Raw genomic sequence first — 144,179 nt, forward strand, 5'->3', positions numbered from 1 at the left:
GAATTTGGGAAAATGCACCAACATTATCATCCTTTTTAGCTATCTCGGGAACTAGCTGAAATACGGGCCTAGGGCATTTGATTACCTCAACTACAGTAGGGTTTGCTATGAATTCAGGTACAGAAGAGGATGCCATGATTATAAATACCTTTTTCTATCTTTGGAAAGATTGATTGCTGAAATGTTTTGCCTCGTTGCTCGAAATGCCTTAGCTCTAGAAATTTCACGCTCTTCAAATGTTTGAATGCTCGGTGAAGTAAAATGGAGCCAAAAACACTAATTTATAATGTCAGTTTGCCAACTACCACATTTAATGCTTGTCAATTAAGTAATCACTTAACATATCTGTCGGTATAGAAGAAATTTCAACTTCTTACCATCAACCAAGGGAATATAGCATATTTCACATTTGATTACTAAACCCTCAAAAGAATTTTCTTCAATTAGATGAAGAGACTCCTGTCGGTGGAGCGCTACTCTGTTCTGTCGGTGGAGTGTTGATTGGTTCTACCGGTGGAGGAGTATTCCCAACACCATTTAGGTCTGACTTTCTAATCCATTGTTTTGAGAATTCTTGCTCAACTTCTTCAACCTTTTCTTTACCTTTCAAACTAGGACCTTTGTTGTCTACCGGTGGTGCCTTACTTCTACAGAATTTTGCAATATGTCCAATCTTGTTACAAGCATAACAAGTCACATCATTTTTCTGAATAGCCTTTCCATAACCTATGCCAGTTTGTGTTATGCATTGATTAGATAAGTGTCCAAATCTTCCACAAACATAACATCTCACATTCATTATGCAATTCTCAGAATTATGACCAACTTTGTTGCATTTTGAACATTGACCGGTGGGTGCATTGGTATTTTGATCATTTCTAGATCTACATTGATTTGCTCTATGACCATACTTGTTACAGTTAAAGCATTTGCCATTGAATTTATAAGCAGTAGGTTATCTTACCAGTTTGCTATGATCCCGTGTGTTTGCAGTACCAAAGCTTTCACCAACTTCAAAGCCAATTCCAGAAGTGTCACCTTTAGGTTTTTTATTCTTCAGCAAGTTACCAAGTTCTTCTGAGCTTTTCTTGAATTTCTCTTTATGTTGATTTGCAGTATCTAGTTCTCTTTCTAAAACTTCTTTCTACCTCATCAGTTCATTTGAGTCATTCTGGGTGTGCATCAGATCTGTCTTCAACAAATCATTTTCATAACTGAGTCTTGTGTTTTCATTTGCAACATCACTTAGTCTTCTAGTCAAATCTTCTTCATTCTTCTTTCTATCTTCAATTTTTTTATAGAATCTCATAGTCACATCCTGCATCTCATTCTTTGTTGTCATGTTCTCCTGCTTCAGCTTGTTTATCATATCATTAAGAGTTTCTTTTTCATCATTTTCATTTTGCATCTTTTCACAAAGTTCTCTTCTCTTGTTTCTTGAAATAGTAGGATTTTCTTGAAGTGCTTGAATAATATCCTGAGCTACTTTTAGGTCATCTTCAAGTTTCATATTTTTCAATTTTTCTCCATCATAGTCTGAGAGAGTTGCTTCAAGTTGCTTCATCAAGTTTTTCATCTCTACCGGTGTCAAGATCTTCCTCAAGCTGTTAGGCTTTTGAAAATAGAGGACCAAGCTCTGATACCAATTGTTAGGATTCCCACAGATACTGAGAGGGGGGGTGAATCAGTATCTAACCGGTAATAAGATTTTCTTAACTTAAAACATGTAGAGCATATTAATACTGTGTACCGGTAAACTGAAAGTAATGCAATAAACAGAGATAAAAACAACCACATGAAAAACACACCATAACACAATATTTTAACGAGGAAACCCGGTGTGGGAAAAACCTCGGTGGGATTTGTGACCCACAATATTCACTTACTGGCTAATAAGAGAATATTACTGCTACAAGAGGGTCCTACACATGCAGGAAGGCCAAGTGCCTAGAGCTCACTGCTCAAATACAAAATAGGAAGTCTCACTGACTTACAAAATGGATTATATAAATCCAGTGTCTTGTACTGCTTCAAAATAGCATCTATAATGCCAGAGCCAGTACCGGTTTCTGCTCTGCTTCTTACATAAACCCTAAACCTATATTTCGCATAATAGGTTTGCCTTATTTCACCTAATTACATTCCTCAATCCTTACATAATTGTTCTACAATGATCTCTCTTATATAAGAGTCATTTTACAACTTGCCAAGTTGGCTTACAATGATTTTACAATAATAAACAAAAAATATATTACAACAAAGTTCATGTCGGCTTCTGTGCCGGTATGCTTCCTTTTACTATCGGTGTCGGTGTAGAATCTAACTTCGCTGGTGCCAGTGGATTGCCTTGTCGATGTCATAGGATTGTAAGGTTGCCATCAATGACAAAACCTTCAATCACCTACAATGTCTCATTGGAGTGTGCATTTGCTAACAACATGGATGTTTTGATAGACTGTAATAGTATAGAGAACATTCATAGTGAGAGAGTAGAAAATAAGGGTTTGTAGCAGCCCATAACCTCATAACCTGGACAGTCATAGTAGATAAGGACAGTCATTTTTCCTTTATTGGAAGAGCATTCACAAAGAGAGCCAAAAGGTTTTGTGTCAATAGTATGACAACAGTATAATTATGAGCAGCCAACCTTGATAATATTTCTAACCATAAGCCACAAAGCACAGTCCAAAGGCAAGGTTTAAAAATAGCCCTGTGATTGTTGAATGTTTTAGATCCCTGTAAAGGCAAGTATCATAGAAGAAAGTCTAATAAAATAGTCCATAACCTTAGAACACATAACATAAATCAGAACTCATGGTCAAAAGACAATAGGGTTTCTTGGCAGTCTAAATAGAACCATGGCTACTTGGGTGAATGCACTATGTAGTAAGGTTAATCGTTGTCAACACATGAAATGATGCATTCAAAAGAAAGACAGTGAAATATGTAGAATAATGATAGAGTGAAAGGTTACAAATATGCAAAGTCATGCATACAGAGAGGAAAACACAGTGAGAGGTCACATCTTCAAATGAGAACCACAAAGTTTTAGTTGTCAAAACAGTGAGCTTGTGGATAAGAAGCTAATGGTTTCATGAAAAAGTAGTCATTACCCCTTCATAAACATGAGTATATAGTTGTCATTTCACAACAAAAGCTTGTGGGGGTGCTATAAATCTGGAATAAAGTCAATGGAGGTAACCCTATGACATATAGACAGTCAAAAAGCAGTGCAATCCAAATGAGGACAGTCACCAACAACCATCAAGCATAAAGGAACTAAAAGAGGCAATCATAGTTAAAGGACAACCTTGAAGAGTTTTGAGGTCAAATACAATCACATTCAGCTCAAGTAAAGGTATCACTTAGAGCCTTTGTCAAAAGATAGCAAACACTGTCAAAACCGTGATAGTATACCTTTGTACTAGCAGTATAGACAAATGTGACTGTGAAAGTTCAAAAGGGCTTAAAGATTCAATAGTATGGCATACAAAGAAAGAACAGTGTAAACAATTTAGATGGTGTAATGTCAGCTTCAGAACAATCCTAAAGCTTATCAAGGACAAAATTGATCACAGTGATTTTGATCTTCCAAGACAAGATATGAAATAGCCACCATGAAGTACTAAGAGCAACCCTGATGGTAGCAACAATCTGAGGAAGTGGTAGAGAACCCCAATAATAGTAGTGTAGTTAAATGTACAAAATACAATGAGTTTTATCATTGTTAATTGAGCAACTTTTAGAAAGCAAGCGTCTCAAGACAGAGTAGAATTTGTTCAAGAGCAAAATAACCATCAAGGAATCCTTGTACACTATTCAAAATATGGAAGTTTTTCACACTCATGATGTATATGGAACACTCTATAAGAGATTGTCATCATTGTGCATTGATAAGGTTTGACAGAGAATATGACAGTGACTAGAATGAAAGAAGCAGTCTTCCTAGAATGTTTGAGTGCCCGTGTGGGTATAATTAGTTAAGAATAATGAATCATAATATGAGTTATATTATTGTTAAGGGTTTCATTATTACTTTTTTCTTCAGGACTAAAGGCATTTGATATATCATTCTTCATAAGGTAACACCAAATATCATGAACCTTGAGAGGAAAGTTTGAAGGTGTGATGTGTCAAGTCCTAAACATAATAGTCATTCATGAAGGGGGTTACTACAAAATTAAGATGCAAATGGCAGATCACACAATAAATGATAGTGATAAAGCTTGAAAAGGAACCGTGACTTATTCGCTATCAAGAGTACAATGGCTTAATCCTGCACCACAAAGGAGTTAGCAGTCATTATGAGGATAGTAATTTGGTCATTCTTGTTTGATTAACTCATAGGGCATGCTCAATACAGTGAACAATGAACTCAAGGAGCAGTCCTCATCAAAGGCAACTAAAATACAAGAGCCATAGGGTATAATTATGGTCTCAACAAAAAAGACAGTGGTCTCAACACCATAAGGTTCTTGTTGTGAAGGAAGAAAAGTAAAAATAGTCATGGTATGACTGAGACAAAAAATCAATATACTGCAGTAAGATGGTAATGTAGAGAGCAGAGATCACTATTGAGAAGGATCATTGAAAGAAAGTTTGAATTTCAAATTCAAATTAATCTTTAGTGAAAATGCAGGCTCACATTTTCAAAATAGGTTAAGGAGGGTTGAATAGAGACAAAATCCCACCTTTTGAGGGGATTTGGAGACAAGAACAACAATCCTATACCTATTTTGAGAGCCCCCAAGGGTGAATCATCCACCAAGGGGAGTCTTGGAAACACAAACAACCACACAACCTTAGTTCCAACCCCTTTTTTAAGGGATTTTCAACTCAACTCGCCTAGGAAGAAAATTTCAAATTTTCAATCAATTAACACTTGATTTTGGGGAGGAGAAACAATCAAAAATTCAAATTTAGATATTTTGGAGCCTCTTGTTTATATAATTCATTCCTCTTCTCTTCTTCTTCTAGAGTTCTTGGTCTCTCTTTTGTTGTAGTAGCAAAACTTGCACTTTGTAACTCATTCCTTATGAGTAATACCAATTATTGTGTGAACATTCTTTCATACTTGTAATGCAAGTAACTTATTTTTTCTCAATAAAGAAGCAAATTTCCTTCTCCAATTTTTTTGTCCTTGTGCTGTGTGTGAATTCTTTGATAAAATATTGTGATTTTACCTTGAAATCCTTTATTTTTGTTTCATTCCTTCAATGCTTGGTGTAGAAAAAGCATGTTATGGTGCAGGTCTATGAATGTGTTTGATTCTTATGTATGTTAGTTGTAAAAAAGTGTGTTCCTTCAAACAAGCATCAAGAATTAAAAACCTTTCATGAGAATCAATTTTGCAAGCATGTGAATATGAGTTGTGATTTAATAAAGCTTCATTAGTTGAGTATTGTGTGAGTTAAACAACAGGACAAGTCTCTTTATCCATTGGTGCATCACTTTAGTAGCAGCAGTTTCATTTTTAAAGCATTTCCTTTCTCTTTTCCAGAAAGATCATTAGTTTCAAGTTATCTAAAGGAAGCCAGCCCATAATCTGGAGGTCTACTCTTGTCATAGGATACCCACAACCTAAGAGTATTCCCATGTTGCACGAGATTGCAAATTTTCCGTATTTGCATTGGGTGCAAATCCCCGTGACAACAAAATCTAAATTGAGATTTTACCTCAACTTGTTACTCTAGCAAAGATATTGTTATTATTATTATTATTATTATATTAATTATAGAATCATCATTGGCAAGTTAATCATGCTTTACATTTAATAATCATACTATTGTAGTTTTAGTAAATGTTATTAATAGAGAGTAGGTTGCAAATATTATATAAATGACACTTTTTGGTAGGACGTGTATTACATTATTGCTACTTAGTTTAGATTTAAAACTTCATGTAAGCTAAATTTCCCTTTAGACTAACTTAGAATACTTAAACGTTTAGTTATTTTAAAATCATTTCTTGATATAAATCATATGCAACAAAAGATATATTCTACATAAAATAGAGGTCTTTCTCACCAAATTAATGAACAAATTAAGGTAAGAGATAAAATAACTTTTTATTAAAGAAACAAGAAAGTCGGGAAAGAAAACTGTAGATCTTAGATTTAAAAGAAAAATGAGTATTTTCTTTTAGATATATCTGTTTGTGTGCTTAAAATATTATAAGGTTTAGGAGTTTCAGATAATTAGAATAAGATTAAGACAATGGTCAATTTGTATGAGAAAATTCAAGAAATATTGATGGAGTATAATAATTTGATAAGAGTGTTTCATCGCTTATAATTATAGTATCATTACAATGGTTGTCTTTCTTCCATGTTACATGAAACGAATGCAATTAGCAAAAAAATAAAATAATATAATAGATAATATTGAAAACTAAGATAATTCGGGCAAAGAGAATTTTATTGACTCACCCTCATAATATGTCAAATCTGTTAAATTCATTAAATGAACTTCAAATATTATTGAATACATCTATCAATATTAAAAGGTACACACTCAAAGATGTTTTAAAATCATATTGAAGAGACATATTATGTATAAAAATCTTTTTTTATTAAGTTGATCTATTATGTTAAAATTATTAAAAGATGAAATTTAACCTTTGTTGTATCTTTAAAATATTGAATCATAATAAACTATTTATTTAATATCAACATTTTCATTAGTTGAAATCATTATTATTAATATGATTTTTATTGAGCTATGACAAAATATTGACCTCAAAATCTTCACTTATTGAATGTGGATTGAAAAAGTTTTACATTTACGTAAAATTCAATCTAAATCTTCTTCTTCTTTTTTGATTTATTGAAAACAAAATGTTGACCTCCAAATCTTCACTTATTGAAAGTGGATTGTAGAAGTTATACATGATTTTTAATCTTCAGTGTTTCATTAAATTATCTATTTGAAAATAAAAAATGAGGATCATTGCATAAATCCTTCTTATAGGCCAAATTAAGCATTATAATATTGAGATGACAGATTCCTCCACTTTCAACCATGGGACAAGATTGTCTATTAAGGGAAATAATATAGTTGGGAGCATTATTCCCATAGAAGGAAATATCAATAATTTCTATCAAATAGGCAATTAATTATTTTGTTGCTTATGTTCTATAAGTTTTGAGAAGAGAGGTGATTTATCACAAATATAGAAGGTAACCAAACTTGTGTTTAAAATTAGCTAGCTTTTAAATATTTTTTAAAATTGTTGACTTAATTTATAATATCCTAATTCAACTATTGGTCTGTGCAGAATGTTATCTAATGCATTTGATCAAAATGAAGATTTACAGGGTTTTCTAAAGTCTAATATATCATGCCAAGAGTTAATAGTTCTAGCTTTCGTCAATGAATTGTATCATTATAGTTGGTCAACCATATTTGACACATATAACTTCTTAGACGCCATACTTAAAATTCAAATTGATGTGTGAACATATTGGTGTAATATGAGTGTTAGTGACAATACAAAAGAATTAATCAATTCAATCACATTGTTTTAGCCTCATTGTTATACAAAGATGGCGTTAGGTTGCACGCATACTTCAAAGTTCATTAGGATACCAATTTTTGTCATAGAGGGGTTACCAATCAATAGAATTTTTAAATTTTTTTATATTAATAATAATAGAGAGATACATCATGGTAGCTTCATAAAAAATGACAACAAAGTTGTAGCGTCCTAAAATTGCGACACTTGCAATTTCGACCGCATTTGGGTCTTCACGATGGCGACGCAACACTAAACCTGAATGGAGACCCCGAAACTTGCTCACGACACTGAAAACTGCATTTTCTTGCACCCTGGCCTGAACCTCCTTTGCACCCTGCTGTCCCGGGAGGTGGGACCAGAGCGCCTAGCGCCCTGGTCCCCCAGGACCATGGCGCCCAGCGCCCTGGTCCCTGGGTCCTATTTTGGGCCCAATCTCTTTTGGACTTCGGGTCTTTATGTTTGCAAATTGGAAAATTATCTTTCCTGGTCGGCCTAAGGTCGGGAAAATCAGTCTATCAGCCCTAAATGACAAGTATATAAACTCCATTTTTCTCTCCCATTTGGGTAGAGGAAAAGAAGAGGGACATATGTGTAGAAGCATGGAAACTATACTCAAGCATTCAAGCATTCAAGCATTCCTTCAAGTAATTGATCATTTCAAGTCTCCATTCAAGGCTAAGTGTTGCATTCAAGACAAGGATTCAACCATTGAAGAGGAGATCACTTACAACACATTACATGCTACAACATACAACATCTATACCTTCGCATATAAGGATACAAACATCCTTACAACAAGGTATTAGTACTTGTTTTACATTACATTTACAGCATTTCTCATTTCTTGGTTAATTCCAAAACCGGGGTTTGACCTAAAGGCAAACCCCTAATCCCTAACCCCCCAATCGTCTTCACTTTTCTGTGTGTAGGTTGCAGGTACGCGGCTGAAATTGAAGATCTGGAATCCTTGTGCAGAGACGAACAGATCCCCCTTCGTTTCGCGGATTTTTCGGAGGACCGTGTGCACGCCGGGCGCCATCGTCCCGTCAACTTTCGCTCAAATTTGCAGGACAGTGCCGTATCGACATTTTACAGCTAATTCCAGGTCCGCAGCTTCATCCTATATCCCTAACTCAGTTTATAAGCGAATCTTTCTCACTTTCTATGCATTCCTAGCTTAATTCTTCTATCAACATTCTTTACAAAAGAGGGTAGCCTTGCTGTCTTAACCCTTGAAACTCATTTAGCATCCAATCTTGCCTTGTGTGGGATTGGATCTTGTGGATTTCAACCCCTCTTTTGAATGTAAAGTCTCTCCATTAAGTGAAAACCATCAACCCTAGTGATCTCCCTTCTCTCTCCTTGGAGTTGGAAGAGGGGAGAGCAACTAGGGTTCGATCGCGATTTTTCTGCTTTACAAAAGTATACCAGGCCTAATCAACTAGATTGAGGGAAAGCAAACAAACTTACATTACAGAGTTTCTCGAATTAGAAAGTAAGAACATGAAACTAACTAGTCATGTATGAACATTAAACATATAAACATGGACCAAAATGTATATCATTAAACTCTCAACTCATGGCACTATCCTCATCCTTATCAAACCAAGTTGTCCAACCAAATGGCCCTTCCATCCAAATCTGCTCCTTTCCTTCATAACTTGTGAAAGGAATGGCTTCTGGAATTTCTTCAGCCACTGCAACTAGGGCACCAGGTGTTGCTGCTACCAATGGGATCATTGTGATATATCTACCCTACATCTTCCTCTTTTCCACCAACTCTGTAATGAAATTGGAAAGGCCAATTTCAAAAGGGGTCCTTTCCCCTATGGCCCTCTTCCATGTATAGCCATGTGAGAATTCCTAAGAACATTCTAGCAGATCCATCCCCAATCATCTTCTTGAATTTATTCTTTGACACTCTCATGACAACAGCGACCTGCCAAGAGACATTAAAGGTTATGAGTCTCTTGAGAGACTCAGTAAGCAATCTTTTAGTGCCATTAAAAACATCGTTATTTATAAAATTCCAAATTAACCACAAAATTTTAGAAGAGAGTAAAGACCAAAAGATATTAACATTTTTTGAGAGGACTGACACATATCTTACCACACTCTCCTAGTTTGAGCTATTACAATTGATAGAAATGCTGAATAACTTCCAAACCTCTTTAGCAAAAAGACATTCAAAATAGATATGCTTAACAGTTTTAGGAACTCTGCAACATGCACAAAGAATATGATATCCATCAGACTTACAAACAGGTAGCCTATGCAACAAGAGATGCCACATAAAATAATTTTTTTTTTGCTCCACCAGACTGTCCCATGGATGCCCAAAGTCTACTCCACATAGGCTCGTCATGGTTCACACTCCAACACCTATTAACATGTTTAATACCTTCATCATTATCAACTAGCTCTATATATATGTCCCTAGCTTTAACCTTGGGAAAAAATAATCCATTAGGCCATTTAAATTGTGTGCACCTCTCCTTATTGCTATCACAACCCATGCGGACAAAAAGGACAATACATGCGCCTCTCATCATAGTGTAGGTTCTCCATTGAGATTGGGGAACATCAAATTTATCATAAAGTTCATTTTGAGATATTAAATGTCTATCCTTCACAATGTCACTAAGACACCTAACCCCCTTAGGTACCCAACTTTTGGCTGAGCACCCCTAAATGAGTACAAGGGGTTTGTTATTGTATACACCTAAAAATGGTCTAAAGATAATTAATTGAATAAGAAATTATTTAATTAATCTCCCTCCTTAATTTAATTAAATTCATCAACAATTTGATTAAATACCCCCTTTCCTCTACTTATTAATAAATCTAAGGATTTATTTAATAGGTTCATTTCAATAATCCCCTTTGATTAATTAATTCAAATTAATTAATTCTTCCCCATCAAATTCATTTCTTCTAAATCCCATAATTATTTAAAACAAATCAATTTATGAGTTGTTGAGATTAATTAGCCTTTTCCTGTTATTTGAATTTTTAAATTCAAATTCTCCTAACTTCTAACCACCTAACCTAACCATTCCTAAACCTAACCCATTCCATCCTAACCACCATGTCCCCTTTCCTTGAACACTTTGCCCTCTCATAAGCAAATCTTTGTCACACTTGTCACCATGGAGATGACATTGTTCCCTTTCATCCAACCCCTTCTCCTACCAACCTCTTTGTTCCCTTTTATCCAACCCCTTCTCCTACCAACCTCTTTGCCAACCTCCTCCAATTTAACCATTGATATCTTCAGACTTAATCTTGACCGTTGATTCCTGCCACCTCACCCCTAGCCTTGGAAATCCTATAAATAGACCCCATTTTGGAGCAATAATCAACCCATCTCATTTGCATTCAAGCATTGTTACTATAGGCATATAGCTCTTAGCAAATCATTCTTAGCATTGTTATCATGTTCAATTTTAGCTTAATTGCATCTTCATTCTAGCTTATTTTCTAGAATAATCATGAAATCATGTAGCTTAATCATGCTATCATTGCTAGCTTATGCATCTTCATCATTTAAATCCTCCATTTAAGTGTAGTCAAGTCACTAAAATTTGCATAACCGGATCTGAGAGCAAAATTCATACTCACATTTACTAGGAGGCAATAGATCAATTAGCTATGGTTTTATCTTTCGTCGATTAATTTTCTAACCATTACTTGTAATGATTTATTGAGTGTTTTGTGTTGCAGCTACAGGTATAACAGGTACACACTTCATAGGTACAACATTTTGGCACCCACCGTGGGGCCGGAATCATCATTTTTGGCCTCTCAATCTTTAACAAAACTTCATCTCTGCTGGATCTGATTCAAAATGTTGTACGAGTTGATTTTCCAACTCATACGAACTTCCTTTTAGGCTGGGACGAAACATAATATTGTGTCATACGAGCTCATTTGCCTTGTCGTACGAGAGCTAAATTCATGTCGTACGAATTTCTGGTTGGTAAATCCCTGACTCGTATTAGCTCAATCCTGTGTCGTACGAGTATCTTTATTCTGTCGCACGAGATCTAAATGCATGTCGTATGAGTTTATGGCTAGTAAACTCTATATCATACGAGTCTATTTTGGCTTCTGTCTAAGATTTAAATCTTTGTTGTTCGGGTTGATAATCTTTGTTGTTTTGGTTGATAATCTTTGTCATACGAATATATTCTGTGTATTCAAACAAACTGCAATTTTTAGGGTTTTCATGTTGAATTTGATCATTTACTAATGCTAACTTTGTTCTGTTTATGAGATTTTTAGCAGCCTAACAAGTTTTGCAGGACGTTGTCAAAGACACGCTTGTCAAAGACTAAATTAAAAAAACAATCAATGACTACTAATGGATCTATTTTGCAGGTTGCCTAAAAGAATTCAACAAAAATTTGTGTATTCCATAAGGTTTTTTTTAGGCACACTTAATTTTGGCTAAAAATGAACAATCAAGTATGTTGTGTTTTTTATGATAGACGAGTATGCTCTCACCTTTCTTAGGTGATCAGAAAGATAGACTCATCTTTTTCTTTCATTAGTGCATATCTTTAGTAGGCCTTCCCTCCCGAGGAGCTTAAAAACTCTTAAAGCCATTACGGCCGGTGTGAGGGAAATGACCTAAGTGGGAACGGCTAACGCCAACTAATCCAAACCACTATAAAATAAATGTGATTTGATGAAAATCAAGTCAATGACAACGCTTAGGAATAGCTCTCCTTTGTACCTTCGGGTATACCAAACCTTGGTTTTCAAGGCTGGGAGACCTCTTAATTGAGTTTATACCCCGACGTGCCGAACGGATCCCTTACTAGTTCCAGTTAAAATAGAAGCTACCCAATTCACCTCCAAAAGGGTGATAATATTTGTGCAAGAGAGATAGTTACTCTCCCAAGACACTTGTCATATCATGCCCCTATTAGCATTTGGAGTCAGATAATACGGTGTTGAGAATCCATTATGTGATGCTCAACGGTCGTATTCTGATTAGCTATTGGGTGTGTACCTAAGTCAGCAAGCAAAGGTTTTCATTCTCATCCAACTTCCTTAGGGTTTAGCATGCTTGAAGTCACTAACCACATCATGTATTTGCTATGTATTCATCCCTAAATTGAAAAATCAGACATCTAAAATTGGAAAGCATAAGCAAAACATCAAAATTCACTAATCAAAATTCAGCAAAACAAAACATATTTTTCATTGTCTTGTTCTCTGTCGTACGAGTCAAGTGATTTGTCATATGAGGAATATGTTTTGTCATGTGGTTCATAAATTTTTGTCGTACGAGTCTCTGTTCTTTAAAAGGAAATTTCTGATTTGTCGTCTGATCTTGTATCTTTTGTCATATAATTCATGAAGTATTGTCGTACGAGTCTCTGTTTTCATCAGTCCAGAGCTGCCACTTTGCATGAATTTTTCAGGTCTGTCATTCTGCTTGATCAATTTGCAATATTCATAAACACTTGTTATCTATTGTTATGTGCTTAAATTATCTTCTTGGTTTGCTTGGTCCAGTTATCATCCGTCAAAAATCACTCTAGAATATAAACACCTCAATATTTTCAAGTGCTCACCCTTAACAAGTTCAAGATCTAAACATCTCAAAGTGCATTATCACCCTCTTTGGTAAACTGATCACTCAAACATAGTTTATCATCAGGATCAATCATCCTTTATCACGACACTGAAATGTTTAGTCAAGATAATCTTGTCCCACATCGTAGGATATATCGTTCCTACTGGACTTGGTTTTTATCAAATCATCATCATTGCACTCCTAAATCAAAGATCGAAAAACTTGCAAACTTTTAAACACTTGAATCATCTTTTCGTGTCATATCATTCTAGCGTATCTACCTTGACAATTGATCACTTACCCAAAACAACTTTTGGACAATCAAATTCTAGCACAATATCTAACACACATGTATGCTCGTTCTAACTAGAGCTCAGAGATGAAAAATTGCAAAGACTGAAATCAAAACATTGGAAACAAATATAATCATGGAACATGAAGATCAAATACAAGTTAAAGGAGAAATAACAAAACAAAATATCAGAGACATCAAAAAAGGTCCTCAATTTGATAAATTTATGCAAAAATTATTGGAGGAAGAAAGAGAAAAATATTTCCTAATGTTAGCCAAATCTGGTGCTACACTTCCCCAAAATTTTGATGTAAACAAATTGACACAAAAGAAAATTGATCCTCCTATTAATAACAAACACTATGAGGATATATTTGGTCTCAAAATGAATGACATGTCAATCCCTAATAACACCAGAACCAATGAAGAAACTTACATACCTAAAAGAGATGAAGTAGAAATTATGAATAACATTCAATCTAATGAGGATGCAAGAAGAGGTAGAGATGAAACAAGAAGAGATCCAGATCCTCCTAGAATACAAAATCATGGTTATGCAAGAACAAATCATATTGATAATCCTATCACAACTCTCACACAACAACTACAGGCAATGCAAACACAAATTCAAGATATTCAAAGAGGAAATATTAGACGATACTCACTACAAGAAATATGTCCTTATCCATTCAACAGAAACCTAAACATGATACCATTTCCTATAGGTTTTGAGACTCCTATATACGAAAAATATGATGGAAGCACTAACACTCAAGATCATATATGATAATTTTGCACAATGAGTATGGAGTTTGCACATGAGGATACCTACTTGATGAGATTATTTCCAAAAAGCTTAACTGGACTAGCTATGGAATGGTTCTCCAAACTTCCACCTGGAATCAGATCATTTTCAGAGTTGGTGGATAAGTTTGTTTCAAAATACTCTTACAACATAAAACATGAAGTAACGATGTTAGACCTATGTAATGCCAAACAAAAGAGTGGAGAACCTTTCATGACATTTTTACAATGATGGAGATGGTTAGCTTCGCGGTATCCTCGTACAGTGCCAGAATACGAAAAAATGGACATATTCATCAATAACTTAAATGATCAAATGAGTTATTACTTAAAAATGCAAGGAAATCAAAGTTTCAGAAAAATGATCGATAATGGAATCAAAATGGAGGAAGCCATGATAAAGAAAGGTGAGTTGAAAATATACAAAGAAGGAGTCCATCCTCCTAATAACAACAACGCCGATAACAACAACCACAATGATAAACCAAAGTTTTGGAATAGAAATTGAAATGTCGTCAATGATGGAATAGTGGATAAGAACAATGTGAAACCAAAACAATCGGTTTTTAATTTATCCACTCACTCAGCAGCGGCTCAATAAAACAACCATCACCAAAAAGAAACTATCAAAACTTTCTTTCGAAGATAATTTACAAACATTGGTGAACCCCTTGGATCAGCACTAAAAACACTTCTCGCAAACAAATTGATCACTTTACCAGAAGAGAGGAACTACGAACCTCAAATCAAACCACCTTGGTGGAATGATAATCAGTATTGCGATTTCCATTGAAACAAGGGACATCACACAAATAATTGTCAGAAGTTGAAACATATCATACAAGATATGATTGATAATGGAGTAATAATTATGGATGGGCATACAACAAATGAATCTCATACAACTTTTAAAACTCCACTTCCAAACTATGAGAAAGGTGAATCATCAACAACGAATAATGGTAAGGGTAAAGCGAAGGTAAACTACGCTCATACATATGACAATGTGGTGAACGTGATTGTAGTTAAAGAAAAACAAAATCAAGAACACGCTCAGGCTATCACAAGAAGCAAAGCCAAAGTGGTTTTGTCGGGTCCTACAACAAACACATCATCCACTACTAAACAATACAACCTAGTGGAGCAATTGCAGAAAACACCCGCACAAATATCCATCTTAGAATTGTTAAAGCTTTCACCTACACACAAAGAAATTTTTGAACGAGCATTAGTAGATACAACAGTTTCCAAATATCTTGATATCGATCAATTCAAAACCATGGTGGGACACCTCACAATCCCTCATTGCTTATCATTCACTGAAGAAGACGACATGTCCTTACAACATCCCCACAACGCTCCTTTGCATATTGAAGTCCTCATTCACAAAACATGCGTTAAACGTGTTCTAATAGATGGTGGAGCTGGCCTAAATATTTGTTCATTGAGTCTTGTTCATGCCTTAGGATATTCGGAAGATGCAGTTAATGTTCGAAAAAAGATCACCATAAAAGCCTATGATGAAGAAGAACGTTCCTCCAAGGGAATTGTGATACTACCCATTAGAGTGGGACCTTTGCAGAAGGACATAGCATGCCAAGTTATAGACTTGGACTTGTCATATAATGCACTCTTGGGAAGACCATGGATACATGACTTGCAAGTTGTCCCATCAACATACCATCAGTGTGTAAAATTTCCCTACAGTGGGCAAGAAATCACAATATCTATAGATTTAAATCCATTTCAATACTGCAACAATCTAAAAATGGCCCAAGAAGTCATTGTTCCACATAACAAGGAGGCATCATCTTCGAATACACAATCCAAGGAACAATCATTTTCCTCTATTCTATCAAGTATGGAAAAACAAATGTAGCTAAGAGATAGAGGGAATGGAGAATATTCAATATCTCAATTACCACTTTCTTCGAAATCATTTGGAAAACCATCAAACTCTAAACAACAACCAATTGTAAAATATCTTATGATATTTGATGGAGCATTTGTTAGTGTTGGAACCTTATCAGAGGAAATAGAAGACAAAGATGTGCTATAATGGCTATACAAGGATGAAGAATTTAAACAAAAGATCAACAATGTTCACATACCTACAGAAAAGTATGGAAAATGATTTAACATTCTCAAAAGGATGGGATATAGTAGAACAAGTCCTATAGCAAAAAGAAAAGAAGGTATCTCGGAACCTATCCAACCTTACACTCAGCAGACTACAGACAAAACAAGCTTAGGGTATGGATAAGTCACTCTACCGGAAGACACATCTCTTAGTCAACAACAAGAGGAATATGAAAACAGACAATAACAACTGACAATTGAAAGAGAAGAAACATCAGCTAAGCAACAAACACAAGCAAACATGAAATGGGAAAAGAAGCAAGCTTCAAATCAACAAGAGAAACAAACTAAAAGCATCTCTCAACCAGCATTAAATCTCAATCAAAACAAGAAAGAAGCTAATATAAATCTAGGAGAACTCATAGAAAAGTTGACAAAACTCAATCTCGGTCCTGAAGAAGCTAAATATGAAAGAAGAAAAGATATAGCCAGAAAAGCAGAAAAAATGCTATATGACCAAATCTGTAGATTGCAGGCTGCAAGTGATACAGATTCTAATGAATGGGAATGGGATTCCTAACACTATGAAGAATCAACTAAAGAAAATTGCTTTGAAGGAGATATAGAAGTCGATGTAGTTCACGCGTATGCAGGACAAACATCAGGAACTAGTTCACTTGAATTACAATCACATTCAGCTGACTTGGACTTAACCAAGGACGATCAAGAATTTCTTACGCAAGGTCATTATAATGAGAGTACCGTTCTAGACATCAACACACATATTGAAAACTTTGATACATCCATCATGACCCTTGAAACCCTTAAAACATCCCAACATGAAGATCCCCTACCTCTACTCTATCCTGAGCTTATTGATTGAGAAAATGAAGGGCATACCGCCATTGATACCTTTCCAAATGACCATGCCATATATGTATATCTTAATGCAATCGAACCCATAAAAACTTCCACCAGGAATTTCAACAACACATCTTCCAGTCAAGTGGGTGCCAAATCTCCTAGTCGCAAAAGTAAAAATAAAGAAAAGAATATCAAGTCTAATGCTGAAAACCATTTATTGGCAACATTAGATTCGAAAAAGTAAAAATAAAGGACAAATCTAACAGTGAAAACCTCCTCGAGGCGACGCAAGATGGGAGATTTGACACTTTACCTGAGCACTATCAAGAAAGGTCGTCCATTTTGATCGAACCAACAGAGGCGGTTAACATTGGCACAACATAGCAACCAAAGATTCTTCATCCAACAACTTCTCTATCAGAAGAAGAAATGTAACAATATGTAGAATTCTTCAAATGATGACAAATCAATTTTGCCTGGTCATATACAAACATGTCAGGGTTAGATCCAGAGCTTATTATGCATCACTTAAATGTTAGCCCGGGAGCCAAACCAGTCAAACAGAAGTTAAGGAAAATGCATCCTCATATCGCTCTTCTAGTCAAAGCAGAACTAAAGAAATTACTAGATGTAGGATTCATCAAACCTATAGCATATCTTCAATGGGTATCCAACATCGTTCCTATTTCAAAACAAGATAAAAGCATCAGAATATGCACAGACTTCGGAGATCTTAATAACGCATGTCCAAAGGATGACTTTCCTTTGCCTAACATCGACATCATTGTAGATTTAACTGTGGGACACTTCATGTTTTCTTTAATGGATGGTTTCTTTGGATACAATCAGATCAAAATAGTACCCAAAGATCAAGAAAAGACAACTTTCACATGCCCATGGGGTACCTTCTGCTGGAACGTCATGCCTTTTGGATTAAAGAAGGCAGTTGCTACATATCAAAGAGTTATGACAACTATATTTCATGACATGATGCATACATTCATGGAAGACTATGTGGATGACATCTTGGCTAAATCATACAACAAAGAAGAACATGTAGAGATACTGGAAAAGATCTTTGATAGGTTAGAATAATACAAGCTAAGGCTAAACCCTAAGAAATGTGCCTTTGGTGTCACTTCAGGAAAGCTATTGGGATACATTATTTCAGCTAAAGGTATCAAAGTGGATCTAGCTAAGGTAAAAGCAATCATGGAAATGACATCTCCCAAGAATATCAGTCAACTAAGATCACTCCAAGGAAGACTCCACTTAATCAGAAGATTTGTTGCTCAACTAGAAGATAAATGTCAACCATTTACTCATCTATTGCATAAACATGTTAATTTCAAGTGGGACCATCAATGTGAGGACGCATTCAACAAGATCAAGGCATATATCATGCAACCACCTATCCTAATGTCACCAATTCTAGAAAAACCATTGTTACTCTATGTATTGACCACCGAAGCAACATTAGGAGTTTTTCTCACACAACAAGATAATGAAGGAAAAGAACGAGCTATCTACTACATTAGCAGAACACTAGTAGGATACGAGATCAACTATTCACCAACATAAAAAGCATGCTTAGCAGTAGATTTGGGTTCTCAAAAATTACGACACTGTTTACTATTTCACTCCATCAAGTTAATAGCTAAAATTGATCCTCTAAAATATTTACTCAGCAAAGCAACATTAACAGGAAGACTAGCAAAATGGATCATGATCCTGAGTGAGTTTGATATTGAGTACATTGACAAAAAAGCTATAAAAGGACATGTCATTACTGACCAACTAGCAGAGGCACCCCTTCAAGATGATCATTCTTTACAGATCGAATATCCTGATGTTGATATCGTAACAGTCAGCACAAAAACATGGCAATTATACTTTGATGGTTCATATACACAACATGGATCAGGAGCAGGCATTCTATTCATCACACCACAAGGTCATACAATCCCAAAAGCATACAAATTAAGCTTTCCATGCACCAATAACACCGCAAAGTATGAAGCTTTGGTTACAGGTATCAAAATGGCTATAGAATGGAATATTACACAACTTCAAGTCTTTGGAGACTCTCAGCTCATCATTAATCAAATCAATGATGACTATCAAACAAAGGACAAAAAGTTAATGCCTTATAAAAAGATGGTTGATGATATCAAGAAATACTTTGTAGAAATAAATTTTGAACAGATTCCAAGAAATGACAACAAAGCAGCGGATGCCATGGCTACACTTGCTTCTCTCCTTTAGACACAGGAAAATCAATAGCGTTATGAATTCCTAGTGGAAGAGTTGTTTTACCCTGCTCATAATTGTCCTGATTCCCAAACCATCTATCAACTTATTGGACATGATTCCTCCCTCTATGTCCAAACTCACTCATACCTGAAAGATAACACCTTACCTCCCGACTTATCAAAGAACCAAAAGAGAAACTTTATTCGCCAATCCTCCCATTTTACTCTTGTTGCGGATACCCTGTTTAAACGAGGTCTAGATGGTACTCTCTTAAGATGTCTCAAACAAGAAGAATCCGAGAAGGCCTTACATGAAGTCCATAACAACATTTGTGGCACTCATTCAAGTGGTCTTACCCTTTCAAAAAACTCATACGCTTGGGCTATTATTGGCCGACTATGGAACAAGATTATTTTCAGATAGCTAGAACATGAAAACAATGTTAGATCTATGGGAATTTGATTCATGCACCAACACAAGAACTTCATGCTTTAGTAATATCTTGGCCTTATTGTCAATGGAGTCTTGATCTAGTAGGAAAGATAAATCCTTCTTCATCTAATGGTCACAAATTCATCCTGGTAGCTACAGAATATTTTACAAAATGGATTGAGGCAGTACCTCTCACAAATATCACAAGAAAACAAATTGTTGCATTTATCTTGAATTACATCATCTGTCGCTATGGAATACCCATGACCATTATCACTGATAATGGGTGACCATTCAAGAATCAAGATGTACAAGAGTTATGTGAGAAATTCAAAATCCAGCACAGATTCTCCACACCCTATTATCCACAGGGAAATGGGCAGGCAGAAGCATCTAACAAAACTATTCTGAAAATCCTCAAAAAGATAGTAAATGATGCTGGAAGAGATTGGCATATTCAACTAAACTCTGCTCTATGGGCCTACCATACCAGTATTTGCACACCAATAAGTGCCACACATTTCTCTCTTATATACGGATCAGAAGCAATATTGCCAATCGAAGTAGAGATACCCTCTCTACGTGTATCACTAAAAGGTCTCATCCTAGATGAAGAACAATGAGTATCTAGACTACAAGAGTTAGAATTGATCCATGAACGAAGACAAAATGCCTTTTATCATCTAAAGGTATATCAACAAAGAATGTGTCGGAGCTATAATCATAGGGTCAAACCATGAATCTTTCAGGCGGGGGAACTAGTGCTAAAGGAAAATCCACGCAACCAGTCAAATCGAGAAAAGAAAGGAAAATTTGAACCAAACTGGTTAGGTCCATTTGTGATCACAATAGTATTTGGATCAGGAGCATATCAGCTATCAACACAAGATGGAGACCAACTTGAGGAACCCATCAATAGCATGCATCTGAAGAAGTTCTATGTCTGAAAAAGTAGAAAAAATAAAAAACAGTGAAAAAGCAAAAAAATCAAAAACAGTGAAAAAGCAGAAAATCCAAAAAAAATCAAATATGAGAAAAAGTGCAATAAAAAAAAAAAGATGGTGAAAACCTGGAAAACAGGTGCTATTTGTCCGCTAGCTCTTCCATCTATTAGTTCATGCATTTTTCCACTTGCATCCATTCATTTTCCATTAGCGTTGACCATAATAAAGCCTTTGTACATACGCAGACATCCTAGGTGGCTTCTTGCCATGGTTTGGATCATTGGATATATCATAACGAATTTGTTTCTAGGCTTGGGGCAAAATCCTGCACTTAGTTGGGGGCAAAACTTTTGATCAATTCTAAGCTTAATCAAACAGGTAGAACAAACAGTTAGACAACTCTTATCAAGTGAAAAATGTGACATATCCAACATTGAACACGAGATCAAATTATCAACCATCAAACTATCACAAAGTCAGTCTAAATGCATGGATGATATTTTTTGGATAATAATTTTAACATGATTATTCAACTTTTCTATATTGATTTTCGCTATCATGATTTCTGAGTGACTCCAGGATGTCTTTGACTAGAGGAACAAGGAAGAAACATGATATTTTTTTCTTGTCTGATGTCTGAAAATTAATCATTAATATGTGCAAATTTGTCTCAGGACATGATCATCAAAGTATCATTAAAGATATTTCCGATTTGCGTATTGAAATGATTAATATTGCCTATTTCACGCAAGCAATACTTAGGTCATCTCGGTTCAATTATACCTCGATGCTTGTGTTAACTTGCTATAGCAAAATCCAGGAAAGTAATGCTTAGTTCATCATGGTTTAATTATACCATCGATGTTTGCACTCACTTCCCACATTTCAAAAAGCTCAATGATGACAAAAATGCAAAATAATCCAATGACTGATCTGGTCGTAGCTTTGCATTTTAGCTTGCATTTCATTCTTGCATGGGATCCCACGGGCTCCTTTTATCCAAGGTTAAATCTATCACAGGAATCATCAAAGTATCATCATAAGTGTATACACAATCAAATGAATGACTCATATCTCTTTAGATTTTGTCGACCCAGCAAAAATCTTATGCTGTCACTCTCAACAGAATCAACATCAACATATCCAAATCTTTCTGCAACTTGATATCAACAAACAGTCAGTTCTTTATCTAATCAACATTATCAAATCAATCAAACCCAATCGATTCTATCATGTCTTGTATAGGATGTATCCTTCCTGAAACCAGATGATCCGATTCATGTCTTATACAAGATGTATCCTTCCTGAAACCAGACGTTCTGATCATGTCTTATGCAGGATGAATCCTTCCTGAAACCAAACGCTTTGATCATCTTTGTCTTATACAGGAGGTGTCATTCCTAAAACAAGACTGAATCTTGATCTTATCAATCTAATCAATCAAGCTAATCGAAGAACTTGAATTTTCCTCAACCACTGTTGCAAAAATCAAATCATTTCTATTGGGATATCAATTTCGCAAAGTCGCAAAACTCCAAAGATCATTTATCTCAATTGATCTCCCGAGGGGGCATCATCATACCGGAATTTAGCAATCAAGAGTTGGGGCATCCTATCAAACCAATATCATCATCAAAATGAGATTATTCTTTGAATCAATGCGTCATCACACCTCACTTCAAAGAGGGGCAAAATGTATACACCTAAAAATGGTTTGAAGATAATTAGTTGAATAAGCAATTATTTAATTAATCTCCCTCCCCAATTTAATTAAATTCATCAACAATTTGATTAAATACCCCCTTTCATCTACTTATTAATAAATCTAAGGATTTATTTAATAGGTTCATTTCAATAATCCCCTTTGATTAATTAATTCAAATTAATTAATTCTTCCCCATCAAATTTATTTCTTCTAAATCCCATAATTAATTAAAACAAATCAATTTATGAGTTGTTGAGATTAATTAGCCTTTTCCTATTATTTGAATTTTTAAATTCAAATTCTCCTAACTTCTAACCACCTAACCTAACCATTCCTAAACCTAACCCATTCCATCCTAACCACCATGTCCCCTTTCCTTGAACACTTTGCCCTCTCATAAGCAAAGCTTTGTGACACTTGTCACCATGGAGATGACATTGTTCCCTTTCATCCAACCCCTTCTCCTACCAACCTCCAAATGTTCTCTTTAATCCAACCTCTTTTCCAACCTCCTCCAATTTAAACATTGATATCTTCAGACTTAATCTTGACCGTTGATTCCTGCCACCTCACCCCTAGCCTTGGAAATCCTATAAATAGACCCCATTTTGGAGAAATAATCAACCCATCTCATTTGCATTCAAGCATTGTTACTATAGGCATATAGCTCTTAGCAAATCATTCTTAGCATTGTTATCATGTTCAACTTTAGCTTAATTGCATCTTCATTCTAGCTTATTTTCTAGAATAATCATGAAATCATGTAGCTTAATCATGCTATCATTTCTAGCTTGTGCATCTTCATCGTTTAAATCCTCCATTTAAGTGTAGTCAAGTCACTAGAATTTGCATAACTAGATCTGAGAGCAAAATTCATACTCACATTTACTAGGAGGCAATAGATCGATTAGCTATGGTTTTATCTTTCGTTGATTAATTTTCTAACCATTGCTTGTAATGATTTATTGAGTGTTTTGTGTTGCAGCTGTAGGTATAACAGGTACACACTTCACAGGCACGACAGTTATTATAAGACAAATTCCACCAAATAGATTGTTCACCACATATCTTCTTGTCCTTATTGATAATTCTATTGATTGAAATTAGATGTCTCACTCCTTCCCAAGCCTTCTAAATTGCTTTGAAGACCACTGAGCTAGTAGGTTTGATAGCAAAGCGTCTAACAATCAAGTCATTCAGTTGTAGAGATTTCCAAGTTGGCGCCTACTTTGGAACACAATAGGCTATATTGTGTCTAACAAGGATCTTCCATAGCTCCATACCTTCCAAGGCCTTAAAAATCCATTTATCAAATAGGGACAATGCCTCGAAGCCTTAGATCCTTTAATCCAAGCCCCCCTTTGGATCTTCTCGTTGTACACCACCTCCATTTTACACCATGTATCTTCTTCTTATGCTTTCCATCTGACCAAAGAAATTCCTTGACCTGCTTTTAGAAATGGTTCCACTGATAATTGCAAAAAAGTCAAGCTAAGGCATAATAAATATTATAAGAGGATAGAATCTTTTGACAGACTTGAAATATACCTACCAAAGTAAGGTAATATTTATTCCATTTCCATAGCTTCTTGTCTATTCTTTCTTTGACCTACAACCACATTTCCTTGAGATTTGGGCTAATAACAAAAGGAATGCCCAAATATTTGACGTAATGCTTTGGACCGGCCCACAATAGTGAGTACTTGCTAAACCAGTGAGGGGGGTGGGAGTCCCAACCAAGCATTATGGACTTAGCCAAAGAGATTTTTCTTCTTGAGGCCACACATAGCATATCCAATTTATTCGTTGGGGTCAAGAAGTTACCCTCATCCAAGTCTACTAGAATGGCACTATCATCTACAAATTGAACATTAGATAGTTCTTGATTAGGCAGGGTTAAACCTTTGAACCTAGTGGATAAGAGGTTGTCCCTCAAAAGGTAGTGTGATGCATCCGCTACAATAACAAAGAGAGAAGGTGCCAAAGGACAACCCTGCCGAATAGACCTTGAAAGCCCAAATCCTTTCGATCTATATTCATTAACTTCAACACATGCTTTAGCATCAAACAACAAAGTCTTAACCATTTTGTAGAATACCCCAGGAAATCTAAGCACTTTTATCATCATGAAAACAAATCTCCACTCAATTTTGTCATAGGATTTTTCAAAGTCAAGTAACAACATGGCTGAGGACTGTTTGGACTCTTTCGCCCAACTCATGGCCTCCCAACAAGTTAATAGATTTTCCAGAATATATCTTCCCTTAACAAAACCAGTTTGAGTTGAGTTCAAAACCTTAGGGAGAATATCCTCCAACCTCCTGGCTAACATCTTAGCTAAGATTTTGTAGGAAACATTCAATAGTGTAATTGGCCTCCAATTTTTAATCAAGGATCTATCTCCATCTTTGGGGAGGAGCTTGATAAGGTCATTGTTTATCTCCTCTCCCAAATAACATGTATCAATGGCTTCCCTATATAATTTCAACAAGTTCTCTCCAATCCATTCAATATTCTTTTTGTAAAATTCCACTGGAAGCCCATCCAGACTCAAGGCTTTATCATTGCTAAGGGTAGAGATAACACTCTTAATTTCCTCCACAGTGATATCCTTACTCAAATTGTCAAAGTCATCTTTGCACACCTTATTGGGGATGATGGTCTTAATCTTGGCTTTGGCACTATTCTTACTGATATCATCATCCTTAGAACTCAATAAGGAAAAATATAAATGCATGAATGCTCTAAGAATGTCCTTTGGAATAGTAATGCTTTCATCTCCCTCCCAAATATAGTCAATCTTCTCCTTAGCCTCCTTACATTTGAACAAATGAAAGAAAAACTTGGACCCTTTGTCCCCCTGGTCTACCCAGCTCATTTTGGTCCTAGTCTTAATTCCCTGGATTATGTAATTTTGTAACTTCCTAAGGGCATCCTTGGCATACCATAAAGTTTCCATAACTACCTCACCGCTAGGGTTATTTTGAATATGCTCCTCTGCAACAATTAATTTATCATCCATCTCAACATCCAATCTCCTGGAATATTTGGCTAATTTATTTCCCATAGTTTGGTAAAGTGATCTCCAGCTATGAACGTTTTGATTCCACCTATCTTTCTCTGACAACATTGCCCTATTTTGCTCATTAAACAACTTGATGGTTAAAACTGTCTGATTGACATCATCATCCATTAATAAACTATAATTCAAGATAAAGTTCTCCCTTTTGTTTACTGTCTCTATGGATGGGTTTCCCATATAGACCACTATTTGTATCGGGTGGTGGTCTGAAAGCGTGTAAGGAATAACTTTCACACTATTACCAAAATTATTTCTCTTGAACTACAAAACATCTTTGTTGGCATAGAATCTATCCAACCTACTATAAATCCTCTTGGTTCCATGCTGGAAGTTGCACCAGGAATACCAAATGTCTTTGACCTCATCCTTCCTACCAGCCAATGGGTTGAATAGCCTTAACCTATTCAAGATCCTATTCCAGTAGAATCTCTCATCACCTTTACATTCAAACTTGTTACCACCCAACTTATTAGATGGTCACTCAACCATATTGAAGTCACCTCCTACTAGCCAAGGAAACTCCTTTAACTATGTGATCCATCTCCATAGCTCAATCCTTTCTCTGTGGTCATTAGAAGCATAAATAGAGCCAATCTGCAACTCCTTCTCCTTGATTATTAAAATCACCCATACCAACATATTGCAAGGTGAACACCCCCATCTCGCAATTGATTTCCTCCACTTGTGGCTAATCGGGATGGTGGCCCCACCCTCTCCCTTAGAATGATTAGTAGTGAAGTATTCTGCATCCCTCAAAATACACTTCAAATTGATGTCTAGGGAGAATTGGATTGCCTTAATTTCTTGCAACAGTAACACATCTACATTCTTGTAAATCCTCAGGAATCTCTTAACAACATATTTCCTATTTGGAGACTCCAATCCCCTAACATTCTAGGATACATAGTTTAATTTCATCAAATGTTTAGGAGGAAGTGTCCATTGGTGTCCTAAATGCTTTATAATATTTACACAATTGTTTAATGCTTCCTTTTTTCATAGCCATACATGCAATAGGACCATTGGGTCTTCCCCTTTTCTCTTGAACTCAAGTACAAAGCTTGCAATCCCTCTCTCTTTTTCTTGTTCTCACTCTTCTTCAATGTTTTTACTTTAGTCTTAACAATACCAAAAAAAATTGTAGCTTCCTCCATAAGTTATTGTGTGCGGGAAATGTGGGGTACAAAAACGTAAAATTCAATTTCCAAAATATCCACACAACAATGTGACTCTTGGTGCAAGTTATGGAGCTATATTGAATAGCTCAACTTCCCAAGGTGTGTTCCATTGTTCTCTATCTCACAAGATCCCTCAAGCCAATGCCTTTGCTCTTAGATCACTGAGCAAAGTGGCTTAGGAATGACAACTCCAAGAATGAGTGATGTTTGATTAATTAATCTTGCATAATCACACATTCCTAGTAAATCTCAAACATCAATTCCTTTATTTTCTTTGTTTTGTGCACCTGACATGCAAGAGAGCATAAATATGATGTTATGATAAAGATTAGTAATCCTATCCTAACAATATATACTAGTCTAACACAGATATGCTATGATATTTAAAATTACTTTTAAATGCTATTAAGATGATTTTTATTAAAGAGAGTTCAAATGCTTAATAAAATGACTATAGATTAGATGCATGAAACTTGGAGATATGAAAATGAGAGAATGAGAGCTTTATTTATAGGAAATACAGGGCAATGGATGGTCGAAATTGGATAATCTTAACAAGGGCCAAAATTGAAAGTTATCAACCCATGTTTACAATTCTCACCAATGAAATGGTGGCAATTTTCAACAAGAGGTTTGCTTGAGAGGAGATGCAAGAAGCATTAAATTCTTGAGAAGACATGATGGTTACCTTAGGAGGTAAGGGTTAAGGTTAGATTAGGGTTATCCATTGGATAAAACTTTTACCCAAGGGGTAAACTCTTGTGTAAGGGTTAAAGGAATAATCAAGGTTAAAGCCATGAATGCTTGATGAGACCCTTGGGTTAAATGGGGGTTGAGTTAGAGAGAAAGTCTCTAATCATGCAAGAAGGTTGAGTTAACCATTAATGGTTATGAAGACTTTAATGGTTAACTCATTGAAGACATAAAGCCTTTAATGGTTATTGAAGACTTTGAGGGTTTGAGAAGTGACTTCCCTTTGCTTAGGGATGTGACAATATTTAGGAGATGGATTAGGCTAAATTGGAAGTGATTAGAAGAATCTAGAAGGGTTTTAGGGAGGCAAGTGGGAGATGTAGGAAAATGCAAGTGGATGGAGGGGAATTTTAATTAAAATAAATTACTTTATTTCAACAAAAATAGATGCAACTTGCATAAATATAAGTGGGGGATTAAAATAAATAAATTAGATTTATTTATTTGCAATGATCAATTTAATTAAATGTAGATTTAATTAAAAATGAGAAAGGGGGATTAATTAAATAAAGTGATTTATTCAATCAAAGGTTAGAAAAGGCTTAGGTGAACTTAATTAAATAAATTGAGTAATTCTTTTAATCAAATAGATAAATATAAAGAATTTAATTAAATAGAGGAATGAGGTTAAAATGAATATTAAATATTCACTTAGGAAAGTGGTCATTTTTATACGTCTACAGTTATTTATCGGTGTCTCCTAAGTATGTGACAATGGCCTAGGTGAGCCTCTTATCCTCCTCAGAGTCAAAGATCTCGATGTCCTCCTTCACATGAACTCCACAACCCCTACCCATCACCTCACCGCCCAGGCCCGCCTCAACAACCTAGCTAGAAATTTGCATATCCCTCTTAACCTTCTGGTAATGGGTACTAATGGGGGGAGAAATATTCTCATCAGGAATACAAGATACTTGGAAAGTTCCTTCGATATCATGATCAATACCAAAGATCAACTTGGACTTAGCATTTAAGGGCTTTTGAGTCGAATTCACTAAGGTAGGTTCCTCCTTCCCCCCTCCATCATCCATAACCAGACCATTATTAGGGTTAGGGAGAGGACTATCCAGCGTGGTTCCCACAGGTTTGCCAGGAATCACCACTACATCAAAGCCATTGATCTGAGATTCAATTCTCTTCTTAGTCTCCACGATCTTTTTGAATTTTTCTAAGATAATCTACCAAGCATTCAATGTTATGTGCTTGGGGTGTGTACCTTGGCACTCCTTCTTTACCACCTTCGTGTTAGCAATACTATGGGCGGGAGATGAATACGCTCTTGAGGCTGCTTTAACTACAACATGCAGGAAATCCAAAATTTCAATAATGGACCCATTATTAGAGGTAATTGCTTGCACATAATCGGTTTTGGTAGACAAGCCCCCCTCAGGTACAAAGATCCCCATATGATGTGGTTTAGAGGGTGGAATAAAGTTCGGTGTTTTCAAAGAGCTTGTGCAACTAGTGTTGCTAGTAACCTTCTCACTTAGGTTAGGGTTTGCTAGAGGTTTAGCCTTCCTACCAATGTTATCCTTTTGATTATTATTCCTCAACAATGGGCAATTCTTGCTAATATGCCCCTCCTTCTTTGATAGGGAGGCTAGAACTAGGTGTTTGTTAGGTGTTTAGTGTGTTTACTTGGCAAAAGTTCCTTACTATTTTCAAGGTGTAAACACCTTGATCAGAGTGCAAATAGACCAAAGGCAGTCTAACAACTCATCTTGCTTCACCTCCCTATGTCAAACTCATCTTGGTTGCTCAAGGACTTCAAATCCATTGTCTTTGTCTTCCTCTCTAGTGCTACAAAACCAACTTATGGAGTCTACCTCACCAAATATATTGGATGTATGCAAGGAAAACTTGTCTCAACTGGACTTAATGGTTTTTAGTCTTTACATTCCTCATTTGTGTACCCGTTTTGTCAAAAACCCAATTTTAGGCCTAAATCGGGCTACTAGGAATTAGCCCTCCTTTTGGGGTTTTGTGCTCACCCTGCTCCAACGATGGAATTCCAAGCAAAACAAAGTTGATATTCGGACACCCTTTTGGGAGTTCTTGAATATTTTCCAAGTTTAGGGGTCCCTAAGGCCTTCTCCGTGACTGTCCCAAAAATGGGCATAAAAAGAGGGTTTTGGTAGGGTTTGTTGGCAAAAACCAAATTTCAAACTTCAGATCCTCCAAATGACACAAGAACACTTAGTTCTACCTTGCTGCTGACTAACTAGGCCAAAAACAAGAAGACTTAAACCTCACAGGGTGGAGAACAAGATTTTCACAAAATGCACATAGGGAAAGTGCAACATTTGACAACTTTTCTTTCTTTTTTTTGCTTTCTACAAACACAACTTTGCATGAATTCCAATTACAAATTGAAGCATGTGATCATGGCCATCATTAGAGACAAGAAGGAATCAAATTAGCCTTTCACAAAAGGCATTAGGCAATTACGATTAACAAGTAGTTCACTGCCAAGAAGAATATGACTGCATTTTGCTCTCTCACTGCCTTTTCACATTGGACCTACACTTCACATTGTTAGAATCCCTTTTCAAGGTCTACTTGTGTGCTTTCTTAACAATACTTTGCCTTTTTATGTTTAGTGTCCTTCATACTTGCAAATTTTAAAAGGGAGATTACATATACATTCTTCAAAACAGTGTAAGAAACAGTCCTAGATGACTGTGACAGCTTGCCGGGCGTTTATCATTTTGCCTAAAGAGATCATTGCTTGATCTTGGCATTTACAATACCCATGGGAAAGGTTTACACCTCTCCTTGTTCTGGTTTTCAAACAAACAAAGATTAACAAGGTTACACACACCAATAAATGGTGGAGAGCAAACAAAGGAAGGAAAATCTGCTACCAAACAGTGACTCACTGTTTTGGTTTACAATTCACAAACTGAAACATGTAACCCTCCTTGTCCTAGCTTAGGAAGCCTCTTGGCTTGCATATATCACTTGGACATCAAACAGGTCTGTCCACCAAATGAATGCAATTGCTATGGAAGAGCAAAGCATCAAATTTATACAAGACCCTAGCCAAATGGCACACTTGCCTAGGGCTCCATGGCCACAAAACTCCTTGCACCTGCACTCTTGAAACCAAAACATATATTTACATAATTTAGAAATTGACCAACTGGTTCTTGAGAAGCCATGAACATTTTAGGACTTCAAGAAACCAAGTTGGTCAAGCATCCTTGCCAAATTCCTAAACAAGGCAGTGAAACTGTCAAATCAAACCAATTTTGCTACAAACTCAAAACTTAATGAAATTGAATGCCACCAAAGGGAGAAGTTTAAGAAAACATATTAGAAACTGAGAATGCAAGAACAGTACGGCCAAATACAACAGGTGTACGGACTGCTGTTCACATCAAGTTAGAAACTAGGGAAAAACAAGGTAAAATGAGTGCAAACTTTCAAAATGATTGATAACTCCGATTGAACAACCCTTACAATAGTTCCAACAGGAGAATAAATACCACTCTAGGTTAGTTAGCCTCCTGTACGAATAGGTACATGTCCAAGAACACTAAATTTGACATTTTTTAATGCCTAAAAGACAACTTTTGATGCCTAGAAGGTGTAGGGTTGATCTCAAAACCCACAAAACACCTAAGAAAACTTCTCACACCTAAAAAACAGACACAAAACATGCTTAGACCTTTTCAAAACAAAAACACATTAAAAACTCACTTTTTACAACAATTTGCCAGGCAACTCCAAAACTGGCAATTTTGAGCAAAAGATGAAAATATGAAATCAAAACCACACAATGAGTTCAAAACTCATCCAAACAACTAAAAACAACACAAAAACAACTTAATCAACCTTTCCCACTCAAATCTAATAAAAATCAAACTTACTCTCAAACCTGTGTTGAAAATGAGGCCTAGGTGCTCCTGCACCATACTCCCCCGGTGACAAAGAAGTCATGTGACTCCATTGGGCAGAAAAGAGAGAGGAATACCAGCCTTGTGGAAGTCACTTTCAGGTATCCAAGTGGCTTCAGAGGATGGTTGATCTTTCCATTTGACCAAATGTTCAAACTAGTCATGCTGCCTAGTCTTCTTGATGATTCTGGAATCGAGTACCTATTCAGGAATGGGAGAAGAAGAAGAGAGGAGAGGTAGATCAGAAAGGGAATTTCAAATGTTTGAAACTCTTTGATTCTTTGTTGGAGGCAACCCCTTGAAAGGCACCAAACTGCAACATTAAAGATAGGAGATAAAGAAACATCAGCAGGTAAATCAATTTTATAAGCATTTGGACCATACTTAGCCAAAATCCTGCAAGGTCCAATTCTTCTCATTTGTAGGAACTCCCTTTTGCAATCTAGACTTGTTGAGATGTACCATCACAAAATCGCCAACTGTGAATTGGACATCCCTCTTTGAAGCATCCACCCTTGCCTTGACTCTTGCTATAGTTTCCTGCAAAGACTGCTTAACCTGTTCATGTATCTCTTTGAGAGATTGAGCCATATCTTCTGCTGTCCCACTAACATGTTGCAAGTTAGTCACATCATGTAACTCAAAAACACCTCTTGGATGCATACCATAAACAACCTGAAATGGACTCTTACCAGTGGATCTGTTTACACTGTCATTGTAGGCAAACTCTGCCTGTGGGATGAGTTGATCCTAGCTTTGTCCATATTCCTTGGTGAGACATCTGAGTAGATTACCCAATGTTCTATTCACCACCTCTGTTTGGCCATCTGTCTGTGGATGGTAAGCTGAACCAAAAGATAAGTTAGTACCCAATTTCTTCCACAAAGTCTTCCAAAAATGACCCAAAAACTTAACATCTCTATCTGATGCAATGCTAGATGGCAAACCATGTAATCTGACAACTTCTTTAAAGAAAAGAAAAGCAATATGACTAGCATCATTAGTAGTTTTGCAAGGTATAAAGTGAGCCATTTTACTAAATTTGTCAACAACCACAAAGATACTGTCATGCCCTGTTTTTGTTCTTGGTAAACCTACAACAAAATCCATATTGATGCACTCCCATGGCCTAGAAGGGATGGGAAGTGGCTGATATAAACCAGCATTAGTGCTATGACCTTTGGCCTTCTGACATACCATGCACTATTCAACATACCTCCGAACATCTCTCTACATCTTAGGCCAGTAATAAAAGTGTTGAACCAACTCCAAGGTCTTATTGAGACCAAAATGGCCACTCAAACACCCATTGTGTTTCTCTTGAATGAGATTTTCTCTCATAAAACCTTTAGGAACACATAGTTGTCCTCCCTTGAATAACAAACCATTCTGCAATGTATAGTCAGCGTACTCACTATGAAAATGATTCTCAAAAGCAATACAAACTTTATAAGCAACAGCAAAATCATCATCATTAGGATATAAATCTTGAAAGCAATCAATCCCAATACTCTTTACTTGGATCTCCTGAATAGTTAACAATCTCCCACTTAAAGCATCAGCTACTTTGTTACATTAGCCTTTCTTGTGCTTAAGAGTAAATGTATATGCTTGTAGGTACTCTACCCATTTCACATGTCTATGGTTGAGCTTATCCTGAGAATTCAAGAAACTGACTGCTTGGTTGTCTGTATACACAACAAATTCCTTAGGAAGCAAGTAATGCCTCCACTTCCTGAGTGCCTGCACCAAAGCATATAACTCTAAATCATAAGATGAATACTTTTTCTTTGCATCATTCAGTTTTTCACTAAAGAAAGCAACTAGTCTATTATCTTGACTCAAGACTGCACCTACTGCAAGATGATTGGCATCACATTCTATTGTAAAGAGTTTATCAAAACTAGGAAGGATTAGCACTAGTTGTGTAGCAACTCTAGTTTTGAGTAACTCAAACCCCTTATTGGCTGCTTCAGTCCATTGAAACTTGACTTTATGACCACCTTTTATTGTAGCTAACATGGGTGCACAAATCCCACTGAAACCTCTGATAAACTTTCTGTAAAACTGGGCTAGACCATGAAAACTCCTAACTTCACTGGTTGATTGTGGGGTTGGCCAACTTGTTATGGCTGTAACTTTAGATTGATCCATCTTAAGATCTCCACTGGACACAACAAAACCAAGATAGACTAGCTCTTGCTGCATAAAATCACATTTTTCAAGATTTATGGTTAACTGCTTCATCAGATAATCTTTGCAAAACAATAGCTAAGTGTTTCAAATGCTCCTCTTTAGTCTTACTAAAAATGAGTATATCATCTAAGTAGACTACCACAAACTTATTGAGAAAATCCTGCAATACTTCATTCATTAACCTCATAAAGGTATTGGGAGCATTAGAGAGTCCAAAAGGCATAACCAACCATTCATAAAGACTCTCATTTGTTTTAAAAGTAGTTTTCCACTCATCACCCTCTTTTATTCTTATCTAATGGTAACCACTTTTTAATTCTATTTTGGAGAAATACCTCACACCCCTAAACAATCCATCAGATCTTCTATCCTAGGAATGGGGAATCTATATCTTATTGTGATCTTGTTCATAGCTCTGGAGTCTATACACAGTCTCCACGTGCCCCCTTTCTTAGGTGCTAACACAGTGGGTACTACACAAGGACTTATACTCTTTTTTACTAATCCTTGATCCAATAACTCTTGAATCTGTCTAGCTACCTCTTTGTTATGCTTAGGAGTCATCTTGTATGCTGCTTTGTTTGGCAAAGAAGCTCCTGGTATAAAGTCATTTTGATGACAAATGGCTCTAGGAGGAGGTAATGTTGTTGGTTGTCCATCACTGATGATGCTCTTAAAGTTATCAAGAAGTTGCGACACTTCTTGTGGGATCTCAACTTGTTTTTCTTTCTTATCCTCCTTAGGTTTCACTACAAGTGCATAACCAATCCCATCTCCCTCTTTCATGGTTTGGACAAACTCTTTTTCATTGACTAATAGCACTTTAGGTGCCTGTGGTTTGTTGTTCTCTATCTCTTCACTAAGGGACTGAATTTTGTAGACAATGCCATTCTTTTGAAAGGAATATGTGTTTTTTTCACCATCATGGTGTGCCCTTCTGTCAAATTGCCAAGGTATACCCAATAGTAGATGGCAAGCATCCATGGGAAGGATGTCACATAGTATCCTATCCTTGTATTCACCTATATTGAAGTCTACCCATGCTTGTTCATTCACTAGGACATGTTGCCCCTTGTTTAACCAGGTTACCTTGTAGGGTTCACTGTGCTTCATTCTAGGTAGGTTCAATTTGCTAACTGCCTCCTCTGAGATAATATTATCCATGGAGCCTGAATCAATAACCACCTTACATACCTTGCCCGAGATTTTGCACTTGATCTTGAACAATGCTCTTCTTTGAGACACTTCACACTTATGAGGTTCTTGCATCAATACTCTCCTCATCATTAGAATTTCACCATCTTCGGGTGCTAGGTGCATTGCTGGAGTTCTTATACTACTCCCTTCCTCCTGAACATAGTTCACTTTTCTTTCACCTCCATGGGAAGAACTAGGCTTTTTAGGACACCTATAAGCAGGATGACCCAATTTCTGATAGTTGTAGCATTTCATTGTGGAGAAATAAGACCCTCTACCTGGGCCACTAGACCTACCCCTTCCTGGGTTGCTTGATCCCCTTCCCCTAAAATTAGGTTTGCTCTGAGAATCCTCGCTTTGCTCTATAAGCTTAGATTCCCCCTGGGATCTTTGGTCTATGTGTCTTCCCCCAAAATTGCCTCGATGGCCTTGACCATCTCTACCTCTTCCTCTGCCTCTGTTATGCTGCTCTTGCTTCTTCCTACTCCTTTCCTCTACCTTGAGTGCAAGTTGATAGCACTTTTGGACTATTGTATGGCACAACAAACTTAAACTCTTCTTGTATGTTCCATCTCAAACCATTGAGATACCTAGCAACCTTGACATTCTCATCCTCTTGGATCTTTGACCTAAGGCATAGCTTCTGAAACTCCTCGGTGTAGGTGCTGACATCTAACTCTTTTTGCCTAAGGTTTTGCCTTCTCCTATGGAGTTGTATTTCATAGTCCTCTGGAATGTAAGCCTCTCCGATCTTGGACAACATTCCCTTCCAAGTTGCTATGGGCCTTTTGCCCTCTTTCTCACATTCATCCTGAATGAACTTCCACCATGTTAAGGCAGCTCCTCTCAACCTGGATTTAGCCACCTTCACTTTCTGGGCCTTTGTCACACCATCACACTCAAAATGGTTCTCAAGCCCCTCAATCCACTCCATGACCACTTCTGGGTCCATTTTACCTCTGAATAGTGGGACTCCTTCTAGTGTTCTCCCACTCATAGCCTGCAAGGCTTTCAAAAAGGGTTCATTCTCTATCACAGGGTCTGGTATAGGGGTCTCATCCTCTATAGCTAATATCTTACCCTTACCTTCTGTTCCCTCTATCTTATTGCTGGCTTCATCTGCCTTTACTTCTACTTCACCCAACTTCTGTTCTAAGAGGTCTAACTTCACTCTAAGTAACCTATTTTCTTCTTCCTGGTCTTCCACTTTCTTTGCTAGTTCTGCATTTGTCACCATGGTTGCCAAATTGCTACTTCTTCCCAAGTGTAGCTGCGCTCTGATACCACTATGATAGGGAGGCTGGAACTAGGTGTTTGCTAGGTGTTTAGTGTGTTTACTTGGCAAAAGTTCCTTACTGTTTTCAAGGTGTAAACACCTTGATTAGAGTGCAAATAGACCAAAGGCAGTCTAACAACTCACCTTGCTTCACCTCCCTATGTCAAACTCATCTCGGTTGCTCAAGGACTTCAAATCCATTGTCTTTGTCTTCCTCTCTAGTGCTACAAAACCAACTTATGGAGTCTACCTCACCAAATATGTTGGATGTATGCAAGGACAACTTGTCTCAAGTGGACTTAATGGTTTTTAGTCTTTACATTCCTCATTTGTGTACCCGTTTTGTCAAAAACCCAATTTTAGGCCTAAATCAGGCTACTAGGAATTAGCCCTCCTTTTGGGGTTTTGTGCTCACCCTGCTCCAGTGATGGACTTCCAAGCAAAACAAAGTTGATATTTGGACACCCTTTTAGGAGTTCTTGAAGATTTTCCAAGTTTAGGGGTCCCTAAGGCCTTCTCCGCGACTATCCCAAAAATGGGCATAAAAAGAGGGTTTTGGTAGGGTTTGTTGACAAAAACCAAATTTCAAACTTGAGATCCTCCAAATGACACAAGAACACTTAGTTCTACCTTGTTGCTGACTAACTAGGCCAAAAACAAGAAGACTTAAACCTCACAGGGTGGAGAACAAGATTTTCACAAAATGCACATAGGGAAAGTGCAACATTTGACAACTTTTCATTTTTTTTTTGCTTTCTACAAACACAACTTTGCATGAATTCCAATTACAAATTGAAGCATGTGATCATGGCCATCATTAGAGACAAGAAGGAATCAAATTAGCATTAGCCCTGCACAAAAGGCATTAGGCAATTACGATTAACAAGTAGTTCACTGTCAAGAAGAATATGACTGCATTTTGCTCTCTCACTGCCTTTTCACATTGGACCTGCACTTCACACTGTTAGAACCCCTTTTCAAGGTCTGCTTTTGTGCTTTCTTAACAATACTCTGCCTTTTTATGTTTAGTGTCCTTCATACTTGCAAATTTTAAAAGGGAGATTACATATACATTCTTCAAAACAGTGTAAGAAACAGTCCTAGATGACTGTGACAGCCTGCTGGGCGTTTATCATTTTGCCTAAAGAGATCATTGCTTGATCTTGGCATTTACAATACCCATGGGAGAGGTTTACACCTCTCCTTGTTCTGGTTTTCAAACAAACAAAGATTAACAAGGTTACACACACCAATAAATGGTGGAGAGCAAACAAAGGAAGGAAAATCTGCTACCAAACAGTGACTCACTGTTTTGGTTTACAATTCACAAACTAAAACATGTAACCCTCCTTGTCCTGGCTTAGGAAGCCTCTTGGCTTGCACATATCACTTGGACATCAAACAGGTCTGTCCACCAAATGAATGCAATTGCTATGGAAGAGCAAAGCATCAAATTTATACAAGACCCTAGCCAAATGGCACACTTGCCTAGGGCTCCATGGCCACAAAACTCCTTGCACCTGCACTCTTGAAACCAAAACATATATTTACATAATTTATAAATTGACCAACTGGTTCTTGAGAAGCCATGAACATTTTAGGACTTCAAGAAACCAAGTTGGTCAAGCATCCTTGCCAAATTCCTAAACAAGGCAGTGAAACTGTCAAATCAAACCAATTTTGCTACAAACTCAAAACTTAATGAAATTGAATGCCACCAAAGGGAGAAGTTTAAAAAAACATAGTAGAAACTGAGAATGCAAGAACAGTACGGCCAAATACAACAGGTGTACGGACTGCTGTTCACATCAAGTTAGAAATTAGGGAAAAACAAGGTAAAATGAGTGCAAACTTTCAAAATGATTGATAACTCCGATTGAACAACCCTTACAATAGTTCCAACAAGAGAATAAATACCACTCTAGGTTGGTTAGCCTCCTGTACGAATAGGTACATGTCCAAGAACACTAAATTTGACATTTTTTGATGCCTAAAAGACAACTTTTGATGCCTAGAAGGTGTAGGGTTGATCTCAAAACCCACAAAACATCTAAGAACACTTCTCACACCTACAAACCAGACACAAAACATGCCTAGACCTTTTTAAAACAAAAACACATTAAAAACTCACTTTTTACAACAATTTGCCAGGCAACTCCAAAACTGGCAATTTTGAGCAAAAGATGAAAACAGGAAATCAAAACCACACAATGAGTTGAAAACTCATCCAAACAACTAAAAGCAACACAAAAAAAACTTAATCAACCTTTCCCACTCAAAGCTAATAAAAATCAAACTTACTCTCAAACCTGTGTTGAAAATGAGGCCTAGGTGCTCCTGCACCATTCTTGCATAGAAAACATTCATTAGTTCCACCCAAATACTCTATAGGGCAAACAAAGGCCCCCTCATCCAATTCAAACCTAATTTCCTTCGGAATATCTATTCCAAGTTTGATAGAAATCAATAGTCTTGCATCCATATGCGGGAGAAGGGAGGATGTTTGATCCATTCTAATAACATTACCAATAGAATCTAAAGCTTTGGGAAGCCATTTCCACATAATCGAGGGAATGTTCTCGATCGTAACCCATCTAGGGCACGACAGGGCAAGAATTTCAACATTAATAGCCTTGGGAGTCCAACCAATGGCTCTAAAACACCCTTTACCCATCGACCAAAATTCTTTCTTAATGACCTCTCTCTGACTTTTAGCCTCTTTGTAAAAAATGATATATAATCCCTTTTGAATCATTCTGTAGAAAGAAAAGTGAAACCCTAACCTCTTTACCCACACATTCCACAACCAATTATTCATGAAATTCCTAGAGGGAAGCTTGCTAGAGTCAAGCACTACCAAAAGAATGGCAATATCCCTAAGCCTAATACTCTCTTCATTCAAGGCCATGCTCATTTCAGAATTAGGCATAATGACGAGAGTGGCATTGGAAGATTTCTTACCTTGTCCTCCATCTCCTAACTGCTCTTCATTTGTAGACTACTGGACAACCACGAAGTGAGCACCCTCAAGAGCAACTTGGTTTCCCACCGGCACCTGTAGAAAGGTATTGCTCCACTCTTCATCCGCCACAAAAGATGCATTGTGAGAAACTCCAAACGCACCATCGCCCATAAACAATTCCCCATGCTCGATGAGAGAGGGTAGTAAATGCACTACAATCCCGCCACAGAAGGCCGCCTTCGCTCATGCAAAGTCGACCTTCGCAGGAGAAACAACTTGGAGAGCTAGTTTTGTATCTCCCCTATTTCCTAATATCTAAAATAAGAGATCAATAAACTTATTTTGGATTATAGTTAAGCATTTGTTCAACATCTTGAAATGAAGAACCCCAAATTTTTTTGGAGGACAAGGCAAGAGATGTTTAAGTCTACACATTAGGGTTGATACTACAAAATATTGTATATTTTTAGCATTGTGACAACTATAAAGAATACAACTCAACAACCAACAACAAATGTATTCAATGTAATCAATTTTGCAAGTTAATCATTTGCATGAATTTTAAAAACATGATATTTATAAAGAAATTTTGTATAACTTAGTGTAATTATTTAGAGTAGATTGTGCCTCTAATATATAATTCAGAATATATTTTATTATTGACGTAACCTTTGAACCTCCTTTTAGTACAAGTACTAGTTATATCAAGATGGGATTTTATTTTATTTTATTTTTATATTAAATAATAATATATTGAAACCAATTTTTTGAAATATGCATCACTTCACAAAAAAAATCTTCTAATAAATTTTTTAGTAATTTTGATATAATATAGATCAAATTATATACCAACTCTTCACAATATTCATGCTACTTACACATTTACTATCACTTTACAACTTTTTTATTCAATTTTTTACTGACGCAGACATAAAGTATGTCTGATTACTACTTATCCTACACCCCAAAAACAGAAAGTCGAACAAATAACAAATGATATACCTTGTTTACTATTTTGAAAGTTTAAATTCTTATAATTAAAAAAAAATGAAAAATAAAGAATAACATCTATTCCATACCGTGGAGAGTCGGAAGGCATAAATGCGTCCTGAAATCGGAATTTAGCTTTTCAAATATCTGCTTCAAAGAACTGAGCTTTTTCGACGAAGTTAAACATCATCTGTTGCGTGGAGTCTAATAACATGTAGGTGGTAGTTTTTCCAAAGTTGCAGGTTTTACTGTACGTTTTGCCTATTTGGCGAATGTTTGCTTACTCCATTTGTCAGATTTTCTTAAAATTAACTAGAAAGTAGATGACAACGATAATTGCCAAGAAAAATATATTTTCAGCTTTGGTTTGTTTTCGTGATATTTACTCGTTATTGTTGGCCTGGTGTCCAAGGCCATGTATATCTTTTTCCTAAATTTTGGTTTTAAAATAAAAAATAAAAAATTTCAGGATGAAAAACATGTTAGGGTTGTGTTTCACAGATGTCCTAGTGATCAATTTACATCTATAATTTTAATAATAAGAGGATTTAAAGCTTTGTTTTACTGTAAATATTTAAGAATTTGTTGATGGCTCTACCCAATATGTAATCATTACTTGAGAATAAACGTTTTATGGGGGGAAGCCATTTGATGAGGTTTTGGATGCCATTGAAATTAGAGGGTGCTTATCGCTTTCACTTGGTGATAGGGTTTCGGTTTAGGATTTATAAGTATTTTACACTTGTTTAAGTTTTAATTTTTTAAGTTCTACGTATTTACAGATTCTGCCAGAGTTTGGAACCCGTGACATGTTGAACTCCCCCCCCATTACTGTGAGCTGAAGGAGACCCGCTTTAAGGTATGGCTTTAGAATCCGAGTTTTTGTTTTTAATGGAAGTGAAGATTTAGTGATACCATATGACCGTTGCAATTTTTTTGGCTCTTGGTAAAATATAAATTATTCTTTTTTTAATTTTAGTCACTCGTTTGCTCTAGTATGTCTGTCCTAAGGATCAGTTCTAGATCCTTACAATGCGGTCACATTAGCTACTCTCCATAGCCTGCAGTTTGCCTTATATAAGAATGGGAAAAATATTTCATGAAGAAAACATAGTTTTATTTTTCTAGGCTTACTCTTTAAAATAACCTAGGTCATGGAAGAGTTGAGACGCCTTATCAGAATACTAGAAGATGTATAATTGACAACGAGTTCAAGCACTGTCATTTTAGCGGAAGTCCCCTCATAGCATTTTCTAAATTCACACACGTCTCAATTGGAGCGAAGATGAGGCTTTATCTTCTCCATTTTCTTACACAGATAATTTGCATCTTTAACTCTTCCATATTAACAGTGTTAATTAAGTATTGTATTGCACGTGACTAGCTGGCTTACATTTTCTTCTGTTACAGCCCTCTGAGAAGTGTTATTGTAGGTGATGATATCAGGCTTACATTTTTTTTCTTCTTAATTAGCCGATAGATAAAAAAAATAGTTTGTGGTAGGAAAAGTGACACCATAGATGCTAGAAAAACAACTTCGCAACTTTGGAAGCAGCTATAGTTATGTTGCATGGAGTGAATGTGGGCATTTTAGAAAACTGGTTGATAACAATATTTGCTTTCTAAGCATAGTTAATTATTCACTAATAAACTCCATGGATATTTATTCTTGAGGCTCGGAGGGAACTAAAAGTAGCTAGTACAACCAAGCTTTGTATTATAAGTTTTCAATTGACTGCACAGGAAACATCCTTAGATAAAATCTTGCACATGTTTTATTATTGGAGGCCCATGGAAATATCTTTTTAAGTGCTGCAAAGTCTTTGATGTTCGAAAATGACCTTCATATGATGGGAAGTGTAGGAGTGTGAATTGAGTTGAAACTGTTTGAACATGAAGATGATCATTGCAGGGATTCTAGGTTATGCAACATTTTTTATTGGAATTTGGATGTAGCTTTGCAATTTGTGGTGGAGTTTTCCACACCAAATGAATTTTAAAATTCACTGCAAGTTTTTAAACAACTTTCATCCTTGTCTCCCATATTTACATAGGACTTTCTTTTACAATTTCATTCCTCGACTTACTCTTAGACCTGGGAAAACGAAACCCTTATAATTATAAGGCCAGAGATTTGCGAAATCATTACCAAGCTAAGCAAAACAAAGCTAAACAACTAGGCTAACGAGTGAAAAAGAGGGGTCCCCATTTGCACTGGGGCGTGTGTCTTTACAACACAAGGCTCCAAAACAACAGTCTTGTGGGTCTGAAAACACCAAGCTAGCAGCTACATAGGACACTAAGAAAACTGTTTGCAGCACCTTCAAATCTACTCTCTCCAACCCAAAATATGTCTCAATAGGGAAGTCTGGTTCGGCCATTCAAGAAGTGCAAAAAGGTGTCACCAAAACCTAGGCGACTTGGCCTAGAATCACTATGTCTTCTAGGGAGCTGTACGACCTGCTTTGAATCTGGTTTTTGATATTAATAACCCTTTAGTCCCCTGAAAACTGTTGAAAATCTGCTCCAACCCGCTGAGAATGAAGAACTAATATAGCCCAAATACTAAACAGCAGTTGAGTGGCTTTTCCCAACTCCAAAATGACGAGAAAGGGGTGCGGCCAGGCAAGCAGGCTGCTCACTCAGAAATAACCAGCAAAATGCTCCCAAAACTGATTTCTTTGTTGCTCAAATGAAACCCTTGAAGTAGGATTTCCTCACACACCATGGGAAGGTCTTTCACTTCTGCAAGTGTGAATCTTTGTGAAGGATTTCGTCTTCACAAAGGTGCTCTAAACCCTCAAGTTTAGCTGCCCCTTAGGAGGCAAGAGAAAAAACATCCAATATTCATACATACCCTACAATGACACTTCAAGTTACATTTTATGCTTCATTCTTTTCCCTGTGCCCTAATTAGGGTTTCCCTTCCAAGTGCCCACTTCTTGATTATAATTTGAGTTTGTTTTAATTTTTAATCTCTCACTAATAATCCTCTTTCTCTCTCCTAAAGGGGGCGCCCAACTCACTCTCTCTCTAGACATATTATAAAGTGCACTTTTGGAAGAACATGGCAACTTTGAGATATAATAACTGATACCTCCTAATCCACTCTAGCATGCTGTCTGAACCATGAGAAAATCAACCCAATCTTAGGTCCTCTATCCATCCTGTTAGTCTATGAGGACCTGATGATAGACTAGCCTTGATTACCGAAGTTGGCTAGGAAGGGGACATTACAGAAGTAGAAAAAGAGGCTGTACTGCATTGCGAAGCTAGACCTGGTGAGTGGTTGTGGTGCTTATTTGGTGAAGGACCCCAGCACTGAGTTAACTTCCCAAATCTGAAGATTTTTGAAAAGAAGAGATGGAGGGTCTTGACTACAAGAAGTCTAGTGGCATTACTTTACTAAGGGTAAAATATGGAAACCCTTGGGGTGGCAATATCTAGTGGAGGCAATCCCTAGTATTTGAAATTGATTGATAAGAATGCAATTGCAAACTGGAAGGAACACAACAGTGTTACCAAAATACTGTTGAAGTTCCTGTAGCTGCGAGAGAGTTCTTCTATCTGTGTTCCGTTCAAGCTCCGATTTCTTATGTGCGAAACTTCTCAAGGCATCTTCTTCATCTTTGTATTAGTGTTTGCCGTTTGTGTTTGTGTCTTGCGTTGGCAGCTGTTTCTATCCGATGTGGAGTTATATTGCGTTGGCATCCGTTCCTTTTCCGTGTGGATTTCGTCAGTTGCCTTCCCCTCTTGTCGGTGGTGTAACCTCTCATTATGCGTGGCTCATGTTTTTCCCTTCATGAAGAGTAATGGTCGACTTATGGGGTATGCGATGAGACTTTGCAGCGGTGATTGTTTCACCTCTTATAAGAGACAATATCACGGATCATAGGTCAATATATATATCATTGAAGAAAGATATTATATTCAGTATCTCAGTATATAGAAAATATCAGAGACTCTTGTGAAAAATCAGTAACTCTTCTCGAGTCTTTATATTGTGAATATTGATCTGAGAGTGAGATCGTTATTACTTGTTATGAGAATCACATTTTTTGTACTCAGTCCTGTGAGTTTCAAGAGGCTGTCACTATTCTGTTTCTACAGTCTAGAAGTTGTATCTGTAAAGGAATTATCTCAAGCTTATTGAGTGTCGATTGAAGTCATCAATAATTCTTGTATTTGTTTTAGAGAACTCAATAAAGATATTATTTTTGTGGGCTGGGTTTTTCACCCTCAAGTGGAGGGTTTTCCCAGGATAAATTCTGTGTATCTTGTTTCAGTTTTCTATATTCTTGTTCAAGTTTTAACAAATACATGCAGTACATTCACTCGTATTATGTTCTACTATAAAGAATTTAGAGGAAGGAAGCTTCTAAGAGAAGAAAGATGTGTACATAGAAGCTTCTAGAGGAGGAAAATTTCTTAAAGAAGAAAGATGTGCCTATTTCTTGCTGTTTAATACACTACATGCCATATGACTATATTGAATAAAATACAATAGCCCACGTTTCTACATCTCATTAAATTCGTACTCCAGTTATTTTGGATGTTAATTACATCTCAGAAACTTTCTGTAGTTCTCTGTATTTAAATTTTACTTACTGATCTCACATATTGTTGATTCAATCACCAGGTGGTGCTCTGAGTGCCTCTTTTGGTGCTGCTGTGCAGAACCCAGCCCAAATCCCGAAGCATCATGAGACATTCCCTCAGCTCCCATAGAGTGATAAGTCTCAATGTCCAGTTGTGGTTTAGAACCAGAATTAGAAGTAGCCTGAGAGAAAGGATGAACCCTTCTTGGCCCACCTTTTAGGATATGATAAATTTCTCAGGGACTGTAAAATCTCTGTAAGCAATAACAACTCGCAAAATTACATTTGTCAATTTTGTCTATAATCTGAAAGGGTTTCTCTTCAATCACATTGAGTAATTTCTTCCTTACAGTAGGGTGGCCAGGTTCTGAGGGTAAGGTCAATAAGGACTGAGTTTCCTTTATTTCAATGCCCTTATCACCTGATGATTCAGTCTTTGACATCTTTCTCTTTTCATCCTTCTAGCAAGATTCTATCATCTTTTCTGTATCAAACAAGATTCTTCACTTGTAGTTATTTGATATTTCTCAGCAGTCTAGTCACTCAACCATTCTTATTTTTTTCTCCTTTATTTTCTGACGTTTGATGCTCACAGTCTACAAAAGATCACACAAACACATTCATTTATGAAGATATTAATTATTTGAATATTTTTTATTTTAACTTTAAGTTTTAACCTCCCATTGTTTGTATTATAGAACCATTTTCCATGATGTAAATTTGAATATAGACTAATGAAACTCTATATGGTTGATGCTGGAACATGTTATAAATAGAGTAACCCTAGTTTCTCATGTTTAATCAGTCCATTCTCTTACTTCTGTGCTAATAGTGACCTATGATGGTAAATTTAGCTTGTCAGTAAACTCATGTGATACATGTTATGCTGCATTGCCAATATGCACCACTATTGATACTGTTATTTATTATTTAATTATTATCTGATCTTGTAATTTTTTACAATTTAGTTTTTAAATTAAAACAAGGATTCATTCAATTGGAAAACACACAATGTTGAATTCAACAGTGCACTGGAGTTTGATAATATGACAATTTGTGTGTTAAGCTATTTAGTTATGGTACCTGCTTTCATGTAATTTGATCTTTTATGTTTTATTAAATTGCATTGTGATTTTCTAATTAATATATGATACTCATTTAACATTTTACCCCTGTTCAATATGGCTGTTGATAACTGTTGATTGTTTGTGCAGGTAGCTGAAAAACATCATCCTTTGGAGTTCATAGTCTATTTAAGTCCTCCAATATGGTGAGATGCTCTTTTGGTGCTTTTCATACTTTGCCATGCAAGAGGAAAGAATATTGGCTAACTGGGAATTCTGTTCCAGTACAAGATGCAGTGAATGGGTGGAATCGTATCTTTTATGTGAATGGAAGGAATAAAAGAAAACTTTGCAGTTTGTTTAAATTTGAAATCAAACAATCGTTGGAAATATTTGCTTTTTGACATTTTTGACATTTTTCTTTGTCAATATATATTTGATTTGCCTTCATAGTCAGCAGGGTGTGTGGGCATGGATTTCAAAGCTAGTACGGGTGTGCACGTGTTTGTGTATGCTTGTATGCATGTACATATTTGAAGTCTGCTACAAACCTGTTGTGTTTTCCTACTCCAAAGCCCTGCCAATCCATGACAAAATTCTGCATTTGAAAAAATCCTTTATTTTGTCCTCAATTTCTGCTGAAAGTATGTAATTTTAGCATTGCGTTTTAACTTTAGATGTTTTACTGAGGCTATTGGTTGGGTTATTGATTTTCTTAGAGGTCAGGCAGACCAAAAGATGTTAGGAGATGGCAGGAGACATTTAGGGTTTCTTGTAGACATATTTAAACCGTCTCCCTTCTTCAAGATGCCTGGCTTGGCTGAGGGATCAGGAAGTGTGCCTTTTGGTCATGGTGCTTTGAGTTCTTATTTATGTGCTTTGCTGCCATTGAGTTGTGTAAATAACATGTTAGCGCAAAAAAGTTAATTGCACTGTTAGTAACTTAGTAGTCATGTTTGGGTCCTTTTCTGATGACTTTTTTGCGTCACTGTAATTAATGTATAACGGCAGCCCATACTTATATTTTAACTAACTAAAATACTCTATTTTCACAAGTACTGAACTATGGGTAATCTATGAATTGGGGACTTAAAATTTGCTTCTGATATGTTCCAGTTTTCATCTTAAATTGACTGGCAAACAACATGATGATCTTGGAAACTTAATGTTTGTTTCACAAATTGATTCCATTATATCCAATAAATGGATTTATTAGGTAAAGGAAGTTTACTTTTATGAAATTTGTGTAAATCTTCAGTCTAGACAGCGAGCATATTATGGATGCTTATTATTCTAATATTATTTTTTTTACCGGATGCATTCCAGTTTATCAGCACTTACTTGAGTGTAGACAAATGCTTTGATAACTACTGTGGGTCCTCATCTTTGATCTCTACTGGTTGTTAGTTGTATGGAGTAAGTCATTTTTGCAGTGTACATTTTTGGATCCTTATGGTGTAAGCACACTAACTTGAAAAATTAGGTATGTTTAATGGTGTTATGAGGATGGCAAGGATGGTGGGATGTGTTTTGGGAGGGTAGTCTAGGGAGGCATTTTTTTGGGACCACCAGGGGATTGCAGAATTAATAGATATATAATAGACATGGCTGAATCAATTAGTGAAAGGCTTTATACACAACATTTTGATGTTTCCTGCATTAAATATGGTGATTTTGTAAATATAGCTGTTTATGTTATGCACACACAACTGTGTTCATGGGGACGCATCCCCACCCCTTAAGACCCCCCCCCATCCCCTGTGGCATTTCGGAAACAGTGGGATGTCCCTGGCCGTTCCCCCAACTGAGAAAAATGCAGAAACATCCCAGAACACATTGCTAAAATTGGGATGGAAGGAAATGCGTAGGGTATGCTTGACCATCCTTGAAGAGGCTGGGGATGCCTCAGACATCCCTCAGCCATCCCAGGGAGGGTTAGGTGTGTCTCCCACAGAAAAGCAATTTTTATTTTATTAACAAAAATACTCTTAAATATATCATGACAGCATTATAACAATGGTATAACATGACAACATTATAAGAACAACAATAAACATATCATGATAGTAGTATATGCTATGTCCCCTTCCCAAAAATAGCAAGCTGAATTGGTTAATTAACCCATTTTCATTTCCTGTGGGTCAATAGAAATTTCAAAGGGAAAATAATAATTTAATGCTTCATATTGTCGTGATATTTCTTATTTTATAGGATAATCAAATATTAAATTTGTTATCTCTAGCTGAATGGGTGTTAGGATTCCCTTGGAATTGCCTAGTTCTAATTGCAATATGTTACATAAATACATAATAGATTTTTTCTAATTGTATTAGTATATTATTTATTATAACTTGATTAATTCTTAATGTTTATTAATTAAAATAATAATATATAACAACAGTTTTGCATATTTTTTTTATAATAATATAAGCATAAACTGTATAATTATATCTTATGTTACAGAATAATATTATTTATTATAATTATTGAATATTTACATACCTCCCATCTTAAAACTGTATGCACCAGGTTCTACCCACCATCATTTCTTTGGTTATAGTATGTAACCTGTACTTAAATATAACATTATGTTGAGGTTCTTGCAGTATTTGAGTTTTGTAGCTCTTGTCTGATACAGTTGACATTGCTCCTGACTTTGATCTGACATCTTTTCTTTGCCTCTATAAGATCTCTGCCTTGTACATATGTTTATCTTCAAGGGATTTTGGAATTTTGAAAGTTTATACATGTTTGACAGTGCCAGTCATAATTTGTACAATTCTATTTTATACTGAAGAAGATATTAGGTTACTTCTCCATAGTGGCCTCAATCAGATGTCACAGTTTATTGCATGATGCTAATAGAATTAAAATATTGTTTACAACTGAGGCATTTCTAAAATTCGTACTTATAACAAACTAAGGTTATATATGTTCATATTCGGATATGGTAGCTGAGGCTAGGGAATTTTTTGCTTGTGGATTTTAGTCAGGTCGAAAGGAAACTGTGCTGGATTTAGCAAAGTTTATTGACAAAGGAGTTCAAGTAAAGCTCACTGGTGGCAGGCAGGGTATGCTATCTTTTTTATTTCTCTAATGTTGTATTCATGGCAATGAAACAAAGGGATGTAGTCTTAGTACTGTAACACTTTGATTTACAATTGCATTCTGCTTTCTCAAATTTTTGTTTGCATATGGTAGTTAATCAGCAAGGTTCTTGTTTATGGATGGAATCACTAGCTTTGCTTTAAATTAAGCTGTTCTGGTTGCCAGAATTTTTTTTTAAAATATAGTTTTTTTATTGTACTATCTTGAAGTCATCTGAAATGGAAATTAAATCAGAAACAAATATATTTGGAAATGAGTAATTTCGGTGTGAAATCTTCATTTGACTAGCATATAGAGGTGTGGAAAAAATTTGTGCAGACTCAAAATGGCAAAAATGGTGATTTTGCTGGTTATAGACTGGGAATGGTCTGCTAGCCTCCAGTGAATTATAGTTGCCTTGGTGAATGGTTGCTTTGATTTCCCAAGCGAACATATTATTGCAAAAGCGGCAAAAATGTCTTTTTTTGGACAATGAGTGGAATTTGAAGCATTATGGTGTTTGAACTTCCACCATGGTGCTTGACTTTTCAACTTATTCTGTTTTGGAGGTTGTTGGAAGCATGATTGGAAAACTTGGACTTTGCAACCCAAAATTTTGACTCAAACTCAGGGCTTGGCAAAATGCAACCAAAAAAGAAACATAATAACACACACAAAAAAAAGAACCTAATGTATTTCGAGAGCTCATAAGTGAATTTTGATCGTCAATTTTTCAAAGATTACATATAATATGACCCTCAAGTCAATAAATTAATTTGTCCAATAAGTCTTGAAATGGAGGGACCAAGGGCCTAAATTTGGAGATGACAAGGGGATGGTGAAAGGGAGGGGTTTGGGGAATCAAGGGGCAGTGCCTCTCATTGGGGGTATGAAGGCAGCATTTACAATATTTACTTTTCAATTAATGGTTGGAAGTATATACATTGTTTTTCCATGTTTGGGAGGGTGTAATGTCCCCTACCTGATCTATTTAAATATACGAAAATTGATAGATTTTCTTCAATAAGTTATTAACAAGTGCTTGTCTATTTTCCTCATTAGCTGATAAATTTCATTATTCATAGTTCTTAATATAGATATCAAACCCTGCAGCTACTTCAGTTTTAAGGGGGAAGGGTTTACATATGTTACCAAAGCGCTTAGAGACCAATTACAATAGGTTCCCTCAAAGTTTACAGATCCAAGCCCTTACCTATCTTGGGTCTATACCCTCAAGGCTTATGGGTCGCTGATCCCCACCCTATCTTGGGACTTAACCTATTGCTTGGATTTAGACTGCCCCTCTTTGGAACATCTCAATCCCATCTTCTTAAATACGGAAAGTAATAACATGATTTAGACTATAAGTATATATATTTCTTATGTATTATGAATATATATATGAAATTAAGTATGACTGTCATACATATTGCAGTCCATATTAGTATTACTATTAATTCTGCATAAGAACATTATTGGGCTTCATATATTAAGCATACTTCTTAAACACATCCCCATGCATACCACCAAGAACAAGGATGTTACTGCTTGTAACTTAATAACAGTTCTGATCTGATCTAATCAATAGTGATGTCACTAGATGCTTTTGATTCCTTCCCTTTATATCTCTCAATTTGAGGGAGAGGTCACACCTCTTCATCATGTATGCCCTTTGGCAAGAGACATACCCTTTCACCATTAGCACCTTTGAAAGAGTGCAACTCTTCATTATTTCTACCCTTTGAAAGGGACACAGCCTTTCATAATCAGATCTGCACTTCTCATTTCCAAATTATCCCCCCTCTCAAATGAGGTTCTCTTCTCCCTTTTATATCTCATTGTTGAGGGAGTCACAACTTTTCCTTTCATGTCTTTTGACTTTTCATTAACTTAATTAATTTTTAATTAATCATATTTAATTATATTATTTAATATTTTAATTTAATTTTTAATGTTTTAATTTTATTATTATCATTTATTATTAAATTCTATTTCAAAGTGGGGACATTACAGAGGGCAAGATTCTTCTTCAGTTGATGGTGGTAGCCCATTTTGGAACTGTTGCAAGTGACGTGGTTTCCTTCATGTTGGGGGTCGTAGTCTTTCACTAAGTTTTATGGATAGGATGGGAAGTATTTCACAATCATCTTGTTGATGGGTGAATTAGTGGTTGTAGTCTATTTCCCCATAAGTTCTGGTGATTGTTGTCCCTTCAATTTACTGTAGCAAGGGTTTTTATTGGTTTTTCTTGGTGTCATTGATGATTTGCAGGTGTTGAGAGCATGGTAGTTGCCATGGATGCTCTTGTATTGGCCCATGATAAATGCAATAACTTGTAATGGTTGTCATTAAGTGGCATAAAGAGCCTTATTCACTCTTCTCGGAGTTTTTTTGTAGTGAGGGGTATTCTCCAACATTATGCGTTGAGTTGCAATGGTGTGCATATTTCTGCATTTGAATGTCTAGTTCTCTCTTTACTAGATTGCATTTGCCTTTGCATGTTAAGTGGGTGTGGAGTGTATAGAAATCTCAGCTCAATGTATCAATCAATGACAATATGTTTAATTTGGAGTACCCAAAAATCCAATAGCACATATTCACACATAAATCTATACATATATACACATATACACATATACCGGTGTATACATATACACATGTATGTGTGTACATATATAATACACATCTATATGTATGTATGTATGTGTATACATATACACATACATATATATACACGTATGTGTATATATATATGTATATGTATGTATGTATGCATGTGTGTGTGTGTGTAACACACACACATATACATATATTTGTATATACATATGTGTGTGTGTGTACACATACATACATATATGTATACTTATGTATGTGTTCACATGTATATGTATATATACACACATGTGTGTGTGTGTGTGTGTGTGTATACATGTATATGTATGTATGTATGCCCACTTCAAAATAATCTATTTTGATATCTCTCTCTCTCTCTCTCTCTCTCAAAGAAGGTTTTAATTAATATTTAGTTCAATGAAAGCCATCTTAAAAAAAAAAAAAGAAAAGAAAGAGACATTATAATAATTGATAATATTTTACAAAAAAATGAGAATATTGATAATTTTGAAGTAGGCAAAGTGGCTTTTATATCATTGATATGGAAAAAAATTTAGTAACCATTTAGGAGTTTTAAATTTGCTGAGATGGTCTACTGTTTAAGAAACTGCAAATGGGAGATATAAAAAGCTAAGTTACTGGGTTCGGCACTGGGAGCGTGGATGCGGGTCCGGGTTTGTGCCGGGTCCAGATATGGCTCCAATGCGTCTCTCGGTTTGCTGGACTCTTACCCAACATTCAGCAAAGAATAAAAACAACTCCCCAGTGGCATATTTCGAATTGCCGCTGCTCTTGGTCAAAGTTTTTTTTTAATTGCAAGGTATTTAATTAGACCAATGGCTGAAAAATGATATCTTACGCAGCAGTGGCAACTATGTTATAATGGGTTTATTAATTTTAAAGTTTTTTTATAAATTGAATTCAATGATATATACATATATATATTATATAATAATATGTATATATATATATATATATATATATATATATATATATATATATATATATATATATATATATATATATATATATATATATATATAATAGTAACTTGGACAAAAACCCAAACCCGAACCGGTAACTTAGACAAAAAGTAAACAGATGCTCCTGCTATAATTTAAAGTGTTAGAAGGTAAGTACCATCAGTTTGGTGATCTTAAAACTTCTTGTTGGTGTGGGGAGGCCTAACTCATAGGTCAAACCTAGAAATTTTAAAACTAAACTGGAAGACCAAAATATGACTTTTATTAAATATCTTGACTTTTTGATTGTAAACTGCAAAGGACACTACCAAAAGTTTCCAAAAATCCCTAAACAGGTCTCCAATAGCATGCTAACGGTACTTCTAAAACAACAATGAAGTGTAATAACCCTATGGCTCAACGAAGAAGCATAAGTGCCAAAGGCCACTAATCATTTCCAAGACAGATTATATTATTTCAAGATGATTAGAAGACAATTTCCTAAGCTGACCGACCTTGCAGATAAAAGCAATATAATAAGTTAATAACTAAATCGACTACATTCTTAATTGAACAAGTCAAATGCACAAATATAATTGGCCAAGTAAGCAGGGAATAACTATGAATATGAGGAATACTTAGAGTTGTTGCAAGAGATATAAATGAACAATAAAGCAGCGATGTGATTATAAAGAACAATTCAGATTAAACATGCATATGTTAAAGAAGAGACAGTAAACTGTTGAAAACCAACAGCAATAAAGGTGGTCGAATTTCTTAATATGAACAAAACAGCGACTGGAGTTCCTTATATTGTTGACTTTATGCCTGGACAACTTCCTCATTATCGGTAGCGACTAAAGACAAAGATTGAAATACACATAATGCAATAACTAAAGAATGTGATTAAGGATAATAGTCAGCAATCTGTTTAAGAGATGGGTCAGCGATTTGAGGGAGATAATCATTCATATAGAAGTGATGAGAATAACTAATAGTTAGTGTAAATAAACACCAAACCTGCTATTATGACCAACTTTCATAATAATATAAAACAGTGATTAGAGTCAAAGTTGGTGCGACCCATAAAATAATAGTTATACATTCATTAAAGAATTCAAGGAAGAAGTCGATCATGTTAATGATAGCGCTTATGTTTGTAAAGGCAGTGCTTAAAGATTTGTTAAGAATCCTTGATTAAAGCCAGCGATTCATATAATAATATAATATACATGAGATAAAAGGCACGACTTGTATTAAGTTAATAAGAATTGTTTACATGAATCGACCAAAGGTTGTGTCCATTAGAAAGGATATCTCTTTCAAGAGATACTACCTCTCACGAAGGGGTATGTGGAAGATATTTATTTATAAGGCAAGAATCGATTGAGAGTGTGTGAAGATTTTATTTTAATATTAAATACAACTAAAGTGCTCAGAAGAGCCACAACAGTACCATGAATGGACGCATGAATAATAAGAGTTATTATCAGGGACAGTGCCACTAAGTCACAGACCGCATGAATACATTGACAGTGATCTGAGACAGCGATCAGACTTTGCAAGACTAAGAAGTTCTGTTCAAATCACATAGAATAGCAGTTCCGTTTAGTTATTCTTTCATAGGCAAATGTACATCAGCTGATCAATAATAAATATGCAGTCATATCAATACTGAGGAGATACTATGTGTGGGAAACCTGAAGGTTACAACAGATTGAATACACTTAGCAGGATTATAGCCTCAGAGTTTTATATTCTAGAGGTCATATCCGACCTTCTTTCTTGGCGGAGAATCAGAATTTATACCAGACTTATCATTTCAATACAAGGAGAGTTAAGTAATATTTGGTATCAATATTGATACAATTCAACATCCATCTAATATAAGGTTGCTCACTTATCAAACATATTGCAAATTCAATTCATATTAGCATAAAAGTTATATGTAACCATCTCTCACTGATGCAATACAAATTAGATTTTTAAGACTACAAGCTCCATTGGTCATTTAAGCTACCTATTTGACAAAGTAATCTATTGAATAATAGCCATAACCCAAGTGAATCTACAAAGGACATTACATGAAGTGAGACAAATTTCTCAGGAAGTTATGGGTGCCATTCTCATGCATAAGAGATTCCAAGAGAAGTATGGGCGCTGTGTTTCGCCTATGACTGGTCTTCACAAATTGCCTGCCTGAAAGTATTCACTAAACACAACTATTGGAAACTTCCCACTTACTTCCTAGTGCCTGTTGGTCGCATTTGCTGGGTATGGGGGTTGTACCCAGCCCGAGGCTGCCCGATCTACACCCTTGGGAAACATAGTACTTGTGGCCTGCTGGGCATTATAAACCCAAAGGAAAGTGTTTTTGAAGGTTTTTTAAAAGGACATTTTTTGAATGCAAAAGCAACCTGAAATTGAGATTTAAAACTGTAATTTGACTTAAAGTGGCTCAAAAGCTCACGTTTTTAAACACAAAACATCAACTATGATTCCAACTTCCCATGTTTCATTCTTCAATTTTTTGTGGCGACGAAGGATTGCAAAGGTGTAAAATGCATTTACCAAGTGCTACGAGAAATAACTAGCTTGCATGAAGGAGATTTATCGATCAAATGTAAGTTTATTTTGAGTTTTTGTGTTTTTTTCAGATTTTTTCCAAGCTTTCCATTTTTTTAAAAATGTTAATCATTTTTTATTACTTTTTAATGTATTGTAGTGTTGTATTGCTTTTCTTTTTGTCTTGTTTTTATTTTTTTAAATTAACGTGCCCCAGGGTTACATTTTCACTTTTAAAAATCTTTCCTCATAGAAGGAATCTGTATAGAATGGCTGCTGCTAGTTTTAGTTTAGTGAGCCTAGGGACAAATAGGCTGTTCAGATTTGATCAAGCATCACCTCTGTATCAATATGTTAAGAGGATTGAGAAGTTTCCTAGAGGTGGGGTTTTTCTTTGGCGTTGTAGTTAGTTCCACGACTATAAGAGATTGTATAGTCAAGTGAAAGTTCATTTGTGTGCTATGATTAGCCACAAAAGTAGAGTTCGTTTAGGGCTGAACAAAAAGGGGTTGCCAAAGGAGCAAATTCTCTCATATATCAAAGAACAAGAAGAAGCTGATATTGTTAGCGAGAAAGCAAAATAAAGATCTCATCTTATAGTGGTGTCTTCAATAGTGGCTGCTCCACATCCTTTCTTTGCAGCACTGATTTCCTAAGAAGACAATCACTTTTTTTTCCACAGAAATGACCCATTGGATAAGGTATTTTAGAATGAGGTAGGGTACATTGTAATTAAACACATTGCACATTGCACATTGCATTTACATCTATGGGCTTCCTTTCAACCTAGTGGGATCACTGTATTGGTAAGAAATGGTGACGAAAATCAGTCAAACCCTTTTAAGTTACATAGGTCTTGCCGTCTTGGTATGAAAAGGTGCAAACCACCTTATTGGCAAAAGGGAAATATTTTGTAGAGACATCGCTACAACCACTTAGGGATTCATGGGCCAAAATAGGAACTTGTCCATTGCTTTTGATAGATGGAAATATTTAAAACCAACCTTTAATTAGTGTTCTTGCATTGTGCTGTAAAGGGGCAATGTTTTTGAAGTCTGTTGATTGCAAAGGGCAAGTGAATGATGCAAACTTCATTGCCAAATTCATTATGACAGCAATGGAGATGGCGTGTCAATTACATTGTCCAAGTAATAATAGACAACACTAAAAATCGAAGGATAGCATATTTATTAGTTGAGGCAACATATATGCATAGTCTTTGAACAACATTTCTGTCTACTTCCTCAACTTGGTGGCTAACAGAAAGAAGAGTGGACATTAAAATTGTACACCAAGAGTGAGGAGATTTGATGTTTGTGACAAACCATCATATACCCCAAGGCATCTTGAGGTCTTCCAAGTTGAAGCCATTGAAGGTAAGTTCAATACATTTTTTGATTACCTTAAGTTTGCATTAACATTTTAGTTGTAAATTTATGACATCTACTGTTTTAAATTTTAAATTGTTATTTTTTACACTACATTAGGTTGTTGAGACTCAATTCAGATCACACACAATCATCTTGAGATGACTTGTGAAGGTGTGAGAGGTGTTGAACGCCATGGTCATTAGCAACCCATAGAGTTGGAGGTAGGGAAATTCATAGAATGCCCAAAAGGTAAAACAACTAATGATTTATGACTGGTGGACTTGCATGGATTACATCTTGAGTTTCACTAAGCCCATCAAGAGTATGATTAAGTCTGCTAATATAGCTCAATTGTGTTTGGAGAAATATATTATGGCATGCACTTCTTGATAGAAAAAATAATGGTCATCATATTATTTAAGGAGATGACTTGTGAAGGTGTGAGAGGTGTTGAACGCCATGGTCATTAGCAACCCATAGAGTTGGAGGTAGGGAAATTCATAGAATGCCCAAAAGGTAAAACCACTAATGATTTATGACTGGTGGACTTGCATGGATTACATCTTGAGTTTCACTAAGCCCATCAAGAGTATGATTAAGTCTGCTAATATAGCTCAATTGTGTTTGGAGAAATATATTATGGCATGCACTTCTTGATAGAAAAAATAATGGTCATCATATTATTTAAGGAGAATGACCCCATAGAAGCGATTTTCAAAAGGGTGCAAATAATTGTTGTTGATCATTGGAACAAGATGAGCACATTCTTGCATCTTCTTGTATTTCTAGTGTCTCCCAAATATTACCATGCAAATATACTATCTTTTCTTAGGAGAGTGGCACCATGTAGAGATGCAGAAGTTGTTGATGGGTTCAAGATTGCATTTTGAGTAATGTTTCTGGATCTAGATATGGAGAATATTGTTGTGAGTTTGGTAGTTTCTTCTCATCAGAGAATTATAATCTTAGTACTCTTTGATATCAGTACAAGGACACTCTTACATGGTGGTACCTCTTCAAGCAAGGTTCTGTTTTCTGCAAACCTCTTGCAATCAAAGTTCTATGACAGGTAAGCATTTAAATGTTTTTTAACATTCTTATTATTCTTTAGTGGCTATATATTAAATTTTATAATGACAAATGTTGTATTGACTCTTATCTCTAATTTCAATAGGCTGTGAGCACTTCAATTGAGCAAAATTAAAGTATATGCTATTTTATCCACTTAGTTAAGTGCAACCGGTTGGGTGCAAAAATAATATAGGAGTTGGTCTATGTGTATTCCAACTCCTGTCCCAAATCACATAAGCAAGTCAACTACAAGAAAGGAGTGACAAAGAATTGGGGTGTAACCCTCGAGTTTGTTTACTTGGATGCATTTGTTTCACGAGTTTCCACAATCTATTTATGTGATGAGGGTCCTGCACATGATGTAGCTAATGGGAGGAGTATTAGGTTGTTTGCAGTTAAAATGAACCAAGTGCTGGCTTTGATGCCTTCAATGAAGAGCAAGATGAAGCTTATCACTTGTACTCTATAGTTTGACATTTGACATTAAATTTTGAATTATCTGTATCACCATCAACTGTGTTTTACTTTTCAATACTGTATACTTTTTTTATGTCATATGTAAGAAAAAGCAAAGGTACAGAATACGCTCCGTACAGTAATCTATGGGAGGAGATATCTGCAAAAAATAAACTGATCACATGATTACAATTAAATAAACAGAAAAACAATATACCATAACACAATGAATCATGTGGGGAAAACACTTATGGGAGAAAATCCCCACTCCAAAGCAACTCAATGTATTTGAGTAATCAAAAGTTATAATAAACTTGCTGAGTCTAAGCTCTATATTGCCACTACAGGGTAGTCTTGACAACCCTAATGGCTACTATGACAGTTTGTCTCTTGGAATAAGATCTTTTTGAATCAAGTCCTGAACTTTCTTAGGTTATCCTCTTGTAGTCATTGCCCATGACTGTCTTTGCCAAGTTTTGAGAGTATTAGAGTGACTAGACCACTCTGTCAAATTCATTCTTGACAGTCTCCAGCCTGATGATAGCAACATGATATCAAACCAAATGACTTGATCGTTGTGACAATCCCTATCCACTAATTGCTCATACAGTCATAGGAGGTCCATGACCGTTCTCAGGTTTAGATGATGCTCCAAGTTAATGGCCCTGATGCAACGATTGCCCTATTTGGTTGTCGATCTAAATGAACTTTTTAGTTAACAAGATGATCTTACCATGATAGTCCCTTGAATGTTACCATGACTATTATTGTTACTGACTATGACAAACCTCTTGGCAATATGACTGTCTTTTATGACACATTGATCAAATATCCAGGACTTGGTGCCCTGATGACCAATGTAGTATGCCATGACCACCTCAGGAGAACGGTTTTTCGTAGGGGGAGTAGTAAGAATTCCCTTCTAAGATGTCACTGAATTTTCACTCTAAACTTATAGATTGCTGTTTGATGATATCAGGTTTGCAGGTTTATCTTATTGTTCTGTATGATGTATTTGTGTTCTCTCATATTGCCTTAACAATTTATGCATATAATGCAAATAATAATGCCAACAATTTCCAGAATAAATCAACACTAATCACAATACATTTAAAGAGATCACTCGGCACCTCCCTTTGTTTTTATTGTAGCAAGAGGACAAGGATTATATCTGATATATCCAGGAAAATAAGATATTAAGCCTGCGTTTGGAGGAGATAGGCTTAGATACATCAAAGTTAGATACATCAAAGTTATCTTCCAAACCAAAAGTTAGTGCACTTCCCTGGATTCACAACTCCCTTTAGCAAGAAGCAGGTACACATCAATGATAGGAGCTCCACATGATATGGCTGGGCTCCTACGCCATGAGCAAGATGCAAGTCACAATGAAAGTCACACCCAGCAGAGTCTGTGTTCCTTACTACTCTTCATGCCAATCAGAGGAAGCTGTGTCAATGATGGGATATTCACAATAAAGGAAAGGCCACATCCAGGAAGATAAATCACACAATGATTTGTAGCTGCACCCAACATATTCAAATCTCACCATACACAAACTTTTTATGCCAAGAAAGGGTCCCCCTTCCCAAATTGACTTTAACAAGGTTCCAGCAGGATTGATAGGAAGACTTACTTAGCATCAAAGAACGTGCCTATGGAAAGCAACACATCATCTTGACATTGCAGCAGTTAAGATATGAAAAGCCAACCAAGAAATATTAATCACTGCAGCAGCAGCAGTTGTGCCCAAGTACCATCCCACGATTTGCTCAACATAAGAATTAATCATGGCACCATAAATCAAAAGGAGAGAGTCGAGCTGCTTATAATCTATGTCCGGCAGAAATAGAATTTCCACGCTCAAACATGAAGAATATTATGCCACCAGAGATAGAGAGGACTCGCACCATTGGTGAATGGGTTGATGCAAAAGGTTACTCACACCATTCCAAACACTTGCTGCCAATGATCTTGGGAGATTGAGATGTCCCCTTTTTTTGGCTGGGTCGGCCAGCCCCAAAAATCAAATAATTAATAATAAAATTTTATTAAATGGAATTTTTAAATATTTTAAAATAATGTTTTGGGCCAACTTCTCCAGCTTGTGGCGGGTAGCATTTTATAAGCATTAATATTTATTTTGTTTTATCCTGGAGGTCGACCTATTGGGATTTTGTTTGGGTCAGTTATCTAATATTTGCCGACTTAAAAGAGCAATCTATATATATTTGGGTGACAAATGTGAAGAGGGTCGTGGACGTCTATTTTGCACAATGGTATTACACGAATGCTTGGACTACTGAGATGAAAACCTCAACAATCTTTCCAGGTGGGACGATACCTCTACCTGATTCACATATCTGGCACAACACAGTGTTTATTTGTCATCTTTGTAGGTCTGAGTGCGTCTGACTGCCATTCATTTGCTAAGGAGATTGTAAACTCATCCAGCAAAGGAAGGAAGACACAATTTCTGAGTTTGGGAGCCAATAATGGAGGTAACTCACAATTGGACGTTAAATAAGGGACTGGAGACATATTGATATCTGGTGTTGGCCCTTCATCTCACACGTGTTCCCTGAGTGCATCATTGCAAGGAGGATTGCTGACGTTTAATGCTCTTTAATACTCTATATTGGTAGCTGGTAGAGTACAGAATTGAGATCGGGTATCCAGAGTATGGCTGTTATAGCTTGTGCCTTAAAAGGCAAGCCCAATTGGTAATTGATGTGCCTCATAGCAATCAGTGGAGTACAACACAGTCAGGTGGCCTATTTCATTTATACATTCATAAGCTCTTGATCTAAATGTTATCATTGTAAGGAAGTGTATGTGTAATAGAATGGTTTTATGGATGGGAGTTCTGATTATGGCGGAAGTCAAATAGTCTGAAACTCTGTGTACTGAGTTGATGTGCCAACTTGGAAAATAGTTAGATTACAATAGTAAATACCGTGGAAATTTGTATTCTTTTCCTACTTGGTATATTTCAGAGACCCACAAACTGCAAAGGTAATAGAATGGCTTCACAAGATACCAATGGCTTCCCACAATCTCTTTTGGCAACTCAGAGTCTTTAAGGCGACTAGAACCTCCTTAAGTGGCCAACAAGTTTTCACGATAGAGAATAAAATCCTGACCATCCAAGTTTTCTTTCACACCATCAATACAGATTTTGACTTAAATATTATTTCCCACTTAGCAATGTGTTTCGTTAATGACTCACAGTAATATAAATCATTGAAAATGGGGGATTGATCATTAATATAATAAATAATATTTCCAGAAACATTGGTGTCGCATAGTGACTAAAGCTTTGAATATAATAATTTCTCAGATTTGCATTAAGTTGATTGTCAATACCAAACTAATCTCCATAATATTAAATAACATTTACAAACCCTCAACACAAAGGATTATGTAGTCTAGTATTAGTAAAAATATCTCAATATTTCAACATATCCGTACCTTGAATTCTGAATACTGGAAATATCTTAGATAATTGGTCTTTGTAGAGGACTTCACCAATTTGCAGCTCGAATGTGAATTTTGTATACGAATCCACCCCAAAGATGAATTTAGTTTCTGTCCAATCCACTGAGAAATCCCAAGGGTTTCCGTCCTTAGATTTTTTGAACTGAAAGCCAAAAGCACTCAAGCTCTCCAAGAGAAATTAAGAAAAACCAAGCATACCAAATGACTCCCTCAAACATTCTTTTATAATCTCTCCCAGAACTTTTCGGAAAGAATATAATTTAATCCATTTAATAAAAAAGTGGCCTTTAGCAAATTTCCATGCCATAATGTCAGTTATTAACATAGTTGGGGAAGTATTATTTTAATGATCCCTTTAAATAATTAAAATTAGTTGTCTTATAAATTTTCTATTTTTGCACCAACTTAATTTTAATTATTTAATTATTTTCTTAGGTCAACAGAAGGGGACATTACAGCAGTCCTTTATTATTGTCATGACAGTGTGAGATGACACAGCTGCCACTAACCTCTTCCTGGGAGTTCTATGCTTTTGTTCTCAACATGCTAACCCTGTAATCCTACTGTGCATTTGTGACTCTCCAAAGCTTTGATTGCTTCCCATATGCCTGAATAATAGTCTACCCAGCCTGATAACATCAGAAATGAAGATTTGACGGTCCAAGGGAAATCGACTCTTAAAATTTTCTATTCCCATCGGTGTTCATAAGGCACAGTACCTGTCATACAGATAACCTTCTAAGTTCTCTATCCCCTACATCATTCATACAACATCAATGGCATTCACAAGTTAAATTTTGATGAAACCCTAGCTTGTATAGCCATGAAATCTCTAGAAAATAAAACCATTTTACTTTTTCTTCTGACTTCTCCATCTAGATCTGCAACTTTTGAGCATGAATGACAGTAGGTAACCATAAATACAGTTTCACCATGTTCCTTACATCCTGAGTCAAGAAATTCTTCCATCCAAATGAATAATAGACAAGTAAAAATACCCCTTACTGCCCTTGAATGCTATCATATTGTAAAAAATCAAATCTTATATTGGCAACAAGTGTTTGATAGGTCTAATACTCTACTACCATGTCATGCCCGTGCCACAACACCAGCAGATTATCACAAAGAAATGCTAAATTACACTCTTCAAGGGAAGAAGAGACTCCTATATGCTGATCGGATCCTTGAAAATAATCTAACACAGCAAAAACTGGTTGGCCATTCTTATGTTAAATGCTAGTCGGTTACACTTAGATTAATCCTAGTCTGTCGAAATAATTAATTAACAATTATATAATGTTTAGAAAGGGCAGCGCTTCTTGTAGGGTCATATCTCTCCAAACTGAAGAGTCATAACCAAACCGCCAATGAGGTTATAAAAGAAGGAAATCGCATTGGGTAAAAAGCATCACTTGATCAAGTCTGAGTCTGATTATAATACAGGGGAAACACAGAAGTCTATAATATCTATAAAAGTGATTGGTATGCAGAATGATTGTATTTATTATTTATATATTATGAATTTGTTAGGAATCTATAATTTATTTTTTTAATTGACTTGCTAATCCATCAAGAGTTATAAGATTAGTAATTATTTATCTGATTTCCATCAAGCAATCATATCTGGAATCAATGTGAAACGTTTGGTAGGGAGATGCAGCAGTATTGGTTCCCTCATCAAGTATGCAAACTCCAAGTTGGATTGCTTGTAGGCCAAGGGGCCAAATGACACAGAGGCTCATTCTGTGCCCTTGGGCTTGGTTGAGGAGCAGAGTCTCCTGGCGCCCTAACATGCTTTCCCATTGCATTCTTCATATGGTTGGCTGATGGAATAAGCCATGAAATGGATCCATATGAGTTTTAGGATATTTTGTTTTCAATAGGGATTATGTATGATCATAATGTTTGGTGTTAATTTAATTACGATTCTCTCAAGTTTAATTGCAATTGTGTAATTTATTTATAGAATACTATTTGTAAATACATTATATTGTTGGAATTGTTATTTTGGACAAAATTCAGGTATATCCCCAAAAGGGGACATTACATTTCACATGTGTGGGCCCAAGTGCATAATGAAATGGGCACCTAAAAAAGTTGATCTACAGCTCTCTGAAATGCCTTACCAGCTGGCAGCAATAGGTTACAGCCAAAGGAGGGTTTCTTCTTCAATCCCAAATTGTCAATTATTTAACCAAACATAATGAACAAATATAACATAAAGTGCTGGTTACTGAAGTCATCCAATGGTGGAGATTAAGAGCTTCAAATCTATAGGTTCAAATTCAAATTTAACTTGCTAATTCATTTCCCTTAGGAATTTCAAATATTTTGGCACCAATAGGTCTCTTTAGGAATGTTAAATGGGTTTGCAAGCGTTTAAGGGCGGTTTAGGAGGTTTATGAGCATTTTAGAAGGTTTGGAGGTTTTGGGAGGCACAAGTTTTGGGCTTCACAAGCAACTAGCTCTCAATATATACCCTTGTTTGATTCTAGAGGCAGTTTGATCATTCACTTAGCCTACATGCTAGCTTAATTTTAAAGGATGGTTTTGTAGCTTATGGAGTTTGAGCGAGGAATGGGTTAAGAACTTGTTGGAACCCACTAATCATAATATCAAATCCTATTTGAAGAACTTGACGTCTCTTCCAAAAGATGAAAAACTGACATAGAATACCCTTTTGAATTCTGACCCCTTACCAAATGATATGATCAACTACCATAATACACAAAGTGCAAGATCCAAGCTCAATTAGAGTGCAAAGTGACCGTGTTAAAAATCCAACACCCAAATCCCAAGATGAGTCCATATGCTTAAAATAATTCATTTTTTTCACTTGCCATATGCTCTTCATAATCCACTCACTAACCTTGGTTGTTTTAGCTCCATTATCTCCATTCAAAGGTGCTGTATATGACGTGTCATAAGTTGCCTAACAAATGCAACTCTCTTATGACCTTTAATGTGTCATAGATGTTTTTACATTTCCAATGTGGGCTTTTTTGTTTTCAAATTGTAGAGCTCAAAGAGATCTACATATTTGACATCCTTGTAAGTGGTTGTAAATAACTTGGAATTATTTTTGAAGTTGACACGACCTTTATAGCCCCAAAAATGATTTTTAATCCTTGTATAGCTTGAAAATTTCATTTTTTACCCTCTAGAGATACCTTTCGTAACAGTATGGTCATACCCAACCACCCAGAACCTTGGGGAAAGAAATTGCCATGTTGGCAAACCCAAACCTCGATAGCCATTTGTGTATCCAAAGCAACAACTTAACTTCCCTTCTATAGTTTTCTTAGGTAGAAGAACTTTTAGTACCTACTATTGTAAATTGGACTTTTCCATGGAACATACTTCATTTTGGAAATTTCATCTCATTTGAAGACGCTTCACAATTCTTAGCTATTGTGACAGAGGCAAAGGGGTTGGGAAAAAAATATTACATAGAAATTTGAATAGATTGAATTTTTCACCATTATCAAGTAAGTTCCTAATGCCAATAGTCTTTTTTAATTTCTAGTGTAATTATTTTATATGTTGCACTTTTCCTGATAGGAACTTTTGATGTGTGTTTTTTGATACTGTACAACGTAGAATTAAATACCAAGTTTTCTATCCTCTCTTGAACAAGGAAACCTCAAATGCTAAACAATGTGATCAAATAAGGAAACCCCGAGGTTCTCTAATGTCAGACTCAGGTCTTGACATGCAATGGATAGACTCAGTTGAAATGATATGATTTTGCTGGTATCACAAAGGGACTTACGCTTAATTGGAACTGGAATACTTAGACGGTATCACAAAGGGACTTATGATTTTGCTGGTATCACAAAGGGACTTACGCTTAATTGGAACTGGAATACTTAGACGGCTTTCACTTCAATTAAAAGACAAAAGGATAAGGGTTTAGAGAATCTAATTTAAAACCTATGAACAATGATGATAACAACAACTACGCAAAATTGATGGAATCTCCAGAGGTAGTGAATGATTTTCATATCATAGACATTCATCCAAATACCCAATGCCGACACAATCCAAATGAACATCCACAATCGAACTAGTGCTAAATTAGGTTTAGACTAACCATGCACTGCAATTTGCAATCAACAAACTACAAATGGTATGAACTAAGGAATTCATCAAACATCTGGATATTTCTCCATCAAAATCAATGAACTTCAACTAACATTTGAGAAGTAGAAACCATGCAACTTGTTGAAACAACACACAAGGATTCATCATATCTTCAATGAAAATTATCTATTTATTCCAACAGTCTTGGCAACAATTCTTGATCTCCTCTCCTATTGCTACTTCTACTTGCTAAAGAACTATTAACCTTTACAAATGAAAAGGCAAAGCCTTTTATAAAGCTCTCAATTAGAAATGAAGGGCCCAGATTTTTTCTAAATCAATGGCCAAGATAATTTCATAAAAACCCTAAAGTGGGTTTAGTTACAACTACCATCTCTTTGAACAATGAGAAAATTACAACACTTTGAATTCACGTCCTTTTAGGAAAAGGACCAATGAGAAAATTAAGTTGTTACATCATATTTGATGCCTTCCACTTGTATAGTTGTTGATGAGTCAGGTTCAATGAACTTGGACATGTTGACTTGGAAGAACTTTATTATAGGAAGATGTGTAGACGCCACCTTAGCTTGCTTATCTTGTAAAGTTTCATCCTTCATCACAAAGAAGTCTTTGTATATCTAGCAACATCTCTTGATACTCAACATTATCTTCATTGCGCATTTCCAGTTTCATTCTTGGAATCCTTGACCTTGATCTTGATTAGCTTTGCATTCACCTTCATCTTTAGCTTTTCTTCATCTTAACCTTTTCATCCTTGTCGTAGTTGCATCTTTCTTTGCTACCATCTTGAATGTGTGGATCTTGTTCCTTGCTCTTGCACTTCCTTGTCATTGTAGAGCAATCCACCTTTGTCATCTTCCTTGAAGTGTCCTTTACTTCACATCATCTTTGAAATCTTTCGTCATGTTTCGATGTTGTCCTGCCATCCTTCTTCCTTGGATATCTTGATGTCTTCTCATGTTGCTGAGTCCTTCTCCTTGTTGAGTCCTCTTCATTCAACTCCATTTGTCATTGCTCTATTCCTTGCATGCAATTATTCCTGCAAAAGAGAGAAAGGGAACACACGGTGCATTATGATTGTAAATGAAATCCTTAGTTAGCTTTGAAATTCCAAGGATGAAATGCAAGAAAATGGTGGAAATTCAATTTTTTTTGCATCTTTAATTCATTTTACAACCATACTTCAAGGAGAAAAGCTGTGAAATGCATACAATCCTAAAATAAACATGACCAATTCAACAAACCCTTCTAAAACTCTGAAAATGGTATTTGAAACTTAGAAAACACTCAGATTGCTGATGAAAATAACTCAGATCAGGAAACAAATGACCGGTTTTCATTGCACAAACTCGCCTCCTTTAGCCTTCAATATTAACATCTCCCTCCCTTCACTCAATGCATGTTTGGAGTCTGATTTCCTTGCCTTGACTTCACCTCAACTTGCTCCTGAATTCGCTTATGCTCCGACCTTAAGTAGTCTGATCCAGATGCTTCTGCATCAACTTCTTTTAATTCTGGTTCTTCAATCTTTAGCACTCTTCTCTTTTATTCCATGCTTAATCTTGAAACCTGATCACCTTAATCTGCTGTTGAAGCCTCACCTTGTCTCTGTTCTGCATTAAACTGATTTTGAATTGGATTACAAAATGAAAAGTGATTTCTCCTTTATATGGCTTCATGCTATCATTTCACACTTGTCAAAGGGACAAGGTCGGCTATGCTTATGAATTTCGTTGTTTTGAAGTTGTTGTCTCACACTCACTTTGGTAGAGACTCTATCCAAGTTGGTCCTTATTTGATCCAATTTAATTTCAACTTACATGTTTTGAGAGGACCTAACCCAACTAGGCCTTTTTTGATTTCACACGTTTTCACCCTATATATTTGCATAGCGGGATTTCACCTTTAACATGCATTGCAAATTGGAAGTCAGACCTGTATATGCACTGCTGAAATGGACTTTTCACCATGTTATGCAATGTAAGGTGGAAATTACAAGGTGTGCTGCATTATAGAGTGGAAGTAAAGGGGGCTCTTGCATTTCCTAGCAGGATTTCACCTTTGTGTTGCACTGCTGGGCGGAAATCCAACCTCCTCATGTATTACAAGGCAGAACTTAGACCTCATCAAGCATTATTGTGGCTGGTTTTCAAGGTATGCTTGCATTTATGAGCGGAAATCACACCTACTCATGCATTATCCATCAAAAGTCTGACCCGGTTTTTTATTTCCAAGTGGAAATCAGAGGGTGTGGACCTGGAGAGTGGTCCTGCATTTTTGTGTGGAAATCTTAGGGAATTCTACATTTTTGGGCGGAGTTAGGACCTCGATCAACAATTTCCAGCAGAAATCAGACCCTTACATTTTTCCAAGCAAAACTTGATATTTCGTTTGCATTTTCAATCAGAATTTGACCTTATCTTGCAATTTTGGTCAGACTTGCAAGAAATTAACATTATAGTGGGGATTTGCAAGGATTTTTCAACATTCCTGGGCAGATATTGAGGTTAATCCAACAATGTGATCGGAATTTGCAAAATTTTTAACCTTTTCATTCGAGCTTGCAAGTGAATACAACATTTTGGAACAGAAATTGTCAACAACTCAACATTTTGAAGCGAAGTAAGATAGGATGCTTGCAATTCCGCTTGGAAATGCAAGTAATCCTACAAATTCAATTGGCACTTAACATATTATTTGCAATTTCACTTTCAAACTTCATTGTCACTTCGTCACTTTCACAATTTCAAGTTTGAGTTGTTATTTTCCAAATAATAACTTCATGATTTTCATTTTTGTTCCTAATGTTTATACAAGACTTGACTTCATCATTTTGTTTCTCAACCAATCCTCAGGACTTGGACAAAATGAAACCCTCATTCTAAGGCCAGAGATTTCGAAATCATTGCCAAACTAAAGCAAAATGAAGCGAAAAACACTAAGCTAAAAAGTAGAAAAGAGGGGTCCCCATTTGCAATGGGGCGTGTTTACAACACAGCAGGAACACAACCAGTTTTTGGCATATTCCAATGTTCATAACTTCTAATATTATTTTGTTGGGGTTGTGTTGTGACGTTTTCACACATCGCCCCATCGCAAATGGGGACCCCCTCTTTTTGTTTGTTTTTCGCTCGTTGTTCGCCTTCGTTTTTAGGATTTTGTTAGTCAGTCAGTTGTCTGGATTTAGGGCCAAGCCTTAGAGTTTTAAATTTTGCCTTTTCAAGCCAAAATCCAGTCGTTTTTGAGGGCTTTTGAGTTTCCTTTTCTAGAATGCAAATTTTGAATGCAATGAATTCGCCAGAATGGTCTAATTTTCAATTGGAATGTTGATGCAGAGTCTAAATTTGTCTAAGTGTTGACCGTCAATATGAATTTTTGTCTGATTGAATATTTTGACCAAATTTTGACTTTTTTGAAGTTTGATCCTGGGCATTGGAATTGATTTGTTTTCGCCTCGTGAAGTGTTAAAATGTGAAAAATCTTGTTATTTTGGCCTGTAGGAGCAAAATCGCTCCTGTCCCTCAGTGAAGGACGGGAGCTCAATTTCAAATATCTCATCATCCTTGCAGACTCCAGACAAATTTTACGTTTGAAGTGATGGAGAACGGCGAGATCTTTCCATTGAATATAAATTGAAGATTTTCATGAGCACAGAAATGCCTCCAGGAGGAAAATCGCTCCTGTCCCTCAGTGAAGGACCGGAGCTACAATTCAAATTTCGTCTTGTCCTTGCAAGATTTTGAAAGTTTAATGATTTGAGGACGTCCGAAGGAAGATACTTTGCCAAATGAATATAATTTGATATGCAAAAACGAAGGAGAATGACCTATATTGACCATATCGCTCCTGTCCCTCTCCAAGGGACCAGGGCGAGGTACCTTGTAGCTCTCGTCCCTCTCCCAGGGACCAGAGCGATTTCCTTCATTTTGCAAAATCCAGACAAAGGTCAAGGCAAGTTTACGTTCAAAAACAAGGAAAAACATGAGATAAATGCGTTGAATATAAATTGAAGATTTTGGGGACGTCTATAACAGTGCTAATTGCCTAAATCGCTCCTGTCCCTCAGTGAAGGACCGGAGCTACAAATCCAATTTTGCTTTGTCCTTGCAAGATTTTAACGTCTTGACGATGTGAGAAGGTCCAAAGAGGTACATTTTATCAAATGAATATAACTTGAAGTGCTGTCGGGGAGATCAACAGGGTAGCAAGTCCGGCTTGAGTGAGGTCCTGATCCTGAAATTTGGCTAAGTCTGGAATGTCCTGATCCTGAAATTTGACTAAGTCTGGAAACTGAAAAACCTCCAAAAACTAGATTTTGCAATATAACTCCTGGAGGTCTGAAACCACTCTCAAACATCCTGAAAGTATATATGGAATATAACTTAAAGTATAAGAAAGAAGAAACATAGAAGGAAATGTCACTTATACTTAAATGTTATATTCCATTAAAATTGTCCTGATTGAGAGTGCGAAAAGTCAAATTTCGCTCGTGTCCTTCTCCAAGGGTCCAGAGCGAAAAGCGCTCCTGTCCCTCTCCAAGGGACCAAGGCGAATCGCTCGTGTCCCTCACCAAGGGTCCAGAGCGAAAATGCTTAGTTGAGCCATTCCTGACCTTGTTTGGACGAATCGAGACATCAAAGGCATGGTGAAGGACGAAATGAGCATGATAGAACATCCAGACTTGATCAAAAACAAGGAAATGATGAAGTTTTGCCTAGAGGGTCAAATTCGCTCCTGTCCCTCACTGAAGGACCAGAGCGAAGTTCTTCATAAGGTACGATCTGGGCAAAGATCAGGCAAATTTTATGTTCGAAGGCAAGAAAGGAGGTCAATCGAACCCGTTGAAGACAAATTGAAGATTATCAAACGTCAACAAAGGACCAAAATGCTTAAGTTCGCTCCTGTCCCTCAGGAAGGGACCAGAGCGATTTTTGTTGTAGATGATTTTCTCGCCAAATTTCAACCGATCTCAAGGCATGAATGAATGAAAGGAGGCATTGCGAATCCGTTGAATATAATTTTCGAAGGTGATGAAGTGAAATGAGGCCCACAAGAGCAAAATCGCTCCTGTCCCTCAGTCAGGGACCAGGGCGATGAGGTACGTATCTTCCCACTTTTTCATTTTTGGGCGCTAAACAAACATTTTTTAAATTTATTTAAATGCTAGAAAAAAATCGATATTTAATTAAAAGCATTTAAATAGCGCATGGTATGTATTTATTAATTATTTTTTGCCTTTGTAAAAAATCGAAATTTATTAATTAAAAATAAAGGCATTTAATAATTAATTATTAATTTAATAAAAATCAAAAGGGAGCGCTTGGGTTTATTTTGTCAAGGTCGGCCTTTATTATTTATTTAAAAATCGTTTTAATTGCTATATTTTGCAAAAAGTCGGCCTAAGGTCAATATGAAGGTGAGCGCCTATAAAGGAAGGTGTTTATTTCATTTTTACATCATCATTTATCATCTCTCATATGCAACTTGGAGAAGGCAAAAGAGGAGCGAATTTCATACAAAGGAAGGGCGAAATTATCATTCAAGAAGAGGAGCGAATTCAATCAAAGGTGGTGCGAAACTACTATCCAAAGGAGAGGCGAACTTGAAGTTTCTATTTGAGCGAAGTTGCCTAGGACGTCAAAGACATATCAAAGATGGCGAAATTGCTAACTTGAAGAGGAAATCACTTGCCAAGGACATATCAAAGGTGGCGAAGTTGTCTTTTTGAAGAAGAATCACGTTGATGACCATCTTACGTCAATTTTGCCTAGGCAATTTTATTCATTTTGCATTTTAGAGTTAAGCTCTCAAGTAAGGTATGGCAAGATCTCTTGTTTTAATTTCAAATTTTGATTGTCATTGCCTTAATTTTGAAATTTTGTTTTTCCTTAGCTCAATCGTTTTTTAGGAAATGATTAATAAAGGACTTATCATTAAGTTTCCTAAATAATTGCTCTCTAATTTATGTTATGTATTGCAAAATCATGGTACTAATTTTGAAATGTTGTGTAGGCATCAAATGGAGGTCTCATCAAGGAAAATCAAGCCGGATCAAGGACGGTCTTCGCCAGGACGATCAAGCCAAGACATGGGCGACCTCTTTCAATCCAGCGTTCCAAGGCGAGGTACATCGTCATCCTGCACATCAAGGACAAAAGGAGTTAGAACAAGAGTTAATTAAAGATAGCCTCTCAACGACATCAAATTGAATATCTAGCAAGCTTCAAGTGTCAGATGAGGTGGCGTCCTAGTCATCATTTCTCCAATCAGTGAAGTCCATCTCAGCATGTCCAGATTCAATGTACTTAACTCATGGAAGGTGGCACAAACTCCGATGTACCTACCCCGGCTATCCATTGGTCGATTTTTCTAAAAGGGACATGTGTCCAAGCAATACAATTTTATCATTGGTCAAGCATTAAATGTTATGTAATGGTTGTAACAAACCCTAATTAGGGTTTTCATTGTAAAATCTTGGCCATTGATCTTGAATTGATCTAAGCCATCAAATTGTATTGTGGGCACTATATAAGCCCAGGCATTTCATTTTGTAAGGAATTTTAGATAGAATTAGAGAGAGTTGTAAATAGTTGAAAGTAGTTAGAGAGTAGAATAGGAGGACAAGGCAAGAAATTGTTGCCATTGATTGTAAACAAACTCCATTTTCATTGAAGTAATGGTGAAATATGTCGTTTTCTTGCAATTTGCATGGTTTCTTGTTGAAGTCTTCAATCTTAGATGGTAGATAATTAGATGAATGGAGGAAATGTGATTAATTGATGATGGAATTCGTATATCCATACTACTAGCAGTTTGTTGATTGCAGACTTGCCTTGCGTAGTCAACTGGAATCATTCAGCTTAAGCTCAATTTCAATTTGTCGCCTCTTCATTGATATGCATCAACTTGGATGGTATCTATGCCTGCGGTGATGATTTGAACATCATAAAGCTCCCTTAGAAGATCGCACTAGTCTTGTGTAGATGTTCCATTGATGTCAAAACAAGATCTAGTTAGAGTTTCATCAAAAGGTCAAGTCGTTGCTCCTACATTCTTAGTATTAGGATTAGATCCTCTCTTCGCCCTTATCCTTTTTCCATTTTTTTAATCTAAGTTAGTCAGAGCCTGTGTCCAGCAAAGCAGATCGGAAGTTCAATGTAAGTCCCCTTGTGATTCCAGCAAATCACATCATACCACTGGAGCTTGTCCACACGTGGAGACCCCACTAAAAGAACCTTGGAGTCTACCTAACTGATCCTTTACGCGAATCTTCAGCAGTTAGAGACTATTTTCTCAAGAGAGGATAAGATGCCTTTAGGTATTTTATTCTGTGTATGATTGTGTACAAAATACACGTCAACAGGTTGTTCTCAAGTATATAATGTTTTCCAGTACTAACATGAATCATAGTTGAGCTTTGGGTTTGAAAACATATTTATTCCAATATAAAGGATAAGGAATATTTTATATATCGTGGGACAGGGCTGTCTTCCCATCCTAGAGTAGTATCTTAACTTATATTGGAGTCAAGTGCTTTATTGTCCAGATATTTGAAGGTGGCAGCTTCTAATTTGTGATTCCATTTTTTATTTGGCCACACTAGGATATAAAAACATATCTCCCCCTGCACCCGCACCCCCCCCTCTTGTCTGTGTGTCTACTTTTACTGGTGAGCTAAATCTCTGGTTAATTAAAAAATCTCTGATTAATTGGGATTTTTATACTATTGTCACACATTAAAAAGGAAGAAGAAAATATGACAAATCAACAATTTGTTTTTTAAAAAAATTTCAAATTTGTCCTCTTGCTCATTTTTCCGTATTAAATCATTAATCTTTCTGGGATTGTTGTTGATTGTTTGTCACTGATAAGTTATTGCTAACATGTTTTACTATTGCGTCCCCATTATTAGCTGTGGGAATTTCCATATTCTTGATTCATTTTGAGTTTGATGACCATAAAATGAGTATTGTCAAAGAATGTTATTGTTGAGTGCTAACATCATATATCTTTGTTCTCTACTCACAGCTGTATAAAAAATCCATTGTAGTTGTGCATGTTTGTTCATATTCTATAGACATCAATTTTGAAATGATAAGAAATCCCTTGCCCTAAATTATTTTTTAATTTTTTAAAGTTTAAACAGCTGTAAGAAACTTTGATTTTAGGCATGGATGCAAACTGGTAGAAGATACAGGATTGTCTCATCAATGAGATAATATCTTTTAAATAAGCTTGCTGCATAGTCAGGTTGCACATAGCTAATAGATGTTTCAATCTAAATTTCAGTGACAGGTACCCTGAAAGGCTATGATCAACTACTAAATCTTGTGCTTGATGAAGCAGTTGAATTTCTCAGAGGTACTCTTTCATAATGCTTATTTGTGGTTTCTCTGTTTATACTGCTAAGATTATTACAGGGATCTTTTATGTGCAACACTTTTCGGTGTAATCTCTGTTCTATTTTGTGTTCTGGTTAGCTAGAACAAGTTAATGGTCATTGCTACTGAATTAAATGTGGTAAAGGGTACTCTTTTAACTGTACTGATTTTTCCCTAGCTGAAAGCCTTTAGCTGCTAACATTAACTTATTCTTGTCAGTGGATCCATCTATGCCATAGTTATTTAATGATAATAGATCCAATTTTCCTTATAATTCATTTTGTATACAGACTTGGAAGTTGAAACCAATAGCATTATTGTCTTCAGGTCAATTGACTAGTTTGCAGGTGTGGTAATTCATTGTAATAATTTATTCTTCTTGAATTCCATATGTATTTCAAGCTCATGCGGCTCCCGATATAGGTGAACTATTCCTTCCCTCAGTTTTCTTTTTCCTCTTGTAGATCTATGTTCTTTAGTTTGTCTTTTTTGTTTCTGAGTTTGCTGTGTGCAGCCACAAGCTGATAATTTACCTTTTTTTATCAATATATGTTATGTTTGGCTTTAAAAATTGCTTTTGTAAGTCTTATGAACATTATTTTTCATGCTTCTAACATAACATTTCTTGTTACTCTCGTGTAAGATTTATCCATGTGCACACAGTATTGTAAGGTTTATGATACAAGGTATAAGGTAAAAGTAGTGTTTTAGGTTTCTTCCAAGCGAGACACCAAATTGGCGTATGAGACACCCTTGTAGAAGCCCACAAAGGGATAGTTCTATCAATTAACCTAACTTATTGCCCATCATGTACAACTTTAACCTTCCTCTATATTCAAACATGTTACCACTTCTATATAGGGCACATGCCTTTACTCAAAGGGTTCTAATTCATGAACAACTTGAGTTAGCCTAATGTGAAGGCTTGTGTACTTTGAAGTGGAGGTCACAAGTTTGAATCTAGAGTTGGCTAGGGTTGCAGTCCTCATTTGAACAAATATACAAGGTAAATGGAAAAACTATTCCCTTCTGGAATGCTTGCATAAGGGGCTCTCATACAAGCAAATTACAAAACTACCTAATACTTATAACTTATTACTGTCACACTTGCAGAAATAAAGGCTCTGAACCATGATGTTCAATCTTGAAACTTTTCGAGAATTTGCCATCCTGCAATCTTAACTACTTTTATATGATTTTGACAGTTCAAAATGCACTTTACCTGAAATGTTTTCTATTACATTAATTATTAATCTTTGGGCAAGTTTTTGAAATGAACTAAACCTTATTCTATGTTTGGAATAAGTTGTATATTCTGAGCAATGATACTCTGGCCTAATCAATTTATTGTTTGTTGGCCTGGTCCATGTCTGTACTGCGCCATCTTATTTGAACTTTAGACTTTAAACCATATGCTATTGTACATGTTAACTAGAATTCCTTTTCATTTATCCAAGCTAAGTAATGAATGGTTATGAGGTTGTGTAAGCCTATATTGTGTGCATTGGAGGCACAAAAGTACAAATTATATCTTTTGTATGTTCCACCAAGTTTCCAGGATTGTGACAATTGGGGATGTGGGGAAGGATTTTTTGGGAGGCCATTTTGTAGGGGACAGCTATAATAATTAAACCAATAGGGAAAATTCAAAATTTAGCGAGATTCAAATATTCATATGATCACATTGATAAGGCATTTATCAGATACATTATAGAACCTTATTACATAGTATTAGAGCTGAATTGAGATTTTACATGATGGTCAACATGAAGTAACAAATAGATTTTATTGCTTTTAACCAAGCTCCAAGAGTCATCCAAACCTTTTAAATTTTCTTAGTAAAAAAAGCATTGGTATCTCAATAAGGGCTTCCCAGTTAGTTCTAATTCACTACATGTCACAGTTATTGGCCCCAATGAATGAATTGGGACATATTCATGAGTAGGGTCCAGCTGATAGGATTTGAAGTTGGGGAAAGCCTTTAAATGGGCCTTAGGCAATAACATTTTGGAATTTTTATTTCCTTTTCCAATTAGAAAATGTTTCCTCCATCATCGTATCATCCATCTAAGAGTTAGAAATTTTGATGGAAGCAACAAGATAGGTGTTTATGAGTAAGATAATCTTTCCATGGCTCTTGTCGTGCCTTCTTAATGCGATACCAACTATTCTTGAGGAATAGACCATGTTATGCTTGTTGAGTGTAGAGTTCATCTTGTGTTTTATCAACATACATATTGCTAAGATCAATTAAGAATTAGACTCCATAATGATAGATGGTAGTGAAAGCATATGTTAAAAATTAACTTGGGAACCCTTAATTGAGTCTGATGCTTTTGTTTTTATATTTTACTAAGTGTTTTTAAGTGGGGATGGTAGTGGGAAAGCATATGTTAAAAATTAATTGCAAATCCTTTTTTGAGAGTTTAATAAATTTATTTTTTATTTTTCTGGGAGTGTTTTTAGTTGGGGATGGCAAAAATTGCTGTATTTCTAGAACATTGCTGAAACAGTTCTGCACAAAATTAAGGGACAGGGGATGGCGGGGCAATGTTTCTGAGGCGTCCGTGTGTCCTTGGAATGTCCCTGGTATGGCGTTGCCTCCAAAATGGCAGGGGATATGCCCCTATGCATCATATTATCTTTCTAATATTAAGGCCACACAAACAACTTATATATTGTGTCCTTGGTTTTTTGTTGTTTTTGTTTTGAGTAGGGAGTTTTTTGCGACATCTTTTTCTAAGCTTTGCATTTTGTTAAATACCTCCTTAACTAAATGATAGCTAATCAACAAGAGTTATATTCTACCTTACATGGGGATGCGTCTTCTGCCCCAATCACCCATCCTGGTCCCCTACCTGTTTCTAGGACAAGGGGACACAAGGGGGACACCCCCTTGCTGTCCCCGAATCTGCAAAAACCTTTTGAAACTCCCGGGGATGTTTCCTGGCAGTTGGGGACATCTTGCTGCCCCTGGGCTGGGACAGCGAGGAGGACGTTGGAAACATCCCTCGCTGTCCCCCGCGCTTGGGAACACTCCCAGGCATAAGAAACTTTAAAAAACACTTTTTAATATTTTTTTTCTGCATTCTTACTGACGTGGAGTGCCCACAATTAGAAAATCAACCCTAAAATGCCTAAACACTTAAAACCAAAAGAAAGCATTAACCCAACCACCATTTTTCGCTTTCATTTTCTCAGGTTTTGCTCCTTGTTGTGAGAGTTTGCTTGTTGGAGAAGAGATTTGCATGCTCTAGAGGAGAGATTGGACTGATTAGAGGAGATCTTGGACTGATTTTTGTTTTGCTGCAAGTCTGAAACAAGTTCCTAGCTTCAAGTTTCAAGCTACAACCAAGGTATGTTAATTAAAAAATTCTAAGTTTTTAGCTTGCTAGTGAGTTTGTAGATTGAAAATACTTTCATTCATTTGTTTTCAGACTTTCAACCATAAACAAAATCATACAAAATGAGCAGCAACAGCAGTGACAGTGAAGAGGGTAGTGAGACTGAAAATGAAGTGACAATGTCAATAGGCTCTTCTTCTACTTTTGAAAATCCAACCTCAGGCTCTGTTGCACAAGACCGTTTTGCATGCCCTACACCCCCTCTTCAAAAGTTTGCAAAAGGTCCTTTCAACGGCAAGAAACTTTTGCTTCAGTTTGCCACAAATGTGACCACCAACAAGGGCAAAAATACATGGGGGCAGCAAGAAGTGGCTTTGTCATGTTTGCAAGACTCATTACCATGGGAGTTATACTAGGGTTACAGGTCATCTAGTGGGTGAGAGTGAAAAAGGTGTTAGAGTTTGTGAGGTAATAACATTGGAACAGCCGATTGAAATGGCAAAATTGGCTAGAATAAGTGAGGACAAAATCATTACAATTCACAATAAGAAATGGCCATCTATTGATTTGCATGTCTCTTCCAATGTATCAGTTGGAGAGAGTGGTGATAGAGGGAAGAGGAAAGCAAGTGAGAAAACTTCAGTGATGGGGTTAATGAATGTGCAAAAAAGTGAGCTAGCTGATGATGTAGTGGCCAAATTCTTTTATGCACATGCTTGTCCATTTCATTTGGGAAGGTCACTTTATTATAAAACTATGGTGTGAGATATATTGACAGTTGGACCTTCTTATGCCCCTCCCCCCCCTCTTGGAGAACATGGATTGCATTCATCCCTCCTTGACAAACAATATCCAAAAGCTACCATGATGATGGGGTAGATGAGACAAACATGGATTAGGATTGGCTGTTCCATTGTCATGGATGGGTGGACTGATATTCGACATAGGCCACTCATTAATGTTATTGTTACATACCCTGCTGGTTCATATGTTCTTCGAGCTATTGATTGTTCTGGAAAAGTTAATGATGCTGATTTCCAGTTTGGCATTTTGAGGGAGGCCATAGAGGAGGTTGGGCCTTCTAATGTTGTGCAGGTTGTGACAGACTCAGCTCATCTTTGTAAGAGTGCTTACAAACATATTTTTTGGATCCATGTGTACATGCTTTGAAAGACATTAGCAAAATAGATTGGGTTACAACAGCGATGGCAGAGGCTAGAGACATACAAATGTTTGTAAGTAACCATCATACTTCACTTGCACTATTCTAGTCTTATTAAAAGAAAATATTCCTCAAACCAGTTGAGACTAGATATGCTAGCTATTTTATTTTGTTGGAGAGGATGTTGGAGGTGCAAGATGCTCTACAATCCATGGTTGTTTGTCCAAACTGAAAAAGGTGGCCTCAATCAAAGATAGATGAAGGGAAGGCAGTGAGAGATATAGTACTTGATGAGTCTTAGTGGGCCAATATCAAGTAAGAAATCTGAAAACTTAATTTTTTTTGAAATATTTACAATTTGTTTTGCACTTTTTATTTTAAAGTTTTAATTTTTAAATGTTGATTGGAGGTATATTTGCTCTATCATATCACTAGCTGTGGGGGCAATCCAGTATGCAGATACAAATTCTCCTAGCCTAGGAGAGATCTATGAGACTTTTGATAGCATGCTTGATCAAATGAAGCAAGCCATTTGTCAAACGGATCTTGAATTGCAATTCTATGAGTATATTAGGCCTATTGTCACAAAGAGGTGAAACGCAATGAACACCCCTCTTTATATACTTGCCTATGCTCTTAATCTGAAGTGGCATGCCCCTAGACCTGGCCGAGTTCTTCCTTCTGAGGATGAAGAGGTGATAGAAGGGCTTACCGCTTCCCTTACCAAAATGTATAGCAATGACTAGGCAACCACTCTTTTGGTGTTTTCCATCTAGTAGTCAGAATAGAGACAATTTCAAAACTTCACTGCATTCACCGTTCTGAGCCAGATGGCCAATTAACAAGAATCCCAAAAATGAAGGAATTCTTCTGCACTTTTGGGCTTTGCAAAACCCAGGTGGGTAAACCTATAGGGTATTCATGGAAGTAACACAATTCTTTCAAAATCTGCCCTCATAAACAGATGACTCCCATAATTTTGAACCAATATATATATATATATATATATGTATGACTGTCCAACAACATCATTCCATTTCCATGCTATATTGGCCTCTGACAAAACAAGAGCAGAAACATAAAAAAAGAAAGCAAAAGAAAGATTTAATGACTTTTAAGTTCAAATGTCTGAGAAATCATAACAGAGAGCAGATCAGTGCCTATCCCGGGCTACAAAGTCAATTTCCTCGAATTCCAACAGCTCCACAATCACTCATGAATACAAATGCCTTACACTCATACCCAACAATTTATCACATGAATCAAATCATACTTGAAGGATCGCTGCCATTTTACCACCTTCTGCGATACCTAGCAGGAATTTAATCTTCTCCTTGAAAAGAACCCTAACTAAGTAAATGCACAGTCACATATGACTGTGAAGACAATACCCATTTATCCTTAACAAACATGAATCATAAGAAGCAATAAGATGCCCAAAGAGACGAAACATGATATGATTTTCATTAATTCAAAGTTGTGAAAACATAATCCAGTAAACATGAAAACTCTGTACTTAGAAGTTAGAACAAAAACTTTGAATGTCTGTCAATTATGAAAATCCCAGAACCCTTTGTCAATTAGCCCTGATTTCCTTTTATGGAACAAGGAGCAAAACAAGCTTTAGGCTAATGACAGGTGTCAAAATTACATTGCCTCTCTTATGAGAATATGCCACAACATCTTTATGAATTCAAAACAAAAATGCCATGCCTCAATAGAACAAAATTCGGCTTTCAACAGAATGTGCAACTGCCTGCCCTAAGTAATCTTCGATCTTAACCAGAAGCCAGCTCCTCAAACGTCCTTAATTGAGCAATGCTTCTCATGCTAGTTGTGCACTGCAAAACCGGTTGGCCACTCAACATTTCTGATCAGCTGCACACGGTTAGGGGCTTCGTTACACTTATCATCAATAATAACCCTAACACCTATGACAAACTTGGAGTAGGCTGTTTCAGTTGCAATTAATTTGTCTATAGCAGAATAATATACAGTTTTATTTATATAATCATTTTCCATTACTTTCTGAATAGCAATATTTATTATTTCCTCACATTCCTTCTTTCATTCGTCAAAGTATTTTAGTTCTGAATTCTGATTATGGAGGGAAAGAATAGTCCAATGCTTCAAGTCATTAAAGCTCTGTATTCTCTCCCTAATTGCACCATCTTTATCCTCTAAAAAATGAATCTTAGTAACCAATAATCTATATGCTCTGCAAAAATCTGATAATTGTTGAATTTGTGCCCTAGATCAGTAATCAGATTTGTAACATTTAATTATGCCCTAGTTTATTAATCAGATTTGTAACATTTGATTATGCCCTAGTTTATTAATCAGATTTGTAATTTAGTAAACTATAATCAAGTAAACTCAAGAATGAAACAAGGAACCAAGAGACAAACACAAATACCCTGGGAAAACCTCCAAGGAGGAAAAACCCAACATTAAAGACCCATAGGTTAGATTATGTATTCACTCTTATTGCACAAATACAATTCTTAGCTTGCTTTTCTGAATCTGATCTTTATATATCAAATCTGCCCTTTTGCATGTTTCAAGACTGCACCAAAATGCCCTATATCCTCTTGAATAAGTTCGCCCAATCCTTGGACAAGTTCGCACAATCCTTGGATAAGTTCGCACAGCCTTCTTTAGTGATTTCGCACCTCTTGTTTGCAGAGCTAATTCGCTGTTTTCATGGATGACTGAATTGTGTTTGTAATTGCAATTTAACCTTTATTTATATGGGTCTTTAACCCATATATCCTAGGTCGGCTTTAGTCCCTTTTGGCGCCAATTTGTGGCGTGTTGCATTTAGTGTGGCGTGGAGGATGGGGCCGGACTTGTCTTGGGGGCACGCTACCCCTTTAAGATAGGATCCAGTCCTAAATGGGTTCGGGTGTTGCCTTAATGCAATCCGAACCCATCTTCCCTAGTTATAAACAACAATAATGACTATGGTGGCTTGGACATATATTGAACTACAACACTCAAATCTCTAATCTTTGGTCCTAAAGCTTTCCACCCTTCAAAGATCTCCTTTAAATCAGCCAAGAACTTAGAACACTGCACAACTCCCTCAGAAAGAATACAAAAAGACTTATAAACATCCTCAATTTTGTTTAAAATTGCTCTCAACAAATGTGACAAGGTCCCCTTAATCATCGTTAACACCCTATCTTTCACCATTGATTCCATTGCTACCATTTGCTGATCTTTAACCTGTATTTGCTGTTGAAGCTCAATTATCTTTTGTTCTAAGGCTTGCACCTGTTCGCACTTTTTGATGATTCTCCTTGTATAAGCATAGGAGGAAATGCCATTGTCTTCTCCTCCAATTTCTTCTTGAGCCGAACATTCTCCATGCTCATCTTAGTATAATTCTGATGCATTTCTATCCTTTCTTGCAAATAAGTTAAACTCTCCTTCTCCTGCAATTTGACTGCATCCTAGGCAAACATAGCAGAATGCATTGACAAGGTTGTTGCTTCTACTGCTGAGGTGTCCCTCAATGTCCTTATAATGGCACCATCCCCCGTTCTCTCTTCTACGCCAATCAAAACTTGGGGCTTGTTTGTACGCAGAGCCTTTGCCCACTGTGCTAATGCTTGGATAGTAGGATGATAACCAAATCTAGTATAACCTTCTTTCTCAAACTCTGCAACGAACATGGGATCCTGTTGCTGTCTTATTTGATCCAATAAAAACATAGTTTCCAAATTCCAACCTGGTATAAGTAACATCCCACTATCCTTAGCCACCTGTCTAGCCTCTTCCGGGGTGACATGATCTAGATTAAGATCCTCATAAGACTGGATCTCAAGAACTCCCTCCGGTGGTCCTACCACTTGTAACCACAAAGCCTTAAACTCAAATGTTTTAACAAAATCATCATCTGAAATAAACATATGAGCAGCAATTGCTCGCTCATCTTCACACTTTTCAAGTGGATTGGGCTGGCCAAATACACTCCTACTGTGAGGTTCCTCCACCACTGGTACATCCCTTGGAGGTGAAGTAAGGACTTGCTCAACTTCTTCATCATGGGATCGACTTTCAACTTGGCCTTCCGCAACTTCCTCTTGTTGCTCTAGTGGTATTCTCTGCCGCTTTGAAACATATTGTGGAACATACTCTCCTGTCTGCTCATGTGCCATGTCAGCCTCAAGATTGTAGGTTTCGGAAAAAATGGATTCAAAATTATCAAACATCTTCTCAATCCTTGCCACTGGCCTAATCTCTTTGGAAAAGAATCCTTGGAAATTAGAGAACTTAGCCCTTGCCTCATTCTCCAACTTCATAAGAATTGCCCACTTCTTTCTCCTTTGGAGGACTTGTTCTATAGTAAGGCAATTTCTTATCACATCTTTATTCAAATCTAAGTCATGACTGAATGGCCCTCTCTTGATTTTAGCCCTAAGCCATTCCATAAATCCTTCAGGGTCAAAGTTCCTTCTCTTAGCATATCTCAATGCATATCTTGTTTGGCAGATAATTTTGCAATCTATCAACAACCTTGCTTCCTATGGCAAGTTCACCAAACTATGTGGATTGGGGAATTAATGAGCCTTTCCTTTGTTCTGCCAAATGCAGCTTTTGAGTCCATAACATTTGCCACATAAATTCAAAGAAAGCTAATCTATAGGAAACATAAATGGGCAATTGATGAGGGGGCTGAGGACATCCATAAACCCTTATTATTGAATGATCTGAAAAGAGAAAAACATCTGCAAAGTTAAACCTCCCCTGCTCATCCATTCGATTTTGCTTTGGTCTCAAGAAGTCTATCACCTTGGCTAGAATTTTGTCCATTATCACCCCTAGCCATGACATAATCTTCATAACAAAATGCTGATGGTATGTCACATAATCAGTGTTATCGGGAAAAAGTGTATAGTTTAGTAATGTTAATTATTGATAGTTAGTTAGCCGACGGGTAGGTAGTTGGAGTCGCGACGGTTGTGTCGCACCCCTTCGGCTGTCATATATTGTACCACCTCCGGGTGTTGGAGGACATGTAATATTGACGAAAGATTATAATATGAACATCCTTTGACATTAATGGCAAGCTTATCCTGGTACTTCTTTTGTATTTGCATTGTGCATTGCTGTTCAGTTTCTGTATTCTTCCTGTTTACCCAGTGAGGTAAACATTTGGCGCCGTTGCCGACACGAATTCGGGAACAGGAGACACGGATGGCGCACAGACACAATGGGCCTACCCGTTGGTGAGGTGAACCCGGAGGTCGACGATGCCCAAACGGAACTCTACGTAGGAGAAGACACCGCGACGAGAGAATTTTCAATTCTACTCCAAGTAGCCATTCAGACCTACGTGCGACGAGAGGCGGCGGAGGCGCAAGTCCCACTAAGTGCCGTGTGGACAGCGTTGGAAGTGAGTCCGGAGGTAAATCGGTTGATGAACCATCTCCCCCGATTGCTAGCACAAGCATCGTTGGCACAACAAGCTCGCGTGGAGGAAATTGCCCGGGAGGAGCGACGCCAAGAAATTTTGCAACAGTACGAGGAACGGGAAGCAGAACGAGATGGCGCCAGGTCAGGGGCATTTGAACCGTGAGCCATACGGGACGGAATAAAGAACACTTATTGTAATAATTATGTCATATTGTTGGCATAAACTTGTCTTCCACATTATGAATGAATAAAAGTGTTCTACTTTTTATGTCATTAAGTATATAGAAAGCGGTCTGGGAATTAATGCCCAATACACTGAATAAAGACAAAAATAAGCAACAATATATAGATGAACGTGCAATAGCCCAACGTGCCTTGATCCTTGAACAGCAAGCGGAAAGGCGACAGAGGTATAAGCGAAGAGAGGAGGAATGCTCCGAAGGGGACGGTGAGGCCAGCGGCCACCCGCGGAGTCGGGAGGAGTTACTTGCGGAAACCCGCCGTAGGATAGAGTGTACCAAAACTCAGTTGAGGGATTGAGGGACTTGCCACACACACCAGAGGCTAGGAAAACTCCAAGGAGTGGGGAGGAGGCAGAAGAGGGAGAAGACACCGGGGCTGCCAGGAGTGTCGGAGGGACACCGGGGCACGGCGGTCAAGCACCCCTTATAGGATCTGACCCATCCGGAGTAGGACAACAGCCACCAGTAGTAAAAAGGCAAGGTATGGCACAAAAACAAAAACTTCCAAAGTTCCATGGGGATGGGAAAGAAGACCCTGTCCGCCACTGTCGCACTTGTGAAACAATTTGGGGAGCGAATGGTGTTACCGATGAGGACGAGTGGGTAACACAGTTTCTTGCAACCCTGAGGGGCGTAGCCATCGACTGGTTTTCGGATACGGATAAGGCTAAAATTAGCACATGGGCAGACTTGAAGAAGGAATTTCAAGCAGAGTTTCGTCTCCTAAGAGACGATAATGAGATCGTAGCCGAAATCTACGGCACGAAACAGAGAAAGGACGAGACTGTTCGAACCTACTGCCGGCGGCTCAAAGAGCTGCTAGGAAATATGGAGAACCAGCCGACAGACGGACTGAAAAAACGGTGGTTCGTGGAAGGTCTAAAGAAATCCCTTAGACGAAAAATGAAGATAGTACCTCCTCCTTCATATTCCGACGCCTATAACAGGGCAATGGATTTAGAAAGTGAACAGAAGACGTCCAAGAAGAAGAAAAATAAATCCTCGTCGGAGGATGATTCCTCTTCTGACAAAAGTGATAGCAGTGATGACGACTCTAATCGGAAGGTACGGGCTCTCCAGAAAGATATGGAGCGAATGATGAGAGAGATAAAGACGACCAAAGGAAGCACAAGCAAGGGCGACGAAGGGGAGTTATGGTGCACGGACTGCCGTACCGACGGACACACCAAGGGGTCTTGTCCGAAAAAAGCATTTTGTGATATTTGCCAGATTGCCGGACACCTTACCAAGGAGTGTCCGTACAATATGAGGACCCGTAACCAACAGGTTCTCTTTATAGAACCATCTGCGTCAGCCGGCACGTCCCAGCGTGCGAGCAACAACGCCTCGTCTGGCGGCTATCGAAACAACAGGCGAGGAAGAGGTAATAATAACAATACGAATAATAGAAGCCGAATCCAATACGACGCTAAAGGGCGGCCGATGATACAATGCCGAGCTTGCAATCACTGGGGGCATTTCGCCAGAGACTGTACAGTGGAGGAAGCACCACAAAAACTTTGCAAGTGGTGCGGTCCGGGGGACCATGATGATGGCAATTGTCCCAAATCTGGCGTGAACCTGTTGAATGTAGAAACGGAGGATGTACTCGCCATAACAAGGTCCAAGACGAAAGCAGCCACTTATCCAGATCCCCACACGGAAAAACGAAAGGCACTGGAGGCACGAGCGGAACTGGAGAAGGAGATGTCAATGAGCAAGGATGCACATGGGCTTGCAGGTACTTCTCGCTCTGAAGGAGAAACAAACATTATAAACCAACTGTTACAGGTCGAAATACCCGTCAAAATGAAGGACCTCCTGGAAAGTATGCCGCACTTGCGAGCGACATTGTTGCAATCTGCAATAATAACCCCAGTAGGCCAACCAATACATGGCAAGGACAACCTTGGCGAGACAGCGGCAGACCCATTAACCCTGACGATCAATAATGGTAGACACCCAGCAGTGGTGGAAATGGGTATATTGGGCACCATCCTGACCGACACAATTGTCGACGGCGGGTCGGGAGTAAATGTCTTGCCAGAGGAAACATGGAAAAAATTGGGTAAACCTACTCTCTGGCCGTCCACCTTTAATTTATTGGGAGCAGACCAACACGGCATCAAGCCGCTTGGCACACTCATGGCGCAACCAGTGACGATCGGAACACAGCCGTTCGTCTTGAATTTTGTGGTCATCCCATTGAAGAAGAAGGGGTATGATGCCATCCTCGGCAGAGGCTGGTTGGTGGCGGCCAAAGCAAACCACAATTGGAAGAAGAACACCTTGTCCATGGAAAAGGCTGGCAGAAGGTATACCATTGACCTCAAAACTCAACTGGTCAGTGAAGAGTTGGCGTCAGAGTCAGAGTCCGACGGAGACAACGATACCGACGAAGGAAAAGATGGCAGGGAACCAGATGACGAAGGCATCTTAGGAATTCAAGCTTGTTCTGAGGATGAGACGGATTCTTTGAGAGGGCTCTTCCATTGGCAAATGGAAGACTATGAATTATTGTACGGGTGCAATATGTTGGGGATTGAAGGACCTGACATGAACGAGTTTCCGCCAGAATACGGACAATACAAGGAAGGGGATGTCCCTATGGATGACGCACCAGCGCACCAGTTTGACAAAAGTAAGCCCATAAGGTACGAAGAATCCGCACTTCAAGTTACAAACCTTGGAGAAACTTCAGAACAGAAAAATATTCTGGTCGGCGACGACTGGAATCCGGTCTTAAAGACGGCGGCGTTCAAAATCTTCACAGAATACAAAGATGTGTTCGCTTGGACGTATAAGGACCTCAGGGGGGTACCACAAGAACTTTGTGTACATCGGATCCCTCTGGTTCCCGGAGCCATGCCCGTACGGAAGAGGCCATACAGGATGAACAAAAATTATGCGGCCAGGGTAAATAACGAAATTGACCGCATGCTTGAAGTAGGGATTATCTTCAAGGTCCAGATGAGTGAATGGGTATCACCCATTGTGATATCCTTGAAAAAGGAGGCCGATCAGATAAGAATCTGTGTAGACTTCAGGTGTTTGAATGCTGTCACAATTAAAGATCCATTTCCCATACCATTCACAGACACCATCCTCGAGGAAGTCGCGGGTCACGAAATTTATTCATTTATGGATGGATTCTTCGGATATAATCAAATTTCCATTGCAGAGGAGGACAAATTAAAGACCACCTTTATCGTAGAAGATGGCATCTATGCATACAACCGGATGCCATTCGGGTTGTGCAACGCGCCAGCTACCTTTCAACGGATAATCCTCCATATCTTCGATAAAATGTTCGTGGGAAACTTCAAAGCATTCTTGGATGATTGGTCCATTTACAGCACGGAGGAGGCACATCTGGCCGCACTTGGCGAATGCATGGAGAGATGCCGACGAGCCCGCCTCACCCTAAATCCCAAGAAATGCAGATTCATGGTGCCTCAGGGCAAGTTACTAGGGCACATCGTCTGCAAGGCTGGACTGAAGACGGACCCTGACAAAGTACGGGTCATTGTGGAGATGGAAGCGCCCGACGATGTCACTGGCGTCAAGTCATTTCTTGGACACATCGGGTATTATAGGCGGTTTATTAAGAACTTTGCCCAAGTATCATACCCACTTGATAGGCTGACACGAAGGGGGGAGCCGTACATCTGGGGGACGGCCCAAGAAGAGGCTTTTCAAGAGTTAAAGTCACGGTTGGTGGGTGCGCCAATCTTGACATACCCGGACTGGGACAAAGAGTTCCATGTACATGTCGACGCATCCAACTTCGCCATAGGGGCCACCCTGGCACAGGTCGGCAACCACGGGCTGGACCACATAGTATATTTTGCAAGTCGACTCTTGTCAAACGCGGAGAGGAACTACAGCACGACGGAGAGAGAAGCCCTCGGCATGGTATACACCGTCCAAAAATTCCGACATTACCTATTGGCGACACCATTCACATTTTATGTGGATCACCAGGCGTTGATGTATTTGGTGAACAAGCCAATCATCCAGGAGCGGATTAGTCGATGGCTGTTGCTGTTACAAGAATTTACGTTCAACATCATTGTCAGACTTGGCAGGAGCCATGTCATAGCCGACCAGCTATCACGGATCAAGTCTGGAGAGCCGGCCGAAGGCGTTAGCGAGGATTTTCCGGACGCCCATCTTTTCCGCATTGCCATCCTTCCTCATTGGTACACGAGTGTGGGTGAATACTTGTCAACGTCAAAATTTCCTAAGGAAATGTTAGTAGGCGAAAGACGGAAACTTGTATTAAGAAGCCGAACATTCCAACTTATAAATGGCCTTCTCTACAAAATGGGACCTGACCAGATCCTACGACCATGCGTCTTGGAAGAAGAAATCCCAGGAGTATTGAGAGAAGCCCATGAAGGGGCCACTGGAGGACACATGGGATCGGATACGACAGCAAGGAAGGTCCTACTAGCTGGCTTGTGGTGGTCGACACTGCATAATGACGCCAGAGAATGGGTGACAAGTTGTGATACATGTCAGCGTGCTGGGCGACCGTTAAAGAGAGATTTCATGCCACTTAACCCGTCGCATGCTCAAGAGTTGTTCGAAAGATGGGGGTTAGACTTCGTTGGTCCATTGAAACCGAGTCGCGCCCGACGATGTAGATACATTGTCGTGGCGACAGAATATTTGACCAAATGGGTCGAAGTGAGGGCTTTGGCAGACAACTTCGCCGTCAGTACGGCGAAATTCATTTATGAACAGATTATCACCCGGTACGGAATACCTATTCAACTGACAAGTGATAGAGGGGGGCACTTTGTAAATCATATTATTCGACTACTGACAACCGAGTTCAAAATTTTTCATTCCCTATCAAGTCCGTACTATCCCAGGGCAAACGGTCAGGCTGAGGCGACCGACAAAATCATCGTGTCGGTAATTTATAAGTCCTGTGGGGTGGAAAAAGAAGACTGGGAGGAGCGTCTGCCTTCGGTACTTTGGGCGTACCGCACAACTTACAAAGTAACCACCGGACAGACACCTTTCCAATTGATGTACGGTCAGGAGGCTGTGGTACCGGTGGAATTCATGGTGCCAAGTCTCAGAATCGCTATTGACAACAAGCTAGGCGACATGGAAAGCCTTCGAGAAAGACCATACGCCCTAAATAAGCTGGATGAAAGACGGACGATGGCACAATGGGTGACAGACGTGGCCCAGCAACGCAGGAAATATTGGCATGACCAACACATTCGGCGGGCGAGGTTCACGCTGGGCCAATTAGTCCTAAAGTATAACGGACGGAACGAGATTAAGCCCGGCAAGTTCAGAGTGAAGTGGCTAGGTCCTTACAGGATCCGAGAGGTCGCAGCAAATGGATCCGTCAAGCTCTCGACCCTCGACGGACAGGAAATTCCAGAGGGCGTCAACGGGTCAAAACTGAAAGTGTATCACCAGAGGCTGGAGGCGTGCAGGAGCAGCCCGACAGGAGGCGCGCAGTCACAGTCAGATAATGAAAGAAAATGAAAAAAATTAGAAAATTTGGAAAAATATATATATAAAAATTTGAAAAAAAGTATATATAAAAGAAAAATTGGAAAAAAAAAAAAAAAAATTTTGAAAAAAAAAAAAGAAGAAGAAAAAAAAGAAAAGAAAAACGAAAAAAAAAACACCATCGTACGGTGGACCCGTGGTGGCACCACTGTGCGGTGGCACCACCGACGGTGGAAGCCACCGTGCGGTGGAACCACCGACGGTGGAATCCACCGTGCGGTGGGACCACCGACCGTGGGACCACCGACGGTGGAAGCCACCGTGCGGTGGAATCACCGACGGTGGGACCACCAACGGTGGAAGCCATCGTGCGGTGGAACCACCGACGGTGGAGCCACCGTGCGGTGGAACCCACCGAAGGCCGTGGGAGATAAAGACACCGCACGCTAAGGAACGCCGCACGAAGGGAAAGAAGGAGATGCCGCGGGGGGAATGAAGGAGGTCATCGTCAAGAGGATTTGGTAAGCGACTGAGTAACGCGCAGACAAGACAAGATCAAAGTTACGTTACGGAAACTTAAAAAGCAAAGTCAAACGGCAAAAAAATTGAAATGAAGGATTAATTACTTGTATGGGCGAACGGAAGGTGAATCCAATCCGATGTACCAGCGAAGCCACGGGTGAGCCGCTACCTGCTTCCTGCTTCCTGAGACTCCGAGGGCGAGAGCGAGGGCGAGGGCGTAACCGAATTTAGAAAAAGACGCAGCCGTAGGGAAAGGAAGGGCAACGCACAAAAAGCCGGAGATAGAAAAGCCACGCACCGCACAAAGGAACACCACCGCCAACCCCCGCCGAACAGCGTGAAAAGAAAGAAGCTACTGTGCGGTGGAAGGAAGTTGAATTTTGGGCGAAGAAGGAAGCTACCGTGCGGTGGAAGGAAGAAGTTGAATTCTGTGCGAATAGCGTGCGGTCAAAAAACGCACCGCACACAGGCATATCACCGTGTCTACCGCACGCCCAACACACAGGCACATCACCTCCGCACAGTCTTAGCTGCTCGGAGGTAGTTAGCCGTTTTTTTCAACACGACAGCTAAACTCAAGAATCAGTTACAGGAAGCTAATGGAGTCCGCAGGAAAAAGAAACTGGAAAAAACAGTTGCAGGATAGCAGCCATAGGAAGCCGGATGCACGTATTCTTCCTTCAGGTGTTCGAATAGCAGGTGGCACAATGGAAGCCAGGCAGAAGAAAAAGACACCACAACAGCCCACTGCACGAGGGAAGAACACCTGCACTTCACAGAGTATCACCTTGAGGGATTGAATGGGGTGGAGTGTCGGAAATGGTGGCAAGAAACGCCGGATGATAATTTGGTGAAGACAAGTCTTCGCAAAGCAGGGGTAGAATGGGCTATCCGGATGCCTGTGTTCGCCATTCGCGAGTACGTGGGAGCATTGCGATATATGGTTGATACCTTTGATAGCCACTCACGGACGAGCACATTTGAGTACCTTGGGAAGGATATCTCCATATCCTTCAAACCTGTAGATTTCACAAGAGTATTTGGCATCCCAGGCATACATGGCAAGAAAGTGGACTTGAAGGCGAAGAAGATGGCACGGGAGGAAAAGGAACATTGGATTACGCGAGTGTCCCGAGACTTGACCCCAGCAGAGTTGGCGAGCATCGTAGACGCCACGAAGGGTCGTGGGATGCGTAGGTCCTTTGTCGCAGAGGGTCATTGGCGATGCATTATGGACGTCATCAAAAGCAGGTTGATAGGGTCGGGTAGGGCATCAAACATCGCTCTACCACAGATCGTATTGATGAACGGGTTGATGAACGGAGTCGTGTATGATTGGGCTACCTTGTTATCAGAGCGGATGTGCGCATTCTTGATGATGGAGCAGCGCACCTTTTACATGCCCCACTATGCCATTGGACTGTTCTTGGAGGCTACGCGGGAAGCAGTGCCAGAGGCTGAGTTGGAGGTACGGCCACAGGGACCTTTGGCGGAGGGTGAGCCTCCTATCATGCATTGGCGCCACCTGGACATTGGCCACTCTTCCGCGAAGCGGAAAAGGATATTAGAGACCACCGCAGCAGAACCGGATAGTGGGCGAGAAACTTCTAGCAGTGCAGAGGATTCCGAGGATTCGGAGGATGAGGATGACAGTAGCAGTCGGGCCACAGACGAGGGGAGGATGGAGCCCGCCGGAGAGCGAGTGTTGTTTGCACCACCCACACTTCCACTTGGCACACTTGTGGGGTCCTCAGTGGGCAGTACTTCGATTCCGGCATTTGGGCAGAGCCGCACGCCCATTGCACTCGGTCCCATGCAGCCGGCGGCATCACCTTCAGCCACATCACCGCAGCAGGCTCGTGCACTAGCCGCAGGACCGACTCCCGCAGAGGCATGTACTGACAGCAGGGCGGAGTTGTGTGGTCCACCGCAGGGAGGCGTGGCAGGGGAGATGGTTGAGACGGAGCCTCAGGTGCGACTGGACGTTGTGGGATTCGACGCAGTGGTGACGGTTGCTGCCTCCTTGTTGGAGGAGCCCATTGTAGGACATGTTTCCGAAGGGGAGAGAGGGTCGGAGGTGTTGAGTGCAGCTCCATCGGTGGCGGCTATGGGGAGTTGGCTGACCCGGAGATTCCAGATGACAGTGATGCCACCCGTAGGAGCAGCTGTACTCTCACCTCGGCGAGAGCCTCCCACTGAGGTGGTGGATCTGGAGGATTCCTCGGCGGAGACGCAGGCACCAGCAGAGGGACAGGTCACTGGAGAGGGTGTTCCTATTGGCCTAGAGTAGGCGACTGCTACACTTGAGGGGGCGGGGGAGACACCATTGTGCCAACAGGATGCAGCAGGTGTGGTTGAGGAGACTTTTGAGTTACCACGTGGGCTTCTTGTACCTACATCGGGGCTGGATGGGGAGGATATTGAGGTTTACTTGGCAGATATGGTGACGAGGGGTCGGCGAGTGGTGGCCGTGGCTCAGACACGAGCTCTGCAGCAGGTTGTGGAGGAATTAGAGCAGGTCCTCCAGTTTATGCGAGACGGCTGTCCCGTAGCTTTCACTTCATGTTTTGAGGCACGAGGGTGGCCAGTTATCCAGACGGATGCGATGTTGGAGGCTTGGAGTGTGCCTCAGCCCGTCGTGGAGAGTAGGGTGACGACTCTCGTCCGGGAGATTGAGCAGGTTTACAGGGAGGCCTACTATGCCTTACGCCAGACGCAGCATGAGTCTGCGGTTCGCGAGGCTGCTCGAGTTGAGTTAGAGCAGGACATGGCCAGACAACAAGCCTCGTGGGCAGCCAAGAGATCAGAGTTGGTAGCACAGCTTGAGACAGCCCGCGCAGAGAAGGTTGCGGTGGCCACCCGTCTTTCGGAGGAGCAGAGTGCGCGGAGTCTCGTCCAACAGGAGTTAGATGTTGCTCAGGCTCAGTTGGTTCGCATGACAGAGTCCGCCGATACCAAGGAGAAGGAGCTACTGGAGGCTGCGCTTATGGTGAAGACGGCCTTAGAGAAGGTGTTGGTGGCAGAGCGGGATGTGGCAGCACGCACCCAGCAGGTCTATGAGCTCCGTGCCCGCCTGGCGGCCCAGACACCCGCATCTCACCCTTCGACTTCAGGGACGCTTCCTTAGCCCCCTCCTTGACTTTATCTTGGTTGTATATCTATATTACATTGTCTCCATTTTGTTGTTAGTCGTCGGAGACAACTTCTTTTTTTGGGGGGGATGATGTTATCGGGAAAAAGTGTATAGTTTAGTAATGTTAATTATTGATAGTTAGTTAGCCGACGGGTAGGTAGTTGGAGTCGCGACGGTTGTGTCGCAGACCTTCGGCTGTCATATATTGTACCACCTCCGGGTGTTGGAGGACATGTAATATTGACGACAGATTATAATATGAACATCCTTTGACATTAATGGCAAGCTTATCCTGGTACTTCTTTTGTATTTGCATTGTGCATTGCTGTTCAGTTTCTGTATTCTTCCTGTTTACCCAGTGAGGTAAACAATCAGCACTCTCACATGTCTTATCCCAAATGTGACACCATCTTTGTATTGGGAAAGAGACAACATTCTTATCAAAGAACTTGAGCTGAAGACTTGATCTCTATTCATACTTATGCTGGAAAAGAATCAAATGAGACAATAAGGAAGAAAACTTCATTTCTATCTCCATGGGTTTATTTACTGCTGCAATCAACCCTTCAATAATCTTCCTGGAAATATATGCAGCATAATTGAATTCCAAATTCACAGACTTGCGCTGAATTTTCATCCCCATCAACATCGTTCCTATTGGCATTCTCACCTCTGCATCCACCCCCAAAATTTGACACAGAGCAAAATACGTTTTAGTAAAATATTTTTCAAACGATTCAACAACAGAAGGCTCTGTCAATTGGGATAATTGGGGCTACATCTCTGCGCCAATCTTTTTTTCTAAACAATTGGACTTCCTTTTCCCTATAATGTTGCCTTCTCTTCTGATACTCACTTTCAAACTTTTCCATATCAATGTCCACAATTGCATGCCCAGTTAGACCAAAGCAGTTAACAATCTCCATAGGGCTTATATCAACCAGGACTGCGTCTTTAGCAGTCCTTACTGTCCTAGAAGCAGGGTCATACATTGCCATGAGAGCTCTAATTAAATCCACTTCCACAAAAACATTTGGTACTATCAACTTAGCCATATCCAATCTCCTAGGATTAGACCTAGGGATTGGTTCATCTCTGTTGTCGTAGAAATATTGGAATAAATTTCAACCTCTTTCTGGGACACGTGCATTACCACATTGCAGACAGCCATCCATTAAGTCATCGTCGTCCTTAATGATTGTGGTAGACATAGGGAGCACATCTAACAAGTCTTGATATAGTGGTGGTTCTCTGTCAAAACGCTTTGCTGTAGCCACACTATGTTCCTCAACAACGACCTGCAACACTTGTGCATGTTCCTCAAGTCTCTCTTCATGGACCTCATGTTTTTCTGACAAATTCACCTCAGGCGCTTGAGCCTCCCTTTTCTTTCTTGGAGCCCTAGGTTTTTTCTCTTTCAATTCCTTCTCTTCTTTCGATACTGAAGCTTCCCCTTTTTTGCTAATTCTTTTTCTTTTGAACTGGGGTTACTACGGGCTGGGAAACCTCTTGAATTTCTTGAGGGCGCTCTAATTGCTCAGGTTTATCCTCTTGAATCCTGATGACACGAGGGTTTTGCACATCTACATCGACCTGATGCTTCTTTCCCTTAGATGAACTTACCCCCTTCTTCGACATTAAAACAATTCACAAGAAAACCAAGACAAACTAGGGCAAACTACCACAATCTAAACAAAGACACCCTAGGGCTTAACCGTGCATAAACATTTTTCAATCAAAGATTGCAATTCAACCTAACAAGCTTGGCAAGTTTAAAAACACTTACCGTTTTTGGTCCACTAAGACAACATCAACTTTTGCTCTTACTGCACTTGTCTACAACTTCTGTTCGTCCAAGAACTTCACTGTCGCACAATCGCAACTCAACGATCAACTTTCAATTGTGGATCAATTTGGCGCAAATGATCATTAAAACTAGTGCCTTGAGCAATAAATGCAACAGGAAAATTGAACGAGTGAATAGCCATGCTCAGGTTTGAATTTCCACCGTTGATGTCAGCCACGCAATCAAATCAAACGGATAAGCCAAAGTTGAAAACCCACGTGGAATTCCACTAATGAACTTAGAAGCCATGTCCACCTTTTGAAAAGCTATTTTAGGTTCAGCGCATACCCACACATTTACAAGTCCTCTTAACATTTCACACGCGGGAGTGCAGGGTTTACATTTTATGGTTCCCCGCAGGTCCGCCAAATGATCCAAGTTTCATAAAACAAACTCGTGGGGATACGAGATGCACCACTCTCGTCAAACCTTAAACATTAGAATCACCCCGCGCGCCTGCTTAACTTATGTCTTCTTACCAAAACATGACATGGGAGCACAGGAAGCTACAACTTTTAACTCCACTCGCCCACTTCCTTGAAAAGAAAACCCAAAGGTAAACAATGGGAATGCGGGACTTTACTTTCGTTGCTAATACCAAAACCGCACACCCGTATCAACTGCATTTGAGAGGACTGACAAACTGCGGAACTGCTTGGATAAAAAGATGAGAAAGCAACATGCGGGTACATGGGAACTACACCGAGCCTACAAAAATTAACATGTGCAACTTAAAACAAGGGTATAAGGGATTGTTAAAGCCCTAGGACTAATGGGGCAACACACAAAAAGGGGCCGAATGACAAATAAACTTCAGCAAATCAAAAAGCCCTTCTGGAATAAAAGTCACAAAATTAAAACCCAACGCAACGGCCAAAAGGATATAGCAAAATTTGAAAATTTCACAGGGTCCGTTGTGGGTCGGGATAGGGTTTTGGTCCTAGCTTGTGGGTCTGGCCCTGCTGAACTCTAGATGAATTTCGTCTGTAGAAGTGTGCTAAACCGCCAAATTTGGCATGCAAACTTTTTTTTCCTCCATTGCTGAACTTATTTTCTTGCTTTCAATTGTATGCAAAGAGTTAAAGATTGATCATTGAACACTCCAAGCTAGTTGTTGTGCTATTCCTAGGCATTTGCAAGTGTTGGTTTGTTGTCAAGAAGATCATAGAGGAAGATTTCTTCAAAAGAGGTAGGCTTTTTTAAGTTCTTGGTTTTTTTTTTCCTTAGATTTTTTTGACAATTGAACTCTCTTGTTTTGTTTTGAAGTTTTTTCCTTTTGGTTTGTTTCAAATGTGTTGTTTATTGAAATTGTTGTGTTGTATTCAATTGCAACTGTCTCTAGCTCCATAAACCAATCCCACTTCAAAACAAACCCAAACTTTCTCTTTTGGAAATATATTGAAATGGTACAACAGCTTAAAGGTGATGGAGGTTATGTTTGGATTTGTAAACTTTGTTAAGTTAGACATTCGAGCTCATACAGTTGAGTGCAAGGTCATTTGTGTAGGCTCCTTGGACAAGGCATCAAATTTTGTCTAGGCAGACCAGGCCCAAATGATAGAGTGTAATGATTAAATTAATTTGTTAATTTAATCAAATTGCAGCCATGGAAATTTATTTAATTTAAATTTATCAATTCAAACCCTTAGAAAATATCTTAACCAAATTAATCTGAAATACCCTTAAAGATTCAACAATTTCCTTCATAGATTTGCATCCGAAATGACTATAACCCAAACTCTAGGAAACTTCTCGAAAATGATATTTAAAGTATATTTCAGATTTACTACATGAAAATACATTAATTTGCTGTCATGAATAGAAAATTGAAGCTGCTGCATATCTGATACAAAAATTTGGAAGCAAATATTAAAGAAAACCCACTGCAACTTCCAAATAAACTCTTCAAACTTCTCACAGTTGTTCTGCAAAGAAAAATACATAAAGAAACACTCTAACAACAATAAATATATAGCAAGATATGCTGTTATCAACAGCAATACAAATCTGGAACAATCCCTCAAACTATGCACTCCGAACACCTACAACACACCTGCAAACTGCTAAAGAAAATACTGCAAACAGAAAGCATTCAACACAAATATAACCTCTGGATGAGATTGCTCCTGGAGACCGTTTGGACCACTGCCTTTGAACCTTAATCTCCCTGGGTTTATCAGCCCTGGAGGTTCTTCTTTATTGGTTTATTAGCTTTGAAGAATTAACAGCATCAACTGGTTAGAATTGACAAGATAGAATGAATGCCTGTTGCAAAATAAAAAATAAATAAATGGAAATTTGTTCAAATTCGTTCTTGGGCGCCCAAATTCAAATTCTAGGAGGCAAAGATGTTGATGTTATAGCAGCAGGAGATATCTTTCTCCTGTCTGCTATCTTAATTATTAATTAATAATTTATTATTGCTGTCTTACATCAGCGATCTCCTTACTTATTTCTCTAACTATTCACTAAATTGCTTCTACGTAATAACTCTTTAACTATATATTATATCCTTGACTAATGTGATTAGTAGTAATTATCATTTCTGGGCTGTTGGATTAATGCACCCCTTGGATTGGTTATATTTACTAATTATCAAGTCATGTCACTTCATTTCCTTTGATCGGGTATTTAGGTTCCTCTATCGGGAGCACGAAGATGATTGTCGAGTGAATGCTGTGTAATCCATGGAAACCAATCAACGATATATGCTGTGTGGTCATATCCGTGGAAACCAATCAACGATATCTGCTGGGTAATTTGTTGATTATATATATGCTATACATATTCAACCTGCAAATCTACATACTTAGATCATATATATTGTTGAAACCCAGCAACTAGGAGGAAGTGTGTAGTGTTGATGTTTATAGCTGAGGTTGGATCCTTCTAAGGCTGACTTATAAGTATGCTAGTGGTCTATGACTTAGCATATTTAATATATGCAACTTTGTATTGGGCTGACTCAATGAAGAGGTGCTTCCTTAAATGTAAAATATAAATTATATTTATATAAAAGGCTGACTTGATGAAAGTTCACCACCTTTATGTAAAAGTCTTCTTGCTTCAAATAAGGCCGACCCTTTGTGAAAGGGCTCCTCTCATCATGTATAAATAAAGGTTGCCTTCATCCTCATAAGATATGGAATGATCACTAGGAGAATTTGCAGATTTATAGAAGAAGCCGATTGTATAATCTGAAGAGCAGATCATGTTTAATCTACAGCAGATCGACTTAGTGCAAGAGACTGACTTGATCTATCGCTTACATATTGTGCTTCAAGGAGTGAGACAACTCATATTGGGCTTGTACCTTGCCCTCATTGTAAAAACATTATTGCTGTTCTTATTTAATATATAAGAGAGATAGATTGGCTGGGTTTTTCTCCCTCGTGCAGGAGGGTTTTCCCAGGGTATCTTGTTGTGTTCATTGTTCATTGTGTTGCCTTTTCTAATTGCTCTTAATCTGATCATAAAAACAACATGTAGGTCTTCAATTGAATTAATATCCTCAGCATATCAGATATCTACTGCACATTGTCAGTGATAAAAATCGTGAGGAGTCTTCACTTTATATTGACCTTGAGATCAAGGCAAATTCTCTATATCAATTGAATTATATCAGAGATATAATTCTCATACTTCTAAATTTTTGTTTTTAAACCTCTGATCCAAAACTTAACATGGTATCAGAGCAGGTTTAACCAAGATCGTGATAAGATTTGTTTAAACAACAGAGAATTCATCTACTCTTCTCATATAAGGGAGTCTATTCAAGTCTCAAAAAAAAAAAAATGGTGAATGGACTCAAGGTTGAAGATAGACTCGATGGTGCCTCTAACTTCACATCTTGGAAGTTTAGAGTCCTAATCGCATTAGAAGAAAACGATATTCTCGAATACGTGGAGAAAGAAGTTCCCGAGCTTGCTGATGATACTGAGAAAACACTATGGAGGAAGAATGGCATGAAGGCCAAGAAGATATTAATTCCAAGTTGAAGACGGCCAAAGACATGTTCGAGACTCTACAGGGCATGTATGAGAAAAACAACACCAATAGAGCTCTTGCATCGAGGCAACAACTTCATCACATTAAAATGGCTAAAGGAGAATCTGTCATCTCCTTCTTCATGAAGATCACCGAGTTGAAGGATCAGCTAAGTGCCATGGGAGATGAAGTTGAAGATAGAGACCTGGTTATGTTGGCTTTAAATGGTCTTCCACAATCTTGGGAGCCTTTCATCCAAAGTATCAGTGGAAGATCTAAATTGCCAAAGTTTGATCGCCTTAGAGCAGATTGCATTCAAGAAGAATCCAGGTTGGCAGCAAGAGGTATTGGTCATGGCTCTCACAATGAAGACAATTATGTTCTTGCTACTCAAACTTCAAAGAGGAAAAGAAGAGAAGGGAGAAAAGGAAATTTCAAGAGAAATAGAGACAGGAAATCAGATGCTCTTGAATCAAAGAAGAAGAAGGATCTCTCCCATATTCAGTGCTTCAGATGTGACAAATATGGTCACTATGGTAAAGATTGTCCAACTAGACCAAAGCACTGTCGATGTGGATGATGTCTCTCCTATGAAGGAATCAAGAGATAACTCAAGTGGATTTCTATTCTTTTCAGCTCTCTCTAGCAATGTCCCAACAGACAATAACACTTGGTTGATTGCTAGTGGTGCTTCACGTTACATTACAAGTTATTGAGAGCATCTTTCTAACTTAGTAGAAAGAGAAACCAACTTGAAAGTGATAACCGGAGATGATGCTTGCTATTCAGTGAAAGGTGCTAGAACCACCTCTCTACATCTAGATTCTGACATCCCTCTTCATTTGAGTGATGTCTTGTTCGTACTAGGTATCAAGAGGAACCTTGTATCAATTTCAGCTTTGGAGGACAAATGATATCAAGTTGCATTCTTAGAAGGGAATTTCTTGCTTGGCCAAATAACTCTAGCATTAAAACAGCTAAGGTGATTGGTGTTCGTCAAGAGAGTCTATATAGACTTTCTACTAGCCCAATTCAAGCATTGATGCATGATTCCACTAGTTCGAGTGAGCTATGGCATAAGAGATTTACTCACCTTCACTTCAGAGCTCTTCCATCCATGGAGAAGATTGTTACCGGCCTTCAAAAACTCAGTCACGAGCATGATGGTACTTGTAGAGGATGTGCAATGGGTAAGAATACTAAGGGTCCTTTTCATAGTAGTGAAAGTAGATCAAAATGTATTCTAGATCTTGTTCATTTTGATTTGTGTGGTCCAATGTCTGTGGCATCCTTAAGTGGTTTTTGATATTATGTAACTTTCATTGATGACTACTCTAGAAAGACTTGGATTTATTTTTTGAAGTCCAAGGAATCTAAAGAAGTGCTTGAGAAATTCAAAGAATTTAAGGCTCAAGTAGAAAACTTGTTTGGGAAAAGGATCAAGGTTCTAAGATTTGATAACAGAGGAGAATACACCTCTGGAAGCTTTTGTAATTTTTGTATTGAGGCAAGGATTAAGAGGGAGTTTTATGTTTCTTACAATCCCCAGCAAAATAGAGTTGCAGAAAGGAAGAATAGATCCATAGTTGAGGCAGCCAAAGCTACGATCCATGATCAAGACTTACAAACCGTCCTTTGGGCAGAAGCATCCAAAACTGCAGTGTATGTTTAGAATCAGAGCCCTCATCGAATATTGGAAATTATGACTCCTGAAGAAGTATTTACTGGTGTGAAGCCTGAGGTTAGTCATTTGAGAATCTTTGGTTGTCCTGTTTATATTCATGTGCCTAAAGATAAGAGATTTAAGTTAGAACCATCTGGCAAGAAAGGAATGTTTGTGGGTTACAATGAATCTTCAAAAGCCTACAGGATTTACATTCCAGGACATAAACAAATAAAGATCAGTAGGGATGTCACTTTTGAAGAAGATGTTGCATTCAAAAGATCTAAAGGTTCACACATGGAGATAGATAATGAAGATCAAGAGACTCCTCAGGACATGGACATCGATCATATTCCTGAGATTCAGAGGGAGTCTACTGAACCTGAAGAGGCTATTAATCCAGTTGAGCCTTTGGAACTTACTGATGGTCCAAGAGATATTGTCATAAGTCGAAAGAGACCTCTATGGGCTAGACAGACTATGCAAGAAGCAAAGAAGTATGCAGCCCCTAAAGGCACATTTAGAGAAAGCAAGAGACCACAGAAGTTTCCTGGCTATGTAGCATTGATGAGTCACATCATTGAATCGGAACCTTCCAATGTTGAGGAAGCTTCAACTCAGCAAGTGTGGAAAGATGCTATGACAGAGGAGTATCAGTCCATTGACTCCATTTTCAAGAATAATGTTTGGGATGTTGTACCTAGACCAGAAGGGAAATCAGTTGTATCTTCCAAGTGGCTTTTCAAGATCAAGCATGCAGCTGATGGAAGCATTGAAAAGTAAAAAGCAAGATTTGTGGCTAGAGGATTCTCTCAGAAAGAGGAAATAGATTATGAGGAAACCTTTGCTCCTGTTGCTCGCTATACATCCATCGGGACTATTATTGCTATTGCATCAGCTAAAGGATGGAAGCTACATCAAATGGACGTAAAGACAACATTCCTTAATGGTGTGATTGAAGAAGAAGTGTACATTGAACAACTAGATGGGTTTGTGATTCATAGAAAAGAATCTCATGTATGCAAATTGAAGAAGGCATTGTATGGCCTTAAACATGTACCTCGTGCTTGGTATGAGAGGATTGATCGATATTTGATGAGCTTGGGATTCTCCAAGAATGATGTAGTTTCAAATCTCTATTTCGAGGTAATTAATGGTGAGACTTTAATATTGGTTCTTTATGTTGATGACTTATTTCTTACTGGAGAATAACATCTCATTATCAAATGCAAGGAGTTAGATTTTGAGTTTGAGATGAAGGATTTAGGTCTTATGCACTACTTTTTAGGACTAGAAGTGTGGCAAAGACCCAATGAGATTATTCTAAGTCAAGGAAAATACACCATAGATATCTTGAAGAGATTTGGGATGTTGGATTGCAAATCTATGTCTACACCAATGGAAGCAAATTTGAAGAAATTGAGTGAGTCTGCAACTAGTTTAGATATGGTAGATCCCACCATGTATAGGTAGTTGATTGGATCATTGATGTATCTAGTCAATACTAGACCAGACATTTGCTATGTAGTGAGTGCCCTCAGTCAGTTCATATGTGAACCAAGGCAAATTCATCTAGTTGCAGCTAAGCATATCTTGAGATACTTGCGTGGCACAGTTGGATATAGTTTGAGAAATTCTTCTAGTATAAATCTAAAGCTACAAGGATACTCAAATTCTGATTGGGCCGGGAGTGTAGCTGACAGAAAGAGCACCTTTGGATGTTGCTTTTTCTTGGGATCTGCAATGATTTCTTGGTGCCGCATGAAGGAGTTTTCAGTGGCACTAAGCACAATAGAGGCATAATATATTGTAGCATGTGTAGCAGATCGAGAAGCAGTGTGGGTTTGAAAGATCCTTGCAGGATTGTTTGGACAATCATTGGAGCCAATTGTTATTCATTGTGACAATCAAAGCCGTGTGAAGCTATCTGTCAATCCAGTGTTCCATGACAGAACAAAACATGTTGAGATCAAATACCATCACATCAAAGATATGGTATTGAGGAAATCTATTCAGTTGAGATATATTTGCGCTGATGAACAAACGGCTGATATTCTCACCAATCTCCTCTCCAAAGTGAAGTTTGTGCACTTTCGAGACAAGCTTGGAGTTGTGGAGAATGAAGCCCTTGTTGAGAGGGAGTTTCATTATCAGTGAACTTTTGTAATTTGCTATAATGCATCTTCCTTTGTGACAGAGAAATTTGAGGTGAAAGCCCTTGTCCATCTCTGAGACGGATATGTGGTACTTTCCATCCTCTGGGAGTAGCCATGGTGGATGTCATGTTGAGAGACTCCATGACAACATCACGTTGAGAGACTCTGCGATGTATCCTTTATACTTGTGTTTTTCCACTCATGGGAGTAGCCATAGTGGACATCATGTTGAGTGACTCCATGACGACATCACGTTGAGTGACTCCGTGATGGGCACTTGTGCACATATTCTTTTCCACACATAGGAGTAGCCATGGTGGACATGGTGGACGTCATGTTGAGTGACTCCATGATGATATCACGTTGAGTGACTCCGTTATGAACTTTCTTTCACAAATGAGTGTCATGTTGAGAGACTCCATGACATGGACATTTGGAAAGATATCTCCCTAGCTAAGAGGGAGTGTTGATGTTATAGCAGCAGGAGATATCTTTCTCCTGTCTGCTATCTTAATTATTAATTAATACTGTATTATCGCTGTCTTACATCAGCGATCTCCTTACTTATTTCTCTAACTATTCACTAAATTGCTTCTACATAATAACTCTTTAGTTATATCCTTGACTAAAGTGATTAGTAGTAATACTAATTAATACTGTATTATCGCTGTCTTACATCAGCGATCTCCTTACTTATTTCTCTAACTATTCACTAAATTGCTTCTACGTAATAACTCTTTAGTTATATCCTTGACTAACGTGATTAGTAGTAATTATCATTTCGGGGCTGTTGGATTAACGCACCCCTTGGATTGGTCATATCCTAATTATCAAGTTGTGTCTCTTCATTTCCTTTGATCGGGTATTTAGGTTCCTCTATCGGGAGCACTAAGATGATTGTTGAATGAATGTTGTGTAATCCATGGAAACCAATCAACAATATATGCTGTGTGATATCTGCTGCGTGATCATATCCGTGGAAACCAATCAACGATATCTGCTGGGTAATTCGTTGATGATATATATGCTATATATATTCAACCTGCAAATCTAAATACTTAGATCGTATACATTGTTGAAAGCCAGCAACTAGGAGGAAGTGTGTAGGTCTTCAGTCGAACTAATATCCTCAGCATATCAGATATCTACTGCACATTGTCAGTGATAAAAATCGTGAGGAGTCTTCACTTTATATTGACCTTGAGATCAAGGCAAATTCTCTATATCAATTGAATTATATCAGAGATATAATTCTCATACTCCTAAATTTTTGTTTTTAAACCTCTGATCTAAAACTTAACAAAAGATGCTTGTGTTCTAAGTTAGAAACTTCCATTTTCTATTCGTCATCCACCTCCTAACATTCTATTCCAAAACTGCCAATTGTCTCCCCTTATCTAGCAACTTCCATTTCCATTTCACATGCCAAAGTTGCTATTTCAAAACTCACACCATATTTTGGTTTTAGCAATATTTTTGATCACACTTCTATTAATTCGAACTTGAAATTTTTTTTGACAAAAAAGAATTTCCCATTTTATATTAAGTCTTGATTTACTATTTTTAGATAACCAGTATTACTATAAATAGTAATGGCTAAATTTAGAATGGGGACTTTACATAAAGCCCTTTTAGATGAAGTAGTCTTGGCACATATTAAAGATCAAGAAAAAGCAAACCAAGTATAAGGGTGTAAATCAAATCAAAATCATCCTTTTCTAAAGAAAGGATCCAGAGGGATGAATCCCCCTCCTCTGCCTTATTATCCTGAACCTACAAAGAGCCATCCATTTTTTTCCATAGTTGAAGAATCTAGGGCCTCTACACATAAGAGATCAAAGGGACCATTGGAAAAGGCATTTCATAACGAGTCTAGAGAGAGTGTTGATCAAGACATGTGAGATTTGTCTATGCGAATGGATTTGCATTCAATGTTGTTTGCTCACCATATTGGCAAAAAATTGTGAAATCAATTAATGAGGCTACAAAAGGCTACAAGGGCCCAAATTTTGAAAAGGTGTGTGTTGTGACGTTTTCACACATCGCCTCATTGCAAATGGAGAACCCCCACTTTTAGCTTAGGCTTAGGTGTTTAGCTAGGTCGTCTTAGTTTGGTAAGTTTAGTAGCTGTTAGCCCTTGCTTATGAGAAGTGAATGTGTCTTGACAAGTCAGGATTGAGGTCGTGTTGCCAACCTTGCTAAGGTGGTTAGTGTTGCTGAAAGTTGTCAATTTGCAAGAAAGGATCTTAGGGTTTGAGATTCAACGAATTAGGGCTTTGGATGGGCATAGGTCGGAATAAAGGAGTCATCAAAAATTGCTTTCAAAGATGGATAAAATATAAAATCTCATTTCCTAGGTTAAGTTTGGCTGTGAAAATTGGACAAAGGCATTAGTTTGCTCCAAAAAGGTGACCTTGGCGAATGTTTGCTTAGCAAGTTCAACTTTGTGCAAATGAGAGTCTTGAAATGCCAATTTGATTGAGGAGCAAACTTGGTACGAATGGAGATGAAACTTCCGCCCTTCAAGTTGGAGAGTTAAGACTTGGAAGTGGTACGAATGAATGAGGAATGAACTTAGTACGAATGAGCACAAAGATGCCGATCCACCTTGAAGAAGCAAAATGATTGCTCAAGACAACTTAGTACAAACGAAGGAGAAAAATCCAACTCAACAAGGAGGGTTTTGATAATGCAAAAGGTGAGGTTTTGAATGATGCACTACAAATGAAGGTGGAATGGCCGATTTGACAAAGTGATTTTGTTCATGCAAAGGGCAAGAGATAAATTTCATCAAACAACCTTACTACAAATGAAGTCTTGAAAGCTGCCCTAGTTCAAGTTACTACAAATGCAAGGCAAGACCCTGCCCAAGTCAAGATGCTACGAATGAAAGAGAGATGACCGATTAAGTTGATGGATTGGACAAACATCAAAATGGTGATAGTACAAATGAGGCTTCAAAATCCATCATATTTTTGAAATGAGGTTGGTTGAACTTGTAACTACAAAAGAAGAACGAAAGGTTGATTGCTTTGACATGATCACAAGTATAAAATTTTGGAGAAACTAAGGTTTGCAAGTTTCAAAGTACAAACAAGCCTCAAATTTCCGCCAAGTGGAGTTAACTACAAATGAAGCTCTAATTTCCGCCAAGAGGAGTCTACTACAAACAAGCATGAAATTTCTGCCAAAGATGTGAAGTACAAATGAACCTCTAAAATCCACCAAGGGTGTAAACTACAAATTAGTCTCTAAAATCCGCCAAGGGTGTCAACTACAAATAAGCCTCTAAAATCCACCAAGAAGAGTCTACTACAAAGGAAGGTCAAATTTCCGCCAAGATCATCAAGTACAAATGAAAGGTAAAATGCCGCCAAGGTCATGAGGTACAAATGAACCTCAAATTGCCGCCAAGGTTGCTTAGTGCAAATGAATGGTATTTTGCCGCCCAAAAACTACAAATGAACATGAAATCACCGACCCTCCCAAACCTCAAAAGGGCAAATTCAAAAGGCAATGTCGGCAGGTGTAATATTGGCGCCCAAAATGAGAATAAAACGTTTTGGTTGATAAAGACAAGTCAGCCTAAAGGAAATTGAAACAAGAGGACATGACTCTTGACCCTTGAGCACCTATATAAAGGGTCACTTCTATTTCATTTTGTCACACTTCAAAGCAATCCAGCAAACATAATTCTGATCTGCACCTCAGCATACAAAGAAATACGCCCAATCCAGCGATTTGACAATCATTTTGATCATTACATTTGATCAAAATGCGCTTAGAGAAGGTGATTTTGGATTTTAGGATCAAGTTGAAAGCATTTTCAAAAGCTGATATAGGATCAGATCTCACAAGCATAAAAGCAGATCTAAGACATAAAGTTAGACCTTAAGGTGAAATCAAATCTCCAAACATGTGACTCAGACCTTGGAGCACTTCAAAATCAGATATGGGAATCAGAGATAGAATCACCATTTCATCATCGTTTTGAGGATATACCAAATTAGAGGTTTGTGAAATCTATCCATATCATGTGTGTTTAATACCATCTTTGTTTATTTTGCAGGTATGACTAACAAAAAAGATGAAGATGCGGACTGCAAACAACATCAAGAACACTTCAAAGACGAAGGACTCCAAGCATCTCAAAAACCGCAACATGAGGCAAGCATGACAACAAGTGGAGCATAATACATTCAAAGTTTTCATTGCATCATGACAAAATGAAGAAGTTTTGTTGATCAAGACAAGTTCAAAGACCTTCAAGATATCTTTTCGATACCAGGAAGTCAAGGCCTTGGAGCATGAAAGAAAGATAACTTACATAATGATGAAGGAAAGTTTTAGAATCTTGAATTCCCTTCGCGAATCCAAGAATCAAAGTCAATACATTGAGGAGTTAACCCCAACTGGGTGTATCATTCATCAAGTAGATCATGAATAAGGGAAGATCATTCATCATCATCACATTGAGCAAACTGAATAATGTTGAGTATTAAGAGATATTGTTCAATACCCATTCATGATGATGAATCAAATCTACAAGTGCAAATTGAGGTGTCATCCTAGTCACCACTCAACCAATCAAAAGATTCCATGTTAGCATGTCTAGATGCAATGCATCTGATTCATCCTATGAAGGCACAAACTTCGAGCTACCTATCCTCATTTTTTATTGGTTCACATTCAATATTGAACCTAAATGTATTTTTCTCATTGGCCTAAAAGGAGTTTGTTGTAACAAACCCTAATTAGGGTTTCTATCATGTAATCTCGACCCTTGATTGTGAATCAATCTAAGCCATTGAATTGTATTGAGAGCACTATAAAAGGCTCAAATCTTCTCATTTGTAAAGGGGGGTTAATAATAGATTAATAGCAAGTTAACAATAGTAGAGTAATAGAAGATAGATAGTAGCCAAGCAATTAGGAAGTAGAAGTTAGATTAGGAGAAGGTAAAGATTGTTGCCAAAATCTTGTTGTAAAGAGCATATAATTTCATTGAAGCTATGGTGAATTAATGTGTCATTTCAACAAGTTGCATGGTCTCTACTTCTCAATTCATTTGCTTTCATGTTGATTAGGTGAATGATAGGAATTGTGAATGATTAATGGTGAAATTCATTTATCCATACCACTAGCAATTTGCTGATTGTAAGTTTGCCTTGTGTGGTCAACTGCAATCCTTAAATGAGCTTGACTTCAATTGATATTCGTACCTTGATATGCATCACCTTGATGGTATCCGTGTTGTTGATAGTGATTTGAACATCACTTGCTTTCCTTACAAGATTGCATTAAGCTTTGCAGAGTTGTTGCTTTGCATGTCAAAGCAAGGCTTAGTCGAGTTTCACCAAAGATTGTCCATCTTTCCTACATTCTTAGGAATAGTATATACTTCTTAAACTCTATCTCTTTTGCCAATTTATTTTCCAATCAAATAGTTAGAATCTAAGTTCCAACAAAATCCAAACGTTCAACATTCAATTATTCAATGCAAGTCCCCTTGGATTACCAGCAATCACATCAACCAATTGAGCTTATCCACGAGTCAAGACCTGACGGTAGAAACCTTGGAGTTGTCTCATTTGATTGCGAAGCATAGAGAGACTTTATTCAAGAGAGGATATGATACCTTGGTATTTTATTCTGTGTTTGATTGTGCAAAAAAAAGCACATCAATAGTGCATAGCACCTTATTGGATAGAGAGGTGAAATTCCTAGAGGATTCCTTGAAGCCCATAAGGGATTCATGGATCGAAATAGGGGTGACCGTGTTTGATTGATGGAAACATGCAAAAAATCGGCCATTGATCTATGTTATTGTGGTGCCCCTTAAGGGGCAATGTTTTTAAAAGCAGTGGATTGTGAAGGAGAGGTGAAGGATGGTGCATTTATTGCTAACATTCTTTGTAAAGCCATTGAAGATGTGGGCTCTCAAAATGTTGTGCAAGTTATAACAAACCATGCTTGATTATTGGTTGAGGAACATTATTCACACATTTTTAGACACCTAGTGTGGTCCACTCTCCCAACCTAATGCTACAAAAATTTGGTACCAAAATTGATTGCATCAAACATGTTTATGCTGAGGCCGAAGATATCCAAATGTTTGTCACCAACCACTATATGTCACTAGGCATATTTAGAACATTCTTGATATTGGAGCTACTGAGGCAAGTTAAATAATAAATATGTTTCACTTTAGTAAACTTTTTAAATTTAATTTTTGCAAATTTAATATTGTTTTGATTTTTAAATAGGCTGTTGAGATCTGTTTTGCAACACAATTGTGATAAGACGACTTGTGAGGGTTCGTGAGGCACTTTTTAACATGGTAATCAATCCAAATTGGTACATATGGAGGCAATCTTACACTACGAGGGCAATAAAGGTTAAGCAAATGATCCTAATGATGTTTGGTGGGATCGTGTTGAGTATCTCCTCAATTTCATTTAGCCCATATTGAGCATGATCTAACATGGATAGGCCTTGTTTGGGTGAGGTATATGATGGCATCGACTCAATGATTTAGAAGATGAAAATCATCATAAATGCACCAAAGCAAGATCCTAGAGAAAAAATCTTCAAAGAACTACACCAAATCATTGTATAGAGATCGAACAAAAATGACCACTCTGTTGCATCTTCTTGCCTTTGCATTGAGTCCCAAATATTATAGTTCTCAGCTCCTTTTTGTTGCCACAAGAGTTCTCCCATAGAGAGATCCTAAAGTTGCTCAAGGGTACAATGCAACACTTCGTAGACTCTTTAGTGATCGTGACATGTGGGATGCAGTGAGGGCCGAGTTCATCGGTTTTGCATGCTCTAACGACTATGGTCTTGATGCTCTTTAGGACATGTATATGGTCGATGTTCATAGTTGGTGGTGTTAGTTTTCATGATCAGATTATCCACAATAAACAGAAAACTAAAGTTGCACAGTAAAGCATACAAATAGAGAATCACACAACACAAGACTACCCTGGGAAAACCTCCCTCTAGGAGGAAAAACCCAGCAACAACAGATCCTCAGATCTGATTATGATATATTGAGTTGTAAGTACAATAACAACCCAGCTAGGGCACAATTGGAGCAGACTTATCTGAGACTTAAGTTCTGATCTGAACTTGATGAATTTCCAGAATGATAAAGAGCAGACCCCTAGTTCATGTTCACAGTCTGCAGGAGCAGATTTAGGCAAATATCTTCTACACAAACATGTTAGCCCAGCATGAGGAGATATTTGCTAGGCTTGAGAGTGATTTGCTTGCCTAGAAACCCTATATGTCACATGAAATCAGGTTCGCCATGCATGATAATGACTTTGCTGTCCTCTAGGAAGAATTCGCTGTCTTCAAGGGTGAATTCGCTGACTTCTGAAGTGCAGATCAGAATTCGCATATAGCAGAAGATAATCGCATGAATACCAAGAATGTCAAGTGGCTGGTATATATATATGGGGGTTCATCCTTTTACTTACCTCTAAGTCGGCCCATTTAACCTTGGGCGCTAAAATCATTTTACATATTACAATGATGTGGATAGAACCACACGTTTAGAGTGTGGGCTTAACTTCGCACATTTCAATATAGGGTCGGCCCTATAATGGAAGCATGAGTTTCTTTTATGTTTGGTGTGTAGGATATAGAGGGGCCAGCCCTATTTGTTTACACATAAATACAATGCAATAGATAGGGCCTTGCCCTATAAGGATTCGGATGATGCCTTAAGGCAATCCGAATCCTATTTATTTTCTTAACTTAGTTACAAAATCAACAGGTGGTACTTCCATGGCTAAACATACACGCACCTACAACCTCTTGCGATCAAACTTTTATTGCAAGTAAGTTTTAGAAGTTATTTATATTTTAAACTTTTAAATTTTGTACCCCTCTAATTTTTTCTTAAGAGGTTGCTAGTTCATCTGCATCTAAGAGGAATTGGAGAACATACTCCTCCATCCACTCAATAAAACACAATAGCCTATAGTCAATAACACAGAGGACTTGGTGTTTGTGCATTCAAACTTGCAGCTCCTTACACACAAGCAAAGTGGCTACAAAGAAGGGGAGACAAAGAAGTGGGATATCAAGCTTGAGAGTATGGACTTGGATGCTTCCATTGCCTACTTTGCTGCACTTGATGTTGATGATGACTACGAGCCACCTTGTGAGCTTGAGAGTGCTAGTGTCAATGCTAGTGGTAGTGGTAGAGCCACAATGCTAGTGGTAGTGCCGGTGGCACTATTGTTGTTCTTCTAATTTACCACAACACAGATCATATAATATGGATGATGATGATAATGATATTTTTGATGACCCGTATGATATTTGATCAATGATGGCTGATTCTAGACACTTCATTATTATTTTTAATTTTTGAAGTTTAATATATATCATAACATTCAAGTTTGACTAATATTTGAGTATTAATATTGTGGTGAACTTAATTTCTGCTGCAAATATGTATATATTTTTTATTTGTATATGTTTTTGTATGGACGAACCCAACTTCGAAGCCAACCCCCCAAAAAATTTGACTGAACCCACGAATTGAACGTTTTAATCTGAACCCGAACCCATAACTTAGAAACAAAACACAAATACATTTGAGTTAACCCCCATGATTTGATGCTGACATGTAGTCAATGAAATTTTGTGGTAAACCTAATTTGATTGATGCCCTTTTCTGTAGTTTAACTGAAAATGAAAGACTGAAGTGGATTTTGTTTTCTTACTGCTTGCTTAATTCAATTTTTTCCTTCTGAGATTGCATTTCTGATCCTTCTCTTCCCACAATGTTGTCTTTTTTAATTACTTTGAGGGTGCCGCAAAGTTGATCTCATGGTTACACTGATGGATATTCTGTCAGTTGACAGCATTTCATGCTTTCAGACAATTCCTAGTTACCATCAGTGCAGCATACATCATATTGATTTTGTTAGTGATTCAAGAGATGCAGGGATGATATAACTAAATCTCTCATGATACTGCAGATCAAGATGATCCTCTCAAGACTACTGATCAGACGAGGCCCCTTGGTCTAATTGTAAGCTCTTTCTTTGATCTCTCAAGCAAATTTTTATATACATTTCCAAGTTCCAGCATAAACTAGCAATAAATTATATAGATAATGAAACAGTTAAATATTTCCCAGGCATCTCTTAACCTGGCTTTAGGCATCAACCTTATTTAATTTTAGATATTTTTTTCCGTTTAGCCAGAGTTAAGTGTTTGGTTAGATGCTAGAGAGCTGTTTCATTTTGTAGAATGGTGTTTATTTAGAAGGAAATTATGGAACATTCTGGTGACATTTCTTTATCTTGTTTACAAAAGCTTTAATGCTCTCTTTCTAGATGCACTTTATGCTTACATTATTGTCCTGTGTAATAATTTGACAGGTTTGTAGAGGGACTGCTGTTATGCTTGTTGCACCAACAGATGGAACTGATGAGATCGCAAATCCATTTGTTCAGACTGATGCTGCTTAATTGAATTAAAAAATATATTTTGATAAATATGGGAAATAGAAACTTGTATTCTTTGTTCTTTTGTACAAGGAAATACATTTTTGTTTTCAAATGCTATGCAATAGCAAACTTAGCTATCCTTTTGTGGATGTACTGTTCCAACGGATTGAAAGGCATCATCTATGGAATGGAAAGCTTTTCCGCAGCAAAGTTCGATTGTGAATGGAAAACTAAGACTACATATTATATTGTTTTTCGTTATTCAAGACAGCAGTCCATGCTATCATAAAGATTAAGGAATACATATAACTACAATTTACCTGTAAGTATTTTTTGTTAAAATTTCTTTCCATGAAATTTTTGAGCATAAAAGGTATAGGTATTTTTGTAGTTCATGGGTTGTTTTGAGGAAAAATCACAAGTACAATGCCAGGAACTGTAATCAGTAATAAATCTGAGATGAAAATCGACTTTCTAATAGTACACCAAACTCTTGACTGGAATAAGTTGTTACCAATGTAAAAATATTCGTGTGGGTCTATTCTAGTCATCAGTGATTACCAATTAGTTTTTATTACGTTATTACATGCCCAAACATAAGTACAGTTTACTTTATATGTAAAAACTTACATTTTGTAGGTCTTACTCTTGTATGGTGATGGGGCATAATAATACTCTTAATAAAATTTAACCACTTATATTCCAAGAGTTGTTTGCTGGGGTTGAATGAATTAGTGATGGATTTTAATGAGGTCCACGAGACCAAAGCAGCTTATGAGACCTAGGGACAGCACACACCCCATAAAATCAGGAGTTGTTTGCTGGGGTTGAATGAATAAATGATGGATTTTAACGAGGCCCACGAGACCAAAGCAGCTTATGAGACCTACAGACAGCACACACCCCATAAAATCAGGGCAACCACCATAAAGAAGTTTATATATACATTGAATGTCAACCACTATAAAGAAGTTAAATTTTACTAATTGGACAAGAGATAGTCTCAAGTCAACACACAAACAAAGGACGCCTAAGAGAACATCCAAGGAACATAAATAAAGAGTGACGCCAGGTCATAAGTCTTAGGGCCTCTCATTGGATGCTGCACAAAATCAAGACAACACAAGGAAATAAATTCCTTCCCAAGCGCTTTGCTCGTTATAATACAATCCTCCTCATCTTTATCAATTGGAAAAATATTCTCTTTATGTTCCTTCGAGGGACTTGTAGACTAGTGGTTGTTTGTTTGATCATGCATATAAAACATTTTTAGTTTATGTATATATTATTTAGGTCGATTTAATATCTAAATACAATATTATTTAGGTCGATTTAATATTGTGTGTAGAGATTTGTTGATCATTTACGTTCTTTAAATAGGAAACATGAAAAAATGTTTTTGTTGTTTGAGGTAAACTCAAGCTTATAGGTTGCATTGTCTATCTATTGTAGGATTTGGTAACCATAATATTTTGGTGTTAACTTATTATTCTTTCTTTGTTATTTTAGGGACATTTGTTTATAAGATTGCAAAATTAAAAAGATTCAACCACCTAGTTTTAAACTATTTTGACTATGGTTGTGGTCAGATTGTTGTTTCCTTCTATTTTGTTTCATTGGCCAAATTCTGCATTGATCATTCATAAGGTCTACTATAAATTGAACTTTTGGTGTCCCTATAATAATGATGTGATGGATGAGGGACATTATCTATATAATGCCATAAATGAGGGCAATTGTGAAGAATTATGGAAAGAAGTGTTAAACCACAATTCTACCGGTGGTAGCCATTCTACCGATTAAGATTACTTATTTGAAGTGAAATAACATAGAAGCCCTTTGAAGCAATTATCGATGAGCTCAATTTCTCCTTTGTTTTGAGGATAGTATAAAGAGTCGAGTCCATTGAGCACTCCATCAAGTGAATAAATGTATTAAAAAATTACTTGTAAATATATGATCACAATAATCAACTAAAATCCTTGAGGTAATGTCATGCCCACCCATATATACATATACAAATAAGAATAAACATAATGCAACTATTTTTTTTAAGCTATGATACTTACTAATGGTGACACCACTATTTATAGTGAATTTTTTCACAGCTAACATTATCAGAAATATAACTAGAATAAGTGCCCACCACTTGAGTGAGAGAAGTGATAACAAAACAAATATGATGGAAATCTTTTTCATGTCACCCAAGAAAAGTGAAGATAATATTAGGGTTAGTGCAAGAAGATGAGTCCACTTTTTGGCCAAAAAGTGGAAGTGTTTTCCTTGATTTTCAGATTTTGTCTCATTTGAGCTTAAATTTTGAAACACTTAGAGATTGAATCTTGGAAAAAGTCAGTAATATAAAAGATAGCCCTCTAAGTGTACTTTCCAAATATATAATTTATTTTAATACCCACATAATAAAAAATAACTTTTTAAATGGAGTTCTGAAAACTATGTTTTAAAAATGCCTATTTCAAGACCATACCATGCATGTGTACGACCCACACTTTTTGACACAATTAAAATTATTTTCTCAAACCATTTTGGGAAATGGTTTGTAACACACTGAAGATTGATGAGCATATTTTTCTGTATTTTTTTTTCTAATATTTTTTTTTAAATTAATTTTTTAATGGCCGTAATTATCTTTTTAAAAATTTGACGTGTACGACCCACATAATTTGATGTAAACTTAACATTTTTTGATTTTTTTTTTTAAATACAAACAAAAGAATTTTGTGTAGATTGATGACATAATTTTTTTTCCAAAATTTTTTAAAATAAAAAAGTTATAAAATTAACAAAATTAGTTAATATTTCAAATTTATGAACCCAATTTAATATAAATTAAATGAAAAATAGTTAAAATAATCAATTTTTAAATAAATTTACATATTTAGAATCTAGACAGTATAATCTGAAATGTGTTTTAATTTCGTATAAAAATTCTCTGATTAGAGGCACGTAAACTATTTCTGAAGTTCATATTTGTGCTTTCAATCATGGAGATTTGAATTTGCAGGTCCATGTCTCAGGTGTGGCCATTCCAGGGCTATCCCGGGCCTAATCCCGAGCCAAGTGGCGGGTTGTGGAATCAACTTCCACAAAACGGGCCCCTGTTTTCAAACAAGGGCGGCTTGTGGAAAAAAGAGGGAAAATGTCATTTAGAAACGGGGGCTTGCTTTTAAACAAAACGGGGGCCCGTTTTTAGAAACGGGCCCTCGTTTTTAAAAACGGGCCCCCGTTTTGTTTAAAAGCGGGCCCCTGTTTTAGAACAAAACGGGGGCCCGTTTTTCTTTGCTTCGAACCCTCGTTACCTTTCGGCTCGGGAGCCCGAAGCACAAACGGGCCCCCGTTTTTTGAAAACGAGCCCTCGTTTATAAGAGTGCGTTTTCCAATGCGCGGACTTCCATGAATTTGTGACTCATTACCTTGCACTTGCCCATTATACGATTCTAATATTATTATGCATGGCATTGTGAAAGGAATAACATACTTGAGTAATTACCATCTAAGCTTTCTATGGTAAACCATGAATCTTTTTTGACCACATAAATTCTAGGGATTCAAAGAAGAAAAACTTTAAAAATTAATATTTGATCTAATCAAGCATCAAACATTATATTAATAGTCATTTTAGGAGTAAGCCATGAATCTTTGTTGACCTAGAATGCATTGACCAATAAATTCTAGAGACCCAAAGAAAAAAACAAATAACAAATATTTAATATTTGATCCAACAAAGCATTAAACATTATATGAATAGTCTTCGAATTGACTTTAATATTAAATTAAATTGAATTAAAATCAAATGTTTATCATCTAAAATGTAGTTTATGATAACTTTATGTGACAAGTAGATGGTTACAAACTACATCTTGAAGTGATAACTACTTTTCTAGTGTATTTCTTATGGATTATCTTATAATTTAGAAACAAATTACATGTAACAAATCGATCAACTTACATTCAAGTCACTTAACTAGGCACTAAAATAAGAGAGGTCAACTATAAGTTGCATAGCTAATTAGTCAAATACTAATAAGACAACTACCTATTTAACAATAATTCTCAGCTTACAAACTTCAATCGTAAACCAAGGAGCAAGGCAAAGGTTACAATAAGCTTTCATGTTATCTAATTATAATATTTAGATATGATGTGACAATTATACTAATAATTTTTATTTTTTATTTTTTATCAACAATTTTATTAAATTCATATACTAAAGTACAATACACAATGATATTATAGGTATCCCCTTATCATGAACTTAAGGTTATTGATGCCTATTAAATTCATATACTAAAGTACAATACACAATGATATTATAGGTATCCCCTTATCATGAACTTGAGATTATTGATGCTTACTTCTTTTGATCTTCTCAATATTAGTTTAATATAAGTATACCAAAATGATCAAAACTTGGACTAAGAGATCAAATCCTCAAGAATTCCTCTTGTTAAGATTAATTTGTACTTTAACTATTGCTATCCATATAAATCTATGTTAGGAATTAATATTTACTTGGCAATGGTTATTTACTTTTTCTTAATTACTTGCAGGAATATTCTTAAATAATCCCTACAAGTCTTGCTTTATTTGAGTTCTCACATGTATGAGCATAACTCATTTATTTTATTCTTAATATGTGGTATTATAGAGCTTATGTGTAATTCCTCCTTATGAGGATTGTGACACTTTGCACACACAAGATGATGGATGACATCCATAAACTTGGGAGTTACACATGCAACTCTTCTGTCACCTTTATTTATTTGAGGTGCTTCTCATTTCTTCCCATGGAGCATTTCTAAACTCTCTCTCTCTCTCTCTCTCTCTCTCTCTCTCTCTCTCACACACACACACACACACACACACACACACACACACACACACACACACACACAAAATGAATGCCAAAAGAGTGTAGATAAAGAAAAGATCAAAGCAATTAGAGAGTGGCTACAACCAAGAACTTTAACCCTATTAAGGGAATTTCTAGAACTCTGTAGCTATTATATAAGATTTTTCAAGGGATTTTTAGGGTCAACAACCCCATTGATCGATTTTACCAATAAGGGATCTTTTACATGGAGTATAAAAGCGTAAAAACATGTTAACAAACTTAAAGAAATAATGAGTTCTTATCTAGTGTTAGCCATTCCAAACTTCTCTCTTCCCTTTGAGTTAGAATTTGATGCATTTAGGGAAGGAATTGAAACAATACTAATACAAAATAAACATCCAATAACTTTTGAAAGATGAAAACCTAAAGAGACATAGAAGAATTACTCTATTTATGATTAAGAAATGTTAGCAATTATGAATACCTTAGCAAATTTTAGAGAATACTTGGTTTGTGGAAAATTTATTGTTAAGATCAACCACAACAACTTAAGATTCTTTTAAACCAAAAAGATCTAAAAGATAGGCAACAATAGCGGGTTAGCAAGTAGCAAGCCTATAACTTTGACATTGAATACATGAACAAGAATAATTATCTTGTGGTTGATGCTTTATCTAGAATATCTCATCTATGTTCTATGATGGACATTTCTACAGATTGGAAGAATTCAATACTTATAGAATATGCCAAGGACACATTGGAAAATAATTATTGGAAGGGAGACTACAAGACAAAAAATATAAGGTGGTGTAGGAAATCGTTCTTACAAAGAAAGAATATATCTTACCCCAAGATTAGAGATGAAATAAAACATTTTGAGGACATACCATGATACCCCATTATTCTAAAACCAAGGTTACTATAAGACATACAAGAAAGTAAGGGAGATGTTTTATTTGAAAGGCCTCAAGGGCGATATTTTGAAGCATATTAGGGAATGCATGGTATGTAAAAGAAACAAGGTGGAACAAACATTTCCTATACCCAATAAAAAGATAGAGGATTTTGATGGACTTCATCATAGAACTTCCAAAGCTACAAAGGAAGGATTATATATTATTGGTGGTGGTCCAACTGACCAAGTATGTTAATGTCATACCTTCTGAATATAGAGCATTGGATGTAGCCAATCTCTTATTTAGGGAAAACTTTATTACATGGGCTACCTAAGAACATTATTAGTGACATAGATAGTAGAGTCCTAATTCTATTCAAGAAAGGAATCTTCAAATTGGCCAGGATCGATCTTAACCCAAGCACAAGTTGCCACCACAAATAGATGGAAAAGTAGAAATTGTAAACAAGTGGCTTGAGGGATATTTGTTAAACAATATCACAAGGCAAAAAATTGCATGGATCAAATGATTATATCTTGAGGAGTATTATTATAATACCACTCATCATATGTTAATAGGGACGAGTCCTTTAAAGGAATTATATGAGTATGAGGTAAAATAATTTGGGGATTTAATTTTGACTAAAATTTGGGTACCAAGACAAAGATAATTGGTGCAACAAAGTATAAACATTGGAAAAAATACTTAAAGACATCTTGCATCACACACAGAATTAAAAAAAGACGTATGTTGATTGTCAAAGATTTGAAAGAATTTTTGAATTTAGACTTAATCTTTCTATGATTGCAACTCTATACACTTTCCTCTATCAAGGGAAGTGGAGCTAACAAATTCTACCCACAACTCTGTGGACCATATAAAATTACAAGGGTCAACAAGGTTTCTTATGAATTGGGGTTATCCTCAAGAAATTGAATTCATAATGTCTTCCATGTATCCCACCTCAAGAAGGTACTAAGTTATAATGTTACACCATGTTTGGAGTTACCCTCGCTTGATGACGAGGGAAAATTAATTTTGGAACTTGAGGCCATCATTAATATGAGAGAAAATAAATCAAGGATTAAGGTTATTCAAGAGTATTTAGTAAAATGGAAGAATTTTCCTATGCTTGGTAATGAGCAAATTTTTTTGAACATCTCAATTTAAAATTGCTCGTGGACAAGAAATCTTGAGAATGGTAGACTCTCATGCTAATAATGACATGATTTTTTTTATCTAAATGTTATTTTCTTATGGTTGTGAATGTTATCACTCTTTTTGGTTACCTAAAAATACTAATATTAGTTTTTAGTGAATAATATTTTTGTAGGCCTAAAATATGGAGTATCACAAGTAAGGGACAATACACCCAAGCACCCAACACATATAGACAATGTGAACAACTTCACAACTTTACAAGTATACAATGTTACTAGAGAGCAAAAATGAAGTAGTTGCAACCCTATTGTAAGTATCATTTCCATCCTCTAGCTTACTAACAAATAATCTTGTAAGAACATCTTATCAGGGAAAGGAATGTTGGTCCCTCTCATACTACACTATGGGTTCCATTATTTTCCCAATCCACCACTCCTATGATGACAAGAAATTGTACTATACTACTTGTTGTAATCACTCAAAATGACATAAATATAATAATGTGCACAACCATTTTTATATAGCACAATGATTGAATCACAAACATTGTGACCAACAAACAATAAGAAGATGTAATACTATTGCATGCACCTTCCCATTACCAAGTTCACTAACACTCACCATTTAGTTGAACCCCAACCAAAAAAGAAATGTTTGTACATCTCATGGTAAACCTTGGGTCCCATTTTCACTAACAATGATAATGCATAAACTTTTTATACTACTTACGATCATCACCAAATAAAGTATAATAATAACAACACACATCAATTAAGGATAGTAATAAAATTCCACAATTAATTAATCACCTACATCATCATACAATCATGTAACAGATATAGGATGCCTTATGGTCTTATCATAGACCCAAGACTAGTGCCTCGATTATCAATCACCCTAACTAAACTAAAAATCTAAACTATGAAACCATACCTTAGGCCAACACAACATAGGAGATAGACACATTTGTTATGAAACACCAAGGCCAATACCAACCTCTTGAGATGGGTAGATACTATAATCCATCACCTCTTATTAGAAAATCCCATCTAAACCCTAGAAAATTGGGTAGCTCATAGAATGTATCACCTACATGCTAGTGGTGAAAGTTGACTTGTTAGGAATAAAGGTAAACACTACAACTACAAATCTGCAAATATGCTTGTAGATCTGAAATTAAAATCTTAAGATCATGAATAAAAATTCATATAAAATATTCTTAATTGTAGAAAACCATTAATGGATGTTATGACAAAAATCAACAAAACACATGGAATAAACACATAATACCAGAATTATGTGGATTAAACCCTTAAGGGAAGAATATCCATAGGAAAGAGAACAAGAATATATTAGTATTCAAATACACGAGACATATACAATGATATTCCTTCTACTCTCAATTCAACAACATCTGCATACTTCTAAAACCTCTATTACAATAAATCATCCAAGAACTCCAATACATAGACGTGTAAAGAATCTTTAAGGGCCCAAAATGGGTGCAAAAATCTACTTTTAAATTTCTCATTGTAGCATCATAAATTGTACACCCTTAATTAGGTTATCCAATTCCACACTTAGGTTAACACCCACCTTAGTGTGCCCCATTGCATCTTGAATTATAGGGCTTATTTAGGCATTTAATTATTAATTTAATTAAATCTAAAGTCCTCTCTCATCAATTCACACATCGTAAAATTGGGCCCTTAACCCTAGGTGTGCCCTTTTTCATTTTATCTTAATTTAATCCTAGTAATGTCCTAATTTCAACCTTCAAGACACATATTCACATATCTACACATCTTGGATTGACCTGTCGACCTATATTTAACTTTAGATTCATGATATCTCACATCACTAGAAAGTCGGAAAAAAGTCCGTCAAACCAAGTAGTATATTACCTGTAACTTTTTTCCCCGAATTTTGAGAGATTAATTTGGTAGCATCATATTGTTAAAATCACACTTGGTGTCAATTTTATCAATTCTAAGTCGACCTTTTATCAAATTTAAAATTAGGGTTTCATATATAAAGCCTTTCTTTTCCTCATTTGAGGATCCTAATCTAGAAAATTGAAAGGAGATTCTTGTGAAGTGAAAGGGGAACTTTTTGTGAAGTCCCAAATTAGAAAATCCATCCATCAACCAAGTCTTCATCAAAATTTTCATCAATTATGGAATCTTTAGGAGATATTGAAGAATGATAAGGGAATCACCGATTGTTGATTGACTTGTACCTCTTCCTTAGGATTTGGTATGATTTCATGATATTTTCATGTCTCTGTATATATTGAGCTTCAGATTTGCATAATACTGATTTTTAGATTTGCATTATTGCTTTAGACTTGCATTTCATTTGTGATTTAAAGCATAAACATTACACTCATTTTAGGGTTTTGCTCAAAACATAGGGTAGAACTCTAGTTTGCATTTAACTCATAGGAATCTTACAAACACATGAGATTATAGAGCACATACACATTTTTAGTATAATATCAACTATTTGTGGAGGTAGAAATCACCAAAACAAGGGGTTTGACTAAGGCAAAAATCTATATAGCCACAAACACACCATTTTTTAGATTGCAGGCTCTGGTATAGGTTTTTCGTTAGAGCAGGAAATTTCTAGGAGATCTTAGCAAACAGGTGCAGACACATTATCATAAATTGGACTTGGTTTTCAAGGACCAAGACACCCTGCGAACTAGTCCTCCAAGACTAGGGCCCCCCACACCTTGGTCCTCATTTGGTTGCATATTTCATAGGCACCTCCCAAATAGTCTCAAAGTTTAGAATTCTAGTTTGCATATCAAAACAGTTTCTCAGACCAGGGTGTACAACTCCTTGGTCCTGCCAAATCAAGATCAATTTTTTATCACGTGTACACCAGAGTTTCATTGTCATATTTTTACTTCTTGTCTTAGTTTTGTTGTTTATCAGTTTGTTGTTTCACCATTTTAGTCACTTGTATTCATCTTCTTTACACAATTTCACATCCTCCCATATTTTACAGATTCCCTTTCATAGCAACAAAGGAATAGAAACCCTAAATGTATCCCTTGACTCTCTTTCACAAGAGCATGTCAAAGAGGATCATTCCTTTAGGTGCTTTCGTATTCCAATGTTTGAATGAAAGTGGGATTAGGTCCTAAACCTACCCGATTTCATTTTTATCCAATACATTTTTGGTGAACCATACATTCTTACACTTGCTTTAATTTTGATTTTCATCTTTTTTGTATGCACTTAAACATTCATTTTGCAATAATTTCTTAGGCATATAGCTTATGCACTTTCATTTATTGTATTGGTTAGTTCATATGCCTGCACTTAGTTAATCACATAATTGATTCATTGCTTAGACAATTAGTTTTCTTTCTTTCCTTGCATTGTTTCTTTCATTGCATTGTATAAAAGAGGGACATTTTAAAATCTTTTCATGTTGCCATAAAAAATTTAGTGTTGTTGTCCGTAATTCCATTCCATGTTGTTGATTCTAGGATGAAACATCGGCCTTCAACTGACTTGTCTTTGTATCATGATAGTTTCTTAGACCTTGTTATGACCCTTCACCCCTCTCCTAGAGATCCTACGAATGACATTTTGAGGCAAGATGATGATTTTAATAATAGCCTTATTAATGCTCTCCCTTCTAAAAATAAAGCATTAATAAATAGTGCTATTGCCTCTCTCGAAATTGGCCCTACCCATGAGGACATAATAGTGCAAGAAGATATTTTTAACATATCTATCAATGATATCCTTCTTTAGGATGAACCATTAGAGAATAATGTTGATTGTTCTCTTAATATGTCCCTTCCCCATGAGAATACCTTGGTGAAAGATGATGATATTATGGTAAAAGAGGGTGATATGATTGATGATTCCCTTAATAACACCTCAACTTATTTTTATTTCAATAGGTTTCCCTCTAAGGTTGATGCATTAATGACTAGTGTTATTGTCCATTCTCAAATTGGCTCTACTCATGAGGACACCCTAGTTCAAGAAGAGATTGTTAATATTTCTTTCAAAGATCTCCTTCTTAAGGATGAAGGTCTGGAGAGTGATGTTGATCCTTCTCCTACAATGTACCTCCACCATGTGAATCCTTTGGTGATAGAGGATTATATGATGGCTAACTTTCCTAGTGACACTAGTTTCAATAACCTTCTGTCTAGGGATGAAGAATTAGTATTTGGTGCTAGTCCTTCTCCCAAAATTGATCCTATCTATGATAATATTTTGGTGCAAAAAGAGACTATCAACACTTCTTTAAATAATCCCCATCATATGAATGATGTTGATCCTGTTGGAATCAATGAACACTAAGGGGGGGGGGGTGAATCGGTGTTCTACAATTAACAACTTTCTTGATCTAATTCTTAAACCACCAGATACAAATGAATAAAAGCGAAGTGCAGAAAATAAATGCAAACAAGCACAAAACCATAACAAGGGAGGGTCGACATTGATAAAGTGGACACGAATGTGGTTGATGGTATGGAGGAGGAATAGGGGAAGGAAGCTGATATTGATCTGGAGAGTGAGAAGAAAGAGGATGCTGGAGAAGAGGAGTAAGGGAAAAGAGATGCTTATACTGAAAACCTTAATTCTAACCTATGGTTTCGGATAGCAGGAATGTTGCCCAAAATTCTATGGAGGAAGATAACCCTAATTCTGTGAGCTCTGAGCAGGGAAGGGATACAACGAACACCATTTTGAATGCCTCTCGAAATTGCACACTGAAGTCTTTCAATTTTCAGAAGTGGGTTATTAAAAATATTACTAGCATACAAAACAAACAGAGAGACCTAGAGTATAAGATTCACAATTTGATCAAGGATACTAATTCGGGGAAAAAGAGTGCGGAGGTGGAAACCAGCGAAGCAGAGGATGAAATTGAAATGCAGGACTAGTCGAAAAAAGAACTTATAAAAGGTGATTTGAAACATTTGGAAGATGTGATTAGAATTGTCAAAGATAAGACCAAGGCTGATAACGAAATCATCATCAATTGGGTTGTTAAAACTGAGAAGGCGTTGAAGAATATGAATCACAGTCTTAAGGTCTTGAGGATCTCGTCTCAAAATATGAATGCCTTGGTGGATTACTTGGAGAGGAAACAATAGAATAAGGATATGGTAATCATTGATGATATGTCGACCTCCAGCTCTACTCCACAAATCTCTAGGCGAAGGACCAGGCAGACGACTAGTGATTTGGAGACAAAGACAAAAGACATTCAGCTGAAGCAGGAGAACAAAGATCTGAGAGAAGTCGCTAAGGCCATGATGTTGCTGGTTAAGAATGCAGAGGAGTCCATACAAGTTTTTATTTGATATGTAATGCTGGTTTTTGGCTGCCAGTTTCTCGCTGGTTCTGTGCTGTCCTTTTTTCCTAGCTGCTAGTTTTTCTGCAGCTTTTCTGTCTAGGTCTTGTCTTCTCTAGTTTCTTTCATGCTTATCCTTTGTATTGTAAGCGGGTTTCAGGTCCCTTAAAACCTATTTTTCCTTAATGAAAAACATTGGAATTTTTACATGGAAACTCGAAAAGGGAAAAACCACGGTGGGATTGAGACCCACAATATTATAATACTGTGATCAGGAGTATAATAATATTACAAGAGGGAAATGCACATGCATTCAATCACATTACCTAGAGCTCACTGCTCAATTATAAAAGAGGGATACAACCCCAAAGGAAGTCTCACTACCTTATAAAGATCAAACAACAATCCGAGTTACATGAACTGAAAGAATAACATCTCCAAATACCTGATTATAGTTTCAGTTAAGCACAAAGTGACTGTCTTCACTGATCTGTTTTGTCAAACTACTCTGTTCTGTTGCACTGTGATATACCAGAGCACCAATCCAAGGATATCGCACGTGAAATTGTGCACCAATGCTCATACAACATTCACACACTCAAATCTATATCCAAAATGCTCAAATAAATTAGTCTTATATATCCTTACCACTAGATCAAATCAATTCCATGTCGACCTAAAAACTGCATAACACACAACATGAAACTTGTAACAATAAGTCAACTCAATCCAATTAAAAATCCATATGTGGACCTAAAAAAATTGATAAAATACTTCACACATGTTGGCTTGACCACCTCAAAGTCAAAACCAATCACCAAAATCACTGCAAAGATTTCGCATTACTCGCTACATGAAAAATACTCTATTCTTCCTTAATTACCAAATACCGAATCTTCAATCTTGTACGAGAATCAATACCGGAGGATAGGATTGCAAATTAAGATATCTCAAAGATCCAATCACCTAAATATTCCCTCACAACCAAAACTATGCAATCAAAATTGAGATAACACTCAATGTATCCACACTATGTATTCCACCTTCCAGACTTAAGCATAGATGAATAACAAACTTCTCAAACTTTCGGTAGATCACTTCTACATATACTAGATAGAATTTTTGAGCCAAGTTGCCATCAATGACAACCCCAAAGCATTCCTCATGCGCAAATATCTACCGGTACAGTATCTCTTGCCAAGAGATCTGTCTCCTAAAATGTACCTCACTTGTAAAGATACTTTGGAACAAGAGAATGATCTTAGGGTACAAGGGTTTAATACCATTAACAATCCCCTCTATGAGGATGTCCCTTTAATTTAATCCAAAGAAAATCCTATTCATGTTTAAATTTTTAAGGTTGATAATCCTTTTTATGAACCATTTAATGATTTCATCTCTCTTAGACCTTCCTCACATGTTCCCGAACTGTCTTTGATCAATATGATACATATGAATGGTTGTGAGACACATAATAAGCCTCTTTTTATGGTTCAAGGTGCTAGTCCTCAACATTCTCAACCTCTTAATAAACCTCTTTTTGTGGTTTAAGGTGGTTATAGTAATGATTCTTGTTGCACCCCTAAAAAACCAGTTATTATTATGGAAGGGGGTTATCCCACTAAGAGTTCTTATGAATATGCCAAATAAATCACCCAAGAGATTTAAAATTTGGTTGGCCACACATATAATATGAGGAACACTAGGCGACCTAATCCTCCTCTGATTATCCCTTCTTCTCTTCCCTACTTCTCAACCAATACTTCCACCAACATGTTGTTTATCACAACATCTTGGTAAAGAGTATGATCTTATCAAACAAATCAAAGTCCCTCTTGCTAAGATATCTCTTTGGGATATGATTCAAAGTTCATACATACATCATGCAATATTACAAAATGCTTTAAAGAACTTATATATCCCATCTATAGTGACACCTAATAATATGCTTCTTTGATTGATCTTATGAAAGCACCCAAAGTTCAAATTATGTTTTCACAAGATGAGTTATCTTCAAAGGAATTTCAAAATCAATATGATTGTCTTATGATTATTGTTCTTATCAACAATAATGCTATAAGAAAAACCTTAGTGGATAATGGATCTGGACTTAATGTTTGTAGCATTGATTTATTGCATAAGATTAATTTGGATCTTTCTCTTGTTCAACCTGGATCTCATTCTATTAGTGGTTTTGACAATGTTGATAGAGCATCTTTAAGTAATATAACCTTGTCTATTAAGGTAGGACCTGTTATTTTAATTATGCCTATCTAAGTCATGCCTGGTAGTCTTACTTACAACCCTCTCTTAGGATGACCTTGTATTCATGCCATGCAGGTTGTCCCTTCTACTCTTCATCGTAATGTCAAATTCAGTTATAACAATAAGATGTATACTTTGTACGTTGATACTAATTTACAAGCTTGTTTGAAAAATTCATTTGATTCTAAATCTTCTTCACATTCTTCTAGTTATTCTACTACTCAAGTTGAAATACCATCTCCTTCTAAAGGTATTTCCTCATCTGAAGAGGTACTCTTAGAAGATTATTGGGGGTCCTTAGATTTTACGCCTACCTTTAAAGGATAATATAAAATCCCCCCAATAGAGCCTAAGACTAAAAAGGAAGAACCTAAGAAGCAACCTACTTTTTCTAAACAACTTAGTAACAATTTTGTGGTTGCCTCTAATTCAAACAATTCTTCAAAATCTTATTCTAGTTCATCTAATTATGACATTGAGACCTATGAGGCACCACAATCTATTTTTGATATGGCATCGCTTTATGGTCTAGTTTGATATGGTTGTGGTGCAAATGAACAAGGGATTAGAGTTCATTTAGAAAATAACATACGCGAAGCCTCATTTGGACTTGGATATAATCCTTAAAATCCCACCAAATAATCTAAAAGGCCATCTCTCAATGTGAATTCTATATTTAGCAGTGATGATTACAGTATATTAAATCAATCCCTTAATGAATCCATCTCAAATAGATCATCATCTACATCTCTCAACACTCATCCCACTCATAAGGAAATGGTGATGAAGCTTCCCAAGAGGTTAATAAGATTGACAGTCCCATTCATTCCAATATTCGCCCTTATAAAAAATAAGGCCCTAGTGAATTATACTTATCCATCTCCTAAGGTTTCTTTTATATATGAGGAAATTTTTGTGCAAGAGGAACATGACCTAGAGTTCTATTCTTCTCCTAGAGGCTACTTTGTTGATCAAGACATTTCAATACTTATGATCTTGTGCATTGTTTTACTTTAATTGATTGTAGAGCATTTAACATGTCGTATTCAAATTCTTCATCCAATCGATCATATAATTAAATAACATTAGTGGCTATTATGTTGCTCTTCACTATGTGACGTTAGTAGCTTACCTATTGGGCTCTCATTGTCATTAATGGTGGTACAATTTCAAGTGCAACCATACTTGGTAGCAACATAATAGCCTATTTGTTATCTTCTCTTGTCTCTATGTTAGGGGGAAAGAATGATGTAAAACATCTCTCCTTTTTAAGATTAAACTTTCCCTTTTGTGAAGTGGTGTCTTCTATAAGGATATCTTATTGATTATGGAGGTGTATATTTATATTGAGAATCCTCTCTCTCTTATTGGAACAAGTATCCCTAATTAGGATATTATCCTTATAACTACATATCCTTAATTGGGACCTCTTCCTTGGTGTTGGAAGTCAATGAACCCTTCTATATTGTGGACATTCTTAACCCTGTTCAGGCTCCCATCCCTCTTGCAGGAAAATGGATCTCTGATGAGGATCTATTTTTTTTTTTTAGAAGAGGGTTTCTTTTACAAATGATCTCTTTGGTGTCCTTGTATCCATTCTTGGGGGGAAAGAATGATATTTAAATCTTCTGTCTTTTTCCAAAGATTCACCTTTCCTTTGTTGAGTTGCATCTTTCATTTGATGTCATTTTTTAAATAGAATATGCGTGTTCCTTGTTTAGGACCTATTCTCTATTTTAAATGATACATCTTTTTTAACAATCCCTCCTTAGTGAAAGTGTGCAATCCTTTAGTAAGAATCCACTTATTCCTAAATATTGTAGAAGAGGTGTATTCTTATTTTTCTTCTTTTTTTAAAGATGTTATCTTTATCAAAGATACCCTCTATTATCAAAACAAGATGTCTTTGGATAACGATCTCTTCCTCCTTTTATTTGTTAAAAGGATCCCTTTACACATGTCACTATTCTAAAGGTAATTATTTTTCTAAACCCTAATTTTGAATTTTCCACTTAATCTTTCACATTTTGAGTTAGAGAACCCTAATTCTCGCATTGTCAGTTGCATTGGAATCATGAATCAAACCTTTATCTTACCAAATGATCTTCATTTAATTTTGATCTTATATTGAATCTTGTTGTGAGCATTTTCCATCAAATTCCTTCATAATTTGATGTGGTAAACATTGTACCCTATTTCACTCTACTAAATAGCAAGCCAAAACAAGGGGGGGCATATAGCTACCATCGAATGTGATCACTCTTAGTAAGCATTTTAGGTGATTTTGTGCTTTCAACTAACAATGTGGTTTTGCAAAATGCAGCTCTTCACATTGTACTATAGACATTGCTGGGTGATTTCTTTTAACATCTTATGGACACATCCTTTTTCCCATTAATGTTTACTTTTCTATACTTCAGCTTGCATATGCACATAATGCCATATGACTGCTAAAGTGGTGGATAAATGTAGTGTCGTAATTTGTAAACTCTTAATTAGGCTGTCCAATTCTACTCTTAGGTTAACACACACCTTAGTGTGTCCCATTGCATCTTGCATTATAATGATTCTTTAGGCATTTAATTATAAATTAAATTTAATCTAAAGTCCTCTCTCATCAATTCACACTCATAAAATTGGGCCCTTAACCCTAGGTGCACCCCTTTTTATTTTATCTTAATTTAATCCTAATAATGTTCTAATTTCAACCTTTGAGACACATTTTTGCATATCTACACATCTTGGATTGACCTACCAAGCTGGACTTAACTTTAAAATCATGATATCTCACATCCCTAGAAAATCGAAAAAAAGTTAGTTGGACTAGGTAGTAGTATACTACCTGGTCAAAAACAATTTTTTGGGAGCTTAATTTAGCGATATTATATTGTTAAAATCCTGCTTGGTGTCAATATTTATCAATTTTAAGTTGGCCTTTTATAAAATTTAAAATTAGGGTTGCATATATAAAGCCTTTTTTCCCCTCATTTAAGGATCCTAATCTAGAAAATTAAAAGGAGATCCTTGTGAAGTGAAAGGGGAGCTTTGTGTGAAGTCTCAAATCTGCAAATTTATCTATCAATCAAGTCTTCACCAACATTTTCATCAATTATAGAAGCCTTAGGGTATATTGAAGAATGATAAGAGAATCAATGATTATTGATTGGCTTGTACCTCTTCCTTAGGATTTGGTATTCTCTATATTGAGCTTCAAATATGCATAATACTAATTTTCAAATTTGCATTGTTGCTTTAGATTTGCTTTGCATTTGTGATTTAAAGAATTTACATTACACTCATTTTAGGGTTTTTCTCCAAACATAGTGTAGAACACTAGTTTGCATTTAGCTCATAGGAATCTTACAAACACTTGAGATTCTAGGGCACACACAAATTTATAGTAAAATAATGAAAGTTTGTGGAGGTGGAAATCACCAAAACAAGGGTTTTGACTAAGGAAAAACCCTATATAGACACAACCACACCATTTTTCAGATTGCAAGCATAGGTACAGGTTTCCATCAAAGAAAGCAATTTCTGGGAGATCTCAACAAATAGGTGCATACACATTATCAAAAAGTGGACCTGATTTTTAGGGACCAGGGTGCTCCATGCCCTATTCCTCTAAGACCAAGGAAAATCATGCGATGGTATTCCTTATTTGGCTGTAAATTTCGCAGGCACTTCCCAGAGAGTCTCAGAGTTCAAAATTTTAGTTTGCAGATCAACATGGTTTCTCAAACTAGGGCTTACAATGTCATGGTCCTACAAAATCATGCTCATTTTTTTATCACAGGTGCACACCATAATTTCATTCTCAGATATGTACTTCTTGTCTTAGTTCTGTTGATTATCAGTCTATTGTTTTACTATTTTAGTCACTTGTATTCATCTTCTTTATATATTTTCACATCGTCCTATTATTTACACATTCCTTTTCATAGAAACAAAGGAATAGAAACCCTAAAAGTATCCCTTGTCTCTCTTTCACAAGAGTTAGTCAAATAGGATCAATCCTTTAGACACTTTTGTATTACAATGGTTGAATGAAAGTGGGATTAGGTCCTAAAACTACCCGATTCCATATTTATCCAATACACTTATGACTTGGCCTTTGGTTTTCTCTCTTTGGAATGTGAAACAATGTTCAATTTTCCCTCGTTTATCTCTCATTTCGATGTGCCAAACTTGGGAAGTTGAACATTAACCTTTTTTTCATCCTTAATAATTCCTTCCCAAGCATCCAATTGAGAGAATAAGAAACTAGTAATAATTAAATTACAATTACCCGTTAACCCCTTCCTCATGAATGTATTTACAACACATAATTGGGACATTAATTAAATGGATTATGGCACCTTATCCTAACATTCTCCCACTTGATATTATACATTGTAAATACATCACTAGAATTATATAAAAATCAAGTAAAAGGACCAAGATCCATGGCCTCCCTACACTAACAAAACATTTTTGTGCTAATAGGCTTGGTTAATGAACCTACAACATTCTCTTGGTTGCCATTTTCTTAAAAACTACTTATCCATTTTCAATTGTCCATCAAAGAAAATGGTAATGAAAATCCACATGCTTTGTGTGAGCATGATAAATTGGATTCTTTTATAGATAAAGTGCACTTTGAATGCCACATCCAATTTGATAGTCATGCAGTCAAACCCACTACCTTCACACAACCTTTGCAACCAAACTACCTCCTTGGAGGCATGTCTAGCAATCATATACTTTGATTCAGTAGTGGAAAAAGATAACCATAGACTACCCCTTTCTCATTCAATTCATTGCACCACCAAATACAGTAAAACAATTGCCACTAGTGGACCTCCAACTGTCAAAATCACCAACTTAATCTACATGAACATAACACTATATATTTGACATCTAATCAACACTCTTAGGAATAGAATAAACCAAACAATAATATTAAGTAACTTACAAATAAATTAACACCTTTTTGACACAATTCCAATGATTTTCGGGTTAGACATAAACCTAATCAGAATTCCCATTACATACAAACTACCAACTACAATAGCAAAGACACATTAATCATATCCTCAAAACCATCATTAGCATTTGAACACATGTCTAGTGTAAGCTTAGTACCAATAGGTAAAGGAATATTCACTAGTTTACATTCATAATTATTAAATCTAATAGAACAATAACAATATACTTATTTTGTCAACCAAAGCTTCATGTTATCTCTATCATGCTCGAATTCCATTGCAAGTATGTGCCTAGCTATCCTGAAATCCTTCATCATTCCTTTTGTTACAACATTCACCTTCTCCAAAAAGCCTATTGGTAAAAATCTATATTATATTAACTTTATATTACAATATTCAACTTCTCCACAGAGCCATCATTCTTTCCTACAACCACTGCTTCTTGATCATCATCATTTCCACAACAATCGAAAACCAATGATATAGCCTCTATAGCAAGAAGAATTTCAAGCACTTCACAATTTCCTCAATAGCATTTCATAGGTATATTTTCAGCCATTTAGTGGCATGTAAATGATGAGAAAATAAAATCAAAGAGAACATTTGATTGATGAAAAAGATCTACCAATCCTTCATGTAGTAAGAATGATCTTGAAAGAATACATAACATCCTCATGCATGCTAAGGTTTGAGATGCACCAAAAGTGTTCTAATGTCCATGGATGTACCTCTAATCAAGTACAATACTAGCCATAGTAGAGTGAATGCAAATCCCCATGGATCCATCTATCATCTTCACCAATACCCACATTTTTATCATCAACAACCTAAGACTACAACTTTTTATTTCTTTGTCCAACATTATCATAAAAAGCCAACACTTCCTCCAAAAAGATACATTTCTTCTATTTCTTGGGATGTAAATGCACCATGATGCCCTTTCCATTGGATTGAAATCCTCTCTTCTTACCAACACCACAACACTCAAGTCGTAACCAACTTCCTTTCCCACCACACACAACATAGGTGAAACAATGACAAGATAAATGAAGCACCATCGTTCTTGAGCAATATGCCACCCCACCACATCATAAAACCACATGTATTACACAAATTTTTTCTTCTACTTAACTCTCGATTGCCAAAACATCAATTTTTTTAGAATTAATATATAAATTTTATTTTATTATTAATATATAAAATTAATTTTATTATTAATATATAAAATTACTTTTATTATTAATATTATTTAATTAATATTTTTATATTAATATATTATATGTATATTGGAAAAAATTATGATAGTTAATAGAGTCATATTCATTTTTTGAAGTGTCACAAGTAAGGGATAATACACCTATTTGCACTAGAAATAGTGGACCTTTGAGAATAAAATTTCTTATAATTTAATGAAAATGAGTACAAAATTAAGCTCTTAAATTGACTGATTGATTGCCATTATTAGACACAAGTGACAACTCAACAAATGGGGTGGTTGATGTTCACTCTTTTAAAATCAAAACTTGTGCTTGTCTACATATTTATCCTCTGGTCCCACTTTTGAATATGTGGAAATGTGAAACAAAACATAATATAAACTCTGATCTATATCTTACGCATCCCGCTTTGCAACTCTCCCACCTTCATCACTTTTGAATCTGTTCCCCCTGGATGACCGCCCCTCCTGGGGAGGTCCCTCCCTCCCTGCAACTGGACCCCATACCCGATACCATGGTCGGATCACATGTTGCTGTTCTGACTACGGGGATCACATGGTATATGGGTCATACAGAAGAAAACACCAAGTTTGACACCCCTTCCACCACGCCAGTTCTGACTGACTCTGGCCTGAACGGTGAAGGGAAGAATATACCACATCCTGGACCAGAAACTTCTGCCGGACAAGGGGATGTAGAGAATGGAAAGAAGGATCCTAAGTCTAGTTGGAAGAATGCCCTCCTTGGGTCCACAATTTTGACCTTAGAAGCAACTTTGGCCAAATTTACCCAAACGAAGGAAGGAACTAAGATCAAGCTCCCGGACAATCTCATGGACAAAATCGTCTCTTCCCTTCACCTGGCAATCGTTGGCCGATTCTTTTCCTTCTGACCATCTATCGACATGATCAGGTGATGGATGAAATCTCGATGGAAGATCAAAGGTAGCATTGACATCTCAGCAATACCGGGGGGACTCTTCTTGTTCAAGTTCAATGTTGAGGAAGGTCTGATCTATGTCCTGTCGGGTTCCTGGGCTTATGGCAAGCATTTTCTAACTTTGGCTAAATGCAAGCCAGGATTTGACCCCTCAGCTGAACTCAACCTCATGGCTCCTGTATGGGTTAGGCTTCTTGGCCTTCTGCTGGAGTTTTGGGATGAGAAAATCTTCCGCTGGATAGGGAACTCGTTTGGTAGCTATGTTGCAGCAGACTCGGTCACTCTCAATAAATTCAGGCTGGTTTATGCTCGCTTTTGTGTCAATGTTACGATTAACAAGGTTCTCCCAAATTTTGTTTCCCTAAAATCAAAATGGGGAAAATGGTCCCAGGCTATTATGTATGAAAATGCTACCCTCTTTTGCCAGAAGTGTAATAAACAAGGCCATACCTACACTGAGTGTAAGTCCCTAGTGACTACTGAGCCCAAGCTCAAAGAAAAGGCTATCCGGGTTGATCCCATCAACCCAAATGCTCCCTCATAATCTGCTCCCCTGGAGCTGACCAGTGTGAGTAAAATCCCTAAGGACTACCCCCACATAGACAGGACCCTTGAAATCTTAAAATCCCCCGTGAACCCTGTTAAGATTGTTAATCTTGTCATTCCCTTGGAAGAAGGTGAAATCCCACTGGTGATGAATCTCAGCCTTTCCCCTAAACCCCTTTCATCCCTAGGTTTGTTGTCAAATGACATCCCTCTCATGCCCTCTGCTACCCCCACCCCCTCATCCTTTCAAGCTTCCATTTCAGATGAAGTTATGTCTCCTATGGCTGAGGTAAAGTTTTTTACCTCAACCCCCCCTTTCTCCCCTGGTATGGAGGAAAGGCCTGCTCTACCAGGGAACTCCCTGACAATGCTTCCTCCTATGAAACTTTCACCTCCGGGATCTCCTCGGGCAGGTAATGAAGAATGGATAACCCAAAAGAAGAAAGCCAAGGCCAAGAAAGCGGATGTGGGGGGTGCTGAAAATAAAGTTGGTAGACCCTCGGAAAGGGTCCTGAGACACAAAGTTATGGCTAGGGATATTGCAAAGGGTAGGCAACTGACCCTTGATGAAATCAACAAAAGTAAGAAATGAAGTTCCTCTCCTGGAACATAAGGGTCTAAACAACCCCCAGAAGCAGTTTGCTATAAAACAACTCATTTTGGATATGAAAATTGATATTTGCCTTCTCCAAGAAGTCAAAATGTCCCACCAAACCTTTGCTACCATTGCTGGTAAACTTTGGTCGGGGGTGACTTTTCTGTATGTTGATGCTTTGGGGGCGTCTGGGGGTATTGCCACCCTCTGGGACCCCATTAATATTAAAGGTAAGTTTTTTGCTAGCTCCCAGAACTTCCTAATGGTTACTCTTCAACAAGGTGAACACTTTTGGCAGATGTTCAACATCTATGCCCCCAACTCCAAGATGGGAAGACGACTAGTATGGGAGGAAATTTCCGATCTTATCTTGGCTAACCAAAAGGCCCAGTATATGCTTGCGGGAGATTTTAATTCTCCCCTCTACCCCTCTAAGAAGTGTGGAGGTCTTGCTGATTTTACTGACAATATGAGAGATTTGGCCAACTTCATCAATGCTTCTAGCCTTATGGATATTGACCTCCAGGGTGCTCCATTCACATGGTCAAACAATAGGAAAGGCAAACGTCTAATTCAAGTCAGACTAGATAGATTCCTGGTTTCCACTAAGTGGGACATTAGCCATAACTCCTTAAAAATGCTCCCAAGGACTGCTTCTCATCATAACCCCCTTCTTTTCCATTGGAAGGAAAGACCCTACCAGGGTCCCCCCCTTTTCGCTATGAGATTATGTGGGCTTCTCACCCTGACTTCAGAGATCTGGTTAGAAATTGGTGGGCTACCCCGATCCAAGGGACTTCTATGTTCAGAATTGTGGAGAAACTAAAGCTCATTAGTAAGGAAGTCAAAGGATGGAATAGGACTACCTTTGAAGATATCTTCAAAAAAAAGAAGGATCTGGGCTCTAGACTGGAACAACTTTAGAACATTATGGCTACTGGTAACCCCCCGGACCCTATCTTGATGGAGGAAGAGGACTGCCGCAAGAACTGGAAGGATATCGTCTCTAAGGAGGAAATGTACTGGAAGCAAAGAACTATAATTCAGTGGCTGAAGGAAGGGGACATAAATTTAGTCTTCTTCCATAGATCGACTTGCATTCACAAGAGAAGGAACTACATCAAAAGTATCAAGGATGAATCTGACTAGGAGATCATAGGAGATTCCCTAATTGGACAGTGTGCCTCTGATTTTTTCATAAGGTTATACATGGAGGCTGGAGGAAGGGATGTTTCTCTTCAAGATAGCCTTGTGAGTAAGCTTCTGACTGTCATTGAGGAGGATGATAACTGTCAACTATCTGCCCCTATCTCTATGGAAGAAGTCTGCTTGGCTGTCTTTGCAATGGGGGCTTATAAGACCCCGGGTCCGGATGGTTTCCCCTCGGCGTTCTTTCAGGATTACTGGGACATTGTTAGCTATGATGTCACCAAAGCTATGCAAGATTTCTTTAAGACTGGGAAATTACTAAAAATCAACAACACTTACATTGTTCTTGTCCCTAAGACTGCAAATCCTAGTTGCATGTAGGAGTTCCGACCCATAAGTCTATGCAATACTATATACAAGATAATCTCCAAGGTCCTTGTGAATAGAATTAAACCCCTCCTAGTGAAATTTATCAGCCCATCCCAGAAAGGATTTGTTCTAGGTCGCCAAATTTTGGATGCTGTCATTGCCACTCATGAAATAATCCACTCCATGGACATGAGCAGTATACTAGGTATGGCTTTCAAACTGGATATCTCAAAAGCATATGACAAAGTTAATTGGGGTTTTCTTTTCAAATCTCTCTTAAAGATGGGCTTCAACCAAAAGGTGGTGGATATGATTCGGGTATGTGTTACCATGGTCCAATTCTCTATTTTGATTAATGGGACTCCTAGGGGTTGCTTCAAAGCAGAAAAAGCTATCCAACAAGGTGAACCTCTGTCCCCTTACCTCTTTATCATGATTGCTGAAGTCTTGAGCAGAAATGTGGCCGACCTGGTTACCAATGGAAGACTTCAAGGATTCAAAGCTGCTTCCACGCCCCCCCCTCTAATATCCAACAATTCATGGATGACACTTTTCTTTTTGGCAAGTCTTTTGTCATGGAGGCTAAACAATGGAAGAACTTATTGATTGATTATACCAAGGCCTCAGGTCAATGTATTAATTATGAGAGAGTAATCTCTTCTTCTTCAACACTCCTAATGATCTCAAACTTAGAATTATCTCTATCCTTAGGTGCAATTTTGCGGCTCTTCCGGGGACTTACCTTGGTATCCCACTTATGGTCAAGGAAGTCACTCCCACTTTTTGGAACACTATCCTTAAACGGATGCAAAAAAAGCTTGCTGGACAGAAAGGGAAGTTCCTTAGTAGTGCAGGGAAGCTCCAACTCCTCATAGCTTCCCTACAGAGAATTCCTCTGTATTTGTTGTCCATGTTTAAAATATTAGGTTCCATGGGGGAAAAACTTGAGAAAATCCAAAGAACCTTCTTATGGATGGGCCTACAGGAGAAAAAGCGCCTTGCTTTGGTCAATTGGGATAGCGTGTGCCTACCCAAATCTATGGGAGGCCTGGGCATAAGAAAGATAAATGCCTCGAATAAGGTGCTAATAGCAAGAATTAGATGGACCCTAGCTAAAGGTGAGGTAGACTGGTGTAATATTATTAGAGCAAAGTACCTCGACCGAGAGCAATTCTATTACAATTTGAGTGCGGTCGACCTTCCCCAAGGCTCCAAGTTATGGAATAACATCCTAAAAAGTAGATTGATTGTAAGAGAAGGATTGAAATGGCAACTTGGAAATAGAAGGAAGGTGAGATTCCGGGAAGACGTCTGAGTGGAGGACACGCCCTTGGCTAACACTCGTTTCCACCAAATTATGCACCACCTAAAGGGACTCCTGGGGGATTACATAGCTAATTATATGGAACCTGGAAGGGGAGGATAGAAGAACATTGTCCAGGTCTTCAGCAACAGGCCTAACCTGGTTCTCATTGCTCAGGACCTTCAGATCACTATGATGGAAACTAGAATCCCTCTGGCCTCTCATGAAGACAACTTTATCTAGAAAGAGACCCAATCGGGCACTTTCTCGGACAAATCTGCTTACAGACAGCTCCTGAGACCCCTTGCGGATGTTGAGTGCTGGAAGAAAATATGGAACCCTTAGCTAATCCCTAAAATTAATTTCTTCTGGTGGTCTCTAATGCATGGTAAAACCCTCACTTTGGATAACCTGAAAAAGAGGGGGTTCCATCTCCCCAACAGATGCAGCCTATGTAAAGCTAACGAGGAGACTATTGATTACCTATTTGTCCTCTGCCCCTTTGCTGAACATCTGTGGATTAACACTCTCCAAAAATGTGGTCTCTATTGGGTCTTCCAGAATGACATTAAATAGTTTGTTTTTGGATGGAATCCACCCTCTCATCACCCCCTCATCATCCAATTATGGAGACAAATACCGCCGCACATCTGATGGGCCTTATGGAGAGAAAGAAACAACAAAATTTTTCAGAGATACCGAAACCCCTCCTGATAGTGTTACCCACATTTTCTTTAAGATGATCTCTGAAAACATAGCGGTGACAAAATGGAAAACCCCCCCTAATCCCCCTAATTGGATAGAGAAAAAAATTGTTGAAAGATGGAAGCTCCCCCCAAGTTTTGAAATATTCAACAATAGTTCCAAAAACAAAAGGAAGTTGACCAAATGGTCAACCCCAAAATTACACTGGTATAAGCTGAACTTTGATGGTTCAACCCAAAATACCTATCAAGTGGGGGGTGGAATCATCCGTGACCATTTGGGGAACACTGTGGTAGCCTACACGGGCAACCTAAAGAACAATACTGTCACCCAAGCGGAGGGAATGGCCCTCCTATGGGGGCTGAAATTTGCCAACTCCATAGGAATTAAACAACTGGAAATTGAAGGAGACTCTCAGATTATTGTGGAAACGGTGAAAGGGAGATCTACTGCTGGTTGGAGAGTGGAGCCCATTTTGAAGGATGTCAGGAGCCTTCTGTCCAACTTGGATGGCTTTACCATCCGACATATCTTTAGAGAAGGAAATGAAGCTGTCGATTCCATGGCGGTGGTGGGAAGGCTGCAAAATGGCTTACGATGTTGGAGGGACCCTAGTCTGCTGCCAATCACCACCAAGGTGATCTTGGAGAGGGAAAAAGCCTATGTCCAAGATGGAACCGTTTTATCCGCCCAAAGATGAAGGAAACCAACTTTCAAATTTTATGTTGGGATGGGAATCCCGCCCATTATGAACTTAGATGACCATGTATCCAAGGCAGGCTTAGTCACCACTCTCACAAGGGATGGAAATATGATGACAATACAGATATCGGGAATGATTATTCCCTAATTATTACTCGGACGGAGCCAACTGGCGATGATAAAGGCGAAGGAAGGGAAAGGTCAAATCACATTGGCTCAATTGAAGGTTCGCACGTTCCTGGTAGATTTCATAATTTTGATATCTACTCAGACATAAGAGATAATAATCATCCCGATTATTACGTCCTCTTATCTCAAGTTCGACACATATTTTATATCAACTCTACCTTAATTCTTCCTTGGCTCTGCGTTTTTGCTAGAAGGACTCACATTCACTCTGTTGAGCTGGAGGAATCGAGAATGGGGGGGATAGGCTCAGACTGGAACTCGATAAAGTGGATGATTTCAGAGAAAAACCGATGGTGTGGTTTGTCTGCTCGAAGGGCGACATTGATAAGTTCATGGAAAATATGAAGGGTAACGATGAAAGACTCTCCGAACAATTTGTGACTTCCTGGGAAGACAAAAGAGTTACCATGGGAGGAATCTCGTTTGAAATCAATGAAGAGGTCATAGCCCAGGCGACGGGTCTTTCTATGGAGTGAAGAAAATGGAAAAAGCAGAGCTGTATTGCGTATACCACTAGCTTGAACTAGTTCTTCCTCGAGGGCGAAAACCCTATTAAGAGGGATGGCGGATTCAACAGGGAGGAGCTCCCTCCCCCGTGGGATGAGGTTTGTTACATTGTGATAAAATATTTCACGTTGGAGGGAAGGTATGGTATCTTCTATTACCACCATCTCCCTTTCCTTAACCATTTGAGAAATAAAGACTTTATTTCCATTCTGTTTGTCTTGCTACATTCTCTGGATGCTAATGTTAAGGACATTGTTGAAGCTAAGAAAAAAGGGAAATATTTCCCTATCCTCCACCAAGGCTTGATTATTTGCCTATACAACTTCCACCTCGCCCTCTGCCTGCCCCGCTCCATCTCCGTCCAGAATGTGACTAATACTAGCCCTTCGACCCACCCTTCTGCTAAAAATGATGCTAGCCCCCCTCGGCTCTCGAAAATTGGCTCTTGTAGCAAGAAAACTAAAAAACACTCCCCTAAGGAGGTCAGAACTCCTAAGAAAGTTAGAAACCAGGAGATTGATTCTGACATGGATATTACTGATGAGGCCAATACCCCCCGCCACTCTAGTAGGCTTGCCTCTAAACCCTCGGAAAAATCTCTGAGAGACCCCTCCTCTTTGCATGACACTGGTAATTCCATCTCGACTGATAATGTGGTCTTGCTCCACCATAACCCGACCCCTCACTTTGTTAGCTCCGCCCAGGCTTCTGAAAGCCCCACCTCTTCAAAGAGTCTGGAGCCAACAAATTTCCCTTGCTCAACTTTCAGATTGGAGAAAATGATGGTTGTGGAGGAGGCGAGTAGCATAAAAGAGGAGGAAAACAACCTGGTGGAGCTCGAGAAAAAGATGGAGGCCCTTTCGGATAATGTGCAGGATACCACCAGCAGACTGGAGGCGGCAAAGTCCAAAATGCATGATGTTTCTAAATTTGCGTTGAATGTTATGCACTGCTTGCCTACCACTTTGTACCTCATAAAGGAAAGTGCGTCCAAAGGTAAAGGCAAGGATGACGAGGACTACAAAGCCCTGCTCAAATTCCTCACCAAGGAATGGGCAAGAAAGCTCCTCCCCAAGAGGAGCCATGGAAAAAAGAAGTAATGCTTTGAATGCGGAGGAATGCTAGTTTTTTGTCTACGTTTAGTAGCCTATGGGCGGATAGGTTTAGCCTATGCTTTTGTTTAAGTTTCTATGTTTGTTTCCCTGCATGGCAAATATCTAAAAATCTACTTATTACTACTTTAATTTTGATAAACTCTCGTAGAATGATAATTGTTTTTGATAGAGGCAAAAGGTTGTAACTCTGTTGTTTATATGCGGTTAGTGGTCCTACCACTGGTTTTCTTAATGTTCCTATGGGTCAACCCCCTTGCTTTTTGGCTGCTTTTAATATCAAAAACATAATATAAATAGTATTAAGTTAAAATTAATGTTTGAATGAAATAAAGTTATATTAATTAACTCAGCTAATGAAACCCTATGCAAACACATTAATAAATTATTAATGTGTTTAATTTAATTGCATTAACAATTATTATTTTGAAATACACAAAAACTTTAAGTTCATTTTTACGAATTAAAATGCCATTACAAATAATGCAAACTGGAAGACCTTTAAACAATGGGCCCTCACTTTGCACAGATGCATAGATAAGAGAATGAACCTGCTTAGAAGATGCATGCAAAAATGCAACCAATGAGCACATCATGAGGTAGCATCAACTTTGTTCGGGTATGCTATTATCAAGGTAAACATCATTTTGGATCATGTGCAATCATACATTCAATAGGAATCATTGATGTATTTTGAATCATTTGGACTTTAACTTCTTTATCAATGTTGTATGCGTGCTTACAAAGATTCATGGTTGATCCTACATGAGCAAGGCACACAAACATCTAACCAATTAGAATACATCACCATGCCACTTGTGATACAATAGAAAGATGACACTCGCCTCAATTTCAATTACATTTTATAGGAATTTGGTTTTGTTAAAGCTTAGGCCTGGAATTGAACCCACGTCATTGATATTTGATCGTTTGATGGTGTATATGAATACTAGCACACCTATATTTTAAAAAAAATATAAAACTATATTTTGCAAATAAAGGTGGGACAACTTTCATAAAATTGTGATATTAAATCCTTGCACGATGCAATAGGAATATGACACTTGTCTCTATTCTGGTTGTAGGAATTTGGTTTTGTCAGAGCTTAGGCTGGAATTGAACCTATGTCGTTGATATTCAGTCATTTGATGGTGAATGTGAATACTAACATACGTATATTTTAAAAAATATACAACTACATTTAACAACCTGGATGAGGGGCCACTTTCATAAAGTCACGGTATTAAATCATTGTGCAATGAAATAGAAATATGACACTTATCTTGATTCCAGTTACACTTTGTAGGAATTCGCCTTTGCCATAACTTAAGCCCGGAAGTGAACCTACGTCATTGATATTCGATCATCTAACAATGGATGTAAATTCTATATTATAAAAAATATTACGAAAAGATTTAGTTTGGTTGTTAGAAATATTAATTAATATATAGAAAATGTTATTGGTATTTTAAAAGTACGCTTTAATTATGTATATATATACCACAACATGAAGCATAGAAGAATAACATATCACTTTTTGGGCTAATTGAAATTGTGTGAGGAGGAAACTTATGAGGAGTAATGCAGGAGATACACACACTTCTTTTATCCTCTCATATAAATAGTCAGTCGTGAGATTGGTATCCGACTGGTGATTAATTACTACTATGCAATGGTTTCTAGAGCATTAGATGAAGTGGAGATTGAAATTGTGTTACGTCTTTTGGCTGCAATTTGCGACATGAAAGAAAATGGCAAGAATGTTAAAATAATGATTGCATGGAACAGTTTTGATCCAATGCATCAACAAGGATGATTTTGCCTCTGTGAATTCTTTCTTTGCTGTAAATCTTAACTTCTTCTCTGAGGTAGAGAAGATGAGAATTTATGATTTTGGTATTGGAATCTACAAATATCAAGTTAATAATCGATATTATTGAACTTATTAATATTCATATTAATTGACCTAAAATTAGAAAAATGAGAGAGGAGAATTTAATTTTCATTATCATTTTAATATTAAAAAATATAGTCATTTAATTTAAAGTTTAATTTTTTTAATTTGAGATTTATAATAAGTTACTATTAAATTTAATTGAAGATAGAAATAATAATACATGATTAAAATTTAAAACAAGATTTGGGAAAAAAAAAAAAGGAAGTGAAATTCTTAATCTATAAAAAATGAAAAAAATAATTAATAAACTTAGAAATCTTGAATTTTCTTTTTAAAATCTTCAAATTTGCTTTGAAGATTACATAATTTAAAACTTGCGATATGAAATCCTTGTTCAATGCAATAGTAAGATGACAACTGTCTCAATTTTGGTTACACTTTTTAAGAATTTGGTTTTTTTAGAGCTTAGACTTGGAATTGATATATTCAACAACCACATCAAACAATAGTTTGAAGTCTGTGTTAAGTAAATAGCAGTCACATCAAGTAATTTCACAACATCGCTACTATTAATTTGAGTTAGTAGTGGTACCACCTTCATAAAATTGTGATATTAAATCCATGCACAATGCAATAGAAACATGAAACTTGGCTCAATTAATTAATTTATTAACCTAAATCCCTTTTTTTGAAACAAATCATGCATATATTGTGTGATCATCATCTCGAAAAATGCAATGGGTCTGTCAAGTTCATTTAATTTATTCCTTTCAAGTTTCAATGGCCAACCTGGATGAATATGACTACGAATTTGGTTGTGCTAAGAGCCTAAGTGTCAATTCAAATTTATTATGCTATGAAGAAAAAGGTGATGAACATTGAATTTGCCAATTTCACAACATTGTGACTAGTACTTTGAGTTGGTACTGCTTGCATAAATTCATGATATGAAATCCATGCTAGATGCAATAGAAACGTGGCACTTGTCTTAATTAATTTATTCACATGATAATTGATATGGCTAATCTAATAACATTTATGACAACTTGTGTGAATTGCTGGTCCTCATTGCTAGCTTACTCAACCTTAAAGCCTTAAAAAATTTAAGTTTAATACACTTATGTCAAATTTTGTACCAATTTACTAAATCAAAACAATTTAACTAATGCAAGAAATTGTTTTCTTGTAGATTACACTCGTGTGAGCTTAATGCATTTTGACTTTAAATTCACATGGTTTCCTTTGCTAATTCATGTAA

The 144,179-nt window shown here is 37.3% G+C and overlaps 1 protein-coding gene across 4 annotated transcripts; it reads left to right on the top strand.

Annotated features, from left to right (window-relative positions):
* The first annotated feature begins 40,063 nt into the window (after positions 1-40,063).
* On the top strand, positions 40,064-112,539 carry LOC131070433 (sm-like protein LSM7). 4 transcript variants are annotated; one of them, XM_058005954.1, is made up of 7 exons: positions 40,064-40,222; positions 40,791-40,867; positions 45,821-45,876; positions 48,660-48,741; positions 73,689-73,760; positions 111,740-111,792; positions 112,145-112,539. In XM_058005954.1, the coding sequence occupies exons 3-7, from the start codon at positions 45,874-45,876 to the stop codon at positions 112,232-112,234; spliced, it is 300 nt and encodes a 99-aa protein (XP_057861937.1). In that variant the 5' UTR covers positions 40,064-40,222; positions 40,791-40,867; positions 45,821-45,873; the 3' UTR covers positions 112,235-112,539. The 4 variants fall into 4 exon arrangements, with proteins under 4 accessions (XP_057861937.1, XP_059074371.1, XP_057861941.1 ...); XM_058005958.2 differs by having other exon boundaries at positions 40,073-40,258; XM_058005955.2 differs by lacking the exon at positions 40,064-40,222 and adding an exon at positions 40,342-40,425.
* Positions 112,540-144,179: the final 31,640 nt, after the last annotated feature.

Source organism: Cryptomeria japonica, chromosome 3 (assembly GCF_030272615.1).
Source record: "Cryptomeria japonica chromosome 3, Sugi_1.0, whole genome shotgun sequence".
Classification (NCBI taxonomy): domain Eukaryota; kingdom Viridiplantae; phylum Streptophyta; class Pinopsida; order Cupressales; family Cupressaceae; genus Cryptomeria; species Cryptomeria japonica.

Excerpts from the sequence above, each read along its gene's own strand:
- LOC131070433 (XM_058005954.1), top strand. Across the intron at positions 48,742-73,688 it reads GCTCACTGGTGGCAGGCAGG|TGACAGGTACCCTGAAAGGC; the intron begins GTATGCTATCTT and ends TCTAAATTTCAG. Across the intron at positions 111,793-112,144 it reads CGAGGCCCCTTGGTCTAATT|GTTTGTAGAGGGACTGCTGT; the intron begins GTAAGCTCTTTC and ends ATAATTTGACAG.